Source organism: Leiobunum rupestre, chromosome 11 (genome assembly GCF_980474605.1).
Source record: "Leiobunum rupestre chromosome 11, qqLeiRupe1.1.hap1, whole genome shotgun sequence".
Taxonomy (NCBI): Eukaryota; Metazoa; Arthropoda; class Arachnida; order Opiliones; family Sclerosomatidae; genus Leiobunum; species Leiobunum rupestre.
Genome location: NC_143394.1, coordinates 51,687,342 through 51,831,520, shown reverse-complemented (window position 1 = coordinate 51,831,520; position 144,179 = coordinate 51,687,342). Strand labels below are relative to the sequence as shown.

The window sequence follows — 144,179 nt, the reverse complement described above, 5'->3', positions numbered from 1 at the left end:
GCGTTGATGAATACGATTTGTATAACGCCGTTCGTAGGGCTATCAGCTGGGCATCGTCTATAGATAAATATCGCTCTATCATCGTTTTCGATTTAGATCGGACACTTATAGACGACGATGGTCGCAAATTGAAAAATGCCGACGTGATGTTACGTTGCGCTCGACGCGCCTACGATTTGGTAGTATTATGGTCTCACGGTTCTTCGCTTCACGTAGACGAACACGTATTTAAGTTTATCGAAGATTACGAGTCCCACGAAAAGAAAAGTTTATTCGATTTGGTGTTAAGTAATAATAGTACAGACCCGAAAGCGAATAAAAATTTATTATACTTATATAACTATTTTACAAACTGCAAGTTTACCAAATCGGTATTAGTTGACGATTCGCTTTGTAACTGGACGCCCGAATATACGCGATTTATAGTACCTACGACTAACGATGTATACGGAGCATTGTCTTTACTGTAAATTTTTATTTTATTTATAAGTACCCTAATTTCCGACGTATAAGGCGCTCTTTTTTATTCCGTACTGCTAATCAGAAAAAATAGGGGGTGAAACCAATGCCCCCCCCCCCACAAACAACAACGGGCGCTATATATCTCAGAACAATATTTCAATTTATTTTATTACCATGGTGAATTAGTAAATACAATATTTCATTTTATTATTCAGCGAGATTGATCCGGATAATTACTAGATTTCTTTTATGATGTTAATATATCACTAAATCCACTAAATCAACCAATATATGGGCATTATAAAACTGATGGCGTAATACTTGTATGGGTATTGCCGAATATATTTAGTATACCCGCGTAGCTATGTAAGGGGGAGTGGGGGTGGAGGGATCGGGCTCAACGCGGAGATATATTTTAATACGGCTATATTACGAATGAAAAACCGATTATAAAGAGTTTTATTCTATTTTAATTTACTACGCAATCAACTTAAACAAGGAAGTTATCGAATGTTTTACAAAAAAAATGTTTTTCGATCTAGTTACGTGTGGTTGGTCACCGTTGAACGCGCAATTTAAATTGGAGTTTAATATAAATTTAACGGTATCGGCCCATCGACCTACCAGCGTCGGAGTTTCGAAAATTATAGGATACACGGTGTTGTTGTATATAAATCCGACGATAATACCGTCCATATTTCTAAATGACTCCATCAGTTTGTCGCAATCTCGACTCACGTACGTCGAATACGTCCATCTGAAGAGAGCCCACCCACCCCCAAAAAAAGGCGGAGATTAGTATTATACGACGAATATATATATATATATATATATATATATATATATATATATATATATATATATATATATATATATATGTATACATACTTGTTTTGATGAAACGCGAACCAAGTTGATTTTGGTGGGACTATAAACCAATAATCCCCAGTATAAGTTGCAGCTTTAATGGGTTTGTTAAATTTGTAATTTAATTTTCTGTCGCCAAGTTCCCGGCATTCTAATATAACTTTGCAGTCTTTAGTTATGCTGGTCAAAATATAAAATGACTCGATAATGCTTATGTGGTATCGCGATATAAGCTCTATAAACTGTTCCGGCGTGATAGTTGGTAATTTCATAATCGCAGTGACGAGTTTAAACGACTCTACCGTTAGGTGTCCACGGTTTTGAAATAAATGTTTATTCTTTTTAATACTGTATTTTTCGTGAGTCGCCAAGTTGATTGGGAGTTTAACCCTCGATTTGTTGTATTCGTTTATAAATTGCTCGATTAATTCCAATTCTTTAATGGTTCGAAAGTTGTTTACGAATAAATGATATTGCCCTCGCGCGTAATATTTGGCAAACATCATCATTATAATTGTTATACCAAAATCAGAAACGTTCATAGGAATGTCGATTTTGCTCCAACGATACAATCGTGTACCAACGCTATATCCGTTCAAACTCGATTGGGTATTCAAAATTGGATCTAGTTCGTCGATGGCGTCTTCGCTTTCGTCCAATTCGCAATGGGCTCCGGCTTTTACGTTATATAGAAACGAGTAAATCGACGAAATATCGTTAGTACGGAAAGACAGCAAAAACGAAATTAAATCTATAGCGAAAATAAAAAAAAATACAAAAATACAAAGAATTAGATTCGGGATATGTAACGAGTTTATTGCGTTTCGTTTTCTTATACACAACGTGACAATCATTTTAAACTGTGATTATAAATCAATACATCATCGGCAATATCTTCTAATGCTCTACTAAACGCGTTAGCCTCAAAAATGGGTGGTTTGTAAACGATTGGTTCCATTTTCTTAGGTTGATCGATTTTATATTTAATTTCGCGTTGGATGTCTCCTAGATTGTAGTTCCGCTCAAATAGATCGCGCAAATCAATCAACGGGTTATCTAATATTTCAGCAAAATAAGTATACGCGTGAAGTTGGGCCATTTGATAGTTGTACTCTTTCGAGTTGTAAAGATCATTTAATCCGCCGCGATCGTTTAACGCCAGCGCTATAAAATTCAAGTCACTACATACGAGAAATAAAGTTGGTATCGTTTTTATAGATTTCAGGAACGCGATTGTTTTTTCCAAGTTCGTAGCTAAGGCTAAATTGTTTAGCATCGGTAGAACCAATTGAATATCTTTCGGTATTGGCGCGCTTTGGTATTCAAACATTAAATAGTGAACGTAGTAGAAAATTAAATTCGAATAAGAACATCGATCCCAACAAACATTTTCGGCCCGAGTATATTGTTGGAGCATCATGTACTCTAATGATTTAATCGGGCAGCAATTGTATTCCGAGCCGCGAGTGATTCGCGGACATAAATCGTTAATTTTAATACACTGACGATTCATACTGTTGGCCAATGTACTTTTTCCAGTACCGCTCATACCGTCGATACATATTTCCGTACACTTTGACCACCCATCGAGTTTGGAAAAGATTTCCGAAGCTGTCGGTGTCGGTTTTTTATCAATAGTTCGTCTGGAATTTTCGTTATAAGTGCATATTGGCCATTCCGGTTCGTAGTGTATAATCGAATGTCGAACTTCGTCGCTATAAATTGGCTTTTGGAGGTCAAGGTCTTTTTTCTCTTCTTCACCAACGATAGTTCGAACGTCTAATTGGTGGTCCATTATTAATTTTATTATATATTATTTACTGTTTAGAAAATAGTGATATATTTATAAAGTTGGGGGTGGGGGTTGGTGGGACTGGAAATAAATATATTTATCATTACCAGACTCGGCGTTCATAATGTCGTTGACTGATGGGCGGGATGTCGAATTATATACTAATTTTACAAATAAATATCCATACGCGCACTCTAGACCGTATAAAACCGACGTACGCGGCGATATTAAGAAATTGACGCTCGATGGGAATCAATTTATAACTATAGCGGTCACTGGTATTCCGGATGGTGTCTCGCCAGATGCTAACGAAGCGATAGTGTCTAAAGGAGTGCCGCGGCGTCTTTATATATTTTCCGATCGTCCTTTAACGACTGATTATATTAAAACTATAGATGAGTTTTACGGCAAAGACCCTTATCCAATTCTGACCGTCTCTAATACGATATACGGAAACGTTAAAGACCCCCCGAAAAATAATTTCTACTGGTTTAGAGGGCAACCGAATACCGATTCGTCGTTTGTTGAATATCGATACGCTCAAAAACGACATCAGATCTCGAATATAGCGTACGACGAACTAACCGGAAACGTACATCGTCTAATATTGCCCGCCAGCGTATCTATGTTGGTTTTGATCATGCCTCGAAATTTTATACGGACGAATTTGAAAAAGGGATATTTTCTATTTGATAATAATCTAATTGTGAGAGTTTACAGTCGCTACTTGCTATCAGCGTCGCGAGAGCAGCCGGATAATGATTTAGTGTCCGTCATTTCTACGGAAGATACGCGACTAATGAACGTCGTTAAAACATTTTTTAGCCGAATGGGAATGCATACGATCTTCTCTCCCAATTTAAACCAAATAATGGCTTACGATAAGTACATGACTATGATTGTTGGTAGTATCGCCAATATCCAAGTCCCTTAGAATGTATAGGATGGGGGGGGGGGGCGGTGGAGGAGGGTGATGTTTACTGATATCAGTGGTTTATATATATATATATATTTTTCGGATATAGATAGATGATTGATTCGATTTCAACGCTTCAAACGCGTTTTTTTTAAATAAATAAATAAATAAATAATTGACGCACGCAGGCACACACGCACGCACGAAGATAGGAATGGATGACATTTTAGATTCGGAGCCGGTTAAACCCAGCGACGTTGGTAATTACGGAGTTTTGATTAGCGTCCCCACAATTTATATCAATTGCGACGATGATAAAGAGGATAAATGTTTAAATAATTTACGAGTTATACCTTACGATAAATTAAAAGAATTGATGACTGTATCGTTTCAAATATCGTCCGGAAGTCACGAAGAACAAGTAAATTTGTGCGAACGATTAACGAATATAATGATAGAATCTACAGCTGCAGCTGACAATCACCTAGAAGATGTATTAATGTTCGTTAAATTGGCCGCTAAAATGGGCAAAGATTTAGACGTAAAAGACGATTACGTGGATTCAACCACGCAATCTATTAGTTTCGATATCATTCGGAATTATATAAACGATCCGGAGACGGGACTATTGTCTTCTACCGAACCAACGCGATGGAATGGCGCGTGTTTGTACTCCCAATTGCCTGACGAACAAGGTACGTTGGCTCGATCGCAAACGAACGACACTGATCTAAATAGAATTTACTATTGTTTATCGCGTTACGAATCTACTTTGCTATTTAAACCGGGATACGTATACGATAAAACGATTAAAGTCGCTAATTTAGGCGTATTTTACACGTGTCTTTTGCATTATTCGAGACCTATAGAAAATATGTGCTCTAACGATATCAAAGCGAATATGCTAAGTTTCGTTATGGATTTAGTAGTTAGAAGTCGGGTAATTCAAGCTTGGAGAAAAGAACGCGCCAGCAAACTATTACTTTCTGATCTAATAAAAAATTACGATGGCAATAATCATATAATCGCCATGTGCAGACTAGATACTCCAAAAGCTAGAGCTAAATATTTAATCGGTCAGCTAGCGAAAGCCCCCGAAGTTTCCAAATTCATTAAACACATATCCTACGAGTCGTACGAAGCTTTACTAGAAGGGTCCAGACAAAGGATCGCGGACTCGGATTATTACGTTTTGGGTAATAAATTCCTAACATCCGCGGCTACGGAGCAAGGATTCGCGTCGTTAAGGAAACTTTACGAGGAATCACGACAAAATGATACAAAAAGCGACATAAATAATTTACTAAGCCAGATATGAGTTACAAAAAAAAACACACACACCCATTTAGTTGGTCGTTTTTTTTATTTTTTATTGCGAATATTGATATGTAAGTAACGCGTGTATTGGAGGTGAAGGGAAAGATAATTTATCAAGTCTATAGTATTTAAGTTTAGAAGAGAATAAAAAAAATAATTAATATTTAATCGTCATAGTCTCCGGTATTTACAGTTATTTCTTGATTCAAGCTATTTAATTTTTCTTGAATATCTTTGAATGCTGTAGATTGCGCTAACAAGGCAACGATTTGATCTATGTTATTGGGATTATTGAATAGTTGCTTCATCGATTGAAACGTGGCGTTCTCCTTCGACGTGGTTGGCGGCTTGTACTCGCTAATATGAGCTACTTCATGACGACTGATATTTCCCAACTTGTACCCGTCTTTAAGCTCCACGGGAATGACGCGTTCAAATAAATTGATGTTGTTGGCATCAACACCGGTAACTGCAACTTCCGCGTTATTTAGTGTGATAGTTAATGAACCATCGGTACGGTTAACGGCGTTAGTTGATTTGTTTGACTTGTACATTGTTGTTCCAATAAGAGCCGACGTTGGACCAGATATATTTGATTTTAACTTGCATACTAAACCGTCGTCCGATCTGAATGCCAACCACGCGTGCTTTTCAAATGTACCAATTACCGCGACTGTCAAATTTGGCTTGTAGTAGATATACGAAGGTCCAAACCCGTCTTTCTTCTTCTGGATGTAACTCGTTTCGATACGTTCCGCCGTAGCTGTTACCGTTTTTACGTTATTGAATAGTTTATTAATCAACGTTATACGTTCAAAGTAGTTTGAAGATAAAACGCAATCTTTTATATTGGTTTGGATAATATCTAATACTTTATTTTTTGTAGACATTAAGACATCCAACAAAAGGTATTCTTCTTTTCCTAACGACGCTTTCAGTATCATGTTTTTTTGTAAGTCCTTTTCGGTGCTCAAAGGTGGCAGAATAAATTGGTATCCGTCGAAGATCATAGTTAGACAGTTGGTTATTAACACCGTCGAACGTTTGAAATTGGAAATTTGAATTCTTACGTAATCTTCTCGTTTCGTGTCGATTTCGTCTTCTTCGTATTCGGCGTCTTTAAATTTTAATTCACCAATTAGCTTGTACATTTTGGGCGATAGCTCGATACCGTTTTCCACGATAAACCGTAAAGCCTTAACATCGTCTTTATCGCTACGACTCAAATTGCTCGCGAACAAATCCAAAGTTTTGATATATTCGACTAGGATTCCACCATTACTTAATTGTCCGACGCTTTTGGGTTTTTTTTCATGCTTTACCAATTTATTCGTATCGATAAAATCATTCGGCGTGACAAATCTCGAATGCGTAGCCAAGAAATATTTTAAATGTTCCTTTTGAAATTGTAAATTGACATTTGCTTTTTCAAAATCGGCAAATAGTCGCGCCACGATTGTCATAAATATCGAACGTTTACATTGCAATTTATAGTTCTCGTTAGCCGCGATGGTCGCTGCATCTTCAGCGCCAATTTCGTCTCCGTTGGGTTCGGTATCGAAATCCCGGGGTTTTGCAATTTTAGTTGGTAGTTGTTGCGTTGTCGCTTCATCCAAATAAGATACGAACGAGTTGGGAATTATTAGCTGCTTCGCCGTACTGATAACTTTTATATCATTATAAGCGCGCCATAATATCTTGATAAATTGATATAAATTTACAGTCGCGGACACGGCTTTACGCTTTTTCGACTCGGTAGCGGATAAATAACTTGGCGACGGTACGATGGCTGGCACTGATGATACGGTAGAAACGTTGGATACAATAATTGGAGAGCTCGGAGGTGGTCCTTCACTAACAATTACACTTTCACTCGTCGACGATTCCATTTTAAGTTAATTTGAAAGAAAAGCAGTTACAATGTACGTCTACGTGTTAACAAACGATACTATTTTGGAAATAACCGGACGTGTCGCTAATGTTGGCGCTATATATGTGTGTGTGGATAAAGCTAACGCTCGAATAGTTTGATATCAATGTCATCCAAATCAAATCGTATACGGCTCAGACACGGATGTCGAAGCGATTTTTTGCGCGTTAATTTATCGGCAATAATCGTTACTATAGTTGGTTTTAAAAAGAAACCATCGTTAGGATTTACAAGCATCTTTATCTGATTTCTTTTTTCCGAATCGATACCGCTAGCAACTTTACAGACGAGTTGGAATTCGTTGTTCTCGTAATATCCGCATTCTAAAATATTAGGTATATTGTTTTTATCCGGCAAAATACGCCGAGCGTACAACTCGAACTCTTCTTTTCGTTCGTTAATGTGTAAAGACTTTAGTTTGATCCAACATCTTTTGTTTGGTATATAAGGTTCATTTTGTTCTTTCAAGATAAGACCTTCGCCACCAGCGTTCGTAACTTTATCAAATGCCCGTAAAGTTTGGCTTTGAGATACGCATTTGGTATACGCTGATATTTGGACACGTTCCGTTTCGACTAAACATTTAACGAGAAGGTTTTTACGTTCCAGTAAGGGTTTAAAATGCACGGGGATCCCGTTCACGTACTGAACGTCGAACACTTTGTACGCGGAGTTCAGTCCCTTTCGGAAACCAGTATCGCATATAGGTACGATTTGATTTCGTTCGTCGGTATATATCAATTCGCCGTCAAACACGCAATTAGTAAATCCATCAGCTAGGATTATTGGGTACGCGAATGACGCGCGGTTTAACGTTCGCGTATAAAACGCGCGTTGTTCCGCGTTGGAGACGGCACTCAGTAGTCGTTCGCCGTCGTATTTTTCTTCGTACACATAGTCGGCGTAGTTTATTTTATTCGGATCGACGGGTTTCGCGAGCATCGGTAATAACGGATCCAAAGTTACGACGGTATTATAAGTCGTCGAAGAGGCGTGAACAAATTGCGAAGCTCGGGTTCGAATATCGTTTAACATCTCCGTCGCCGTAGGCATTCGATTCGTTAAGTAGTTACTAGTCGTCGCGATCGCTAAATTTAAAGAAATTTGGTCGAGTGGTTCTTTTTGAATTTTCCGTTTTATTCTTCTTAAAGGTTTTCTTTTAATTCGAAGCATTGTTTTTTTTTTTGAACCGGGAGCTAAATAGTATATACACCGTATCGTGTTAAACCATCTCGCGCCACCCCCACTATAATCACGTCGGACAAAGATAGTTGGAAGCGTATATAGGTGCGTGGATTCCATTTTCCTACAAATAATAAAAAAAACTCATGGATTACGACGAAACAAGTAGCTCAGCATTTTTACAGTCGTCGCCAGTTCGATACGAACCAATCAGTCCGCCTCATTCGCCATCGTATTACCAGCGAAGCAGTCCCATTCATTCGCCATCATCGGACGTACCACCAACAAGTCCAACATCCGCGCCGACTTGCTCGAAAAATGTGGATAATTTTTATTTTGAGGAAGGAAGCGTCCGGCCACGCGATAACCCATGCAAATTTTATACCGAAAAAGTCGTTACGCGTAAACGCATATATGGCGAGGAGTATCGTATACCCGACGTGTTAAAAAACCAACCGAAATGTAAAATTTTGAAATTGGATCAGCCTGAATTTGTAAATATAAGTTCGTCTTTAAATGATACTACGCGATTGGAACAAAAAATTGTATATAATAAAATATTCCCAACACCTACTAAACGGCAATATTGCACCGTTATAATAAATCAAAATGATATAGGTCAACTATGCGATAATTGTTACGCTCGCAATTGCATTTGTTTGATATGAAAGAATAAAGACGATAGAATTAATATTAAATGGTTTTGAATATTATTTATGGTCCGGGGAGGTGTATTTGTCCCCCCCCCCGTTTCAATTAAGTGTTTATATTTTTTTTAGATTTGGGAGATGGCGTTGGATTTCCATTTATATTAACGTTGTTATCTGAAAATTCGTTATCGATTTCGCAGTCTGTATTAAAATCTACTTCATCATTAGCGAGAGAAATCCACTCATCACCCGAAACATCGGTTAAGACTTCTTCGCTTTCGTTATCGCTTAAATGGTGTTTTGCCGATTGATCATCGTCATAGTCGCTATAACCATCACCGCTGGAATCGTATCCGTCATTGTCGAACACCTCGTCATCGAGACGTTCTTTTATTTCTTCCTTTAACAATCCTCCATCGTTATTATTGTAGTTTGGAACGGATTCAACTTTGACATTGTCATTGACTTGTGGAACTAATTGTTTGTAGCTCATATTTATTACGTAAAATTTTGGTTCTCTAATATTATTTTATTCAACGGTTCAATCTTAAAAGGAACGGATACAATTTCTGTATAACTATATTACGCCCCTTCTTAATGATAAATAAAATTAAGTAATATCCCCCCCCCCCCCTTCCTCACAGACACACACACACACAAACACGCGCGCGCTTTCTAGCGCGTTTAGGCAATGAGAAAAAAAATAGTTTATATCCTTAGATCTGAATCATATTTACGCGATCCGATAAATCGAGCAGTTGCTTTTGTATGTCTGTTTCGATAAATAAATTACCGTTCATTCTTGGAAGATAAATATTTATTTCGTCGTTATTAACGTACAAAGGCCAGACATTTCGAATCGCGGTAACTATATCTCGAATAGAAATTTGCGAAGTTTTTTGCGTCGGAGCCCTGTCTACGATCACGATACCATCGTCGAAAGTAAGAAACGAGCCTAATAGCTGTCTCGAAATATTCAACGGCCCTTCCCACGAAGGATTAAATACGTCGCCGTTTGAATTTCCGAATTTAATAAACATTTTTTTTTAAATCCCATTCTATAATAAACGCCGCGCTATAATATAAAATCTATATGTACGGTTAAAATTGGAAGAAGTGAGAAAAAATTGAATCTTAAAGGGTAGGTAATAATTGTAGAGCGAAACTTTCAGTTTCATTGTAAATGCTTATTAGTTGTTCTTTATATACGCTATCCGACTGGTCCAAATTCCTTATCAATTGTTTCAAACGTTCAAGGCGTAAAAACACCCCGTCCTCGATTCTGACCTCGGCTCTAAGCGCTCGAATGACGTTGGCTGGGGTATTTGTCCGGATTTTTTGAATCAAAGCGTTGATTTGTTCTTTCGGAGCGCCCTCTTCGATTCCAATATCATTTACGATCTTTATGAAATCTTCAATTCTATCTTTAGTGTTCGGGGTGTATATCGTATTTTCTTCAATCAGTCGTAAGTTTTCCAAAACACTAGCCGCGCTTATCGGCGGATTTGTTCGTAAGCTAGTGCTAAAATTGCGATTATTTATTGTCACCGTTGGAGGATCGACCGTCGCTAAATTAAACGCGATATTCGACGAGGTTATTATATTGGCTAGGTTCTTTTGTACGCGAGTTAAGGGCGAATCATTTTCAGAAAGCTCGTCTATCAAGAGCCCCAACTCTTTAAGATCTAAAGTTTTTTTCTTCACTTTTATAAGTCCCCGATAAAATAATTCACTTTGCGATTGTATCGCGCCCAATTGGGTTTTAATTTTGGTTTCGGCGTGCATAGCTAGAGTTAATTGCTTTTGAATAGACTTGGATTTAGTAATACGCTGTTTAGCTAATGCCACCGGGCTTTCGGGCAAACCGCCCAACGTCGTATCGCCGCTAAGACTGCGTATATTCGTCGACGCTTCCGAATAGCGACCCAAATTATCTAATAGATCGGATGATTGTTCTTGCAAATTTATAAACCAAGAGTTTAAAGTCGCTTTGCCTTGCTTGATTTTAGCCAAAACGGCGTTTACTTTATTGAAGGTCGCGACATTCGATTTCACCTCGTGAAGCGTAAATTTAATTTCAAATTCGCTTTCTTTCGCTTTCAGCCAATCTTTGTATTCGCTAATACTTTCGCCTATAGCTCTTGTTACTTCGTAAATATTATTTCTAATGCTATCTACGTCTAAAAACCGAGCGGATATGGATATATGACCGCTCGATTCGTTTGAAAACGGATTTGTACCATTATTGGCGCACGAACCCAACGAACACGTAAATGTTCTATCATTTGAAGTGACAGTTTGATCCATTGGTTCGCCCATTCCGTCGTTCATATAAAAAAAACCGAAACAATACAAACAAAAAAAAAACAATAAGTTTTAAATAATAGTTCTTTTATACATCAGAATATACTATTTACAATCAGTAAACATAAAACGCGAATACTAATAACATTTCATTCAAACAGGTCAATATCGCTACAATCTTCCATTTCGAACGTTGGTGCGGACGCATTTTGAACTACTTCTTCTTCTTTTTCTTCGTTCGGATTTTCGAGTAACTTAGATATATCAGACGCCAAAATATAATCCTTTTTAGAATCCGGTCGCGTTATATTATGGATATTTAAATAGGAAGGCGCGTACGGATTCAAATTAAAGTTCTCCGCCGAATCGACTATATCGCGACATCCAGCGCGACCGATAGATCGATACATATGCGTAGTTATATTTGCCAAGGTATAATCGCGTTTGACAGTCGGCAGTCTAGTTTTAACTAGTAGCGGCCTAACAATTCCTCCGTTGCTGATTTTAGATAATAAATTTGACAAGAATGTCGAAACCCCTAACACCACTACGTCAGAATCAGTATCGGATTTAAACCACGCCATGTCGATAATGGCTCCTGGATATAACGTTTCGTACATTAAATTTTGAAGCGGAGTGTAATACAACCATTTCGATCGTTCTTCGTCGGTGCCTCGTTTTCGCGCGCTTCTTAACTCGTCGCATCTGTTGATATCACTATCGATAAATGCCAAACCATTAATTAGGATACGAAGGTTTTTGTAATAATACGTATTTTTCAGCCAAAGGAAGGTATTTTTAAAATTATCTAAAAATTCAATTACGGACGAATCCGCGTTTTGGGGTCTTACATTTCCAAACTTCAACAAATAGGCGTTAAACTGCTTCCACAACACGTTCCATTCTAAAACGTTTAACGGCGAACGATCATTAAAATGCGGACCAATACAATTTTGATCCACAAAACCGGACGACATATATCCAAGCATCGACGGAAAATACGTGTCCGTATTTTTAACATTATTATTGCGTGTTACTTTGGTCACTTCATATCCGGAAGCTGCGAGTATGGAAGATTTTTTGGTGCAAGATGTACCGTCTACCGACAACGCGAACGTTGGAGCGGTAAATAGTGTCGTATCTATTCTGTCGTCGCAAATATTAATAATTTCTTGTATCGACGACATGTCTACTTATACGGAAGACGATATCGGGGCGGCCGGAAAATTTGCGGAAAGCAATAACAAAATTCGCTTAATTCGAAAGATAAATCAGAAGGCCCCGCACTTAGCCTCTTGGTTAAACGTGACTGTTCGCGATGCCACTAACGACGATTATTATATACCCTCCACCGTCAAACACGCGGCGAAAGTCGTAGATGTCGAAATAACGGAAGATTTATGCAGACGTTTATCGTGTAATCCCATCAAAGAAAAAGACGTCTGCACTCCGAATAATAAAGCCAGTTACTATTACGTCGGCGACGATAGCTACGATATACAATGCCAGCCGGCGTGTTTTAATACAGCAGCAAAAATATCGTACGACGAAGATGGATCTAGAGCGCCCGATACGCCAATGTTAAATTGGCATAATAATACGTGTCGGCTTGTCAATTCAAACATGGTTTCGTATTTAGAAAAGACCTTTTACCGATCGGATACGAAATACGAAACCCGACTGAACGACATGCCTACGGGGTTTAGTAGATCGAAAAGTCAAAACCCGTACGGTTGTGGGTTTACGTATAAATCAAACGAAGCCTATTGTAACTACTACGATCGTCATTTGGAAAAAGACGGATCGTGCGCGATGACGGTATGGGAATTGGTTTTAGATTCCGTAATTGGAATGTCTTTAATTAATACCGCGAAGTCGAGTATAAGACTACTTTCAAATGGAAACAAACCATTCGATCTACCGAGCAATTTACCAATTTTACCCGAAATACCAGCAATATATACGTTAGATGGTTGGCGAAAAAATATAAATCCGACATTCGTCGTTCCCGAGCTAATTGATACCAAGCCTAGACCACCAACGAATAAAGCGGCTTACTATAAAAATATCGGTGGTGCCAGCGGCGGCGGCGAACGCCATAAATCTAGCGACAAACCAACTTTAATTGATTTCGTAAATTACAGGCGGCGAGCTGAGATACTCTCGGAAGACGCGTCTGGTTTTATGCTCGCGCAAATGGGTCGACCTGAAAACTCTACAAATAAAACGTTAGACGCGAAACGAGACGGTTACTCGAGCTTTGAAGAGGAACGTTTTGGCGGCGATGAGGAGGGGGAACAAGATACGTCGTGGACTAAAAAAGCGAAAGAAGTGTTTTTACAGTTGCTCGAAATGATAACTACAGATCCAACGTTTTGGGCGCAAGTCGGATTTGATTTTGCTACTAGTCTCGCTTTAGACCAACTTAAGGTTTTGTGTAAGAAAATTATAGAAAAACTAACGTCGTATCTCGGAAAAGAACTTCTACATATTGGTGGATCGATAGGTACTAAAGTTTTAGCGAGCAGCGTAAAGAGTTTAGGTATTAAAATGGTGACGTCTATGGCTTTGCGAGTCGGTGCTAAAGCGGCAGTTATGTTGACAAAAATATTGAGTGCCGCGGCATCCGTTATTGGATGGATTTTAGTCGGAACGATGTTGTTGGGTCTTTTGTTTACCTTCTGGGATCCATACGGCTATAATAACTTATTTCCACCAGAAATGCCCGATATTGTAATGCAAAACGGAGAGCTGGCTTTTAGACGAGCCTTAGAAACAGCTACCGCCGATTTCCGATTTGACAATTTCGTAGCTTTGATTTTGAGCGAAGAGGAAATGATGGAGGTACAAATTGAATCGTTAATCGATCGTATTATATATTTGGACTCGTTGGTAATTAATTCCGAAGGATCTCGTATCGATAAAGGCGATGAAATAAATCTGAACGGTAACCAATCGGAAATGGATGCCGCGGAAAAACAGGCTATGGCCGAGCGAGTCAAGTTCGACCCCGAATCGTACGAACAATACAACAAACGCTTTATGCTAAGAGTCGATGTGAATAAATATTTAAACTACGTCGCAGGCGCTAGTTTGTTATTTTCTGGTGTATTGTTTATAATCGGATTGCCTATATTATGCGTTTTATTTCTACTGTTGGCTGTAATTGTACTCGCGATAGCGCGCTGCGAACTACAAAATGACTTGTTAGTGGATTTGTTTGACAAGTATAATATAAGAGGAGCCCTTCTACCAAACTATTAAGTATACCGTTTCTTTATATCAACGAGCATCGTAGCTGGGGGGAAAAAAAGGTTACTATACGCGAACAATTTTGTATTTATTGTTGTTTTGTATTTTTTTTTTTGCCAATCAAATATAAACGTACGTTATAGTATAAAGTTGAACCACTCGGTAAATATGGATACGCCGAACGTGCCGCCTTTAAGATCTATCCCTTTGAGGCCGATTAACAAGGGCCAATCGAGAACCAATATAGATAAAAAAGAATTCAGCGAAGAAGAATACGCGATAGAGTGTCAAATATATAACCCGAATAACTTGAATCTTGGACAACGAGTCATTTACGATTACATGTTTAAGAATCCAACCGACATGATTCTAATACAAGCTGGCCCCGGGACCGGAAAAACTTTTACATTGATGAGTATCGCTCACGCGTGGCAAAATCCCGTCAACGTTATAATCTATAAACACGATTTGCTGTACACGTTTCGCTACAACGCCGTAAGATATACCGTGGCCAAGTTTATAATGCAATTGCTGAATCTACAATTCTTCGAATATAAATCTATGGAACAGCAACTAAGTGGCAAACTGAGCGCGGTGGAGTTTATAACGTGCATTGTCGGTTTGCTTCGTCGCGCAAAAATGTTAAACTTTCGTCAATCGCTCGTCGTATTGGACGAACATACCGTAGTACCAAAACCCTTGCTATTTTTAACTCTAATGTTGATGAAGCATTATAAAATTGGAACTATAATTTGCGGAGACAAGAACCAGCTGCAAAACATTCACAATTCCTCGCATATTAAATGTTCGTCTTTCGATATTGCCAAACACTTTACGGATCGTATATTTGCGTTGGACGTTAACGAGCGCTGCGCTGATATCGAATACAATCGAACGGTCGAATACATTTCGCGGTTCTCATCTGAAAAGAAAATGGACGATTTTGGATACGCTCTAGTGACGGCGTTATTTACTAAGCAATTAATGCGGCAAAGTAAATTTTCAGATATACATTTAGCAGCTACGCATCAAGAACTCGCCGATACCGCCCACATGCTGGTTATTAACGGTAATCATCCCACGTCGTTTTATTATATCGATGGTTCCAAAACGAGAGACGCGAGCCGCGTAAGTGGAGCGCTTATGCCTGACGGATTGTTTATGCCTAACGCTGTATTGGAATACGTGAAAAATAAAAAACCCAATAAATTTCTACCTTACATCCCGTTGGTTGTCGGATCATTGTATTTTGTATACAAATATTCGGAATATTCGCAAGCTCTATTGGCTAAAATTAACGAGGACGGATCGCTTGTGATGGCTAACGCTTCTGGAGGAGAATTTAAAGTGAATAAAACCAGCAATCACGCGGTGATGTTTGATCAACACCGAGACTTTCTACTCAACAACGGGTTGGGTAACGTCTACAACTATCCGATATATCCGGCAAATTTGATGTCGATTCATAAATGCCAAGGGTGTACCGTTACAGACAATTTGGATTTGATATTAAACCGGACTACGTATCAGGGACTGTACGTTTCGGTATCGAGAGTTAAAACGCCCAACCAAATAACCAGAGTTTTAGTTCCAAATATGATTTCGCATTTAATCTCCTGCATCATTAACTTTCCCGAAATGGTTAATAATATACCAATAACTGCGAATATATTAGAGTCGCGGTTGATAAATTACGTGTTTTATAAAATTGAAGATTATCGCGCGTTAGCGAGTAAGGCTGTTAATTTTATGACGAGCGAAGACGCGACGAGCAAGCAAATTATTCGAGACGACATTATACGCGAAGCTATAAAATGCCGACAGGTCATTTTAAACCCGCCCGACGTTTCGGAAATGGACCCAAATATCATTACTATAAATAAAATAATTAAATATAAAAACGTTATTTTGGCTTTGTCGTGTATCGATGAAATAGACAGCAATGTATGGGTCCACGAATTCATTTTATGCTCGCCAGAAATGATGGTGTTAGATTTAAACAGTCCGACGCAAGAACGAGAAGTTACGGTACTCGTTGGGTTGGTGGGACTGAGAAATAGCTATTCCATGTCGACACCAAGCTCGACGTATATCGAGAGTAAAGCGAAAGTAAACGCGAAACTTCAGGAAAACAAGCGACAATACTTTATCAAAGAAGTGGCGCCTGGACTTGTTATGGAGACGAGTCGTTTTTGTTCGCGAGTCTATAATATGTACGCTACTAACGAAAAAATTACTTTTTCTTGGTTAGTTGGCGAACTAAACGCTATGTTGGATGATGTTAATTACGAGAAAACGCCAGAACCTGAAAACACACCTACGGTTGATTCAAATTTGTTACTACAAAACAAACGCAAAATATATACAAATATTAACGATATAACCAGCTCTAGCAATATCAAAAATAAAACGTCTAAATCTCAATTTACTATTATGAAGAGAGTAAAAAAAAATCAGTAATAAAACCAAACGATATTTAAATGAACATTGCGCATTTTTATTATTACAGTTTTAGTAAGAAGTAATTTTTTGTATGGTTAATCATTTTTACCCGTTGTATTTTAATTTTGGTCTCGTATTCGTTATAATAAAGAAATTAATCAAAAAAAACGTTTCTGTACGCACGCAGAGGGAGGAATGAGGCGAGAGAGAGAGAGAGAGAGAGAGAGAGAGAGAGAGAGAGAGAGAGAGAGAGAGAGAGAGAGAGAGAGAGAGAGAGAGAGAGAGAGAGAGAGAGAGAGAGAGGGGCTTTATTTGGCAAGACACAAATTATAATTTAACAAATGTGGATTAATAAAAAAAATATACGATATATCGAATTTTGCAATTACACATAAATACGGTTAAAGTGAGAGATAGGGGGGGGGAGATATATTACAAAAAGACAAGTATCGAATCAGATTTAAAATTAAAAGAAATAGAGACATTTTATAGGTATTGTCAAATCGTTATTAAGTAATAAATAAGTATTATGCCTAAAATTAAACCCAAAAGCAGAACTGACGATGAAACCCTAAAACAAATGACAAACTAAAGAAATTAAACCAAAACTGAAACTTAAACTCAAAATATAAATAAAATTAAAACGAAATCTAAAAATTAAACCAAAACTTGAAATGAAACTAAAACTGAAACTTAAACTCAAAATATAAATAAAATTAAACCGAAATCTAAAAATGAGACCAAAACTTGAAATAAAACTGAAAATAAGACTAAAAAAATGATACCAAAACTGAAACCTAAACTCAAAATATAAATAAAATTAAAACTAAATCTAAAATTGAAACCAAAACTTGAAATGAAACTAAAACTGAAACTAAAAATAAGACTAAAAAAAATGAAACCAAACTGAAACTTAAACTCAAAATATAAATAAAATTAAAACGAAATCTAAAATTGAAACCAAAACTTGAAATAAAACTAAAACTGAAACTAAAAATAAGACTAAAAAAAATGAAACCAAAACTGAAACCTAAACTCAAAATATAAATAAAATTAAAACGAAATCTAAAAATTAACGCAGTCCAGATTTAAGATCTATTTATAAGTTTATTTTTGTACGGCAAATCATATTTACCCGTTGTAGTTTTGGTTTCGTAACCTATGACATTGTTATATTCGTTATAATAAATTCTCAGGTATAATACTCCTTTTGGTATTATTTTGTTATTTAGGACTAGTATTTTTTCAGACTTATACGTTGGTTCTTTAACATCGACGACTATTCGCTCCAGCGTACCCGCGTGTTCAAATTGTTGCAACGCGCGATTATAGTCGCATAAGAAATATTGTTTATCGTCATGACCGTAAGCGACGCAAACCGTTCTATAATCGGCCATTTCTAAACTAAAGTGTAATCGATTAAAGGCGGTGAGCGTTGTCGATGTATCTTTTAATCTCACTATAGAATTAGTTATAAAATCGTAACAGCACGTTAGATTAAATCTATACTCCATGGGTACATCGTTTAATCGCGAATCTCTTTTTCTTACAATCACTCCGACTATCGGATTATATATATCTTGGCTTTTGTTATATTCGGATTCAATTGTACTCCAGTACGCGTCGTTCGAAGTCGGTCTAACGTGATCGTTTCGAACATATTTTAAATACTTTATACGCTCGGAAAATGGAGTGTCAATCAGAACCGTCTGTTTAAATCGCAACATATCTACGGGATAAATGACAAAATCTTGTTTATATGGCCAATAACGCCACGATCGCTCGTTGCTTAGATAATCTACGGGCAAAATTATCGCTTCAAACGTACAATTTATGTCGAAGTGTAGATTATACAATAATCTTTGCTGTAATTCTCCGAATCTATTGTAACACCTCGTCCCTTTTTCGTTGATATTCATAATCACGTGAAATCCCTGGTACAACGGTTGCGTAATATATTCATTGTTTACGTTGTGGGGCTTAGCGTATATACGCCGACACGACGGCAATGTTATAAATCTAAAACTTTTCGGGTCTTTATTGCAATCTTGAAATTTCACGGACTTAAAAAATTGCAAATATTTGCGCGTGATTGACTCTTGATCTACTTTTATATCGGTTCTATCAGATTGCAAATTATCGGGTAACAATAAATTCGCCATGTGCGATAAAAACTGACCATAGCGCTTCGTTCCGATATTGTGACGCATTACTTTTTCGTACGTACTCATACCGACCAATGGATCAGTATGTACTTTGCTACGCGATTTAGATCTTACGTTTCGCATTAGGTCTATAACGGTTATATTTTCTCGAGTATTTTTGCTACTATCGTCTAAATCTTGATCCGACGAAAATAGTTGCCTGTCGACCATCACACGGTCAACACTTAATGTTGGAGTCTTATTTATAAGTAAACTAATATTGTTTCTAACCGATACGGCGCTAATATTACAAAAGCTATACAACGTGTCGGTGTCGAACGTAACTGGTTCTTTTTTGCCGGATTTGGAGACGTTTTCTAACAAGAATAGCAACGCGGCCAGGTGTATAGGGTCGTACGTTCTCGCAATTTCCCACATCTTTAATCGTGACGGCTCGTAATCGCGAAAGATCATTAACAAATCAGACAAGCGGATAGCTGACATCGTTCCGTTATGTTTTTCGAAATGTACTTTTTGAGTTCGTATAATCATCAACTACGTAACATGTTATTGATTGATTGCGAATGTTACGAAATTTATAAAGACGAAGCTACATTTATCGAGGAAATTGTATATCAGCGAAAATCGTATATGGCCTGTATTTGCTACGAATCTAAGACGAGAAAGCGGGTCAACCACAAGAGTGTACCGATAGTGTTAGGGTCGTATTTGGATTACCGCATACGAGGCAAATCAGCGATAATCGCGAGCCGCGCGCAATGGGGAGCGGTAATATTGAGAGGCGTTTTGAAGGTCTACTCGTCTTTTTCGACATTTGACGCTTTATCGATGCACGTGCGAGAAAACAAAAACACGAAGACTATCGATTGGTACACGTACGTTGATGGTGAGGGTTTGGCGTTAAGCTATAAAGACAAAGTCGTTCAATGGACGTATAACTACGAAGTTTCCGACAATTTAAAATCAAACAATTGGATCCGCTTGTTGAACGAGTCGAACCCGTTTACTCAACGCGCCATACTGGCTTCAGAATATTTGCAAATGTTTAATACGATATTGGATTATCCGTACAATATGAATGACTTAAAGAATCGTCAATTTTTAAACGGAGCGACTATTATCAAAAAATACATCGATTACGATTTAAATAAGCGCCAGAAGAAGAAGGGTGTGGGGTGCGTTAAAATGTCAGTGGCGTTTGAATTGGGCACGTTATTTCAAGCTTTAAGCAAAAAGAATACTTTCGAAACCGAAGAATGGTGCAAAAACTACACGCAAAATTACGACAACACTCTGCACGAAGGTCGCAGCAATAAAACCGCTCATTTCCTACCGAACGTAACTCGCGCGTCCAATGACGCCGTACGTAATTCTAAAGCGTTGGCCTTTCCAGAGGACGCTGTTAATTTCTTTTGCATGTTAAACACGAAAGATTTAAAATCGGCCGGAGAACAAAACGTATTGGCTGATTTTGTCATTATGACTGAAAAAAGTAATTGTGGAAAATTGCATACGTATCTAAAATCAATATCTACTGGCGACGGCGATCGTTTAGTGATCGACGGGTATATTACCGATTGCGCGAAATTGTGGACCCTGGAAGATTTACTAGCCATGAAACGCGTCCTGCCGCACGTAACTACCAAATATTATCATCCGTTCGTAATTTTTTCAACGCGAGCGTCAATACCGATCAAATATTCCGATTCGCACGACGCCTTCTTTTCACCGGCCGAAACGATACGTTACGAAATTAAATATCCAGAAGCGGATATGCTCTCAATTACGGCTAAAGAATTGAACGTGATATTTTTACGCAAAACGCCAGCGGCAAAATCTACGGTTACGATAAATAACATCAAAGGAAGCGTAGCGATGATAACGTCCGACCTTCATAAAAAATTAATACGCAACTCTTTAGGTATAACCTGCTGTATGGACGCGACGGAGGATCAAATTAAACGACTCATTGATTTCGCCGTTATATCTCGCGGGCACGATACGACAGCGTTTGAACGAGTGTACGCTAAACTACGAGAAAAATTAAATCTCAACGAGCCACCAGTGCCAGTTACCGAAACTAACAAGAAAAAAGGTATCGACTCGTTAAAAAGAATGTACGATTCGTCCGAATTATTAAACGAATGCAAACGATCAACGAATACGCCGTACGTAAAAGAAAGAACGCCGAGCAGCGCGGTACATGTGGGTGACTATTTGTCCACCATTTTAAACGCGAAATACTACAAGCCACCGAGCATTTGGAATTTAAAATTACGAGCGGTTTTTGGAAATCCGTACGGGTCGTGCATCGAAGACGGCGTAGTTATTCAAAGCGGCATTTTGGAACATATACCTCCGATATTTTACAACGCCTGTATAACCATAGAGTTTACGTTTAAAACGGCAAAACAGCCCAAAGACGCTAGATTCGTAAGTATTGACGAAACAAACGGCGACATTAAAGACGAATCGCTTATAGGATGTTTAATTTCCGAACACGAAGCTTACGTTAAAAACAGCAAACATAGCCAAATAAAAGTATCCAAAATCGGAAGCCACTTTTACTACTTGATTCATTTTTTGCCAAAGAAGACTCAAATGTACGAAAATTTAAAAATTAGACCCGTACAAAGCGGAAATTCAATTACAGTCATCATAACTGGGCATCACGAAGCTCGCGTAAATGTCGGATCGAAAGTGGCTAATTCGTTTGGCCAGAAAAATGTCATATCGCTAAAAACTGACGATTTAAAAGATTGTTGGGGCATCACTCGAGATGGAAGAAAAGTCCACGCCCAACTCGTATACAGCGACGTCTCTTTAATTAGTAGAATCCCTTCGGGACAACTGTACGATATGTTGATGTCTGACGAGTTGGCTATAGGTCCCAACGAAGAACTTATAGCGCCGGTCGATTTGGTTATTCATACTTTGCATCCGTATACGAATATAAAATTATTCGACGTGAAAGTTGATACCCTTACGAACATTAACGGATTTGATTCGCAAAATCTACCAACGGTCAGTTTGGCTTTACGATCCGAACCGGTATGCGATAAAGTCCTACAAGTGTTGGGTCTCCACGGATTCAATATTAAATTCGACACAACGGAGGACGAGACGAAACCGACGACGACGAGAGAAGAGTCAAAGTCGTCGACACCTCAAAAACGTCAATACGGCGACTCTAGTCCGAGAGAAGTCAAACAGGCTAGGATACGCGATCGCGCGGAATCGTCGGTGATATAAAAGTCCAATAAAACGAAAATTATTTCACAAGCTTCCTTAAAATTATTCACGTATCGATTATAATCCGCTAAACGTGAGTTCTTAAGTAGTATAATAGACGTAAGCTATCAAATAGACTCAATGGTTCGGGAGAGGTTGTTTTGTGTATATAAGTTTTATACATTATCATATAACTGCTATAACAAACCCATGTTAATATCAATAATATAATTATAGATGCGATAGCTAACAGGACGGTGAACGTAATGGAACATATCCATGCGGCATTGGCGGAGCTCTCCATGCTAGGAGTCATTACTCGGCAAACTTCCAATTGCGCGTATATTGATAGAACTCGACTATCTAAACTGGGATATATTTTAATATTTAACGGAATAGAACCAATTTTTACGAGAATAAGCGATTTCAATTACATGTATAATCAAATTTTATATTTTGGAGATATCGTACCGCTGTCTAGTTTAAGTTCTTATATTTTGTTAAAAATTAAAAGTGAACGTGTGAGCCCATAAACGCGTTATTTTAACTTTTGTGTGTAATAAACCACTAAATAAAATACTAAAAAAAAAGATTTAATTTAATTAGCGTGTTTTTGTTTTGGCGTTATTTCATTTTTTATTTTTAAACAGAAATACCGTATAGAAGATAAATCCAATGAGAAATATGATGAGAAGAATTTTAATACCCTTAGATATTGACTTGTTTTGAAAGAGTATTAGCGCGACAACGAGAGTTAGAACTAAAATAGCAATGCCAGGATACACGTATTCCGAGTTATTAAATTGTTTCAACATATCAATAAGATTTTTTTTCGCTTCATCTACTCCGGATTCAGCATTTCTTCCTTCGTCCGCTGCCTCAGAGAAATTTAAAGCGTCTCTTAATGTATGTTGCGGTGTCTTGTAATTTAAAGATGGCTGATTGAATCTCGGAAGGCTATCGCTATCTCGCATTTTTCCAAAATTATTTTCTTTCTTTCTTTTTAGTATAAACGGTTTCGGCTGCCGCCGGGCTGGTATAAGAGATGTCGTCAATATCAAAATCGGACGTCACTTTACAGCAAGTTTGTACGCACAAACTATATATAGATCTAATTATTCTGGCAATTAAAGATGCACTACGTAATCGTGTCATGAATACTCTTAGGTATTAAACCTTTTATTTTTTTCACCGACTCGTTGATTCCTCGGTTGGTAAAATAAAAGTGGGTATAGTGAGTTGTTCTATTTAAACCGCGCAATTAGAACCTGGCGGAGTAATAATTTATAATTTATTAATAATTTATAGCGCCTCGTTATTTATAAATTTTATATATTTATAAGTTTAAGAAACGAAAATGAAAAGTGACACGAATAATTTGTGGTTTTCGCTTTTGGTAGTACTCGCTTTACTAATATTACTGATTGCTACTGTGATATCCGCTAAAAATAATACCAAAACGCTCGAATTTTTAGATAGAAGCATACCTAGATTCAGCGTCGACGTATATTTTGATCCATACCCGCAAACGGTAAATTTGGGTAACGAATACGACTGTAACGCTAAAAGTTTACGCGTGTGTGATATAAATGATTCGACTACCTTATTTGGATGCAAAGAGTTGACGGTTAGATGTCAACATTTTAATAAAGATACCGAGTATATTGCCCAAGGTGAGACCCACGAAATACCACGAAATAAATCTGAAAACGAAGGATACGCTCTTGCTATTAGCGATATAGCCGAGGCGTGCAATCCATATCACGGCGATTTTACTTTAGTCGCTATTAATGCCGATTCGAGCGAATACATGTTCATTTGTACTTGCAAAAATCCCGGATATATCGGAAACGACGACGTACTAGGGTCGTGCACCACGGTCAATATTTGCGAAGGAAAGATTGACGACATCGATCAACCGCTTAACAAAATAAACTGCGTTTGCGATTTGAGAGAGAAAAACGTTAGATACAGCGACGGTTTGCCCGTTTGCAAACCTTTGTTGGTGAAAGAAGCTAATGAAAAATTCACCGATTGGTCAAACATCGTACCGTGGAATTCCGATCGCGTCATATATACCGGAGTGTTTAATAGGACCATCGCTGATAATCTTAAGACTAGCCGACTCTTGGATCCGTGTCGTAATTCCATACACGATACGTCTATTGAAATCCCAAATTCTAATTATAACGACTATATCCGCACGTGCAGTTTTAAAGATTTTGGTTTGCCACTGGTGGTTGGTCTATTAGAGCCTGTGAAACAAACGTCGGACGACCCTGATAGACAATTAATAACGATCGATGGTGGACTAATAACCGAGCAGTATAACAGCATTCGCTTAACGGATAACGTTGCTGGCGTAAGAAAAATAGCTAGTTTAAACGCGCGTTTACCCTTTTCGAAGGATTATAAAAACCAAAACCTCGTTAGCGAGCTTCCACGAGGCATTGGGTTTTCCGAAACTTCGCAAATATATTTATCGATGGATAATCAAATGGTTGGTGGGCAATGCAACGGCATTTGGCCGGGATATTATTGCAGACTTGAAGAATATTTCAGTTATAATTTGAACGGTGTGCCTAAATCCGGATACCGATCAGTTCCTTCTAGCTTCTTATGGAAGAAAGAGCCGTGGACTGATTCGGAAAGTATCGTCGCGAATGGCGTTCAAGTACCGCCGGAAGGCGTATATCTCGTGCAAAGAGATATGACTAAAGTAGACAAAGTATGGAATTACGGTGTGGAATACGCTTGGAAGGGTAGTTCCAAATTAAACGGAGTTCTTTCATTCGCTCTCGAAGCAGATTATAACATTCATAAGCGAGTTTTAACTTAACTTTATATATATATATATATATATATATATATATATATATATATATATATATATATATATATATATATATATATATATATATATATATATATTCTAATTAAGCGGCATACTCGATTCCATTATTATATTTTTATTTTTATTTTTGCTACATCAGGGCTCATGAAGAGGAAATTAGGATTAAGAGGAACTATAAGGATGGGTCGCGCGTTTTTTAGCAAGCAGAAAGGAGAGGGGAGGGGAAAAAAACAAATTTCCTTAAACGCGGATGCTAAAACGTAATCGCGTGACTCTCGGCGGACCAATGATGGCGCCGCGTCGCGCACCCCATTGACCGTCACCAAGACTCATTTCGGTCGCGAATATACTATCGTCATTTATAAAACTAAGTTCGGTGCGCCATGCAGGTTGTAAATTAATTATGAATTCTAAACGTGAACGTGTTGAAAGTAAAAATTCATCAACAAATCGCGGCAAAGATATTGCTAGCGCGAGTACGGACAAGCAGGAATGCGAATCCCGCCAAGAGGAAGCGGAATTTGAAATCGTTATATCCGATTCGCGATCTGGCGATTTGAGCGGAGAAAGCGACGAAAAAACTGTACTATTAAAATACGATTATACCTACGACAAGTTATTTGAAACCGTAAAACCCGGAACTAACCTATACAAAAAAATTCACGGAAGCGCGCCGATACTCGCGTCTTCGTTGTTAACTAAAAATTTAAACATCGAACATGTCCAGTGCTCATACCTCGCGCCATCCGGCGACCAACGACCATTTTGTACTAAAAAGGCAACTGCTGCAAGAAGCAAAGCGAAAGCTAAACAATCTAACTGAAGCGCAAAAAGATGAAACGTCGCCTTTCTCCGGTTTGATTTTCGTGACGCAGTGGATGGATAACGATAACGATATAATTGGATACGGATGCGATGCTTACGGAAAAGCCACAAAATTGACAATGAACATCGAGCCTGGGCTATTCGCCGTGACTGCGGACGTTCAACTTTTAGTCACAGTATGCGCGTTGATGAAATATCGAGTCCAAGTATCCGAGATATGGTATACGTGTAACAATTTCACTCTTCACGACTTGCTGGTCGATTATAACGCCGCCAAACCTTGCTGCTTGATCAAAATTATTACATCGACCGTAGCCGAGGCCAATGAGATATATTACCAATTTAAAAAAGACGCAAGAGCGTATAGATATATATCGGTTACACAGTATTGGGATGTTACTAAACAGATCATGTTTGAAATGATTTTAAAACGACAACGAGAGAAAAAACTCAACGGCGAGCCGGTAGACTTTATCGTGCCAAAGATTTGTTCTCGATGGTTTGATTCCGATTTAAAAGTGTATAAATTGCCTCAACCTAAAATACCAATAATAACTTTCGATATAGAGACCGTGTCTACCGACCCCTACCGAGTACCTACGGGCGAGGACGTAGATGATGTATTGTTTACCGTTTCAATACATCACACCCATACGAACGTTTTGTATACATTGGCGTATTTACCAATAGATAATAAATCTGTCGACGAACTCCGCGAGTACGTTATGGACGACGGCTATCCGCGATATAATGAATGCATCAACGCGCTAGAAACATTTAAATCCGAAAAGGCGCTGTTAGATCGAACAATGCAACTACTCACGCTAAATGGGACTCTACATTATTTGGTGGGCTATAATTCGTTGTCCTACGATATAAAATATCTGTTAGTACGTTGCGCGTTCTACGGTATCCACGTTGACAAATTCGTTTGGAATGAAGGATATAGTTTTGGCTACGACCAACTTCATTTGGATTTATTTCGAATTATAAGCATGCAGTATAAATTTACAAAGTATACGTTGAGTAACGTTAGTCGTCAACTGCTAAAAGACGACAAAACGGGTGTAGATGCCGTCGCATTACGATATACGTTTCATCGTATGAAAAAACACCAAACCTACTTCAAGCACGAAGAGTCGGATAAATGGCCTTCGGTTCGAGACACTCTCCACTACAATAATTACGACACGCTTTTAGTTAGTAAATTGTTAGATAAAACAAGCGCCATCAACTATATCATTGAGAGAGCTCACGCGTGCCGAGTTCCGTTATTCAGCATGAATACAAACTATAATAAAATGCAATACAAGTTATGGAACGAGTGTTTGGTAGTCGGATTGAATCAAGGAATATTTTTATCGACGTTTAAATCGTCACAGGCGTCGATCAAATATCCTTTGCCTAACAACGACTGTATCGATATACGTTTAAATTTGGAAGAACAATTAGTTATCAACCGTCCACCAATAACCCAAATGATAAGGAACCATACGGAAGAAAGCCACACCGCGGCCGCTGCGACAACAACGTATCAGCATAATTGTTCGTCCTACGATACTAACGAAAACAAAAAGAAGTTCCCCGGGGGTGCTAATTTTTGCTTGGGTGAATATTCGGAAACTGACGTACAAATGTATGACTATCGCATAGCGTATCCGCTCTTGATTGACCGAAAAAATATATCCGACGAAACGTCCATTATCATGCCCGCCAACGTATTGTTTGGTTTATATTTAAAAATATACAACAAGCACGAATTTAAATCTTACGATTATCTAACGCATACCGGAGCTACGAAAAGCGAGACGAAAATCTTATATCATCAGTGTATTTATAATCGCGGACATTGCGGCGGAGAATTCCCATTTACCCAAGCCGAACTGTTCAAACGCAATACCGCGTCGGTAATTTTAATATGGGAGGGACGTCGCGGAGTATTATCCACAATCATCGCGACGTTCAACGAAACCAGAGAAAATACCAAAATTAAACGTAAAATGTTGGACGGAGTCCTATCATTAATCGATGACACGATTAATAATATGACTTCGGAGCAAATGGAATTGGAGGCGTACGGCTTAAGCATTATCGGCAATGATCATGCCAATAATACCGCGAATCAAGAACTGGAGGATTGCGATTCGAACGAAGCTTTTGGATGTTCGGATAATGAAGACGCGGACGATTCGCGTAGTCAGTTTGATCCGCCAAAATCTCACGAACCTAGTAATAACGACGACAACGATGACGACAATTTTGGCGCGGAAGAAACGATCGGTGGAGATGACGGATTCTTTGGATGTAGCGACGAAACTCCGATCGCTACAACCGCCGGCGATTCGGATTTTAATCAAAAACCGGTAGAAGCCGCGTCGAATGTTTTCAATTTCGAATTTGTAAACGAATGCATTTCCGTATACGAAAACGGAACTTGCGACATAAACGAAGAAAAATTAAAACGACTGAACGATCCCATTGGCGAGCTTAAAAATATCAGAACAAACGTATCCCTCGAACGAGATAGATACGATAACTCCTATAATTTGCAAAAATCAGTCGTGGCGAGTATTTACGGGTGCGTGGGAAAGTTAATACCCGTCGTGGCTGCTCTTATTACGTGTTTGATTCGAAGCACGTTATTATCGACAGCGCAATATGTGGTTGGTAAAGGTTATCTCGTTTATTTCGCCGATACCGATTCTATTTTTATTAAAAAGGAGCATTGCGATGATATCGATTTATCTCCGGAATTAAATCGACTATACCCGTACACCGAAATTGAAATGAAACGTTATAAAAAGTGCGTGTTTGTGCAAACCAAAACGTATTATAAATGGGAAGGCGGAGCGATCAAATACGGTCAAAACGCGAACGGGCCGCCAGCTTGGAGGCTATTCGTCGAATTCTTTATGAATCGATCCGAAATCGAAACAAATGATCAGATTTATATCGCGTTTAAAGATTTCTTTACCGAAACATATACGGAACTTTTAATTTGCGAAGAAATTACGGAAAATGTACTCTCCAAAGTCACGCAAGACATAAAGATAAAATCCATCTATAAAACTAAGACGGTATCCGCCAAATTGAAAGATTATTTAATCGAAAATCACCCGGAATTATCGGGATCATTTAGGCAAAAAGTGTATTACTATCTCGACGTAGATGCCACTACGGCGTCCCTAAGACCGAGTGTCGATTTAAAAACTAAAGACGATTTAAAACATTTAAACTTGTTTAAGTACTATCAAAATATGTTTAAAACGGTATTCAATATAATTAAGTTCCATATTCGCAAAAACAACGAACCCTTCAACGTGACAATTTGTAGCTCTTACGTTCAGCTTATGATGTTAAAAAGTTTCCTCGATGTCTACGGGAAAATGTTTCCCGGTCAATATATCGACGGTCAAGACGTTGATAAAGCATCGTTAAGCGATCGAACTATAGATATAAGTCAATACGCGTATGACGAAGATGGGTTAAATAATATGGATGACATAGTCTTAGCAAATTCAACGTAATAATTTGACTATACATTTTTTTTTTGGGGTTTTAGTTTATTAGTGTTGTTTTTTTTGTTAAATGGCTATCAAAAAAAACTAAATGCATACCCATTTTTGGTAAAATAAAGCGATACAAAGATGTAACGTTAAAATTTAATTAAAATATATCAATAGGATTTTAGTATCCCCAAATTTAATCCCACCAACATACGTTGATACAAATACCAATTTAATTCGTAGTAATTATTTTATAAATTCACAACAGGTTGTTCGATTATTTAAAGTGTTTCTTAGCAAATATGTACCGTGCTAATAATAGGTAGCGCCGCATTGATTGTGCAAATAATAAATAATGTATATTGGATCAGCAACAACGTTTCGCTTTTATTTTTAGTTTAATTAACATAGTTAAAACGAATCAAAATACTTCTCGAATTTTTTTATGATAAGGCTAAATAATTATTTTATGATGGGTTTTAGCTACACCAACTGAAAAAAAATCAGATTTGGCCAAAAAAATGTATTTCCCAAGTTCAAAAAAAAGAATTACTCCCTGATTAATATACCGCCAATTTCCAGAAAAATAATACATGATAAAAAAATATTTTTGATATCCAAAGTTTCGCGAGTCTTACAACGACGAATCGACCGTCAGAACACTATATAAATATAAAATCTACTATAGGATAAAGAAAAAAGAAAAAAAAACTAATCGGATAAAGACCAAAAAAAAACAAATAAGAAATAAAAGTTATTTATATATCCCGACAGCTATCGGGTATTCGTTATCAATGATATAGGCGTTGCTTGGTTTACTAAATTGAACGAGTGGTAATTCCGTTAAATCGGGATTGCCAAATAAAAGTTTTAATTCTTCAGCGATATTTTTATACTCTGATGGATTAAACTCGCGATCTTCGGTATACGGAACGCAATAAACGTCCCAGCCAAATATTCGGGCTACGGTGTAGTAAGCGATAGCTTGTACAACGGCGTACGATTTCAAACGCGATCTGTAAGCATCTCCGTTTGTGGCGCGCTTTAACATACGCGCGGAGTTGATACTAGGATATGGGTCGATAAAAACGACTCCTTTCTGCTGTATATAATACGCGATACTTGGTTCGTTTAGTTGGGAGCTTAGAAATTTAATTAGTTCATCAACCACGCAGTCTTTTAATCTGGGATTACAAAGGGGCATAATAATCGACCATAAAGGATTGTCAATTGGGCCTCGGTCACCAATCACGTTGCCTTTTCGAAGCGCAAATTCTAAAGCTCCGTGCAAAACGCCGATCGACGAGGCATTACTGGATTTTCCCGAGAATGTTCCCAAGCTTCCGCGACTGCAAATTGTCCACCCTTGAGCTTTAAACGTATCTAGTAACGTTGTTTTTCCGCAGCACGCTTGACCAGTAACGAATTTTATTTCGGCTTTTAACTTCAAACGTTCCACGCTGTCGATATTTTTCAGTTCAAAGGGTACATCCATACTCGCTTCTATAATAGCGATTTCGCCCTTTTGAATGCTTTCATCAATGAGCCATTTATATACCAACTTTAGATGGTTTATAAAATCGTGACTCAAGTGCCGCGATAAAGAAAATGCCACTTTAGATGGCGACGGATTTTCGAAGCATCGTTTAATTAACTTGAACGTGCATTTTATAAATGGCACTCCTCGATATTGATAAATGTAACGTCCGTTATCCTTTTTCTTTTCCAGAATTAATTCCTCGATTAAACGTTGAAAGTTGGGACGGCGTTTGGCAAATCGAATTAAACTCTCGTTATTCCAAAATAACATAAACGACACTATAGCGTAAATAACGCGATCGAATCGTCTATCAGATAATAGATCCCTATTAAATTCCTTGGCGGTTAAGTACTCGTTCGCGTGATCCATTTCGTTACTAGTAGCGTGTTTGTAGTCAGTCCAATGTTGATGATTATTCACGTCGTTTGCTGGGTCAAAATTAGTGAATATATCGACTAATTTCGGGATACCTTTCTCGCCAACACTATCGAATGATTTATAATCGGGAATATTCGATTCCCTGTAAAACATTTTATAATTTTCGTATATAGTCTTAAGCTCTGGATTACGTAGGCTTTTTGTAACTCGCACTGGCGCGTCGACTACGGGATCAATCTCGCGTCGTTCGCGTTTTTTCGATATTTCCGTTTCTTTCGGTCGCGATTTAGAGTTACTTAGCCGGTTATTTAAAGAATACTCGATTATCTCTATTAAATTCGCTGTCTCTATCGATCGCTTTGACATTATGACTTCGAATGATAAAGTCTCCAAAACAACGGAAATAACTATCTTACCAAACTCGGACTGGGTTCAAAGCGCTAATGAGGAGGATCCCTTAAAGTTCCCCCCTCTAATATATTCCCAAGTTGAAGCGTTAGACGTTCCCAAATCGATAATAGTTGGGGGTAGTTGGAATTACTGGTGCGATTTGCCCATGTACCGAGAGCGACGCGCTCTTTGCGAGAGACAGTACCTGCCGTACAGCTTAAATTCCACATTCCTAAAAGTCAGACACGGTATATTGTTATGGCCGCGTTTTAACTTATCGGCGTATACGTCTACAAAACATCCTCAGCAAATATTTGTTAAAAATTCATACGGTAAGTTTATAGCTCAAATTGAGTTTGGTTCCGAATTTATTTCGATCAAAGAATTGATTGACGACGAAATAATATAAATAGTTAATAAGAGAGCGAGATAATTAACTCTTAAAAGATCACACGTTTTTCGCGCTCGAGGAGTAGATCGAGGTCCCTGTAGTATAGCGCCACTCGCATTCCAATTGTAATTATTGATAATTAAAATACAATTTTTTTTAAATTGCAAAAATAGTATTTTAAAACAGCAATTTTCGCTTTAGTTATAATTATATTATACTTACATTTGAAATAATAATAATTATAATAATGAGTACTTTTTTTCACAATCAAGTTGGCGCTTGAGAAGCTATAATTTCAATGCGGGGGGGGGGGTAAACGCTAGCAGTACGTAACGCCCCCCCCCCCCTCCTTCTTGTGTACGTACGAAAGTACACCGAATTCTAACCCGCCTATATAAGCCGCGGCTTCAGCCTTGCGGACTACAGAACTTTTATTATATTTCGTAACGCCAAGTTATTTTAGAATACTTTATAATATAATATAGTGCAATGGATTTAAAAGGCGATGTTGTTTGCTGCGTGAATAACTGTAGCAGTTATTCGAAGCTTCATGGGGATGTCGACCACGATGAGATAACATTTTACAAGTTTCCAAAGGACCCTTTATATCGGGCAGAGTGGATTGCACGAATTCGGTTGAGTTACGAAAATAGTAATGCGAATGAAAATCTACGTACTGAAAAGATGATATGGGAACCGTTAAAATCAAGCCAAATTTGTGGGCGACATTTCAGTATATCTGAAGGAGAAACCATAGAAAACAAACTACCAGTGTTCATTGGGAACTGTGTGCTTCCATCGGACACTTTTTATTTTAGTAGTGAAAATTTAGATGAGGAAAATACCGGTTTGCTGAAAAATATCGCTTCGGAAATTGAAACTGATTGCAAAGAAGTTTTAGAAGAGGACTCCGCAAATTTAGAAGAGCAGTTAAAAGAAGATATTTCTAGGTTGAGTAGTGAGATTTGCCAGTTACAGCAAGAAAATCAAAAGCTGATGCAAGAAAAACAAGAGCTAATGGCTTCAGTTAAGAGTAAAAAGGAAGAAGCTCTAAAAACGAAATTTCTTCTAGAAAATATCAAAACGTACCTAGCGCTAAGTTCTATCTTTCAAAAGCTAATGGATTTAGTTAAGAGTAAAGAGGAAGACGGTCAATGAACGAAATTTCTTCTAGAAAATATATATCAAAACGTAGCTATCGCGAAGTTCTATCTCTAAAAAAAAAGGATATTTATAATCGCGCCCCTTATCACAAAAGTGTTCAAAATGAAATATTTGGTTTTTAATATTTTGGCAATATATTATCAAAAGTAAATAAAAAATTCTATCAAAGCGAATTCGTTCACAGAAAATTCCAATGCCGGTATCAACAAAGAAGTCGAAACCAATCGAGGCCAGATATACCTAACTGCCCAATCACTTGATAAAAATAGTTATGTGTACGTTTATAAGTTAGTTTTTCCCGTATATATGGAAATATAATATATTGTATTTGTCGTTAAATAAAGAAACACGATAATTCGTTATGAATAGTTATTTTGACGAGAGTGTGTTTGTTCATGGGTTTATAGTGAACGATTACGTTTCTGTTGGCGTTTCAAATAATGCCGATAAATATTTAGTCGAACGGCTGGGCAAAATAGCTAATACGCTTATTTGTTCAAACGATAATAACGGTATCAGTTTAAATCCGCCATCTTTATGTCGAGGAATAAATATATACACGATGGATGGATATAATAAGCAAATACAAAAGGTATTACCGTTTAATCAGATTGGCGTGATTGACACTCAAACCGATGTTCCAATTTATATTGGAGAACACGTGAAAGGAAATATTTATACGTCATCCAGTCGTATTAACCCCTTAGAATCGGCCATAATGGTTAAATATTTCGCTATGAATCACGTCGTTTTTATTACAAAATATCTGTATACACTCATTGAGCCCTTTTTTAAAGACACGCGTAGCTGGTTCAATATGAAACATATAGGGGTTTTACAAACTACCGATAATGAATTAAAACTTGGAAAGGAGATATTGAACATTCCGAATCTATCAATATTCAGCGACGAGGTTTTGATAGTTTGACAATATAATAATAAAAATATATATGGTATATAAGGTACATTGTATTAAATACAACATTTTAAACTATATATTTTTTTTTTTGGTTTCTACCGAATATGGATAATCTATCGGTTTAAAATAATCTATATTTCCCGAGTGTAATTCTTTCGTTCTTGATGTAAACCAAAACAGAGACGGTACAGCCGCTTGGTAGCGCACATTAGGCGCGGCTACCGCGTCGTTCCTCGTCACGAAACTTTGCACCGATGAATTCACCTCTGGCAAAATATTAGGGTGTAGCGTCGATATAATTTTTGGATTTTGCGGTTGCTGGATCGGCGGCTCTGGCGACGTAGTGGATTGGTTCGGTAAAGAACTATCATTCGGCTGTTGACTAGTATTAGTAGTAGAATATAGAAATGGATTAATATTCGAACTACTGTTGAGTGGTATAAACGATATAGGCGGGAGTTGCGTTTGTGGTAATTGTTGTTGAATTCTAACTGTAAATTCGGGATGTAACTCGTAATAAATTAACATACTATCACATTCGCAATTTTTAACGTATTTAGTTATCCCGTTTAAAACCACCCCCTTATCAAAAAACCACCACTCGCCCGAACAGACCAATTCAAAACCGACAAAATTTGGCGTCACTCGAGAATAAGAAATTCGATCAAAGGACGCTACCCACGAACCAACGCAAGATCTATAGCGCTCGGCTGCTTCTGGCGTTGGAGTTATTACGTCAAACAATAAAATAGCGTCATTATCTCTATGTAATAACGTAGTTTCTGCGCGCGCGACAATTACCGTCTTATGGTTACGATATAGAGTAAAATGATTTCTATATTTTTCCGTTCGGTTTGGTAGCTCGTTAGGTTGTTGCGATACTAAAAACATGCAAGATTTATAACTGGAACTAATAAGAACCCTAGGTCTTTTTTCAAAATTTCTATTGCTAAAGCCGTACTCTGCAAATATGTTCATTTCCGTAGCGGATATCGGTAATAATGCGCTCATTTCTTTTACTTTTTTTTTAAACCACCCCGTAACAGCTAAAAAAAACAATTGAAAATGACTAAACTAAATATTTAATCTTCTTTAATTAGTTTTTTTCTCCTTCAAACACGAACCCACACTATTTACTCTAAATTGAAAACCAAAATCAATAAATACAATGTTAGAGGAATAAAGGTTTTATTTTAGAATTATATAAGGTGGGTAAAACTTTTACGAATTTTTAAGACCATTTAGGGTATTGCCACAGAGAACGTATTCTGCTCTTTAAATTCAGTACTTCTGTGTAATATTTATTTTTTTACACTTTTTATCCATTTTACTTCATAAACAGTAAGAATTGAAGACCTTTTAAATTCTAGGCGCTTATTTATTTCTATGTTTACTAGTCTCGAATGTTTTTTTTTTAGTTAATGGGTGGGTGGGGGTGAATTGGTATCCAAAAGGACTAAATGTTAGAATTTAACTTTATTTTTATACTGTTACTGGAAAAAGTCTTAGGGTTATTTCTCTTTCAATACCTCCCCCTCTACGCAAAAAACTGTATCGTATGAAACATTAAAGAGTATAAGAATTTGGTCTGTAATATTATTATTATATTATTTTTATTTACCCCTAATTGGTTCGAAATAAATAAAAAGTTCAATTTTAGTCGTTTTGTAAACCTTTATTTTTCAACATCGTACACTATATTCGATTATTCAATTTTAGCCTGTTTTGCTTTTGGCATTTCATCATCGTGATTTTCAGCTGGACATTTCTCATTTTCCGACGATTTTACGGTTGTTAGTTTTAATTCGTTAAGCTGATCATCGGTGAATAAATCCTTACAGTACACGTACAACAAATATTTAAACGCGGTATACATGTTTGCGCTATAAGCGTTGGTGTAAACTGGTTTGCAATAAAACATGCCTCTATCATCGTGCTGAAGTTTTTCAATTAGATCTTTATCCGTTTCTGAAACGCTACCATGGTAATCGCACAACTTTAGAAGCGTATGAATGTTTAAGCCTGTATTTTTAGATATAGCTATACAAGTTTTAGCACCAACGCTAAGACCATGCAAACCACCAATAATTTGACGAATGCTTTTAGCAACTTCCTTGTAGTTTTCGCAATTAATGAACGCGCCATTAACAATTTTAACGTTGGTGGATTTAGCATCTCCTTGGTCACTAAACAAGGTTAGTTTGGACTCTACAAACACCAAGCAATGGGTGTTCTTGTGGTATTCCGATCCTTTGGCGATTTTGGGAGCTACCGTATTTTTCGGATCCGAAGTATAAACCCCACTAAGAGTCAACAAATTCTGATCGAACCATTCTCGTTTGCGACTCGTAAATATCGTTGTGAGTTTGTTGATCTTAACTTTCTGCTTTTCAAAGGTCGTTATCGGCTTGGTTGTCGAATTAAATGTGGAAAGTAACAAGTTTCCGTCCGTATCCACGCTGAAGGCATCGAAATGGATCTTAATTTTGGTGTTTTTAACAAATCTACCGCTCCGCGAATCCTTGGGCTTAAACACGTCGGCCGTTCCTTGTTCGGAATTGATCAGCGACACGGCATTAAGCGGTCGCTTCACTTTATACGCCTTAAACACGACACGTATTTTGCCAACTTTTCCGGAAACGGTGGTGAAATTTACAGTAAATAGTCCGGTATCTTCTGGATCTCTTGTGTAAATTGCGGGAACAAAATCTTTTCCATCGGCCATCACTCGCGATATAATCACGAAATCGGGTTGCTTCGATGGTGCAGTTGTTTCAACGACGTTATTCTTCACATTTCGACCTTTAGTTACCGTGGGAATTTTTATTATGTACCCAGTGTTAATACGGACACCAGAATTTGGCGACACATCACCGACGTCGATGATCATTCTTGGTGGAAACAGCTTCGCTGAACCTCCGGTGTTTTTCATTTCGGCGGGATAGTAAATTACTTTGGGATTATCTACGACTTTGATTACTTCCATAATCGCTAGCTCTCGACCCTTTGGTACGTTGTCTAAGGCCTTGTCAAACGCGGCTACGTGTTCGCTGGAGATTGAAACTAAATCTACGGTACCGTATTTTGGTTTAGTTTCGATAAACGGCTGGTTCTTCATGGCATTTTGCAAATCCTCAAACGTAACGCTTTTTCCGTACAACGAAATTTCAGCTTTTTGATTAACCACGTTCTCTACTGACTTGTAGAGTTCGCCTAAACGAGAACGCGTAAATTCGGAAAACTCTTTCTTACTCGCCATTGCAATTTCCGATCGTTATACTTCTCGTTTAATACGATACTGACGGTACGATATTGCGAATCGGTATGCCATAGTATGGCGACTCATCACCCCCCTTTATATATACGCCTCTTGAAACGATCGCGCAAACCAAAATAACGATGTATTTAAAAATAAAAAAAAAATTGAAAAAAATTAATCAAGTTTTAATATAAAGGTAACTACGCGGTTAACGGTATCTTGAGCTGCCGGCAAATTCAGTAATAAAGGAAACGTATGCTTTAACTCGTTATGTATTTTATATTCGCACGGCTCCAACGTTATGTATTTGGAAGTTTGAGCGTGAAAAAACTCGGCTGACGAACCAATAACTAATTTGGGTAAGTTCAGACCGTAACAGCTATATTTGATTGGATTTTTCGTGCCACGCATTATGTAAAAGTTAAAGAGAGCCGACAACAGTTTATTATCAAATTTGGGCTCGTACAACCCGCAAATCCCAGTAAACGATTTAAAATTTAAACCGATTTGCGGGACTTTTATAAGATCAGACGTCGTTTTCGATGATTCTTTCTGAATAAAAGTCCCCGCTAGTAACGTTCCAGCTGAAATCCCGATGGCGTGATACGTTTGATACGTCAAGAATTTGGACAAAGTCTTATTTGCCGAAAATACCGCATCTTGAACGGTATATTTAAATCGAACTGGATAGTCAAATACTAGTATATCGTAGTGTGGTAATTTTTCATTCAACGCGTTCAAAAGGCCGTACGTGCTGGAGCGAGAGCTATGAAGAAAAACACTTCCGTGAAACAAAACAATTAATTTGGTATTTGTACCGTTAGAATATAAAGTATAGTTTTCGTTTTCGATTCCGTTTTTATTTAAGTCGTAGCCAGTCGTAGTCATAATCTTCGCGACTGGGATTTTTAACGGCGCGGGCGCGATAAGAAATAGCGCCAATAGAATAATAACGATAAGCGACAAAAGCGCCTTCAACAACGACCACATATCCATTTGAACACCCCCCCCCCCCTACAGTGCTATATATTTGAAAGAATTACCCAAAAAATATTATATTCTAAAAGAAATAAATTACTCGTAATAATAAGAAAATCAGGAAAAAACAATTTTTTTTACGGAATGTTTTTAATGAAATTAAATGATTTTTATTTATTACAATAATAATAGGAACTACGAATAAAGTAATTAAACGTTTATTTTTTTGGAGTTGTTGAGGAAGGCCCATTAAGAGAAAGAAAGGCCATATTAATAAATAAAATAATCGACCCCTAAAAGTACGGAATAGTGGCGTGGAATAGTCCTATAATATTAAGTTACACCGCAATTCAATTCTCTAGGTTTTTTTTTCTGCTTAATTTTACAATAACCAGATATTATATATTTTATTTCAATTTTCTAGTAAATGAATCGATTGCGTAAATAATTCGTATTCCTTTAATGAACTGGCAGCAATTCTATCGTTTCTTTCTCGTAGTATATCGAAGTTTGGCGAAATCTCGTATATACAATCCGTGACTCCCGGATCTGGCAACTTTAAAATTTTATCCGCGACCTTGTAAGTGTAAGGAGCGACACACTTAACGTCGATAGTAGGCATTTTCCATTTAATAATCATATCATTTTGCGCAATAATAAACCCATCGTATAGTGATTTATCATAAGTGTCGGGCAATGGCGCTTTGTTGAATGTTTGTACTATTAGTAACTTCCCGCCAATTGTGGTATTTTTTAGCATCTTACGAAGATGTTTTAGAAATGAAATGTTAGTTATTGGTTCCGTAGTATACGTTTTATTATAAAATGAAGCGGCGATAACTTCAATAATAATTACGCGATCTTCCATGATTTCAACTAACAAGCATAAGTTGGCGATACACGACAAGTCTCCAACGTAACGTTCGGTTTTTAGACCGCCGGCATCGGGCCATATATACACCAAGTTGTCAGTATTGAGAGCCATTAATTTAGCTTTAATTCCGTTCCATTTGAACGCCCATTTATATTCGACTCTCGGATCGAAGCAATGCCACATTTGAACTTTCGACATAACGCACGAAAATATATCTTCCAACGCCATAGTATCGGTAGTGATGACGTGATTGTCCCTAATAGCGATTCGCATCAACTTCTTTTCCCATTTTAATATCTCACCGTACGCCGTATCTTTAGGATATTCAATTTCGTATTGAACACTGTACTTGACGCCGTTTTCGCATTCCTCTTTATTATAAGAGACGCGAACACCGTCCTCGCTTTGGTAAGTGATTAATCGATGAATAGCTTTTTCAATTTCTACGTGATCAATTGTGTCCACTGCAGTTTCGTTCGCCGTAGTTCTTGAAATTGGAAAGCGCATTCCATCGCAAAAGCTCAAGATACTTCTTTTTGTCAATGTAGTTTTTTTCTGCATGGTGCGCTGACTCAGTCGTTGTCCGTTTTTAAACAAAAATATTACATCGTCTAATCCCGTGACGCTTTTATACTGGTGTTTGCTTATACATACGCGTATTGTGCTTTCACACTCGTTATAATCTAAATTGTCGGGGATAGACATGTTTTCGCTGTTTTGGAAGCGATTGTAAATTCCCACACCGAACCTAATACGGCTAGGGAGCCGATCACGACCGCACTAATTGTAAATCCGCCGATCACTTTCTTTTTCTGATACTCCAACGCCTTTGTTTCATCCACAGTGGCTCCGTCTGTCTTTTTCAAATAGTTATAGACTATTGCAGATAATAATAAAACCACCGCGATTGTAATCAAAACCATCGTAATCAACGAAGACCTTTTGATCGATCGTGATAATTGATCACATTCCGGTGTTATCGCGGATCGCGCACGTCCAAGTGCGGAAGACATTTTTTAATAATGAAGTATAATCGAAGGGTAGGTTTACGAAGTATACTATATTATACTCTAATATTGAAATAACTACGCGATCTATTTCGTTTTGCGACGATGCTATATTTGAAAATCGAGTACAATCTACGAGACGTTCTGGCGTTATTGGCACAATCCAGGTAGTAAACTGGTTGGCGTTACTATATTTACGAATATTTTTAATACGCGTGTTCTGGTTACTCGGCGTTGTGAATTTTATTTCTTCCGTACTATGCATAAACATAAGCGGATAAGTAGGCTCGTTAAATAGAAACGCCGACGATTTAAATTTTTCTAGTATAACGCAAACATGAATACCGAATCCCACGAAGTCCCTAGCTGGTCCTGCCACGTCCATTCCTCGTCTAGTTGTCGTATGTCTTATCGTAACAACGTACAATATCATATAGTCCCGGTTAAGGAAACGACAATCTTCGCGCAAATGAAATATAATGCTCGGACGGAAAGTGGCGAATTTTGGGAAGAACTTAAAGGGGGTTGTTATATGAGTCCAATAACCTACTGTAGTTTGCGTAATGATCGCAAAGTATTCGAGTTAATATTAAATGTTTTTCGAGACCTGGATAACGAATCTTTAGTTTTCCACCAACAGCGAACCGCTGTCGATATGGTTAAGAGACATATATTGACAGATTGCAAAGAAAACATAGTGCTTTGCAATAAGCATCTATTAAAGCGAGTCAACCGAAAACAATCGAACCAAATCAAGTATACGTCTCTCGGGTGGATCAAACAAATTATAAAAGCTCTATTTCCTAACGCTACATCCCGTAAAAATACACCTACTAGTACTCCAGCTTGGGCCTTAAAAATATTAAATTATCCAGCCACGCGCCATAAAAATGAACAACACGGCGTATTATAGATGCGCGCAACTGGCAAATCTTTATCCCCAAGTAAATTAAATTTTACATTCTCAAATAAAATATTTATTACTTTTATTTTCGTTTTTTTTTTATGTTTTAGCTTTGGTCTTATATACGTCAAAATGATCCGGCCGTTATATATTTTTCTTTAAACAAAAATGACGCGCTTAGAGCACCACCAGATGTACCGCAGATTTACAATATGGATGCTTTGAGTTACATTTCGGGTCCAGCTTTGTTGTATAATAGACGCGTTATAATAGCGACTCATAATTATATAAATATACCAAATAGTGATTTTCTTATTGTCCGAAGATTGAAATAAGAAATAAATTAATATGAAATTTTATACATTATCCTCGTAGTCTACTTATTATCTATTTATTTATTTAAATAAATGGAACTCGGAGTTCTATTATCCGAATTAGACGGTCACGCTACAATTATGGATAAACGTAATTATAACGTGAACATCTTTGTTGGCGATAATATTCAAAGCTTTAGGAATAGGTTTTCCGAACGCCGAAGCGCTCCAATCTCCAATCGGCGATTGGATCCGGTATATGGCTTAATGATCGAGCCAATTTTAGCTAAACCCGAAGATTATATTTATTTATCATCACCGCCAAAACGCACCAAATTAGAAGAGTCCGGGGTCATAGAATCGCCAATACAAGATACAGTCATAGATTCGTTGCAAAGACCGCGCCATATTTTATTGAACGACCGATACGGGTTCTTAACAACTGGCGACACTAGAAAAGCCGATATCGAAAATGACGTCCTAATTAAAACACCAACGGTCAGTTTGCAAGACTCGTACGCTGCCCGTCGAAAAAATAACATATTCGATCCTTATAACCCGAAACCGGTAAACGGCAGTTTCAATAACGATAACAACGATAATAATATCAATCAAGCGATTTTTAAATCTCCGATCACAACTGCAACGTGTGATCCACCGAAATTTAATTCCTTACCATTATCGACTCGAATGGACAATATTAATACTCCCTTAAGTGTCAAAACAAACACATCGCCTGTGGTTAATTTTAACGGCCAATTGTTACCACTATCGTCTCAATCGACGTCGCCAGCACTGCCCATATTGACCAGTATAGACGATAATAATAATAATAATAATAATAATAATAGTCCTAGATTATCCCCGCCGCCGTCGTTGATATTATCACCACCACAATCAACAAATATCAATAAGAAAACCAATAACGCCTCTATTCCAGTATTTTCACCGATTCCATCTGTAATCCAAGAACCAGCCACTAATGATTCAACTCCTAAGCCCCCTCCTCCACCACCACCACCACCTCCCCCTCCTCCTCTTTCGCCACTAATTCTACCAAATCTATCATCTACAACGCCAGATCCAAAAGATGAAATTGTTACAGATAATAATAATTTTAAAGCTTCAAACTTAAAAAAAACAGTATTACGAGAAACGCCGCAGAGTCGTGAAAGCTTGATGAATGAAATATCGAACTCACTTAAGAATTTTAACCGTTCGAAATTAAGAAAAGTACGACCGTCGGAAATTGACTCTGATTCGGCTAAAAATCTGAACGGTCCGAGCGACTTGAATAATGAATTGGCCCAAAAATTAGCCGTTAGGAATAAAGCTATACATGGGACGTCAAAAAGAAAAGGTGGAGTTGTTCAAGCCGTTTTCGATCGTATAAATAGTAAAAACGAAAATATAGAGGCCGACAACGGCGATTCATCCTCGGATAACTTTGACGACGGTGACTGGAGCAGCTAGCGGTTTTTTTTTAAAGAAAATAGTGGTAAACAAAATGGACAATAAAAACCGAAGCAATATCGACAATCAAACGCGGCGAGCGGCGCAAAACGGGTCAGAGCCCCAAGAGCAACCACAATCACCACCGGTCATGTCGTCCCTAGAAACCGAGCAATTAAATCAAAATGCGCCTACGAATTTGAACACGCTCGTAAATTCGTTTATTCTGACCAAGTTCGAATTCCGGTTCGCGGATGCGCTAAAATATGCTACTATGGTTGTGGGAGCGTTAATAATGGCGTTATATTTATTTCATAGATATATAACGTTGATATTGCTTTTGATCTTGTTTATTATTTGTGTTATAGTATATATAGCTATACAACGGTCATCTGGCTTACATAAAAGCGACAAACCTATTAACCAAGAAAAATTGAATCGCCTGCGCCAAAATGTCAATCGAATTAGGAGAACTTATTGAAATGGCGCTGAACATTCCGCAGACTAGACAATTACTCGCGCTTTATAATATTAATATTAATAAAAATAAACTTATCCATTTAATACACCAAGTACCGGAATCAAAACGACGAATAATTAATTTTCAAGATTTTATTGATAATTACGATTTAATTCTACTAGAAATATCACCCAATCTAACAAACCGAGAGCGAACAGCGTTAAATAAATATAAATCAATCGCTCAATCTTTAGTTTGGAATATATTTCAAGTCATTATATGATTTTTTTTAAATTCATATAACGCAAAAGATTTATAAATAACTGCATTTTGCAGGAAAAATACACCTTTAGAAACCGGTGTTCAGTTTCATTCTTATATTAAAAGTTTGTGATGGCAAAAATATACGTGTGAAACGAATTAATAAAAAGAATTTGAAATGTTCTGGCAGCGCATCAGCAGGATACCCAAAACTTTCCGTAAAATTTTTATAGGTAAGACTACTCGGTAGTTTCATTTGAAACGTACCGTAAAATAAATAGTTACACTACTGCCTAGAACGGTGTTCATGGTCAAAGACTATATCATAAGCTATCGCTACATAGCCTGGAGACTTCAGTGCTTTAGAAAGGTTGACTTTTTTACACTTAGCGCCACATAGTATCGGTGGGTGGAACTAAAATAACTGCACGGCTCTGCCAGGCGCGGTTCTAAAAAATTATTCATAGGTAGACCCATACTTCAGGCAATAGTGGGGGGGGGGGGGAGGAATCCGAGGAAATCGAATGGAAGTTTACATAAATCATAAAATTTTGGGTGCACACGGGCTCGCTGGGCCACCCCCTAAAACCGCGCCTGGGCTCTGCCATCTACGATTTTTCTTAGCACCAAAAAAAATGGCGGTAAATTTTAATTTATTTTTGTTGGAAACGCGGTATATCATTTTTTGATATTCGACCGAGTTGTACAAAAAAAAGGCGTTCAACCGATTAATTGGTAGGCTCAAAACTATATTATTTTGCAGTATTATTATGATTATTTATAGGCTTCTTTTAAAGATGTTTACCTAAATGGCCAAAATTTATAACTATAAGCTATTAAATTTTAGCTTTCTTAACAATTCCGCTTTATTGTAAAATTGATAATACGACTATTTCTTTTATCACTTAACTCGAATACGGAAGAAGCCTATTAAGACAAATGCATTTATTTCAGAGTTCCAGTCATAACAAAATTGATAATACAGTTATTTATCTTATCACTGGTACCAGGATATGAAAAATTGATTTTTATGGCCTGAATGTTATGCATCAAGCAAAACTGCAAAAAACATATTTAATAATAAAATATTTTCAACGACAGATACTTCATGGTATTATTTTAAAAATAACACCATGAAGTATCTGTCGTTGAAAATATTTTATTATTAAATTAGTTATTAAAACCATGGTAAAAAAATTAAACATATTCGACAGCGTCCCTTAACTTTTACTCCAGGTTAGTTGGGCGATTTATTCATTTAAGTATGTATTTAAAAAATGAAGAACTTGGTTGCAAAAAAAATAAAGAAAATCTATTATAATAGATACTGTCAAATTCGATAATAATAAGTTCGCTCGGGCTTTTTTTTTTAAACTTTATTATTGGAAATCGTAATATCGTTACGTACGGGTTCATTATATAGGTTGTGTGATAATACATTTTGCCGTGCGGTTTTCGCTTTCAGTGTCTCCTCCGCTGCTCTACAGCACCTATTTATTACTGCAGCGCATTTTTGCCATTCTTTTTTATTCGAATCGCTCGCCACTCCGAACGCTGTTGGAAAATGAAGGAACGCTAGTTTTTTAACGGTATTTAATTTCTCAACGTTTAACTTTTTTTTAGGATTGTCAATGCTTTTTGAAATTCCCGAACAATTTCTTCCAACCATTTCCTCTGGTTTAAAAAAATGTTTAAAAACTTCTCGGCTAAAGTTTACACGATTTTTTTGGTGTAAATGCGCCATACTTTTTGCATTTTTATGAGCTCCGGAGAATGAATCCAAATAATCCTTTAATTCTGAATTTATGTTGGGATAACTTTCATTCTCCGAAATAAAATTATTTAATAAATTTCCAACAACGTTCGTAGCGTTTTCAAAGCGCGGCTCGATTCTTCTTACGGGGGTGCTACTACACGTTTCTAGGTTTCTCCGAGGCATTGTATTTGGAGAACGATGTGGTGTAGCGCCTACGTCAGAACGGTAAGCGCACGGGCAGGTGGTATGTGGGATTTCTTGCCTTGGCTGCTGTAGTACTTCGTTTATTTTTCTCAATTCGTGGATTATAATTTCCGAATCATTATTTTTCTGGTTAAGTTCCGCTAAAATGTCTTTAAAAATTGATATTTTTTCATTATCACGGCCGTCGTTTCGGTTTGTTTGTCTATCCACTTGGTTTAACACCTCAAAAGAAGGTTCTTTCATCGCGTCGCTCATACACGGAACCATGTCTTTAGCTTTAGTGCTGTGTAACGGGGTTTCCAGATTTAAATCTAAGTTAATAGACTTGTTATAGTTTAAGGGTTTATGTATTATGCCTTCTGGTTGGGTATCTTTGGCTAACGGTCTCATTTTTCTGGGTTTTTTAATTAAGCTGGGTGCGTGCACATAATCTTTGCTTTCAGATGGTAATTTGCGGCGAACCGCCACTCTTTTTCCTCTGTTTTGGATGTAGTTTTTAATTTTGAAGTTTTCCGGGGATTTGTTTTTGGGGTTAAGATTGGCCTTAGGTTTTGATTTTGCTACTGTGGTCGAGCCCTCTTTAGTATTAGCTAATTCTTTTTTCTTCACATCTTCATAGGCAACCTCGAAGTCTGGTTTCCCTTCAAGTTTCAGCACCCCTTTCGCGTAATCATTAAAGACAACCGTGCCTTCTAGGTTTACTTCGTCACATCCGTAACAAATTTTATCTCCTCTTTTTAAAGGTTTTAAGTCGCTCCTCTTTAAGGAAGAATTTCTCGGAATTACTCGCTCTTTTTCTATAAAACGACAGTCATCTGTAAATAACAATGAATTTGTTAAAAAAAAAATTAATATAAAAAAAATTATAGAGTTGGAGTTAAGATCTCTTAACCTAACAAGGAATATCACATTCCCGCGTCCAGGTTTAACGGAAGCTAAAGGGACCAATCATATATGTTACCATGAAAAATTTGAAGGGTGTGTCTGTTTATGTGCTTTAGGCATAATTTGACATTGAAACGACAGTTGGTTTTTCTGATAAAGCCAAATCTTTATACTCCGGCAATTTGCGGCTCGCGTGGAATCACCCTCCTACGCTATTTCACCCAATCACCTGAGTTAAAGGCAGTTAAAGTCGCTAAATGACTTGGGGCCTGAGGTGATGCCTATTTGGGTATACATGTAGTTTATAAAAAAACGAATTAAACAGTGTCGAACAAAAACAAGCAATTTATCTAAATAAATATACTAAATAACTATTAAATTTTATAGGCAAACTGATAAGAAAGTGAAACGTACCTTTATGGTAATTTCCATCCCTAGTCTCTGAGAGATTAATGAAACGCAATTTCAACTGCTCATCAAAAATTTCCAAAATTTGGGCTATGAAAAAGGTTCCCTCTTTCCGATCCAAATACTCGATGTAATCGTTAACTTGGAACATTTTAGTTAAAAACTTTAGAACAATCCTTTCGCTCGTGACCGTTTAAGAAATTCGAAAATGATCAAATGAAAAAGAACAGCGTCCCAGGTTAAATAATTAAGTAGGTTCTTGAATGACCACTATTCAGCGAATCTTTAATTCCTGCAGGCTTATCCGAACAATGCGAGTACATTCAAGTAAGAATCGATTAAGAGTATCAGGCAACTATAGAATGGTGCTGGGGTGAGCCCTAGTATACGAGTAGAAAGGTACGGAACTCCGTAAAAATTATAGTATAAAGAAACGTACGCTTGTTGGAGGAGATAAACGCATCTACTACCCTTACAATAAAGTTTTATCCCTTCGCTGAATGATTATCTACCGGCACACTCACAAATCAAAATTTTAAATGTCAGCTTAATTTCGAAGAGACGAAATGACCAAACTGATTATGATTATGACTGTAATATAAATCCATGGTATCCTGGATGTAAATTAGTTTCCTGGTTTTCGCGATTTTTCGTAAAACGCCACTGACAGGAATAGATCGACGACGTCATAAAGAGATGTGGGTATGTATAGTCTAAGAAATTCCTGGCTCCAGTTTGTGTGAGACAAAAATTTTAGTCACATTTGATACCAATCCGTTGGTTTACGTGGTCAGAGATCCCAGTAAGAACGAATACCACGCTGTTAAACCCTATACTAAGACGAAAAAAAGCTTTGTAGTTGCAATTTCGGAAACCGCCGCTGCTTTCACGTGTTGGCGGTAGAAATGAATCAAAATAAGAGCGCCATTTCCGCAAAGATTCCGGACGTACCGTCTCTCATGCCGACGATTACGAGAAAGAACGATTCCAGACCAAATAACTTGATGAATATCAGACTGGACCGAAAACCAATTAGGTTCGAGGAAATCGGTTCTTATATACCGTCACCCGATTCCATCGTTATCGCGCGAAGTCATCAGTCGACGCCTTTGAAAGATGACTTAGAATCTAACGACGGTAATGATGGTTTATTAGCGCCAATGTCCATTCCCGATACTCCTGACAAGAGAACGGTAGCTTTTAACACGCCAATTAAAAGAGAGTCGTCTAGTACGCGAATTAAAAAAGCAAAAATAGCTACCGGCCTAAGAACTGGCGGAACCGAAAAACGTAGAGTTCAGAAAAACAAGATCCCAGATGAGGAAAAATGTTTCCGCGAGGACGAAAGACCAGCAAGGAGAACGATCAGTAACGAGACTACTAACTCTAGCCTCGACATGGACGAGGCGGGAGAGTTAAACGTTTACGATAATTGGGTTTGTTCTCCGGAATGTCACCAAGATCTTGAAACTAAAGAATTTTCTACTCATAAACCCAGAGAGTACATTCACGATGTCATCCCGACTGAAAATATTCCATTTGTATCTGGACGAAGCGAGAAAACGGTCGAGCCCATTTATCAAAATAAACCAATCATTTTGGCTATTGAGAACGAGGAAAGGAAAAAAGTGGTTTTAAATATGATTATCGCTGTCGGACTAAATTTAGAACGCATAACGGAGATACGAAGTGCTAAATTTGACTTTTCGGACGCCGAAACAGTTATACATTTGGAATCGGATATTCGTGACATATTTTTGTCCAAGGGAAAGCATTATTTGCCTCAAGATTTATTGGATATCTTGGAAAACCGTAATCACAAAGATTTCTTGTGGGCCCAGGAACAATATAACCATTGGTATAAGACCGGAAGTCGATGGCCCTTGGTGTCTAGTCCAACGGGCAAAGAATTAATACAATTAAGCCCAGTCCAAACTGAGGATGAGAGATCGTTAAAAAATAATAAGCACGAGTTAGCGGGTACTTTCCATCTTCGTAAACATCAAATCGTGTTAAAAAACCGAATTAATGCCCACATTGAAAATGAGCAGAGAAAACATCCTCAAATTTCACGTACCGAAGCTTTTGCGTTATTAGATTTAACGCCAAACGAAATGCAGGAGCTTACTTTCTTCGATGTGAATGTCCAAGATTTGATTGAGAGCGGAAATGAGAAACTTGACCTATGAAATGTTAGACTCCCCAAAAAAATTATGTTATTCTTCAAATTAAATTTTATTCCAATTCTGTATTTTTTTTTACCCATTAAATTCATCAATAATCCATCTATAATTTCATTGTTTTTTTTCCTTTTATTAAATCGGACTCGAGATTAGATAAACTAGCAAGTATAATGCAGTTAATATATTATCAATATTATTTGCGAGTTTATTAAGGTTTCAGAATTCTACGTACAAAGTTTTTTAAGTTGGCGCTAAAGGTATATATGTAGAGAAATGTTTAACTTCACATTGAGTTCCGTCTTTATACAAGAATAGATTATCTTACCGAGTTCTACTCTACTTCGCTAAAACTTAAACTACCTAGAATTAATTCAAAAAAATTGGACCCACGACGATACCGTTACTTAGAAATCTCATAGGTAACTAGAATGCTGCCGTGTAACTGGAAAATGGACCAAACGCCGTGGCAGACGATAGCCAGATCTCAGCCAATCAGAGCTCAAAGAGTGGTTCTGCCAAGAATTTAATGTCACCAAAGAGAATGAAGTAACCTAGCTCCCGCTATAGTTACGTGGAACCAAGGAGGATTATTATCCTCCTTGGCGGAACCACTCTACGGCCTCTCATTGGCTGAAGGATCAAGGCGAACTGGCGTCAAGCTCGGCCGTAGGCGGCAGCATTCTAGTTACCCATGAGATTTCTATGTACTGTTACGTAGGTCCAATTTTAGTCAAAATAACATTTCAATGCGACAGGCGTTGTCGCATATTTAATCTGAGCATATTTTTTAACTTCGAGAATTTTTTTTATAAAAAAACTATTCTCCGGACACAGCCTATTTGTATGGTGACTATGACTGTGTATAGTGCGAAGTCGACGTCCATCGAACATAAAGGATTTCTGTGCTCGGTGGTTAATTTGATGGGAAATGCATTAATTTGGTCTTGCTATTTACGTGATAAACCAGGATACGCGAAGAAAGAAATCCTGATTGGACTATATAAATGATATGGTAAAAGCAATATGTGGTGATTTTAGTGGATGAAATGTAAGACGGATGGGATCTCTAAAGTTAAATCACTAACGAAACTACGAAAGAGCTTTTAAAATCACGAGGGCAATTTAGAGATGAATACGTAGTGTTTGATCTCGGGGGATACTGCAGGTTCCTTCTTGGTAGAATGTTTAAGCTTTTGTGTAACGACTTAGGCCATGGCGAGACAGTGGCCCGGCCTCGTATTTAGGAAATATGTTAAACAGTAATTTTGAAAAGCTTATGTCTAAGCATGTTTGTCGAACATCATTCTTCTGTCGACTGCTCGGTAATGATTTAATAACTATAATGTAACTCACTGGCATTTTATGTACTGGCGGGAAAGGATTATGTTTAACTTTTTAAATTTCAAATAAACAATAATAATGACTCGTGGTTTTAACTTTAATAATACGAAAATTATTAAACGGCGCAAAAAACTGAATCCATGCTGATCGCAATAACGACTTGTATGTTTCAGACTCCAAGGCGAAAATGATAATCCTGTAAATTGAACAAAAGCAGGATAATGAGCAAGTAGTTATAATTGCAAAGCCAAAGCCAGTCAAGCTTGAAATCCGGTTTAGAGCTTGGTAATTTCATAGACCATAAAACCATTTGGAGTTACATTTAACTAATTTTTTTTTTCCAGAATTTTGGAATGTTAATTGTTCAAACATCAATACATTATTCGCTCAAGAAAGTAATCACACTATCAAAATCAGCAATTTTTTTCTAGAACCTTAAATTTATAACTCTTAGATAACGAAAATAAGTTTCCAGATAATTCATTGAAGCTAGCATGACACGGAATATAAGGTTTCAAAAAAAAAGCAAAGCTTGTGCAATTCAATTTCATTAAATCCAAGTAAAATTAAGCCTCATAAAAAATTAAATAGATCATATTATTAAAAAAGCTAATGGTACCATGATTACAGTTTACTTTAATTTTTTTTAACCATTGTTTACCTAAAGTTTATCATATGGTTTTAAAATTTAATTCAAAACTATAATCTGACACAGGCTATTGTACCCAATTAAACGTCCCATTTGCACAGTTACTTTTGGTAAAGGTTTCACTTAAATTTTTATAATAATTATTATTAATTTGAGGAAAAATAGCCTACAAAAATTAAAGTCAGGCTCGAGCAGCTTCAGACTACGTGGTTTGATAAATTAATCAATTAAAAAACTAATAGCTCATGCACTGTTGCGATTCCACTCGTGAGCTTTCAAAATAGCTATTATTCGCTGATTTTACCCAGCTGACATGGTTTTATCCAAGATATTAACCGTTACATCCTGCATAAGTGAAAGTTAGGCCATTTTGAGTATTTTAGTCAAATAAAAGTTTAACAGTCAACACAGTGAAATTTATTGTTCACTTGTCAATTTTAACCAAAGAAATTGAATAAATAGTCGATTGATTTTAAGGTATGAGATCCTAATCAGGGTTAAACTTAATTATCATTGACATAACCTCAATAATCTCTTAAAGGTTTAGGAATGACTAATATAACTTTACAGATATGATTTACAGAATCATATTTGGAAAATATAGCATTTTCCGCTGTTAGCGATTGTCTTCAATTTCAAATTTTTACAGCTAAACTCAAGAGGTGAAAATTTCTATAAAATGAAATCAGTAAACTACAAACCTTGGGTTGCCCTTATGTTTTGTTTTAGCCACCAAAATAATCTAGCCAACTTTCCTCACATCATTTGCCTTCATAAATGCCAATTCAAATATAATCATCTATATTTGGATATAACCAAGATATTTCTAATAAAATTGCCGCAGATATTAGTTCTGTCCCTTGATGCTATTAGGACGAGAGAAAAAATGTCAATTACACGATCACCAACTAAACATGCTCAGATGTTTAGTCTAAATCACATTTGGTGGTGGTGAGGAATTCCTGTAGAGTTTTTTTTTTTTTGGTCACTCCGCATGTTGTTGTTTTAGTAGTTAAATAGCCCAACTTCGAAAACGAAAATTCATCAGCCACTAACAATTGCAAGAGCTGATTGAGAAAATCAGAGTTTTCTGACACCCATGATGTTTAGAAAAGATGAGAAAGGTGGCGGCGGAGAATTTTCCAGACATGATCCCAAATTATCACGCCCTAGAAGAATTTTAAAGTTGTTAGTTTCATTCAAACTTACGCCTCTAGGAAAAAAAAACAAGACAATGGGAGGGGGTTTCATTTTTTTATGATTTTGCAGATAATGTATCCACCACCTTAGGTTTAAATTTAGAGAAAATATTTAGTTTTCAATAAGTGATGATTTAAAATCCCTCCTAATAAGCGACTCAACCTAAAATGATAAAATATAAACTCATACCATTTGATCCTTACTTCTGACTTTTGGAATTCTGAGAATAACAAAAAAAACACTAAATTAGCTGGTCTATTCTAGTACAATAAATTATCTTAAATTACTCTTTCGCTTAGGGAAAATTGAGTGAGCGAATGTTAATCATCTGTCCTGCCTTTTTTTTTTTTCAAATTAAGGAACTGATCATGGGAACATATCTATTGAAAAATAAAGTAAAGATTGGAATAAATATTTTAAAACTCAAAATTAAAAACAATTCAAACTTACAACTGAAGTTTTTTTTTATGGAAAATGGAAATGCCTAATCTACATTTTATCGACTTCTAGATTATCTTTGCTTGTTGTAGCATGGAGAAAAGGCCTGTAGTCTGTCTGATCATTAGCCCTAGGTTAATGGAAATTACGGGTCATTCATATTCCTAGATTAGCCTAGTAACATTTGTTTTTTTTTTTTCAACTTTGATGGGAGCTTATGACTCTTCGCACATAATCTGACTGAACCACCATGATTGTACATTTAGAACCACTCATATTTTTGGTATTTTAAATTTCAATACTAAATAATCAAACAATAACCAAGGCTTACGGGGCCGTGACCTAGCAGACGTGATTATAAATTTTGAGCCTCGGAAATAAGCAAAAAAACCGCACCATCTACGGTACTTGTATCATTTTGGTATGGGATTTTAAAATCCCATGTCAAAACGAACCAAAAATTGTAGATAGATTGTTGTGCTATGGGAATTTTACCCAAAATTCGAAATGGCAAAACATTTGTTTTTTTTTGGTTTTTAAACTTTTACTGGACATAGCTGTTTTACGAGCAATGGTTATGGGAAAACCAGTAATGGTTTATCGCGAATATCTACGTTAGTATTGTATGTACGGCTATAAACCCATGTATGAACATTAGGGTCCGGCTATTTCTTACAATAAATGTTCTATGAACATTTTTCATACGAGCAATCGTTGTGTCGTAATCGCGGTTTTAACGTTGTACCTGAAATGCGTCTTACAATTTTGCGCCTTCGTTGACTTAAAGGGGCTCCAAAGTTCGGTGGCAAAATGTGTGTAAAGTCAGTAAAGTGCGAAATTTACGGTGTCCGTGGTTGACTCTGCCATGGCCCAAGGTTCATAAATACGGCCGCTAATCAAAGATAATTTAAACTCGCACCCTAGATTCGAAATCACTCTCTCGCGCGTTGCCGATAGCGTTTACCCACTTCCCGCCGGAACTCAGAAAAACTTCGCTCCATGGTTTGCGCCTTACCGCAACCACAGCCAACTTCGATCACGCACTGCCGCGTTATATAGCTCGGCAGCGCGTGATCGAAGTTGGCCGTGCCACAACCGATGGAGCCCGATTTTTCTGAGGTCACGTGCCGGAAAAGGGTAAACGCTTCGTAACAAAACCGTCAATGGGAAAGCTCTCAGTATTCGAATCTAGGGTACGAGTTTAAATCATCTTTGCGCTAATAAAGGTTGCCTACATAGCGGGGTTTTCATTTTCCCGTCGTCTGCTCTTCGGTCTTCTACGCCAGCTATGACGTCAGTGGGAAGCCTAAAGACCTGATGCAACCTTTACTGTGTGTCGACATTGCTTTCTTAAATGTTTTTTAAAGCATCGTTTTCAATTAAAATTACCTTTACATATGCTAATAAATAAACTGAATAGTCTGTTATATGATTTGCACTATCTAAAGTACAAATGCTCTGAAGTTTTCATTATTTAAAGGTGGCTAAAAGAGGAAGGTCTATTTTGTTTTTGGGAAAAACTAGAGTATTAATAATTCAATTCAATGTAAAACGAGCAATATCTCATTTATCAAAGTATTTAATTATAATTGTTTATTAAACTTAAATAAAATATTTCAGTTTTAAGAATATAAAAGGAAAATTTATTCACAAAGTTATTAGAAATCACTGAATTATATAAATATTACAAATAACTATTGATCAAACTTCAATTTCAGTAGAGTTGTAACTACTGATTATATGTAGTTAAATATAAAGATTGAGATCAAAACAATAACTAAATACTTTTTTCTCAAGAGTCCAGGTGGGGGCTAGGGTCAGAAGACCGAAGAGCCCGATTGTTAAGATATAAATAGGAAACCACATGGGTGGTTAAATTAAATTACAAAAAGTGACATTTGACAATTTTTTCTTGAAGACATCCAGAGTGCCCGCGCACACAATGTCATCTGGGAAGTAGTTCCAGGGAATAATAACCCGATGAAAAAAGGATAATTTTAACGAGTCACATTTAGAGTACCGGAGTCATAGCTTACGACTGTTGCCTCTCGTTCTGAAGGTAGAGACCAAATATGAAAAATAAGATTGATTCGGATCATGGAGGAGCTTGTAGAGGGTAACCAGATCAAGAACTAATTAAGGGAAGTTCGTCTACCTGAACGAGAAAATTTTACCATTATTATCTTTATTATATCTGAAATAGAGATTCACAGTAATATTTTAACATGCTTTTGTTTTAAAAATCTTGATTAAATTTTCTAATCCGTTTACTGGCTTAATTTACTTTATTCAATTGAGTCAATGATTAACTATTCCTAATTTCTTCAGCTCCTCGAATCGTGAAATCTTCTATTATTAATCCAAGGTGAAATCGACACTGTTTTGGCCTAGGCTTACTACCGGCTAAGATCTTTAAACCAAATAAAAATATATATTGAATTTATTTAAATGAAATTTTTGGGTTACTTACTTTAGTTTACATAATTTAGTGATCATAAAATGGTCTTAATGGATACTAATTTCATTTAATTACTAAAATATGTCAAAGACTGGCATTTTATGTACTGGCGGGAAAGGATTATGTTTAACTTTTTAAATTTCAAATAAACAATAATAATGACTCGTGGTTTTAACTTTAATAATACGAAAATTATTAAACGGCGCAAAAAACTGAATCCATGCTGATCGCAATAACGACTTGTATGTTTCAGACTCCAAGGCGAAAATGATAATCCTGTAAATTGAACAAAAGCAGGATAATGAGCAAGTAGTTATAATTGCAAAGCCAAAGCCAGTCAAGCTTGAAATCCGGTTTAGAGCTTGGTAATTTCATAGACCATAAAACCATTTGGAGTTACATTTAACTAATTTTTTTTTTCCAGAATTTTGGAATGTTAATTGTTCAAACATCAATACATTATTCGCTCAAGAAAGTAATCACACTATCAAAATCAGCAATTTTTTTCTAGAACCTTAAATTTATAACTCTTAGATAACGAAAATAAGTTTCCAGATAATTCATTGAAGCTAGCATGACACGGAATATAAGGTTTCAAAAAAAAAGCAAAGCTTGTGCAATTCAATTTCATTAAATCCAAGTAAAATTAAGCCTCATAAAAAATTAAATAGATCATATTATTAAAAAAGCTAATGGTACCATGATTACAGTTTACTTTAATTTTTTTTAACCATTGTTTACCTAAAGTTTATCATATGGTTTTAAAATTTAATTCAAAACTATAATCTGACACAGGCTATTGTACCCAATTAAACGTCCCATTTGCACAGTTACTTTTGGTAAAGGTTTCACTTAAATTTTTATAATAATTATTATTAATTTGAGGAAAAATAGCCTACAAAAATTAAAGTCAGGCTCGAGCAGCTTCAGACTACGTGGTTTGATAAATTAATCAATTAAAAAACTAATAGCTCATGCACTGTTGCGATTCCACTCGTGAGCTTTCAAAATAGCTATTATTCGCTGATTTTACCCAGCTGACATGGTTTTATCCAAGATATTAACCGTTACATCCTGCATAAGTGAAAGTTAGGCCATTTTGAGTATTTTAGTCAAATAAAAGTTTAACAGTCAACACAGTGAAATTTATTGTTCACTTGTCAATTTTAACCAAAGAAATTGAATAAATAGTCGATTGATTTTAAGGTATGAGATCCTAATCAGGGTTAAACTTAATTATCATTGACATAACCTCAATAATCTCTTAAAGGTTTAGGAATGACTAATATAACTTTACAGATATGATTTACAGAATCATATTTGGAAAATATAGCATTTTCCGCTGTTAGCGATTGTCTTCAATTTCAAATTTTTACAGCTAAACTCAAGAGGTGAAAATTTCTATAAAATGAAATCAGTAAACTACAAACCTTGGGTTGCCCTTATGTTTTGTTTTAGCCACCAAAATAATCTAGCCAACTTTCCTCACATCATTTGCCTTCATAAATGCCAATTCAAATATAATCATCTATATTTGGATATAACCAAGATATTTCTAATAAAATTGCCGCAGATATTAGTTCTGTCCCTTGATGCTATTAGGACGAGAGAAAAAATGTCAATTACACGATCACCAACTAAACATGCTCAGATGTTTAGTCTAAATCACATTTGGTGGTGGTGAGGAATTCCTGTAGAGTTTTTTTTTTTTTGGTCACTCCGCATGTTGTTGTTTTAGTAGTTAAATAGCCCAACTTCGAAAACGAAAATTCATCAGCCACTAACAATTGCAAGAGCTGATTGAGAAAATCAGAGTTTTCTGACACCCATGATGTTTAGAAAAGATGAGAAAGGTGGCGGCGGAGAATTTTCCAGACATGATCCCAAATTATCACGCCCTAGAAGAATTTTAAAGTTGTTAGTTTCATTCAAACTTACGCCTCTAGGAAAAAAAAACAAGACAATGGGAGGGGGTTTCATTTTTTTATGATTTTGCAGATAATGTATCCACCACCTTAGGTTTAAATTTAGAGAAAATATTTAGTTTTCAATAAGTGATGATTTAAAATCCCTCCTAATAAGCGACTCAACCTAAAATGATAAAATATAAACTCATACCATTTGATCCTTACTTCTGACTTTTGGAATTCTGAGAATAACAAAAAAAACACTAAATTAGCTGGTCTATTCTAGTACAATAAATTATCTTAAATTACTCTTTCGCTTAGGGAAAATTGAGTGAGCGAATGTTAATCATCTGTCCTGCCTTTTTTTTTTTTCAAATTAAGGAACTGATCATGGGAACATATCTATTGAAAAATAAAGTAAAGATTGGAATAAATATTTTAAAACTCAAAATTAAAAACAATTCAAACTTACAACTGAAGTTTTTTTTTATGGAAAATGGAAATGCCTAATCTACATTTTATCGACTTCTAGATTATCTTTGCTTGTTGTAGCATGGAGAAAAGGCCTGTAGTCTGTCTGATCATTAGCCCTAGGTTAATGGAAATTACGGGTCATTCATATTCCTAGATTAGCCTAGTAACATTTGTTTTTTTTTTTTCAACTTTGATGGGAGCTTATGACTCTTCGCACATAATCTGACTGAACCACCATGATTGTACATTTAGAACCACTCATATTTTTGGTATTTTAAATTTCAATACTAAATAATCAAACAATAACCAAGGCTTACGGGGCCGTGACCTAGCAGACGTGATTATAAATTTTGAGCCTCGGAAATAAGCAAAAAAACCGCACCATCTACGGTACTTGTATCATTTTGGTATGGGATTTTAAAATCCCATGTCAAAACGAACCAAAAATTGTAGATAGATTGTTGTGCTATGGGAATTTTACCCAAAATTCGAAATGGCAAAACATTTGTTTTTTTTTGGTTTTTAAACTTTTACTGGACATAGCTGTTTTACGAGCAATGGTTATGGGAAAACCAGTAATGGTTTATCGCGAATATCTACGTTAGTATTGTATGTACGGCTATAAACCCATGTATGAACATTAGGGTCCGGCTATTTCTTACAATAAATGTTCTATGAACATTTTTCATACGAGCAATCGTTGTGTCGTAATCGCGGTTTTAACGTTGTACCTGAAATGCGTCTTACAATTTTGCGCCTTCGTTGACTTAAAGGGGCTCCAAAGTTCGGTGGCAAAATGTGTGTAAAGTCAGTAAAGTGCGAAATTTACGGTGTCCGTGGTTGACTCTGCCATGGCCCAAGGTTCATAAATACGGCCGCTAATCAAAGATAATTTAAACTCGCACCCTAGATTCGAAATCACTCTCTCGCGCGTTGCCGATAGCGTTTACCCACTTCCCGCCGGAACTCAGAAAAACTTCGCTCCATGGTTTGCGCCTTACCGCAACCACAGCCAACTTCGATCACGCACTGCCGCGTTATATAGCTCGGCAGCGCGTGATCGAAGTTGGCCGTGCCACAACCGATGGAGCCCGATTTTTCTGAGGTCACGTGCCGGAAAAGGGTAAACGCTTCGTAACAAAACCGTCAATGGGAAAGCTCTCAGTATTCGAATCTAGGGTACGAGTTTAAATCATCTTTGCGCTAATAAAGGTTGCCTACATAGCGGGGTTTTCATTTTCCCGTCGTCTGCTCTTCGGTCTTCTACGCCAGCTATGACGTCAGTGGGAAGCCTAAAGACCTGATGCAACCTTTACTGTGTGTCGACATTGCTTTCTTAAATGTTTTTTAAAGCATCGTTTTCAATTAAAATTACCTTTACATATGCTAATAAATAAACTGAATAGTCTGTTATATGATTTGCACTATCTAAAGTACAAATGCTCTGAAGTTTTCATTATTTAAAGGTGGCTAAAAGAGGAAGGTCTATTTTGTTTTTGGGAAAAACTAGAGTATTAATAATTCAATTCAATGTAAAACGAGCAATATCTCATTTATCAAAGTATTTAATTATAATTGTTTATTAAACTTAAATAAAATATTTCAGTTTTAAGAATATAAAAGGAAAATTTATTCACAAAGTTATTAGAAATCACTGAATTATATAAATATTACAAATAACTATTGATCAAACTTCAATTTCAGTAGAGTTGTAACTACTGATTATATGTAGTTAAATATAAAGATTGAGATCAAAACAATAACTAAATACTTTTTTCTCAAGAGTCCAGGTGGGGGCTAGGGTCAGAAGACCGAAGAGCCCGATTGTTAAGATATAAATAGGAAACCACATGGGTGGTTAAATTAAATTACAAAAAGTGACATTTGACAATTTTTTCTTGAAGACATCCAGAGTGCCCGCGCACACAATGTCATCTGGGAAGTAGTTCCAGGGAATAATAACCCGATGAAAAAAGGATAATTTTAACGAGTCACATTTAGAGTACCGGAGTCATAGCTTACGACTGTTGCCTCTCGTTCTGAAGGTAGAGACCAAATATGAAAAATAAGATTGATTCGGATCATGGAGGAGCTTGTAGAGGGTAACCAGATCAAGAACTAATTAAGGGAAGTTCGTCTACCTGAACGAGAAAATTTTACCATTATTATCTTTATTATATCTGAAATAGAGATTCACAGTAATATTTTAACATGCTTTTGTTTTAAAAATCTTGATTAAATTTTCTAATCCGTTTACTGGCTTAATTTACTTTATTCAATTGAGTCAATGATTAACTATTCCTAATTTCTTCAGCTCCTCGAATCGTGAAATCTTCTATTATTAATCCAAGGTGAAATCGACACTGTTTTGGCCTAGGCTTACTACCGGCTAAGATCTTTAAACCAAATAAAAATATATATTGAATTTATTTAAATGAAATTTTTGGGTTACTTACTTTAGTTTACATAATTTAGTGATCATAAAATGGTCTTAATGGATACTAATTTCATTTAATTACTAAAATATGTCAAAGACTGGCATTTTATGTACTGGCGGGAAAGGATTATGTTTAACTTTTTAAATTTCAAATAAACAATAATAATGACTCGTGGTTTTAACTTTAATAATACGAAAATTATTAAACGGCGCAAAAAACTGAATCCATGCTGATCGCAATAACGACTTGTATGTTTCAGACTCCAAGGCGAAAATGATAATCCTGTAAATTGAACAAAAGCAGGATAATGAGCAAGTAGTTATAATTGCAAAGCCAAAGCCAGTCAAGCTTGAAATCCGGTTTAGAGCTTGGTAATTTCATAGACCATAAAACCATTTGGAGTTACATTTAACTAATTTTTTTTTTCCAGAATTTTGGAATGTTAATTGTTCAAACATCAATACATTATTCGCTCAAGAAAGTAATCACACTATCAAAATCAGCAATTTTTTTCTAGAACCTTAAATTTATAACTCTTAGATAACGAAAATAAGTTTCCAGATAATTCATTGAAGCTAGCATGACACGGAATATAAGGTTTCAAAAAAAAAGCAAAGCTTGTGCAATTCAATTTCATTAAATCCAAGTAAAATTAAGCCTCATAAAAAATTAAATAGATCATATTATTAAAAAAGCTAATGGTACCATGATTACAGTTTACTTTAATTTTTTTTAACCATTGTTTACCTAAAGTTTATCATATGGTTTTAAAATTTAATTCAAAACTATAATCTGACACAGGCTATTGTACCCAATTAAACGTCCCATTTGCACAGTTACTTTTGGTAAAGGTTTCACTTAAATTTTTATAATAATTATTATTAATTTGAGGAAAAATAGCCTACAAAAATTAAAGTCAGGCTCGAGCAGCTTCAGACTACGTGGTTTGATAAATTAATCAATTAAAAAACTAATAGCTCATGCACTGTTGCGATTCCACTCGTGAGCTTTCAAAATAGCTATTATTCGCTGATTTTACCCAGCTGACATGGTTTTATCCAAGATATTAACCGTTACATCCTGCATAAGTGAAAGTTAGGCCATTTTGAGTATTTTAGTCAAATAAAAGTTTAACAGTCAACACAGTGAAATTTATTGTTCACTTGTCAATTTTAACCAAAGAAATTGAATAAATAGTCGATTGATTTTAAGGTATGAGATCCTAATCAGGGTTAAACTTAATTATCATTGACATAACCTCAATAATCTCTTAAAGGTTTAGGAATGACTAATATAACTTTACAGATATGATTTACAGAATCATATTTGGAAAATATAGCATTTTCCGCTGTTAGCGATTGTCTTCAATTTCAAATTTTTACAGCTAAACTCAAGAGGTGAAAATTTCTATAAAATGAAATCAGTAAACTACAAACCTTGGGTTGCCCTTATGTTTTGTTTTAGCCACCAAAATAATCTAGCCAACTTTCCTCACATCATTTGCCTTCATAAATGCCAATTCAAATATAATCATCTATATTTGGATATAACCAAGATATTTCTAATAAAATTGCCGCAGATATTAGTTCTGTCCCTTGATGCTATTAGGACGAGAGAAAAAATGTCAATTACACGATCACCAACTAAACATGCTCAGATGTTTAGTCTAAATCACATTTGGTGGTGGTGAGGAATTCCTGTAGAGTTTTTTTTTTTTTGGTCACTCCGCATGTTGTTGTTTTAGTAGTTAAATAGCCCAACTTCGAAAACGAAAATTCATCAGCCACTAACAATTGCAAGAGCTGATTGAGAAAATCAGAGTTTTCTGACACCCATGATGTTTAGAAAAGATGAGAAAGGTGGCGGCGGAGAATTTTCCAGACATGATCCCAAATTATCACGCCCTAGAAGAATTTTAAAGTTGTTAGTTTCATTCAAACTTACGCCTCTAGGAAAAAAAAACAAGACAATGGGAGGGGGTTTCATTTTTTTATGATTTTGCAGATAATGTATCCACCACCTTAGGTTTAAATTTAGAGAAAATATTTAGTTTTCAATAAGTGATGATTTAAAATCCCTCCTAATAAGCGACTCAACCTAAAATGATAAAATATAAACTCATACCATTTGATCCTTACTTCTGACTTTTGGAATTCTGAGAATAACAAAAAAAACACTAAATTAGCTGGTCTATTCTAGTACAATAAATTATCTTAAATTACTCTTTCGCTTAGGGAAAATTGAGTGAGCGAATGTTAATCATCTGTCCTGCCTTTTTTTTTTTTCAAATTAAGGAACTGATCATGGGAACATATCTATTGAAAAATAAAGTAAAGATTGGAATAAATATTTTAAAACTCAAAATTAAAAACAATTCAAACTTACAACTGAAGTTTTTTTTTATGGAAAATGGAAATGCCTAATCTACATTTTATCGACTTCTAGATTATCTTTGCTTGTTGTAGCATGGAGAAAAGGCCTGTAGTCTGTCTGATCATTAGCCCTAGGTTAATGGAAATTACGGGTCATTCATATTCCTAGATTAGCCTAGTAACATTTGTTTTTTTTTTTCAACTTTGATGGGAGCTTATGACTCTTCGCACATAATCTGACTGAACCACCATGATTGTACATTTAGAACCACTCATATTTTTGGTATTTTAAATTTCAATACTAAATAATCAAACAATAACCAAGGCTTACGGGGCCGTGACCTAGCAGACGTGATTATAAATTTTGAGCCTCGGAAATAAGCAAAAAAACCGCACCATCTACGGTACTTGTATCATTTTGGTATGGGATTTTAAAATCCCATGTCAAAACGAACCAAAAATTGTAGATAGATTGTTGTGCTATGGGAATTTTACCCAAAATTCGAAATGGCAAAACATTTGTTTTTTTTTGGTTTTTAAACTTTTACTGGACATAGCTGTTTTACGAGCAATGGTTATGGGAAAACCAGTAATGGTTTATCGCGAATATCTACGTTAGTATTGTATGTACGGCTATAAACCCATGTATGAACATTAGGGTCCGGCTATTTCTTACAATAAATGTTCTATGAACATTTTTCATACGAGCAATCGTTGTGTCGTAATCGCGGTTTTAACGTTGTACCTGAAATGCGTCTTACAATTTTGCGCCTTCGTTGACTTAAAGGGGCTCCAAAGTTCGGTGGCAAAATGTGTGTAAAGTCAGTAAAGTGCGAAATTTACGGTGTCCGTGGTTGACTCTGCCATGGCCCAAGGTTCATAAATACGGCCGCTAATCAAAGATAATTTAAACTCGCACCCTAGATTCGAAATCACTCTCTCGCGCGTTGCCGATAGCGTTTACCCACTTCCCGCCGGAACTCAGAAAAACTTCGCTCCATGGTTTGCGCCTTACCGCAACCACAGCCAACTTCGATCACGCACTGCCGCGTTATATAGCTCGGCAGCGCGTGATCGAAGTTGGCCGTGCCACAACCGATGGAGCCCGATTTTTCTGAGGTCACGTGCCGGAAAAGGGTAAACGCTTCGTAACAAAACCGTCAATGGGAAAGCTCTCAGTATTCGAATCTAGGGTACGAGTTTAAATCATCTTTGCGCTAATAAAGGTTGCCTACATAGCGGGGTTTTCATTTTCCCGTCGTCTGCTCTTCGGTCTTCTACGCCAGCTATGACGTCAGTGGGAAGCCTAAAGACCTGATGCAACCTTTACTGTGTGTCGACATTGCTTTCTTAAATGTTTTTTAAAGCATCGTTTTCAATTAAAATTACCTTTACATATGCTAATAAATAAACTGAATAGTCTGTTATATGATTTGCACTATCTAAAGTACAAATGCTCTGAAGTTTTCATTATTTAAAGGTGGCTAAAAGAGGAAGGTCTATTTTGTTTTTGGGAAAAACTAGAGTATTAATAATTCAATTCAATGTAAAACGAGCAATATCTCATTTATCAAAGTATTTAATTATAATTGTTTATTAAACTTAAATAAAATATTTCAGTTTTAAGAATATAAAAGGAAAATTTATTCACAAAGTTATTAGAAATCACTGAATTATATAAATATTACAAATAACTATTGATCAAACTTCAATTTCAGTAGAGTTGTAACTACTGATTATATGTAGTTAAATATAAAGATTGAGATCAAAACAATAACTAAATACTTTTTTCTCAAGAGTCCAGGTGGGGGCTAGGGTCAGAAGACCGAAGAGCCCGATTGTTAAGATATAAATAGGAAACCACATGGGTGGTTAAATTAAATTACAAAAAGTGACATTTGACAATTTTTTCTTGAAGACATCCAGAGTGCCCGCGCACACAATGTCATCTGGGAAGTAGTTCCAGGGAATAATAACCCGATGAAAAAAGGATAATTTTAACGAGTCACATTTAGAGTACCGGAGTCATAGCTTACGACTGTTGCCTCTCGTTCTGAAGGTAGAGACCAAATATGAAAAATAAGATTGATTCGGATCATGGAGGAGCTTGTAGAGGGTAACCAGATCAAGAACTAATTAAGGGAAGTTCGTCTACCTGAACGAGAAAATTTTACCATTATTATCTTTATTATATCTGAAATAGAGATTCACAGTAATATTTTAACATGCTTTTGTTTTAAAAATCTTGATTAAATTTTCTAATCCGTTTACTGGCTTAATTTACTTTATTCAATTGAGTCAATGATTAACTATTCCTAATTTCTTCAGCTCCTCGAATCGTGAAATCTTCTATTATTAATCCAAGGTGAAATCGACACTGTTTTGGCCTAGGCTTACTACCGGCTAAGATCTTTAAACCAAATAAAAATATATATTGAATTTATTTAAATGAAATTTTTGGGTTACTTACTTTAGTTTACATAATTTAGTGATCATAAAATGGTCTTAATGGATACTAATTTCATTTAATTACTAAAATATGTCAAAGATACGGCGATAAGACAATACTACAGCATTGATTTCAATGCGGAAATCTGAGCTTCTGGCTTCCCACTGACGTCACCATCCCGGCATCGGCTGCTTATGCAGCTAGCCAATGACAATAACTGGATCGTGCTCTTTTTTTTATATATTATTGAAGCTTTGGGCACTGCCAAGGTATTTTTAAATGGAATTTACAATTTTTAACTTACGTACAACCCTTTAGCAAATTCCAAAATTTCACAGCCCATATTTCTGACTTTTTCATCTGTTTCCTTTGATCCATCTGGCTTTTTTTTTTCTTACATACTCAAAATGTAGTTCCATTTCATCAAAGTCATTTTCATTGCTACATATTTCTGGATATTGTGCTTTTCCTTGAGTATAATGGATGTCAGGGCCGTCACCAGGGGGGGGGGGCGAGCGGTAGGGCCCGGCCCTGCCTAGAATTGTTTTGGCACTACCTAGAAATTCGCGATAAATAAAAATTAAAGCCCTTGGCCCTACCTAAAATTTTGGGCTGGTGACGGCCCTGATGGATGTGTTTGCAAATACGTGAATTAAAAATTAGAAAAAAAAAACTGCAGGAATAAGTGATAATGGAAATGTTGCAAAAACTACTAATTTGTGGGTAGACGCAAGATTCACATATTTTTTCAAGAGATATTCAGTGGTTTTTTGTTTTCTCAGATTTCAATTTTAAACAACCTTGTATTTTTTTAAATTCTTGCATTAAGATTCTGATTGTTGTGCATTATGTTCCTTTAAATTTTTTAACAAAATTACATAAAAAATAATTATCGTAAACTACATAAAAAACAAAACGATTACCGTAATCGTTTGGTTTTTTATGTAGTTTTAAGATAATTATTTTGTAACAAATCCATCGGTACGCCCATTAAGTTGGGAATATTAATCTAGAGATCCAATCAAACCTGCTCGCCGCGAAAAATGTTTTTTAAAATTACGAATGTACCGTCTCCTCTAAAATGACGAGAAAACGTTATCATATGACCCGTGGTACCATCCATCATTTTTGAAAAAAAAATATATTTTTGCCGTAAAACGCGTTTTATTTGAACGTACCATTTAGAGATAGACGGCGCCACGAGTAGAATGATAAAGTTTTCTTAAAAACTTGTTTCGCGAAATACTGAAATCCGATGTTTTGATTGAACCTCTAGATAAATATTCCCAACTCAATGGGTACGTCGAATAAAAAGGATTGGACATCATAAGCAGACGACATAACAGAAACACACGTGATTCCAGCTAGTTTTTGATCAGCGGGAAATTCGAATTTCATTGAGGTTTTATCTCTTTAATGATCTGGAAATTGGAATTTCTATTTATTTTTCGGCCTTTAAATAAGACGAAAATTAAAGTGGTGCAATTTCAACAGTTTAGTAACGGTAGATTTTGCATTAAGAGTCGAGGTTTCAAACGAATAAATATAATAATTGTGCAATAATAAATATACTTGAAAGAACTGCTCGTATCTTACCTCAATAAAGTTATCCTTTAAAACGCATCTTCCATATTATTTTTTGTTGTAATTGACATTGCTAAAATATTGAATTCTATACGAAACTTTTCAACTTCAATTCATCTCACTAGGATTGTTTTTTATTTGTTTAAATAAAATAACGGAGGTTAGAATGCACGATATAAGCAGTTCTAAACTGAAGTTTTTGAAAGCGGAACTTCCTGGAGCACCGTACGTTTGAGATGTCTCGAGCGTGTAAACCTTATGAGCGTGAAAAAGAAACCTCGATTTCTATCAAAAGCAAATTGAACTTTACTTATGCCACATACAATTAGTTTTTATTTGGTAATAAAAATATTTTTTTCATGCGTAAAAACAACAAGGAACCCTTTTTTTTGGTTATTAGTAGAGATGCAAAAATACAATAACAAATGTGGACCATAAAATATTTAGCGGCTTGCACCTTTCTTATTGTTCCCATCACCACTTCCTTAAGAACGTGCTGAAAGTGGATGCAGCGTGGCTTAAGCCAATAATTGTAACAGCAGTACCGAGCAACACCATTATCCCCAAACCAACCATTTTCATTAGGATGTTTGAAACTGGTTGTAAGGTCTGCGATTTAATAGACTTCTGTAAAGTAAAACAAAACATTAAACCCTTGCCCATAAAATGGCAAGGAGTAATGTGTAAAAGCACACTTACCCACCCTCCTTGTTGGTCAATCCACGCACCAGCGTAATCTTCAATGGCACCACCAATAATAACCCCAAAGTTGTCTAGAAACTCAGGGTGTGATGACTTCTTTGGAAGAATGGGTTTTGCCATCATCACTCCAAAGGCAAATAAAGTGCCTATCCTTATCCACGTTATGCCTTTGTTGTCACCATGTAGAACATCCATGGCAAGGGTGGAGAAAACATCACCAATAGACAATTCACTATATTCCATTTCCTGAATTAACTTTTCAAAGTGTGGACGATTTGCGTCCAAAAGCTTATTCAAGAGCTCTAAAAGAGCTTGCGAGGCTTCGATCTCCGTATCGTTGTAAAATTTTCGATAGTTGTCGCTGTCATTGTCTCGCCGAAGTTTAAAATTCAGCACGAATTTGGCTAGCCTAACATTAAACGTTTCCAACATATCACTTTCCACAAATGTGGTTTTATCGTTCCTGTTAGAATTCAGTACTCCAGCATTGAAATTGACGTTTTCATTACAAGTGGCACCGAGATCACGATTAATATCTGGACTCATTATCACCGGGTTCTTTGAGTGAATGAAAAGTGGACTTAGTTCCTCGACGATCGAGAAGCCAATGAACAGGACCAATGAATATCTGCCGTTGCTAAAAAGAAATAAGGATGTTTTATTTTGTTTAACCCAGTTTTGAAATTAGATACCGATGCTAATTTTAAAGATGAAGAGGGGGGAAAAAAAGAGAATGTTGGATTTCAATTACCAGAAATATAAAATTTATGGCGGTGACATTAAAATAGACGGAATTTTTTATTATCCTCTAATTATGGGTTTAACAAAAAATTAAAATGAATATTGAGTTTTAGTTTGAGAGATTACCATCATGATCAAAAACTTCCACGCTTGTTCGAAGCGTCATAATACTCGGAAACCAAATATGGGTTCATTATTCAAATCGGATATGGGGTTGTAAAGTTATTGAAGAAATAGTGATGACGAAAAACATGAAAATTAACCCTAATTTTATTGTTCGAAGCGTCATAATACTCGGAAACCAAATATGGGTTCATTATTCAAATCGGATATGGGGTTGTAAAGTTATTGAAGAAATAGTGATGACGAAAAACATGAAAATTAACCCTAATTAAAATTAGGGTTAATTTTCATGTTTTTCGTCATCACTATTTCTTCAATAACTTTACAACCCCATATCCGATTTGAATAATGAACCCATATTTGGTTTCCGAGTATTATGACGCTTCGAACAAGCGTAGACACGACCACGGCCGTCTCGAGATCTGCTTCGCGCTCATAGCGGCCCAGGCGATCGTACGAAAATCGCGTATGGGAAATTAGTTCAAAAACTTCTCACATCGTTTTATGGCGCTAGTCTAGCCCCCCCCCCCTCCTCCCCCCCCCCCCTTGAGAAAATTCGCAGCCATGTTATCGAATGGGAGGAACGGCGCGGAACTTTGAATTTCAATTATTATCGCGTAATGTGTAATTTTTTGTAAAATATTTTTTTAGTAATATTTAAGTTAATTAATAATAAAAATTTAAACACCTCTTCAGATTTTTTAACGCAAAGTGGAGTTTTGAAAAACGTTATTAAAATTTGGTCATTCTGGAGCCAGAAGTCGCTGTCGACGTTTCTGTATAAAAATGTAAACATAAACACGTGGTTCTCCTTACAACTGTATTTTTGTTATGTAGTAACTTCCAGAGGTCTGTGTTTTGTATTAATGTTTAAAAACTTAATTGAATTAAAATAGTAAAATAAATGAATTTTAAAAGAAAATAAATGTGACTTCTCTTGAAGATTATGTAAAAGTTTATTATTAAGGTATTAACTTGATTTTTTAAGAGCCAAAATAAGTTTAATAATACATAATAGTTAGAATATAGAATGATGTATTATAATGATAATTTATACAGGACTAGTTGGAATATTGTTTAACATAGTATGATTATTTATTCAAATATTGACTAGTTGAAATATGGGTTAACGTGTGATAATTTATATGTGTTGACTAGGTGGACTATGAGTTAACATATATTGATGATTTATACTGGCATGGATTAACTAACTGTCACTTGGAAGATCTCTATGAATGAAAATAGTGATGGAAACTTGGAAGGTATTTAAATCTGATAAATATAATAAACCAAGGTGGATTTCCCACTGAATGGTACACAACTAAACAATAGATAGGAAAAATTTAGAATTTACGACTTGAGTACTTTTTGAGAAAGAGGCTTATGCACAAGTTCTTTCACTTTCTAAAATTTTGCGGACAGAGTTTTGGTAATATTTGTGATAATTAGGGGTACAACCTTTCTACAAATTAAATTAGCAATTTCATTTGGGTGATTATTATTCAAATCACATTGGATGTAAGGGCATAGAGCAATTTTTGGCCACAAGTGGATTTCAATGTTTTTTAAAATTGCAGGTGAATCCCAAAGATAGGGAGAATGTTGTTACTATATCCAATATTAGCCATTAACATGATAAAGCTTTGCTGGGGATACCTAAGGTTTCCTCTGTCGGATAATTTAAATGGTGAGTCAGAATTAGGCACAATTAGCAAAAATGTTTTTCTTCTAGGATTTGTACTACATAATCAGCCAAGTATGCGATACTTGCTAGCCGTTCAAAGCATTTAGTATGTCAGTAACTTCAGATGGTAATGTAACTTCATTGCCGTTAAAAATAGTGGAAAATTCATCGAGTCTAGTATCAATCATGGCTGATAGATCTGTGAAGCTGTCTTGGGGAACGTTAGATGTTTTAGGTTTTTGACTAAATGAAAAACGTGGCGTTTTAAACAAAAGTTCTACTAATTCATGGTTCATTTATATCTGTAAATTTAATAATAATGAAGAATGCACAACACAATTATGTCACTAGAATAACAAAGTCATGTAAATATATATTATAACATAAAACAGTTCTGAGAGCTGAAAAAATAGTTTATAGGTTTGGCCTTAAAGGGACATATTTTTATTGTTGATTAACATGTCAGCTTCATTTTAATGGTATTAAAGTACATTTCTGCGAATAACAAAATGTCGTCATTCAGTCTTTCAAATCACAGTCCATTCTTGGTCCATTGCTAACTACAAATTTCTAACACAATTTTTTGGTCACATTTTTTGACCCACAAAAAAAGTATTCATATTTATATAAATTTTTCTACCTTACACATCTAACATTTAAAAGTTTCTATTATAAATTTATATTTGTTGCAGATTACCGCAACAAAAAAAAACTAAAAAATTTTAAATGTATGTTCCTAAAAAACCAAATACTACACCAGATGGCGATACGTTTTCTGTCACGAGTCGGAGACAAAACCAGACGGCGAGCTGCAGCGTCCCGCTCGTAATTTCGAGGTTTACAAAATCTCATTTCTTAGCGGTGTTAACTAATTAAATAATAAACGTCAAATACAAAAGCGTATGCTCCAGAATGCTAGGAATTGAAATATGTTTTCAGAATTAAAATCCGTTATAAAAAAATTCTTAAAACTAGAAAAATAAACCTAGAGTAGTTCTATCAGTTCACAAATTAAGAAATTAGACCCAAAAAAAAAAGATAATATATGGGAAATATATATTTTTATATATACAGATTTTACGTTAAAAAATAATTTAGATTAAACGAGTCTTATTTGTACGATTTCCGCGAATTAAATTCACCACTAGCAGGAGAGACAAAACTAAAACCGCCAAATTTAAAACGGTGGTATGCGTTATATTTACGGAAAACAACATAGGTACGGTTCTATTGTTGGCAAAGTACATTGCGGATTCTAGAATTGTCGGAAGCTTTAGTTCCAAATGATTAGTGATAATAACTGGCTGTGTTTGATCAAAATCGGCTATAAATGTAACTCCGGTTTGATCTTTATATTTAGGTGCAAAAACATTTCGCAGAAAATCAATCCAGAATAATTGAGTTTCCGTTTGATTCGTAATCGTATTATACATTCGACCTCCAAACTCACGCATGCACCATTGTAGAGGTCTAATTTTCGAAAATTCTTCGGTCGTTAATTTCATATTCTGGGTGATATATGATTGTAATTTGTTAATGTCACGTTCAAATAGTATACGGACGTCAACGTACAATGTCGCGTTCTATTTATACCGTAAAACCAATCACGCTTTTAGATTCCGAGGACGATTTTACCGTCATGTCGTCCGACGCGGAAATGACAAACTCCGACTCGGAATGCCATGGCCGTACGTTGATGACGCCATCGCCAAAATCTCCGATACGCGATTCGTCAAATAGTCGCGATTCCATCGTCCAGGTGATTGAGAAAATGGAACGCGATTCTAAAGCCGAGACGCCCGGTGTAAGTCCCGGAAAACGGCCATTCGCGTTTGAAGATGTACAGAGCGACATTGATGCATCGGGTGACATTGACTCACCACGACCCGCAAACGGGACTATCGCGGAACCTAATAACGTGTTGCTAAAGGTGGCCGTAACAAAAGTACCATTAACTGAAACGAAAAAACTAAACCGAATGAAGCGAAAGAAACTGTTTGACTTCACCACGAGAAATCCAGATGATGACAGGATCGAAGATTTGTCGAAAACCAATCCAATGTTATACCACGCTAAAATGTGCGGAAACGCGAATGATATGGTACGAATGGCGTGTCTAAATAGGCATAACTACGATAATATCCCGTTGCTAGAATGGAGCGAAGCGGTCTTGTTACAACTTAGTCGGCCATCAAAAAAAATTGATTTTAAAGCGCTAATATGGAACGACGCTCGCAATTTGATCTTGGAAGATCAATGGGGAAAAGAAATTTCGGCTGCGATCAATGAATTCGTACATAGTGCCGAGACGTTAAGTAACATCCTCATTAAAAACCATTATGTGAAGGTGAATAAACGATACGTCACATCCAACATGTTGTTTTTAAATCCTCCCAATATCGACTATATATTATTACGAGAATATAAACCGAACTTGTTCGTATCACCTACAAAATCCAATATATTGAAAATAAAAACCAAAAAAATAAATGTAACGACCAGTCTATCAATAAATAGTACTTAGTTTAAATACTCAAGCCACCAACTTATGGACTCTAGTGAGGTTTAACTACGATTAGGGCCAAAATTTTCAAATAACGACGTAACCATGGAATTTAACGATATTTTTTAAATTATCTCCGTCGCTTGCAGCGTCTTCAGCGAGTGATAAAAGCGTCCGAAGGTGCCCCCCTCCCCCCCCCCCCCCCCGGGGAAGGGACGGGGGAGAAAGAGGCACGTCATCCGCCGCGTTATACAGCGAAGATATTATCCTAACTTACCTTTACTCGTTCGTACTCAGCGGGCGAGTGGGCGTGCTAGAGCATCATGGTTAATGAGTAAGTGGGCGAAACGGACGATCGACGAACGAAAGGGTGTTTTATCCGGTTCCGAGATAGTGGCGCTCCGTAAGGTTTCGAAGGAGTTCCTATAGTCTGTTCATGGCCAGTGTCCAAACTTCGTACGATTTCAATTATACAAAAACTTTATGGACGCGACTGGCGCGTGTAGCGTCGCTTCGTCCAACTGCCGGTTGTGGTCCAGGATCGAGAGACCGCCTTACTCTTACGTCGACCTGATAGCCATGGCCATCCGCCACACTCCCGATCAGATGATCATCGTCCGAGATATTTACAAATTCATCACGGACCGATTTCCGTATTACCGCGACAATAAAAAAAAATCGTGGCGGAACAGTATTCGAATAACTTTGACTCTCAATGACTGGTTCGTCAAAGTGGCGGACCGAGCTCACTACTGGACGCTAGCGCCTAACTGGGAAGACAGGTTCCAAAACCAAAACTACCGAAGACGGAAAAACCAACAGCCACCGGGCGATGAAGGCGGCTCGAATTCTCCTCTAGATTTGACAATCAAGGGGAAAAGGCAGAATTTGGTTTGACCGTCCGATTCTCCTCGTCATGAAATTCGGATACGTTAATAGGCGCTTAAATTAATCATCCTCCCAGGAATTTGCCAACAAATAATATTTCCGAGAGCCATTATTAAAATAATGAAAGCTTTTCACCCGCAAACAAAACGTCGTGTTTTTGCCAATTAGCCTTAACCTGGTTAAGAGGGGAACCCTCCTAATTGTTGCCAAAAAAAGGTGCCAAATTCCCATTATATTTTAAAACGCACTGTATAAACAGCGACTCGCGGGTCCTGGCTCTTGAAAAAATATTACTTGTGGGCGATATCCTTGGAGGGTGATTTACTGAAGCGTCTATTTATATATCGTCAATCTGTTAAATGAATTTTGAATTTTAATATTATTGCAAAAAAATTTGATTGCAAATGTGTTATAACCATTATTGTAACTCTAACTTCGGCGCGGCTTAAATAAAGCCCGTTTATACTGTCTCAAGATCTGACTTTTATTTTAATTTCTTAGCCCATTTCGAGGCTTAGCGGGTCCTGGCTCTCGGAGATATTACTTCTTGGCGATTTATTAAATAAAAATATTACACAACATTTTAATTAATAATAATAATAATTGGCTAGGCATATACCTATAAGTCATCACCTTATAAGGCCCAAGTCATCTATCGACTTTTAATGCCTTTGAACAGACTGGTAGCCGGGTTACAATCATAGATATAGGAAACGTATATAAAGGTCTAGATAAAATATTTCAAAGGGAGTGAATACGGAGGTAACAGCTAGCAGAAACGCGTAATTTCTGCAGGCTATCCTTATAAAGCGCTATCTATTGGTTAGAAAGCTCGTGCTATCGTCGCGAGAGCCATTGTCTCCTGCTTAAAAATTATACTAATTACTAAAACTCACCAACAGATGGTGTCTAAAGAATACGCCTGCGGAAAGGTCAAGCACTTAGTACTAAAATGCTAAGAGAGCTCACGCTCTTGGTCACGTGCCTTCCTCGGTGTCTGCTAGCGGTCAATTCCGTATTTTATGTTAGGCTTAGACGACCCGAAATTTATCTAGACCTTTATATACATTTCTTATATCTATGGTTACAATGCCTGGTATAGGCAGTGGCGGATTAACTACCACTCGGGCCCTTAGGCTTAGCTTTGTTTGGGGCCCCCTTGACTTTGGGAAACTTGCCGCAGCTTAAAAGCTTAAATATTTTTCTATTTTGCGTTAACTGTGGATTATTTATTCTCAAGGGCCCCTCTAAAGAATTCCTACCGGGCCCATTTATCCTCCGGGCCCGTAGACTTAAGCCTACTCAGCCTATTGGATAATCCGCCACTAGGTATAGGAGGGTTTGTTTATCGTGGTTACCCGTTTCAGTGCTATTCCAAATCGTATTCATGTTAATGATCCTCAATGTAAATCTGACGTTTTTTTTTTTCAAACATGTTGTTTAACGTTTTACGGGAGTTGCCGCTCTCGCCTAGCCGACGATGTGGTCGTTCCACGCCGCGCACCGTCAGCGAACACCCGTTCGATCTCCTCGCCGCCGTTGTTTCGCTTGGCCACGAGATGGCTGCAGGGTCCGTTTGCGCGACTGCGGCGTTTCCGGCTCTCCGCCTGTTTACGCCTGGAGCGTAACATATGTTTCCTAGGTATCAGCGAAAGACAGGCGGCGAGGCGTGTTAAGCGGGTGGGCGGCGCAGCGTCTTCCTTCCGAGAGATTTACCCGCAATAAGAATACCGCCATCGGAAAAAGAAAGGGCGAGTCTAGATTGTAACATTGAGCGAGAATTTTATATTTTTAGTTCTAAAATAAAACGTGAACGTATAGAGGCACTGATTTTTGTCATGGTTTTACAGTAATAAGGTTAATTAAATTACGGAGGACTCATGAGGCCAATGAATTTTAATTGAAATTTATTAAAACAATTAAAAACATATATACAACTTAGATATTATACAAAGCCGGACACAACGTTTCGGGTCTTAACGAGCCCCTGTGTCAAGTGTGTGAACCTATATATTTTATTATTGGGATTTTACTTATTTTTGTATATTTCATATTCTTTTTTTATATAAGATATTATATATACATATATTATTTGAATATAGCTTTAAAATTTCTAAATCAACATATGTAATATCAATATAATGAATGGTATATATATATATATATATATATATATATATATACTATATTGATATTATATATGCTGATTTAGAAATTTTAAAGCTATATTCAAATAAAAAAAAAACCATATGACGAAGATTATATCGCAATACCTATTTATTTTTTATTTATATACAACAAAGAAACAACTAGTTTTAAAGATTAAACGACAGGTCAAACATGTTAATGCATTCATTTGTAATAACTGCATTAACATGTTTTATTATTTCCTTGTCGAGGTCGCTCAAAAGAGGCGATACGTGGTTGGGGAGAAGTTCCGCGTGTTCTTCCCGGAAATTTCGACGATATAAATAAGACTCGAAAATCGCAGTTTGAATGCTAAATATAAAATGAAAACTTAATTAGTGTTGTTTATTAATAATAATAATAATGATGATGATGCGAATAAAAAAACTCTTACGCAAAACCATCGGCATTTGGTGCTACGCAATCTTCGTGGGCTGGGGAGTATATTCCTTCGGCATTCCTAGTTGGGCTAAATCGCGATATAGAAAAAGTGGGAGGGGAGATGAGAGAAATCATATAGAAACGTATTCAACGCGATCAATCTTAAGGAAACATACTTGGGATAGGTGTTGGCTGCGACGATATCTTCGAGTCTTTCCATTAAAAAATGGACATCATCGTCCTCTGCTTGAACCTTTGGCAGCAAGAAGGTCCGAATGGCTAAAATAATAACGAATCCGTTTACGTTGAAGATCTTCGGTGGCACAACCTCGGATCTAGTTGTCTGGGTAGCCTCATCTCTAAATAAAATTTCAAAAAAAAATCGCAATTATATATATATATACAGGTTTTTTCAAAAGGTTATGCAAAAACTTTAAGGAGTTGTAGGGGGTGAGTTGAGAAGTATGCCTGTTTTATTCCCATTTTCCTACGATGAGTTGAAAGAGCGCCAGAGAGCTTCAAAGTGGGGCCTACTAGCCCCTGGAAGTAGGCTGCAACAAGCGCAAAACTAAGGAGCAGGGACTTTAAATACTGTTTAATTTTACTCTTTTACGCTGGTTACCTCGATTTATTTACAAAGTCCCTTTTTTACCTATCACACGAACCCAAACCTTTATGTACGCATTTCCCCGCTGCTTGGGTTGACGCTGGCTGCAGCCTACTTCCTTGGTCTAGTAGGCCACATTTTGAAGCTCTCTGGCGCTCTTTAAACTCATCGTAGGAAAATGGGGAAAGAACAGGCATACTTCTCAACTCACCCCCCCCCCTACAACTCCTTAAAGTTTTTGCATAACCTTTTGAAACACCAAAATACTCACAAGTCATCTTCCTCACTGTCTGAATGGGGCAGGTCATCGTTATTGTTTTCCAATTCTTCTTCTTCGTCAGAAGAATGTTGATCCGATAAATATTCATCCTCTTCCGGGTGTACGGGGATGCGTCCGACGACCATTTTAAATATAAAGAAATAAATAAATATACAGTACAACCAAATATGAATTATAGAAACGAACAAGGAGGCAGAGACGATTTTGCCCGGACGTTGTGAAAGACAAAATATACGAGAAAGAGTCCCTGATTTCTGGACTTTAATGTCGGCGCGAGGTTGCCACCCACGCTGAATAATATGTAAATAAAACTATCATTCGCCATCGCCACGGAATAAAGGGGGGGGGGGCGGGGGCTGAGCTAGTGTATTATGACAAATATATATATATATATATATATATAATAATCTACTTTTTATAACCTGCATCGCAACAGACCTGAGGCCCTTTTAACAGCGATACAGGGTAATTTTAACTATGTGGGAGGATGGTGGCTAGCCCTGCCACAGCTAACTACTAGCGTCCCTACACTAACTATTGCATTAAAACCTCTGCAAGTTTTTGTGCGAAGGGGAAACCGAAGATCTCGGGGAAATTCCCCTTAAACCAGTGGGGAGAAAACTTGCAAACTCTACTCAGAAGGAGTGGTTCCAGATTTTTCACCCAGTGCCACGGAGACGGTATACGGTACATTCATAATTTATATAAAAAAAAGAAGTATATTGCATTGAAAGCTTGTTTATACTTATTTGAAATTTAATTTACTAATTACGCGAATAAGATCAGCTCTTAATCAAGTATACTCGATAACCCCTACTCTTTAAAAATGTACTCGATTTTTTTTTCTGATTTACTTGACTCGAATAAGAGAAAATTTCCCCCGAATCAAGTACTCGATACCCGACTCGATTGCCTAAAACCACGACAAGCGCAGCCCCAGTGAATTCGAATTGGAGGGTACAAACATGCCACAGCCGCTGTTACACGGACCTTCTAATCCAAAGACTTATAATATAACATTTGGACCACTAACCCTCCCCCCCCCCCCTCTGATTTAATTAATAAACTGGTCCGGGCAATTTTTAAACTGGTCATTTGCCCACTGCCTTATTTCCCACGCTGGTCTCTCAGTTAAATTTTGCGTGTGAAGAATTGGAAGTGTCACGCTTCTATAACAATATTATACACTTCTGGTAATATATATTCTAAAAAAAAAACCAGATATATGACTTATACTAACATTTGGATACCCTACTATAGTGGTACCCTATTTCGTGATAGCAATTCATACCCGGTGATATCTGTTTAGAATCTTTCTTGGATTGGGATGACGCTCGGGAAAACTAATAAAGCTCCGTCTTACGACGGATAAGAGAAAGTATACATTTATATTTCTTTCGTTCAATTTGTTTAATAGAAACATCTATACGCTATATACAATTATACAATTTTTAATTAGACGTGAAATGTACATTTTAAATCTTTTTTACAACGAGAACGATACAAATTACCTCAGTCGATGACGAGGTAGTTGTTTAGAAAAGGCCGCTCATCAATTTTAAAACAAAAGCGGCTGCAATTTTCCGCTTTGACTAGGTGAATGGTTTTATTTATTATCAATCTACAATGCGGGCAATTATTAGTTGGTAAATTATTTTTACAGTCCAAACACACACTGTGACTGCAACAGTCAAAAAATACAAAATCCGACTGCGTTTTCGTTGAGCGGCAAATTTCGCATTCGCGACTAACGGTCGCGAACGTATCTAGCGATATAGATGTAACAATCGGACTATTTATCGAATCTAGTTTACTCGCCAATTGTTTGACCTTAAGTTCGTATTGCGATTTGCACTCGTTTAATCGGGTATTAAGGTTTTGTATTTTATATTCGTAATGTTGGATCTGTCTCTCGAGTTTCTCTTTTTCTTCAACTATTTTCTGGCAGTCCAAAATCGCGTCTTCTTTATTTTTAACCTGGAATGACACGTAAAATTTATTTAATACCATTTGAAGTAAATGAATAAATGCGAAAGCGAGCCCCCTTTTACGTACCTGGTTATCAATTTCTGATAAAATATTTAGCTTTTGATTTTCCACAAATTTTCTTAATTTAGAAGCTAAATCGTCGGAAGAATTCGTGTTGATGGATTTCCTCTTGAAACCTCGCGACGTAGTCGGCAACGACAGCGATTGAATCGAAGCATCTGATTCTTCACTCGAAGACATTTCGGTAATGGTAACGCCGTTTAGTCACCCTCGCCGACCAGTCGACCTAAACCAGTCCGGGCCTATACTTCTAATTATTGATATTCCTCACTTCCAACTTAGCTTTCATGACTCATAACCCGCTAGAAAAAAATTCCACCCTTATAGAATGTTGATTTAGCCTTATTAAGAATGGATCTATTTATACTTAGAGAGGATGTTTAGAATAAAATTTATTGAACAGGAAAAGAAAGCTTATACCTTTGGAGCCCTGCTTTTGTATCGCGAGGGGATTTAATAGCAAGGACACGAATGACGATGTTATGGCACGCGTTGAAGCCTCTCGGTAAGAAAATTAGCTATCCAGTGAATAATCATAGGGGGGGGGGGGGCTATATAATATTATTAAAAAAAATCAGTCTATAGAAACAACTGTTATAACTACGGTAATCGGACGCTTATTATATTGGCTTCGATGCTAAAACTATACACATTCTAAAAATAATATACAGATATCTTTTGCTCGTAGGTAAACGTAGAAACTTTAACGAAGAATGGGTTGGCCACTACAGCGCGAGATCAAAGTTGGGCGTGAATAAACGCGCTAGAGTGACGACTGGGTTTTTACGAAGGCTGGTAGTAAAGTAGGAAACGTAAAGATTGATTAGTAAAAGCTTATGTAACATAAATACTCGTAAGTTTGCGTCCTTATAACATTTCCATATAAAAAAATCCAATGAGTCTTTGTTTCACACGAAACATGAAATAAAGAGACCCAAAAATGCAAAAATTCTTAAAATCCTTGTGCTATTGAAACTATCAAACGTTATTGCGTGAAACGAATTCCTTGGTCAGAGTGATATATCATGATGGGCCACGAATATGGTGTAGAATCTATAAAACCGCCTAGAGATTGCTCGGTGCGTGCTCAGTGTTCCGATCGTTCTAAAGGCGTTGTATGTTGGAGAAAACATAAAAAATGCCATCACCGTCAAGTAGTTTTGTTTTGCCAATCACGCTGTTTTCTCAGATTCTATAAATAAAAAGGTGTACACGTTTGAGGCTACGATAATAGTTTAAGCTAAGAGCAACAAACGCAACGCCCCACACAAGGAGAACGCAACCCTTCAAAAGTCGTGGATTTTATGGCGTACATTTTTCATTGGTTAGACGCTGTAGCGCCTGCTGCCGTCGGAAGGGGGAATTCGGAAATTGCCCCCCCCCCCGCCCGTAAAACGTTCAGCGTAAAGGCTCGTGCAATGAAATTCGTACACAACCCTTCGTTAGGGTGTTTTAAGGCTAGCTGCGTTCTCCTTGTGATTGTTGCTCCTAGGTTTAAGGTTCCGCGATTTATACGACCGTATAAATCTGGGTGTACGGAAACTAAAATCAAACGCGCACCGGGAAAGGATTTACTGTATGCCCGCGGCGCCTACATTAGCTCTTTCCCTTCCGGCACCGAAGAACAATTACACTCTTGACTATTTTATCTTTTGTCTCCTACAAATCGACTCGAAATTCCCTATTTTCCATATTTTTTTTGCCGTTGTCATCCTGTATAAATACTACAGCTATATATATATAGTTTCAACGCGACTTACGTCGTTACTATCGATTGAGATTTGAAAGATAACGCTACCCATATAGGAGCGTTGATAGAACGGTATATATGGCGTGCGCGGCCGACATTGTCAGACGTTATATTTACGTCCTAACAACCGTAATAACTTTGTTCGTAATTGGATATTTAATATTCTATATAATTGACTCGCTTCACGGAAAAAGTGTGAAGATTTCGTCGGGATAAATAAAAACGTTCGATAAACCAGTCACCAAATTACTTCGAAGGGAAGAATACGAAAAACCACCGCAGTTTACACGAGTCACGTCCGAAGACGATTTATCGAAACCATCACGGAAAATCCATCATTGACTTTTAACACTAGTTAGCTAGTGATGTATGTCGAATATTAATCGGAAAAATATTATACTGGATAACCAACAAAAATATATAATTTTTTAAAATTGCCCTATGGCAAAGAAATTAATAATTGAGAATTAAAATTACATTTAATAGATTTTATTGTAACTTTTATTAATGTATTTAATTAAAATGTAAAGACGAGGTATATTGTTTGTTTTTTTTTGAAACGCATATTAACGTCTATAATTTCCCCATTGTAATTGTTTGGGTTTATTCTCACTCCTTCGCCCTTCCTCGATTGACGCGGAAAATGGCGAGGGCGGGTGTGGGGGATGGGGGGGGGGGGGTGTGAGGCTCTGCTGCAGCTGACTAGAATAGCTCTTTTTACAAGATAATATATACAAATACATGTATAAAGGTGTTGATTGTCGGAGGAGCGTATTTTATAGAAACACCTATTATCCCTTGTTATCCCTGACTTACAGGCTTCAAAAAAAATTGGACCATTTTCGTATACTACTTACGATGTATTTTCATAAACTAAAATCAAAGATAGGCAAACCGGAGAATCATTGGCGTAGCTGGGAAAATTGGGCACCAGTGTAAGATCAGAAAATGTCCCCCCCCCCCCCCCCCCTGTGACATGACAATTAACTTCCCTCATTTCCACCCCTCATCTCTGTGATGGAACCCTTCAACGTATGCTTACAAAATATACAGGATGTTTCAAAAGTTATGCAAAAATTGTAAGGCGTTGTGGGCAGGCGGCTTGGAAATAAGGTATATTTCTAAACGGGTCTATTTGGCCAGTGACTCCCAAACTCTTGAATTATTTAAGTAGTGGTCACGCGTAGACCAGTTGGTTAATAATACGGTAGATAATTGTCAATTAATAGGCTGGACACTGGACCAGTGAACCCCAAGCTTTTGAATAAAAAAAACTGGTCCGAGCAATTAATAAACTGGTCTTTGACCCAGTGACCACCGCTTATTTCCAAGCCTGGTGTGGTTCTTGTTCCTTGTTGGGTTGTTCTAGAAAGTTTTCCATAACAATCAGCGTTGCCAGGCGTACCATAATTATGGTACACTTCAATAATTTTACTTCGAAATCTTGGTCGTACCATAATTTTAGCCGTGTACCATATGGTACGCTTTTATGCAATAATTAAAAAAAAACGTCCGAGCAATTAATAAACTGGTCTTTGACCCAGCGACCACCGCTTATTTCCAAGCCTGGTTTTAGGCGGTGAGCTCAGAAGTATGCCTGGTTTTTCCCATTTCCTACGATGAGTTAAAGAGCGCCAGAGAGCTTTAAAAATGTGGCCTACTAGCCCATTGAAGTAGGCTGCAACGAGCGCAAAATCAAGCCATGTTCCGGTCAGGTATTTTCGCGTAATAGGGGCCTATCAAAGGTAGTACCGTCTTTAGGTATGGGGTTATAATAGAATCTATATAGACAATAGCTCCGCTTACGCACTACACTATTTACAAAATAAAAGAACAAAAGGGAGATGATAGCGGAGACGGGTTTGGAGATTGTTTGCGTATACGGGAAATAATAAGTCGGGGTTTTCGAAAGTGAGACGCAGTTTATTACGTAGAAAAATGAAAATACACGCAATGAGATAAAAAAAAACGCGTGCAAACTTCTGAAACGTCCATTTATAGTTCTTCATCGTCAGTGCTGGAATATATGGCCGACATTTCGTAATCGAAAACCCAGCTCGCGAACTTTAGCGCCTTTTCCTGGGCGCAGGCGATTCTTTCGCTGTAGAACCCCTTGTGTATTTCGCATCGCGGGAAATTGGGGTATTCGCCGATAATTTCGTTTGCTTTTGGGCATCCAATGCCAGCCAGTTCCGTTACCGAGTGGCCTAGGATCTCGGAGATAAATATTGTCTCGCCCTCGCCTTTGCAGTAGACGCGTTTGGCGTCGACAGTGAAACGGTGCAAGCTCTCGTTCACTTCGTCGTACGGTTGTTCGCCACTGTCCCAAAGCATTCCGAGCATATTTTTCCCGATCCGAAGGTTACGTCGAAGAATTTCCGGCGGTAAAAGCATTTTTTCGTACGGAGGACGGAACGTCGCGTGCTGGAAAACTGAGTTTGCTTCAACGGTAGCGACGCATAACTCCTTGATCACAAAGTCTCGTTGATCCAGGGACGTATTGCGACCGAGTAAAGACTCAAAGTGTATTACGACGGATGCTGTCATTTTCCCTGCCAGAAGCTTTAGCGTTACAACCTTTTTTTCCAAAAACTCGGTGAAAAATATAAAGCGAGTGGTATATATCCTCGCCGTTTAGGTAGTCGGGAGTTGTATATGGACGTTATTGCTTTGCTGGCGACTTTAACATAAGATGAATTTCCCGGGGGGGGGGGGGGCGGTGCTATTTCAACGAGCGCCACCTCTCCTCAGTCACCCATTTAACTGGATCGGCTTAAAGGGGCTTTTTTAAAATATGTCTTTCATTCGCCGTTCGTTTCGAGAGTCACCGGAAACAAAACGTTTATTTTCTGCAACATGTTGTTTAACGCTTTGCGGGAGTTCCCTCTATAGCCTAGCCGACGATGTGGTCGCTCTACGTGGCGCGCCGTCAGCGAGCACCCGTTCAATCTCCCCGCCGCCGTTGTTTCTCTTTGCGCGACTGCGGCGTTTCCGGCTCTCCGCCTGTTTACGCCTGGAGCGTAACATATGTTTCCTAGGTATCAGCGAAAGACAGGCGGCGAGGCGTGTTTATCGGGTGGGCGGCGCAGCGTCTTCCTTCCGAGAGATTTACCCGCAATAAGAATACCGCCATGTTTGGAGGTCTCGCTTGACCAACGGACTCGCGCAGGATGGGGAATAAGAATTTTTTTGAAAGTGGATAGGTGGCCAATGAGTCCCCAGGCCTAGAATAAATAAACTGGACCATGACCAGTGCACTTCGTCTGCTACATTAGAATAACGTGTTTTAACTGCTGACCGATTTAAATAGGGTGATTTCTGTAGACTAGAAATGAGACTAGAACCACTGCGCTATCCGGATATCTCAAGAGAAAGCTAGAAGGCATCCATGAGAGTGCACCATCTATATAAATAATAATACATAAACAAATATAATTAAATAATTTTTTCATAATAGATGGCGTGCTCAAACAAAGAATACTGGCGATTCCACTCTCATGGCAGCCTTCTTACTCGAACATCTCACCACAGTTCAATCTTGCTTCTAGTCTCATTTCTATTAATATATGGTGCGAGTACTCGAATATTATCGATTACTCGGCATTTTGTTAAATCAAGTACTCAAACTGGACCTCGAATAATTAATTGTAAAACACTCGTCGATTACCGAGTACCAAAAAAAAATTGAATAGTCGGGTATCCGATTACTCGAATAAGCTGCTGTTATAGTTCAAAGACGTGTTTTTGCAACTTTTAGGGTGGAAATAATAAACGGTACCTATAAGACGTACAATCAGCAAATGCTTTGAATGACCTTGGGGATGGATCACGGCTTCTAATAATTTGCGCGCCGGCGTGGTTTTTTTTTTCAAACAATATTATAAAGTTTTAGTTTTGGTTTAGAGTGTCACTTCACGAATTCGGATGTCGGTCGGCTTTAGAATTTACCTGAGTCTTATAACTTCGGAAGCCATATACGGAGATGGTACATTCACAATTAAAAAAAAAGTATATTGCATTGAAAGCTTGTTTATACTTATTTCAAATTTAATTTACTAATTACTCGAATAAGATCAGCTCCTAATCAAGTATACTCGATTACCCCTACTCTTTAAAAATTTACTCGATTTTTTTTCTGATTTACTTGACTCGAATAAGAGAAAATTTCCCCCGAATCAAGTACTCGATACCCGACTCGATTGCCCAAAAGCACGACAAGCGCAGCCCTAGTGAATTCGAATTGGAGGGTACAAACATGCCACAGCCGCCGTTACATAGAACTTCTAATCCAAAGACTAATAATATAACATTTGGACCTATATCTATTGCAAAATATTCTAGCAGAATCACTGAAAAAAACTAAAACACTGGGAATTAATTAAGTGGTCCAGGCAAACCGGAGAATCATTGGCGTAGCTAGGAAAATTGGGCACCAGTGTAAGATCAGAAATCCCCCCCCCCCCCTGTGACATGGCAATGTTTAAGGGTTTCAATGTACACGATTGGGTGCGTTGGCCTATTTACGTCGTTGGCTGAAACTATCGTGATAATGACATCACGGTTATACCCTCTATAATACAGGGTGGAAACCTACGCCGTGATCCAGCCTCGATACTTCTCCTAGTACAGCGGTGCGCTGCGGGTTGAACACTTCTACAGGCGCTGGTAGGTTAAAAATCTAAAACTACAGTTTCCGACTTTCCAAAATTTTGTTAGTCAAATTGGTGTCAAGAGATTCAGAAATGGATCCAATAACTTCATTTTTGTTTGCTGCTTTTTTTAAAAAAAAAACTTTGGAATCGTTTCAAGCTTTTCAGTTTTCGTTTCAGAGATACACTTTTATATTTTTGGTCCCTGTCCATTGCCACCCACGGGCAAAAATAAGACTTTTTAATAAAATAGTAGCGATTTTAACGACAAGCTGGTAGGTCTCCCTTTAAATTTTTTTTTCTACTCATGCTTTCAAATATCAATAAAAATGCAATGAACCGTATGGGCAGACAATGTCGTTAATCAGATATATTTGCTTAACTATTTATATTTTTATTTTTCAGTCAACTATTTTAACTTGGAGTAAAGTTGGATACATGAAATAAATGAGTGATTGAAAGTGTAATAATAATAATACTAAGTTGTTATAATACGACATTGTTAATTTTTGAGTCTACGGTGTGCTCCCATCAGAGTTTTGTTTTTGTTTTTTTTTACTTACAAAAATATATAGGTCGAAGAAATTAAATTTAATTAAGTTTTTTTTAATATGGCATTTCGTAAAAGTAAGGTTTTGAAATACAGGCGTCAGCATAATTTCTAGAAGCGCTATTATCCTTTGAAAACCGGCACGTCGTTAAACCATACAGTTTTTGCAAGCTTGTTTGGCACTTTTGACATATTAGACTACCGCGCAATAGCGTCCGTCTTTAACCTTCGTTTGGATGTCTTTTTCGGAATTGTTTATCGTCGGCTTAACGACCGATTCTTCGTCCACCGGAGTCTCGTGGGAGCCTGGGTTGCGACGCGTGATTGATTTCGACGGAGGCGGTATAACCTCGTATTTAGCTTCGTTCGGAACGTTCCCTGATTTATCTCCCAAAATAAATTTGCACTTGGGGAAATGTTTCGCGTGCTCCTCTAGCGGCACGTCGTCTTCTCGCCACGCATTAAGCTGTCCCCCACAAGAGAAGCAAAGAACCCAATCTTCAAACTTTGAGTAATAAAAGCCGGCTTTGGCGAGTTCGCGGATATTGGTGTAATTCGAGGGAAATCCAAAGAGAAAGGTCCGCAAACGGACGACTTCGTAGCGCATGCGATCAGGGATTTTGCGAGGCCTCTTGAACGAAGGTTCGTGAGGCACATTTCCAACGTCGCGGTCGTTAAGGAATTCGCATTTTGGAAAATATTTTAAATGTTCGATTAAGGGTAATTCGCCTTCCTTCCACGAGTGAAGTAATCCTTGGCAGGAGAAACAAGTTACGTAATCCTTATAGTGCGTCGAGTACAGCCCGGCTTTCGCGAGATCCTTTTTGTCCAAAAATTTCGCCGGAAAGTCATCGGTGAAACTTCGGAGTCGGTTGACTTCATAATTCATAGTGCAGCAGGATATATCGGAGGGAGGGTGGTGAGATAGTATATAGACGAGGTCGTAGTAAAGGAGGTCGTGGAACGTCCGATCTCGATCGCGGCTAAGCGACTTATGTTGGCTTGCTTGAAGATTCGTGTCGTTTTATTCGTAAGGCGAACTATATAGGCAAAGGTTCCAGGATTTTCCAATCACGCACCTTGGATACAAGTACGCACTACACATATATTATACTATAGCCATGTTCCGGTCAGGTATTTTCGCGTAATAGGGGCCTATCAAAGGTAGTACCGTCTTTAGGTATGGGGTTATAATCGAATCTATATAGCCAATAGCTCCGCTTACGCACTACACTATTTACAAAAAAAAAAGAATAAAAGGAATATGATAGCGGAACAGCTAGGAGACGGGTATGCATGGAGATGTGTGTTTGCGTATACGGGAAATAATAAGTCGGGGTTTTCGAAAGTAAGACGCAGTTTATTACGTAGAAAAATAAAAATACACGCAATGAGATAAAAAAAACGCGCAAACACATACACGCATTTTTAAAATGATCAAATGAGTTTACAAAGTTATAAAATATATTAAATAGTAGACGGGCGAAAAAAAAAGGGTCCTCATAGGATACGTTTGACGTTAATTATATCAAAAAAAAAACACCGTTTAAGCTTGTTTTCCACCAACCCGCGTAACAGCGCGTCATAATGTTAATTTTTTGTCACGCCTAAAAATGTTTGCACGTTTCAGAGTTGAGTGTCGCTTTTTAACGCGTGCTGGTGGAAACCAAGCTTAAGAATCAATCGTTAGATTTTTAGCGGAATCTGGATAAATTATTATTATTATTATTATTTTTTTTTTCAATTTTTGCGACCACGTTTATTCTTTTTGTATATTTTTACAATTTGACGCTTTTCGAATTGGGCCACGTACTCCATAGCTTCGTTCAGGATCGATATATCTTCCAACTCGTTCGAGTATAGCTTTCCGGTATCACTTCTCTCGCGCGGGGGGGGGGGGTCTCTTCCAACTCGTTCGTTAATGGGTCGATTTCAAAGATTTTGGCGACATTGCAAACCACGGTTGTCCAATTAGGATCGAAGTCTTTCACTAATTTCGCTTTGTAATCTCCATCCATGCCATCCTCAATTTCCGTATGCGTTGGGCCGTCATTTAATTCGGTACGATAATTCGTGATCGACTCCGTAAAAGAACTATGCCCCTCGAGCGAGGTGCTTGGTAGCCAGATATCATCGTGGGCGTTTGACTGACCATAATTCGCGGGTATCTGGCTAAGCCGACTACGCATCGACTGAAGTCGGCCACCCAGACTGGACACGTATTCTGAGGGCGCGTTATGTTCCAACGCGTCCAACTCTTCTAAATTTTGACAACATTCGGGGGTTGTTGGAAAATTTTGAAAGAACTGACGTATCTCCAGAAAAACCATAATGTTTTTCAACGAAAGCCGACTAACGCAGTCGGGTATTACAGACGGCCCTTCTGTTAAATTAAAGTTGCATTGCTGGGCTAAGCGATAATAAAAATTAAAAATTTCAGATATACGCCACGGCCTCCTAACTGAGAAATTTTCTAATGACGCGTCGACGAATTCCATAATTTATCCGAAAACCTATTTTCGAAACTTCAGAGTCGCATGCAGTCGCTGAGATCGAGTGGCGCGGAATCCCCTGACCCGACGACCTCTTTACTTTTAAGGATCCACGAACTTACTTACTATACCCGCCTACCGAAACAATGAATGGGTGGGGCGAAATAGCCTATTTCACGCTAATTATGTCCCGCTAATTCTAATTGTTTTAGAAAAAAATTCCATATGTGGATTTAGCCCCATTACGAATGAGATCTATTTATACTTAGAGAGGATGTTTATAATAAATTTTATTGAGCAGGAAGAGAAAGCTTACACCTTTGGAGCCCTGCTTTTGTATTGCGAGGAAATTTAATAGCAAGGACACGAATGACGATGTTATGGCACGCGTTAAAGCCTCTCGGTAAGAAAATTAGCTATCCAGTGAATAATCATAGGGGGGGGGGGTGTAACACGACATCAGGCGCTATATAATATTATTAAAAAAAAATGGAAATTTAAAATAAATCACACCGAGTTGACTGGAATCAGTCTATAGAAACAACTGTTATAACTACGGTAATCGGACGCTTATTATATCGGCTTCAATGCTAAAACTATACACATTTTAAAAATAATATACAGACAGGGCCGGATTAAGACCTTGTGGGGCCTATAGGCCCAAGCTAATTTCGGCGCCCCCTTTCCGTGGCGATCGAGTGAGGCGTTTCCGCAATTTGTAATTGGCAAAGGATGGAAAATACAATTTCAATGTAGACTTTAATAAATGATGTTGCTTTACATAATGATGTTGCTTTACATGGTATTGAAAAATGTGGACACATATACTAAAATCACTCAGGAATAATTTTTTTTTCTGCTTAAATTTAAATTTACTTTTCATGAAATGTAAATTTAAATTTAATTTTTTTTCGAAACTTCTTAGTGCCCCTTGTAGGCTCGGTGGCCCGTGCAGGCCTAGTCGGCCTATTGGGTAATCCGGCCCTGTATACCGATATCTTTCGCTCTTAGGTGAACATAGAAATTCCACGGCACTGAATAAACCTTTAAACTATAGAGTGACGACGGGGGTTTTACGAAGGTTTATGATGGTAGTAAATATAGGAACAGTGACGATTAAAAGGATAAAAGGTACTAAAAAAATTGTTAATTGACAAATGATATACGTCACGTAAGAGACGGGGAGGAAGGTTGTTAGGGCCAGAACACTCGATAATGATGTCGTCTTCACATTCCGACGACGAAATCGCAAACTATCCTTTAAACGATTGCTTTTATAAGAAAAGTTCACCGATAGAATTGATATTGCCGTCGGTTGATGGAGATAGACTGCTCGAAAACAGGATCGCGCGTAGTCGGATGTGCTTTTACAACAAATGGAATAGACAGCCCAACGACGACATCGAATTCATCATGTACGAGACGGATTTACGAAATGTCGTAAACTACGAATTATACGAAGACGAATACTGGAGTTACGTGAAAGTCGAAATACTCTATATGTTGGCCATATTCAATCACCACGCTGAAAATCCGCGCAAACGAGTGATCAATGATGACTTCAATAGAGGATGGCGACCAAAAAGAAGAAAAATAATGGAACGATCCAATCAATGTCATTTTTTATCCCAATATTAATTTCGTGATTTATACGTATATTAGAAACTCAAAACTAGTTACTTCGCGTCTAAGATATTAATCGACAAAAAACGTATTAAGATAACTATTATGTGCCACAGAAAAAAAAAATTAAAAGTCCAATGAAATATGAACAAAATGGAATAAAGAGAAAATTAATAAAATGATGGTTCGATAAAGATTTGAGAAAAGCCGCGGAAAGGGACGTTTCAACGGGAACTCTTCGGCAAGAAGCTGCCAGTTCGAGGCCATTCTTGGAAACGGGGTGTTTCGGATAAAAGGGTTTATGACTGTCTCCGCGCCCAGAATCACAGACGCGAGCCGCTGGATGCGAAAAGGATCCCCCCCCCCCCTTCATGGAGCATCGCGAAGAGCATTGAAGTTGTTTTGCCAAACCTCTCTTTCTACACTTTACCGAGACTTCAAGGTTTATACCTTTTTTATTTTTTTAGTCTAGCGCAAATCCTAATATAAAATGTTGTATATTTTACGGCCCTTATATTTGAAAAAAAAATAAAATTTTTGATAATAAAATCGTATTGATTATTTCTAGTACTTTGGGAATATAATACGAGATAGCCGACATTTCAATTATAATTTTAGTGTATAGTTCGATATATTCGAAAATTTACTTTTGTTTAATAGAAAAAATATTACACAACCCTTTAATTAATAATAATAATAATAATAATAATAATAATAATAAAATCGTATTCATGTTAATTATCCTCAATGTAATTCGATATTTTAAAATTCTCTCTCAGTATCTCTCTCTCTCTCTCTCTCTCTCTCTCTCTCTCTCTCTCTCTCTCTCTCTCTCTCTCTCTCTCTCTCTCTCTCTTCTCGTTTAAGAGGAGAGCCCGATGCCGTTTCGAGAGTCACCGGAAACAAAACGTTTATTTTCTGCAACATGTTGTTTAACGCTTTGCGGGAGTTCCCTCTATAGCCTAGCCGACGATGTGGTCGCTCTACGTGGCGCGCCGTCAGCGAGCACCCGTTCAATCTCCCCCCCCCCCCCCCCGCCGTTGTTTCTCTTTGCGCGACTGCGGCGTTTCCGGCTCTCCGCCTGTTTACGCCTGGAGCGTAACATATGTTTCCTAGGTATCAGCGAAAGACAGGCGAGGCGTGTTTATCGGGTGGGCGGCGCAGCGTCTTCCTTCCGAGAGATTTACTCGCAATAAGATATCTTTCGAGGAACGAAAGAATAATCACCGAATTTGTCAAATAGTATTAGTGTATTTTAATTACCATAATAAAAAGTGTCAATTGTCCGATTGAATTCCCTGATATTTCCCCCGATTTTTTTTACGCATTCTTAAAATTTCCCAACCGGTCCCTGATATAAATAAATGATACTCAATTATAAGCCGTTAAAAAATATAGAGAGTGACTAAATAGGAAAAAAAAACTTTTTTTTTGACAGTGTAAAATAATTTCGTTTTATTACACATGTTAAAAATATAATTTATGATATTCACAGTAAACTTTGATTTGACCCGAACATTCGTTACGTATAAAAATAATGACTAGATAAAACCACATAGAAAATCATATCACTTTAAAAAAAACACACAAATTAGATTACTTTACATCAATTCTATACAGTTCACTTGAAATACTAGGAAACAAAAACCATACAAAAAAAACTTCAAAGAAAAATTAATTATAAATATAGTAACAAAATTTGACCCGAACATTCGTTACGTATAAAAATAATGACTAGATAAAACCACATAGAAAATCATATCACTTTAAAAAAAAACACACAAATTAGATTACTTTACATCAATTCTATACAGTTCACTTGAAATACTAGGAAACAAAAACCATACAAAAAAAACTTCAAAGAAAAATTAATTATAAATATAGTAACAAAATTTGACCCGAACATTCGTTACGTATAAAAATTATGACTAGATAAAACCACATAGAAAATCATATCACTTTAAAAAAAAACACACAAATTAGATTACTTTACATCAATTCTATACAGTTCACTTGAAATACTAGGAAACAAAAACCATACAAAAAAAACTTCACAAAGAAAAATTAATTATAAATATAGTAACAAAATTTTGAACTAAATTTGAAAAATAAAAGCGCATGATTTTAAGCGCGTGCGTACGTCTTGCAGCGTGCCCGCTGCCGGCGGTGAAAGATAGAGTAAACCAAACCGAATAACAATAAACTACTTAATTAGATGTTAAGTCTTTCGAAATTTTGGGAATTTTGTACCGCGCCCAACGTGATCCTACGGTTTTACGTTTAACCGCGGTTTTATCTTTCTTGGTAGCCGCGAGTTCTTCTTTCTTTTTTAAGCGCTCAATGCGGTTATAGGTCATTCGCGTCTTGCTACTAGTAGGGTTTAACCGTTCGTTGGTAATAAAAGTTCTATTATCGCCGCATCCGTTAAAACAAATGGGCGCCTTAATTTTTTTCGCGATCCTTTCAGCCAGCAGCTCGCCATCAACGTTCAACGAGTTTAAATGAAAAACACATCGCACGCAAGACGCGACTAAAATTGTATTTTCTTTCACAAATACGGCCTTAGTGGTCGTTGTGTTGAAGCATAATACGCATTTCGTGCGGCTGATGCTATTCGAGTCTAGTTTATATCTGTCGGTCTCTGAGAACGTCGTAGTAATTTTGTTTTTTGAACGAGAATGTTTGATGGGAACCTCGCTCGCCGACGTAAGCAGCTCCGTCATTTCGGGATAGGGTCGCGCCAACTCGGAAATGTTCTCGTCTTCCGAATCGGTCACGCACACGTTGTCGCGTTCCAAGTCGAGAAAGTCAAAGGCCACGTTACCGTATTCGTCGTATTGGTCCACGTCCTGGTCATCGTATAACGGCCAGGCGTCCGGATTATCGGCGTCGGCGCAATGCTCGTCCATGAAGCGGTTTATGTCGTCCGTCAACATTTCGTTCCACGGTTTCGGCGGCGGGTGCTGATGGTCGTTCACCTCGAAACTGTTTATGCACGATGACGTTGCTCGCGAAATGATGGTTCGGATTAAAGACAGCAACACGTTCAAACCGGCCTCGGTCATTTTGATCTTCTTCGTGACCACGCTTATATTGTCGTATATCGCGTGTAAAATGACGCGACCCATATTGCGTATTACCGCGGTATCGGAGATGAGCGGAATGTTTGGATTCACTTGGTGAAATTTTATTTTTTCCAACACCACCGTCGCGAAACCGGCCACGTGCTCTTGTTCGATAACGTTCGAGCCGACGTGGATTCCCATTTTCACAATATGGAGTCCGAACAAACGACAATAGCCGTAGACTAAGTTATTGACGCACTGTTGGAGGTCCCGCGTAACGGCGCTTTCGGAGGTCAGCCAACCCTTCACTCGAAACATTCGGAAAACCGCGTTAGCCGATAACAAGCTCGCGGTATATTCTTTATGTTGAGCTTCGATTTCCGCCACCTTAATCTTAAGTTGGTTATTTAAATCGACCAACCGTCTTTGCAAATCAATCACGGTGTGATTGCACAGAATATGATGGACGTTACAAACGTTCATAAACATCATCCAGGCGCGTTTCCCGTCGGCAGCCGTGTCGTTACTTTTTTTCGACGATTTCCCGCTTTCAATGTCCAATATGATGTTATGGAAATTGTCCTTGATCCATAACAAACATTGACCCGTTACTCTCGATTTATGGTCAAACTCCGCGTATTTGGCGAGAGTCGTTTTCAATTTAGGATCTTTGAGAAAATTCCAAGCGTAAGCCAAACATTGTTTGGCACGTAGCCTGGGATGATCGTCTTTGTGATTGAGCAGATCCTGAGTGCTCAATTTCCAATATAAAAAAGTCATGAGTTCGATTTCTCCGACTCCCAAGGGCACCGGGTCGTAAGGAATCTTACTTTTTTTACCTTGGCATTTTAAGTCTTCGCGTTTCTTCGCTTCTTTTTTAATGCAGTCTTCAACCGACTCGTTATAGGCTCGCTTGCAGCATTCAATTAAATGCGTGGCGACGTCTTTATAACGCGAAGGAACCGCCCCAAACACCAAGGGATATTGGACTAAATCAGTCTTCCCGTTGTTCGTCAGCGTGTGTACGTGATGCACGTTTTGGATGTACGTTTCCGAGTACCGGAACAAGTTTGCACCCATGACCGTGGTGGCCAATTTCACGCGGGGATCAATTTCGCGTAGGGGCGTTAAGTTTAAATTGTCCGGATACGCGATACCGTCCGGGATATCGGTATCTTCGGCGGTAGAGTACAGCGCGACTTCGCTGAAATTCACAGCGGAGCCTTTAGCGTTGTGCGGTTTCCTTTTCAAAATGTCCAACTGTTTGGGCATTTTTGGCGGCGGGGCAACGCAATTTGGCTTGTGCGGTTTCCCGGTCGGTTCAGTCCGACGGACGGCCGATTTGATTTGGTAAGGTGACACTTTGCGCACGCTTTTCGGCCTACTGACCCGTTTAAAATCGTCATCGTCGCAGTTAGAGTCTTGGTCACTGAAGCCCGCTTCAGTAGCACTCGATCGTTTTTTGTTCAAACGCTTATGTTTTCGGACACAGTAGCTGCTCGAGCTGCTGCTACTGCTTTCGGAACCCCTTCCATTGTTCCGGGCGCTTTCACCTTTGGCGCCGCTACTTGTTTTTCGGCGTTCGTCGCCATCATGAGACTCGTTTTCACTGCTTTCGCTATTAGAACTACAGCTCGAACACGAACTCGAGCTTGAATTTGAACTTGAACTTGAACCCGAACTGTCTTTGTTATAAGTCCGAATCATCGCGATACTTTTACCCGCAATTGGCGCGCGCGTAATTGGCGTGGGTATATAACTGACCGTCGGACAGTTGGAGTGGAGTTCATCGACGGGTTGGGGGGAATACGCTTCCGGAAGTGGCAGGTCCGTTGGCGGGGTTTGACGATGGTCTTCGCGACTGGCCTCGTCTGCCGGAACATTTGGAAATAAAGTGTTGCCCGGCGTCGCTGGCCTAGATGAGTCCGAAGAGCCATCGGTTGTAATGTCCTCGAACTCCGGCCTGACCACTCCTACCAGCGTGTCAATAACGTTGGTCACTCTGTCCTGGACGGCCGCCGCTTCCGTCGGCTGCAGTTGATTCTGTACCTGATTCGAAGGTGGTTGAATGGCATTCAACGCGTCTAGGGTCGATAGTTGCCACTGTTCTTTAACCGCCGAAGTGTCATTTTCGAAACGGGCGATACTGGCGGATGGTGTTCGAAATATTAAAAGATTACTTATGTCGGTCAAAAAATTGTTCTCAGGGTTACGGATTTCATTATCAGAAAAGCAGGTAGTAAAATCCATCTTTGTCTCTCGCGAACTAAAAAAAAAAAATTTATACAATTAGAATTCCACCAAGTATCGCCTCTTATACCAGAGAGCTCCGTCGTTCGAAAAATGAGAACTGCCACTAACGATAATTCCGGGTTTGGAGCTCCTTTTAACTGTGATTTCCGAGAGGCGGGGAATGACGGAACACACATCCGGTAAATCACGTGTAAAAAGGGGGTAAAAAGGGGGTAAATAATCGGTAAAAACTACCGATATGCGGCGATAAAACGTTTAGTAAAACAATCCGGTAAAAATTTCAGATAATGACTCTAATTTTTACAATTCTATATTGTTGGAAATGAAGCTACCATGTTATACAATGGAATTTTTTTATCGCGAATATTGTATATCTTTTAAAGCCCCCAGTTAATACAGGATATAAGATTGCAATGCGTAGGCGGGTGGTGGCCAGCCCTTCGTGCTACGCGACCCAACAGCTCCCTTATACTCGAAATTACCGAACAATGTTACGCGGCAAGATTATATGAAAAGCGGGAAAAAGAAGAGCCCTAGGGAAAAACCCCTTTAATGGGTGGAAGTAGAATATAGTAGAAATAGTGAAATACCAGGGTCGCCACTTTTTGATTTTTTTTAACAAAAACCAAATCAATCGAATTTTATTTTAAATTTAAATTTGATTTTAGTTTTACATTTTATTGAATTTATTGATTTTCAATACAATTGATGGCTCTTTTCCAGCATAATTAAAGGATATTTTACTTTTATCAGTTAACCTATTTTAAATAAAATAAAATTTTAAGAAAACTGACTACTATTTAATATTCTAGTTTACTCAATAAGGACCAAGCCTGAGGCGAAGAGTGTGATTGGATTTGATTTATAAATGCACGCCAGCCCTTAACGAAAAATGAATTCTGTATTGAGGAGTGAACGACGATAATTAAGGATGAAGTCCGAAATAAACCGATATTTTCGAAACATCAAAATATAAACTATCTAAAACTAATCTAAACCTAAATATAAATTCTGCAGAACCAGGCTATATGTAAAAATGAATGGTTTACCACCCCACGAATAAATCGAAGCTGTTTTTGCGTGTTATGAAATTTTAATCGAGAAAGAACTTCCATGTTTCAAACTATAATTGATAGAGCGTATAAAATGCAAAAAAAAAATTAAGTGATTAAAGCGTCTGCTGCTGGGAGCGGTCTGCTAGCTGCACTTTCCCTAATTGGCTGCGATGGTATCACGTGTGAATTTACGGAGGCCAATCTCGTTGGCTGGCGGTCGCTGCTCTCGTATAGGATGTTTTTGGGGGGAAGAGTATCTAAGCTAACCCCTCCGGCGCCGCGAGATCGAATTGAAAGAGGAGAGGCGTTCGTCGGAATTGTGTCCCCCCCCCCCCCTAGGTTTTCTAGTAACCGTGTACTGAGGCGTAGGCCTACCGCGGCAGAAGTAAAAATTCATTGTTTCTAGCAGTTTAAGTTGGTACAGTTTTAGAAAGAGAGAGAGAGAGAGAGAGAGAGAGAGCGCGCGCGCCCGCGCATGCTATTACCGTCTACATCGGCCAATTTTTATGGAAAATGAAACCGAAGAACTTAGGGGGAAACATTTTAACGGTGGTAAAAACATATAGTGGCCTAAGAGCTCCATCAAAACAAGAAGGGAATGTTACTTGATAGAACGTATTATTTGTAAATAAGCATTCTCTATAAGGTCGAAATTATAAGCGTACGGGACTGTGGCAGCTTAATTAAAACTTCGATTTTCGTAAAGGGTAATAAAACGAAATATTTCTTTAAATTTTTCATATGAAAACTTGCAATTTCTATATTCGCGTTCTCGTGTATGTAAGCAGTACAGTTTGATATTATAAAGCGAGGTGGATCGTTTCCGCTTAAAATAGATAATACGGGGATTGGATTGAAAACGCATTCATGGCGGATTTGAAAGTTAAACCGTTATTTCTCACTTATAAAATAAAAATAAACGACTTGGCAAATGATTTTAACGTGTGGGATTTTCAACTAAGAGATCATTTCCTAAACGCGCGGAATATATATATTGCAAAGTGCGCTTGTCCACCGCATAAGCATTCAAAATTAAAGTGTCATTTAATAGACGATCCAATATGTGCGAAGTGTAAAAAGCCGAGTGAGCTTTATTTGGATTTTCGTTCGTTATTATTTCACGATGATATTGCTACGAAAGAATTGTCTACGTGCTGCGTTCATATTCACGTACCACCGTGTAAACGATGCCTACACTGCAAAACTAACGGAGAATGCGTCGTGCAATACCCATTCGAATGCATCTATACCACAGGTGATTGTCACTAACTAACCCCCCCCCCCCCCCTGGCCTACGACGGGATTTTGTTAGTTCGTCCAAAACGCCCTTTTTTTATAAATTAATTTAAACTTCTAACATTTATTCGTTAATTTTAGATGTAATTTGCCGAAATCATAAAAATGGATTTACCAAACAAGTACATTCTACAAATGTGGCTCTACAAGAGCATGTCTATAACACTCGTCTGCCAATTTTCTTCTTTTGCAAAGCGCATCGACACCGCCATAATCAGCATCTTGACGTAGAGTGTTATATAAACACTTTTAAATGTTGCGACACCGCCGTTTCGGTCAAAGATTTCGATTCAAGCTTCACCGTAACAACGACTCGTAAAGACGGTCAATCTCTCAAACAAGAATACGTCATTTTTGACCCTCGGATATGGCGAGAGCAATCTTTCAATCATTTCATGTCGTTTGTTCGAGGGGTAATTCATACGCCCGATACCGCGTTGGAAAGATATAAACGATTTGAATCTTCCAATTTTTCTATATCAAATATCAAAAAATATAGAAGCGGTAAAGAATCCATCATTAGATCAGCCGTGACTGGATTTGAAACGAAAGGATTGTATCAAACCGCCACGATTTCGAACGTTTTACCGTATTACCAGATATTGGTACCCCAAAGATTATATACCATTTTATCGGACTCGCATTATGACTTATCGCTAGTTTCTGTAAAACGCGACCCAGCGTTAAAACAAACGTGCATGTACGTATGTATTCCTAAGAAAAATCCCGATCCAACCGTGCACACGTTAATAATTCCTGCCAGTATTGCCAAACCGTTAAACCAAGACCAAGATGGGGATAAGAACGGAGTCTATGTTCTGCCTTTAATATCGAATGGTTACGATAGAAGCGGATCTTTCTTACATAAATTAGCTAAAATGGAAATGGCCGAAGCGTTTAGAAAAAAACTGACTCTAATAGCTACTCCGAGATATTCGATCTCGGAAACCAACTTGTTACTTATCAAAAGAAACGAGGACGAACTTATGTCGAATGATTTTTTTAGACGGACTTATAAAAAGGGACCTAGGTAAAAAGCACGAGAACCGAGCATTTTTTACACGGCTGTTTCCGATATAAGCGTGTCGTTAAGTCGAGGGTGCGCTCTTTGGGTCCAGATGAGTCGCAAATTACCAGATATTTTTGAATTTCCCGACTGCTTAACACATTTTTAATATTCCTTGATTTTTTTGGGTCTATTTTTAAATTCCATAAGAAGATTTAAAAGATCCTTCCCGACCCCTTAAGAAATTACCTCTAAGCGAATTAAAAAGAGAATAAAAAAAAACAGACTTAATATCCAAAACCTTAACATTGTAATATATTTACTATAGGGCTCCAATTTTACATAGTTGATCAAATTCTATTTTGGACCTGTTTTAGTACTAATTGTCGTTCCGATATAGATTGGGGCACCCCCGCCCCCCCCCCCTTCCCATTCAAAGAACCGTACATAGCCTCGGGACCAGTTTTCAGCCAAAAAAACATCCACACACACATACGGTGATTGTAAGACCTCTCGTAGGGAACATAATACCCTCGGGGAGGTGAAAAAACAAATGCGCATTTAATGCAAACAATTTGGTTCGAGGCAAAATATCTTTCGCACATTCGAGCGATTTTAGTTGTTTTCGGCGGTACTTTTGGGGAGCCCCCTATCTCTGAAACGAAGCGCTGTAGAACACAGTCATAGTCATTAGACATTTTTTCAACTCATCTGAACCCCAAATAATACGCCCTCGATTTTACGACGCGCTTATCCGAAATATCCTGTTATACTCGCGACATTTTTTTCTTTCATATTTATAAATTTTCGTAACACATAACGTATGTTTTTTTTTAAATGGTTCTCAAGGTATATGATCGAAGCTGGTTGCGGATATCTTAGCAAGGAGCACGACCAATTTTGCGACTTATTAATCGAAATAAATAAGCGGAATACGCATCGGTACGTAACCGCGGAAGATTTAACGTTGAACACTGACAGATTACAAACCATTATAACTTCTAAAGCGAAGGGGCACGAAAAATTACTAGAAATGCTATTGGCCAATATATCGAAAAATGAAACCTTGTTCGAGCGCTTACCAGAAATGGTTGATCAAATGAACCGGTACATTTCATCGAGCCAAGAACTTAGTCGTAATGGAAGAAAACAGTTCATCTCGTTATATTCCGCTCACGATTTGGTGGTTTTATTCGGAAATATATTTATAAATAAAGTGTTTTACGCGGACTACAAACCATTTGCTAGCGCTGGAATGTTTATGTTTAATGAAGCGTCTTTGGATTTATTTGTTAACGATTTAGAATCTTTGTAATTTACCGTATATAAAATAAATTAGTAAAAACAAATTGAAATAAAATTATTGGTTTATTTGTCTACTGATAGACGAATGGAATTTGAATCTCAACATGGATCGATAACCCAATACACAGTGAACGAACCAATGGATGATGAAACTAACTGTGTACTATCGTATATGTTTAATTTTTTTTTACCATGGTTAATAACTAATTTAATAATAAAAAATTTCCAACGACAGATACTTCATGGTACTACTTTTATTTTTAAAATTTACGCGAGCTTTCGGGCCTTAGCCCCTTTTCAAGCGTCTTGTCAATGCAAAATTATTTGTATAAACATATGTAACATAATTACTCATAAGTATGCCTCTGTATAACATTTCAATTGAAAAAAAATCAATGAGACCTAGTTTCACGCGGAACATACATTAAGCGAACCCAAAAATGTAAAAATGCTTATAATCCTTGCGCTATTGAAAAGGTTACCAAGGAAACAAAATCTCGTCATCGCGAGACACGAGCTAAACTTGACATGGGCAAAGCCAGAAACGCGCGAGAAATTCTCACTAAATTCCGTTTCCAATCAGTAAAGTTGATGACGCGTATTTCGTCACGGAATTGTAAGTGACGTAATTTACGTCATATCCCGCGAACAAGGTTTCATTAACGAAAATACTTTTATGGCCTACTTAATACTTATGAGTGATTATGTTACATATGGTATAAATGATATATTATTTTGTCTTGACAAGACGCTTGAAAAGGGGCTAAGGCCCGAAAGCTTGCGTAAATTTTTAAATGTTTTAAAAATAAAAGTAGTACCATGAAGTATCTGTCGTTGGAAACACGCGGTCTAGTTTTCTGTCGTATACAGTATAAGTTGGCTGCAGGGGCGGCTTAACCCTTTCGGCGCCTTTAGGCACAAAATAATTTTCCGCCCCTGGGCATTGTCTAATACCCTTTACAGAGGAGGCTTATAAAACTGAGTTTGGTAAACCGAAGTTTACTTTTTATAACTCATTTCCGTACAGAAAAATAAACCTTGGTTTAATAAACGGAGTCTAAACCCGGGTTAACAAGCCTCGTCTGAAGAAGGTATAACGGATTGGTCAGCTAAGTAGGAGCAACCCACGTACTTCGACCGTGGTTTATTTTCTATTCGTAAAATATTTTTCAACAACTTTCACTTATTTACTTCTGATATTTGTGAAGTTCTAAACATGTAGATTTATTAGTCGGGATTGTTTTCTATGTATGTGTAATATTATTCAACCGCCTACAGCTATTCTTTGGGAAAAAGAGAAGAGCGCGAGCACGAGCTCAGCCGCTAATAATATAAGAAAAGAGCGTGAGCGCGAGCTCAGCCGCTAAGATTAAAAGAGAAGAGCGTGAGCGCGAAATCAGCCGCCCTTAGAGAGGAGAGCGAAATTTAAAACAATAGACGCTAAAAGAAATTATTCGCTCCAAAATAAAAACCGTCAAAAGGAAGGGTTTTTAAATTAAAAACGCGTGAATCTCGATGATATCGCCCATTTTTTCGTCGCACGTGCAATTATTTATTCTGATAATAAAATAGAATCACGTGGGCTTAGCAATATTTATCTGCATTTGTCTTAACCAATAAGATTATCCCTTCCGAGCAAGCACGCGCCAATTTACACAATGAACCGATGAAGATTTTCAAATCAATTTCTTTTAAGATCTATTGATTCCCGCCTTTCATCACGAATCACATAACGTGGTGCTTTTTCTGAATGTGAATTTCCCAGAAATTATCGGTCTCTGAGAGAGGGCGCTTCTCATTACGAGCAGACTGCGAGCTCTAGCTCTTCCTCTTAAAAGAGCACGAGCGGGGGCTCCCTCTCTTGTACTAAAAGAGAAGAGCGCGAGCGCGGGCTCGAACTACTCATTGTGAAAGAGAAGAGCGCGAGCTCGGAAATTTAGTTTTTGCCCATCTCTGCGCCTACGTGATTCGTCCCCCGCGTGTTAGAATTCTCTGGCTTCATTTTAAAATGCCGGCTCGGGGAAGGAGAGGAAATTCCGTCCTGGAGGAAGTGTAAGTCGAATTTGGTCTATTTTGTTTTTTACAGTTCTTAAAAATTATGAAAATCTTTAGCCCCGAGGAAGGTCCGCCGCGACGGGTAGCGGGGGTAGGGCGAGGGAGGCCTATCCCCGACCCGAACGAGATTGTAAGGTCGATACCTGCTCCGTAAGCCCTTTTTTTCCCTAAAAAAATAAAACGCGGTTATTTTTTAAAAAATATCTTTTATCGTTAGCCAATTCAACAATCGGGGTGTCTTTCGCCGTCGAGGTGTAAGTAGAAATTTATCTAATTGGAGAAATAAAAAGTAATAATAATAATATTTCTTTAGACTACCTTCTCGTTACCAAGTAGAGCGGGGATCGGCGTCCGATATATGCTAGCCACGTCCGAGGGCCCGCTAATAATAATTATGTTTATATACCTTATTATTATAAGGTCCTAAGTATGTCTTACTGTTAATCCTGCCTCTCAAGTAATTTTTTAAAAATCTATTTTTTTTTTCAGATAAAACATTTTAAAATTCGACTAGTCATTCATTTTTTCATATATATTTTTTGATACAAAGAGGGTTGGAAAGGGTAAAAAAAGTAGCTCCTTAATTTCGGTTCTATATTTCAGAACTATTAGCCTTAAATTTATGTATCCACGCCGTCGATAAACATTTGACTGAAATTGAAAAGGAAAGGCCCTGTATCGAAGTACTAAAGCTTCACGTTCAGCGAGTCGCCGGATACCCTGACAGCGAAAATTTTTAAGAAATCCATTTCGGTCATAGAGATTCTGATATATTCGAAGACGTTATGCGTAAATTCGGTTGTTATCCAAATACATTTAATATAATAACCAATTACACTAATCTGAATGAAAGACGAAACCTGCCATCTTCTCTTCAATCGTATAACCTGTTCTTCCTTGGCTTTACGCATTTACCTAGTCTGGTGTATTATCAAAATTAAAAAATGAAAAAAAAATATAAGTCTTGTTATTCCGCTTATCTAATATTAGGCAATTGAACACGCGCCGTGAAACGCCTCTTATTAATACAAATAAAAGTGCGAGGGGTAAAAAAGGGGGCGGCCCCGTGGAGCTTCAACAGTCGGCTGGTTGAATGGCCATTGTAAGTATCCATAAACGAGGGGTGGTAAGCGGGGCTACGTAAAACGCCAAAGGGGAAAAAAAGCTAGGTTACGTATCTATAAAAACGACGGGTCTATAAAAATGGCTCTATAATGTTTTGGATCTATAAATTCGACCAATTATGGATAAGTTCGGCCAATATGGATAAGGATATTATGGAGACTTATCCATAATTTCAATTATCTATAAAATAGATCTATAATCGTCTTATCCTTGCCCAGGTCCCATTCTCTTGTCACAACTTTCCTAGGAAAGTCTGCGGAACATGCCGGATCGTGTCTGATTTCTACCTCCATCACCTCCCCCACCACACAATTCCAACCCACTTCCATCCCTGGATCATCACCGTGGGAAAAGCTGGCGGATGTTTAACTCTATTAATTAATAATAGGACTGTTTATAGAACTGGCGGATGTTGGGCTTGGTTTATGAAACTTTTCCATTTCAGACCCAACACCTCGGAAAATAAATTCATATTTCTTAAATAAGAGCGCGTCTGATATTTCGATATAAATGCCATATAAAAACATTTAAGGACCTAAATAATAATCACATAATTTGTTATAACAGTTTTCCAGTATATTATTGAATTAAACATTTATTATTTAATTAGCAGGGCCTGTTAATCAATTAAAAAAAAACTAAGTTACTTTTTTTTTTAATATCACCCATTTTGAGTCTTAGCCGTGCCAAGGTTTACGAAAAAACCCAATACGTCATAGTATATGAAACATAATTACTCATAAGTACAGGGCCGTGCTTAGAGGTCTCGCGGCCCCGGGCGAAATGGGCGAAACTGACCAGTTGTGAGTGTAGCGGCCCTCCGGTATATAGATCCCTATGGTATCTACGAATCAGTTAAAAGGTGGACTACGTTAGATTTTAACCTTTTTATTCATCCTGGTAATTTTGGGAGTCGCACTATTGGCTAGTAACATATTTATTTACGCCATTGGAAAACCTCTAAATTGAAAAGGCATTTTTCGTGTCGGAATTTTAGTCGGCCCAATGTAGCTTTATAGAAATTTATAAACTCGCTCGATTTGTGTGGATGAAGTTAAATAATAAGTAGTTTAGAAAAATAAAAGGTTGAGGAAAAATGACAAGTAAGTGATCGCTTTCCGAAAATGGAACAAGTCGTCGAAGTGGGATATTCCACCAGCTTTATTAAAACCCATATCAAGCCTAGAAGAGTTAGGCCTAGGCTCAAAAGAATCTGCAAAGACTCCAACCTAGTAGATGCGTCAGAAAAGCTCAATCTGAATTTCAACTATTTTTTCCTATAAACCTGCTTCTTTTATTTGACAATGCAAATTTATTTTAGAACGTGAGTCTCCGAGAACTTCATTATTTTGCAAATTAATTACATTAACTTTTAACTCTATACATGGTGTTTCAAAAGGTTATGCAAAAATTTGAAGGAGTTGTTGGGGGGGGGGGGGTGAGTTGAGAAATATGCCTGTTCTTTTGGGGACTGATATAACAAGATATTGATTTGATTTAATTTTAATTTAGAAAATAAATAAAAAGGTTTAACCATCCATTTTTTGTCTTTATTACAAATATTAGGTATATCGTTTACATTGAGCATATCTACAAGTTAAGACATTTTACACTTTCTATGGGATTTTAACATACACTTCTTAAGTATGGGGTGTATAACCAGAAGTAATAAATAAGTGTGAGCCTAGTGGGTCATGGAGATTATCGAAGCCGTGTTGCTCGTTTCCCACCTAAGTTACGCTCCAATATAGCTGTTTCGAGTAAAATTAAACATTTATTATTTAATCAATAAAAAAAACGAAGTTACTTTTTTTTAAATATTACCCATTACGTCATAGTAATTACAGAATTTGTGATACTAGAGTAAATTTTGCTTTAAAAAGGTGTCGACGTAAAATTACATTTTTGTAATTTTTTTTAAAGGTCCTAACCTTTCCTTGACCTAAAAAAATCGGCGCATGACAAGTCGGCGCGGTAGAACGATACATTTATTAATTAAGCGGAAACTATACAATCATGGAAATAATAGACCTCGCTTTATTACTTATTGTTGGGCTTATAATATTAATTTTGATTGTTTTGAAAAAGGTCCCAAATATAAAGACTCCCGTACCAGATATTAAATTTCCAGGCTCACAAAGCGAAATAATTAAACAAGATTGCAATCTGGCGATGGTATACAGCGTAGAAGACACGCAATGCGACATGATTTGTAAAAATACGAGTCCTTTTATACCTCACAATGGCGCGTGTGTAAATCTATTGGCTTTCAACCGAGAAACGGAAGAGCAACATTTAAACAAGAATTACTTTATACAAAAAAACTATTGAAGGATGAATAAAAATAAATTATCGAATTAGTCCGAGATTTTTTCATTGCAATTTTTATAATTTTGTTCAAATTTTAACAATTATTTTTAAATTATAGTCTCAAAGCTGTAGAAAAATTTTGCACGGTTGCTCTTCCTATTTCTGAAGTAACAAATTCGATTATGAAAATGTCCAGCCTTCTTAATGCTTCCCTTCTCTCCTCGTCCATCAGTTCTTGAAAATCCCTCCGCCGGATGAAAAACGCCGTTAACGAAGTTTGAATACTAGTTAACGAAGATAAATAAAATAAAAATGTAATTATAGATATATAATAATAATAATCATACTTTATTCAAAACCAATGTTAATCAAACAGTGTTAGGTTTTTTTTATATAGAACACAAAAACATTATTAGAAATAATACATACGCAAAACCATCGGCATTTAGTTCGTTATATCCATCCGGAGGAGGGATGTACAGACCCTCCGCGTTTTGGGATGGACTAAAATACGAAAGTAAAATTTATAGGAAAGTACATTATATATATATATATATATATATATATATATATATATATATATATATATATATATATATATATATGTACATAATGTACATACACAGGAAACATATGAGTGGCAATTATATCTTCCACAGTTCCCAGTACTACCCCTGTGTCGTACCAGGGAGTAATAACTGGGGGGAGAGAAGGGACCTCAATGACATCATAATTCTAAACAAATATATATTGATAAATTAAAAATCTTATTATAAATCATATCCGAAATAATAAAGGTGGTATATTTACGCAAAACCATCGACATTTAAAAAATTTGAGGGCATTTCCTCTATCAGAGCGCTAATTGTTGGCCACTCCGGTTCGTCGACGGTATCCCTAATCATTGAATTGAAGAATTAGAAATTTACGGAAAATATCCATTATAATTTATCCATTATTTATAAAACATAAATAAACTTACGACTCGGTGGAGGATACCTCGTCTAGGTCGTCGCTAGCGACGCTAGAAACCGACGGGGCACTTAGATATTCGCTTGTTAGGGGCACCTTTCCTAAGACCATTTTCAATTAATTTAAAATCAAGAGTCATCCGTAAAACCCTTTTATTCGCGTTGAGCGGTCATGGAGAGTTCTGGCCATAGTTAAGACACCCATTGGCCCTTTGATTTCGGGGACTTTATTTTACCCAATCAGAATCAGGTTGGAGATGCCAGTCAAAATTGTCCTCCCCCACGAGCATCTCCACTTTTCCCCCTCCCTCCTATTTAATGTGCACGCGTGCACTTACAAGGAGACGACCCGAGGTGATAATCACCAATTTTGTTTAAAGTTGGGGTATAGTTAGACCTAGATGTAAGATGAAAACAGCTAAAGGGAAAAGTTACGATGGCCTTCCGTTTTGCCATGGCAATCAAAAATGTTTTTGACAACTTAAAATGAAAATAGTTCAATGGAAAATAACATGGTTAAATGACCATTCTACGGGTCCCCCTCTCCCCCATCCCCTAATGCAGTTTTCAAAACCTCTCGCTCTCTCTATGCGCTTTATGAAGGGTTCTGTAAACGGAGCGCTGCTGCCAGCTATTTGGAAACCGACGTATCTTTTCTCAACTATTATCCTCCCACTCCCAGCATAAGTGCGCCACAAGCTCTATTTCTTCACTAACGGTTTGTTTCAGACGTAGAGCTATTTGCGCGACGGCCACCATAAGCCAGAAACCATTAGTTAAAAAATAATAATAATAATATTAATAATAATAATAATAATAACTTGCAAGGTGACTGGGGAAATGAAACGAAAATTTATAGAGAAAATAGAAAATTTTAACTTGAATTATAAGAAAATATTTAGGATACAGAATGCGTAAAAAAAGGAAGAAAATATAAAAAAAAAGGCCAAATAAAGAACCAGTAAAAAAAAAAAGGTGGAAAAACGTTAGATTTTAACCTTTTTATTAATCCTAGTAATTTTGGGAGTCACACTATTGGGCTACTAAACGTATGTATTTAAACTATAAGAAACATTTCTTTTACTCCTGAAGTAGAAAAACATATGTATATTCCGTTTATAGAGACGTCGTAAAGCCCATATTCCGAGGGGCTAACCACTCTTAGAACGTCTGTACACCGGATTACACTTACGAGTTAGATTACCACTGCCAAAGATTACGCGTAATCCCATTAGTACAGTCAAAGGTTACCACTGCCAAAGATTACGCGTAATCCTATTAGTACAGTCAAAGGTACGGCTCTGTACACCGATTACGCGGAGTGATCAGCCCCTCGCCATATTCTTGCCCATTTTATAGCCAAATAATAAATAAAACAAAAATAGAATAGAAAATCTCGGAATGAGAAAACCAAAAACCCAAAAGTTAAAATTGCGATTATAAAAAGAGTCCCCCCCCCCCCTCCCTCCCTCCCTCCTTCTCTTAAGTCCTTACAGACGCAACTTTTAAAGAAAAGAAATACATTTTTTTATGACCACTTCAAGAAAATTAAAAATAATTAGGAAATTATTTTGAATTGAATATGATATGTTTATTTCACTTTTAATACAATTATATTTACAAATATATTTAGGTTTTCATTAAAATACAATTTTTAAGAAAACGAACTAAAGTAATTAAGTAATAACATTAACCCAATTATAATAATAACCCGCTCACTACGCCTTGGCGGTCAGGAAAGAACTGAACCAGCGATTTCCACGCGGATGGATAAGGAGAGGAGGTTCAGCCTAACGGCCTCCGAGATCACCCGACCTAACTCCGCTGGACCTTTTAGATTCTGACATTGATTTGGTGGCAAGGATCTAAGCCGCTACCGAACAGATTCGGAAGACACCGGGAGTATTTCAACACGCGATTCACTCCTTCGACGCGGTCGTCTTGGTATTAGAGTTGAAGGAAGATAATTCAAACATTTATTGTAAAACTTGTACAAAATACACATTTTCATACTTTGTTCTTACGAGTTTAATTAAAAACATTGCACATTTATCATTTAAATATTTCAAATAACTCTAATGATGAGAAGGATAATGAGGTCAACAAGTGTTTTAATTAATAATCATCTAAGCTAATACCCAAGTTACCACTACAGGCGTAAGTCATCTAGCGACTTATAGGGCCTTTTAACCAGTGGCTGAGTTAAATTGCGTAGGAGGTTGGCGGCCAGCCCTTCATGCCACGCGAGCCAACAGTTAGCCAACCATACACTTACTATTACCGCTAACCTCAACAAGTTTTTATGGGGAGGGGAAACCGAAGATCTCTGGGGAAAACCCCTTTTAACCAGTGGGGGAGAGAACTTGCAAACTCTACGTAGATGGAGTGGTTCCGGATTTTTCACCCAATGCCACTAGCTGGGATTAAACCCGGCTCCACCCCATTCAGGCAAATGGAAAATTTTAAAACAATGAAACCTTCAACTTCTTAAACTTAAGAGTTTCCATGACAATAGGAACGAATTGAGTGATTTTTTTTAATCGTGACAATGAGTTTGGCAATAAAGAAGTCATTAATATTGCTTTGCTCCTTCAACATTAAGTTTCATATTAAAATACTTCTATAAAATGAACGGGTTTTAAATATTAGATAATTAAAAAGAGACAATTTCAATATAACCCTACAACATGGGATCTTTGAGTGGGTACTCGGACTCTGACAGTACCCGAGTCCTTCACCAAGGCCTAAATATTACTCGAAATGGACTCGAAACATAAATAAATCCCGACGAGTCCATTATTTATCTCGCTCACAAATTGGCAAAATTAACTGGAAATTCCATTCACTCTGCTCTGACCGACAGATTATTTTTTTAATTTAATCACGTACGTAATTATATAATTCTATAAAATGGAACGGGGTTCGTACAAAATTTCCGGGATTAAATTACCTGACATATCCAGGTCTTCCCCCTGACCAAATTGGCAAATTTTTGTAGAATAAATTAACGGTTTGAGGTGTGAAGATCTTGAAAACTATTTTCTTTCAAAAAAAATTATTTGCCTGATTTTCTTTGGGGGGTCATTTTAAATTTCCGTACTTTTTTGGGGGGGGGGGGGGGGGGACCTTCTTCAAATGCCTTGGACTTTTCCCTGTCATTTTGGAATGATTTCCAAATTCCCCGACCTTTCGGAAACCTTTTAAAATTCCCTGACCTTTTGGAAACATTTTCGAATTTCCTGACTTTGGCAGGTTTTCCAGGTCGTGTGCGAACCCTGTGCCTGTATTGAGTTTGGCAATAACGAACTCATTAATAGCGTTGTCCATTTGATTGCTCGAGATGTACGGTAAAGTTTGCTTTGGTCTTTCAACATTAAGTTTCATATTAAAATGAAATGGTAAACAATAATATATAATTAAAAAAAAAAGAGACACTTTCAAAATAACCCTACAACATTGGATCTTTGAGTGGGTACTCGGACTCTGACAGTACCCGAGTCCTTCACCAAGGCCTAAATATTACTCGAAATGGACTCGAAACATAAATAAATCCCGACGAGTCCATTATTAACTCGCTCACAAATTGGCAAAATTAACTGGAAATTCCATTCACTCTGCTCTGACCGACAGATTATTTTTTTAATTTAATCACGTACGTAATTTAGGAAGTATATAATTCTATAAAATGGAACGGGGTTCGTACATAATTTCCGGGATTAAATTACCTGACATATCCAGGTCTCCCCCCCCCCTGACCAAATTGGCAAATTGTTGTAGAATAAATTAACGGTTTGAGGTGCGAAAATCTTGAAAACTATTTTCTATCAAAAAAAATTATTTGCCTGATTTTTTTTTGGGGGGGGGGGGGGGGAGGGTCATTTTAAATTTCCGTACTTTTTGGGGGGGGGGGGGGGCATCTTCAAATGCCTTGGACTTTTCCCTGTCATTTTGGAATGATTTCCAAATTCCCTGACCTTTTGGAAACATTTTCAAATTTGGTGACTTTGGCAGGTTTTCCAGGTCGTGTACGAACCCTGTATCTGCCTGTATTGAGTTTGGCAATAACGAACTCATTAATAGCGTTTTCCATTTGATTGCTCGAGATGTACGGTAAAGTTTGCTTTGGTCTTTCAACATTAAGTTTCATATTAAAATAAAATGGTTAAAAATAATATATAATTAAAAAAAAAGAGACACTTTCAAAATAACCCCATATAAACCGTACATGGAATCTCCGAATGGGTTCAAGAATCATTTGTAACAATTTTTTATAATTAAAATAAATTTTGAGTGTTCAAAAGTTCAAACCAAAGTAAAATTGGTATTAATTAAATAAATAAATAATAGCTTTATTAGGATCACCACCTCAGTTTCTCACTGATTTACAGTTGGGTCCTCTACTTTAAAGTGAATATAACCTGCAAAGAAATCTTTATGGAAGACCCCTTAAATTTTTCAAATTACCCTGTACAGTGGCGCCAAACATTTAAAAAGGCCAAGTTAAGAGCGGCCGGAGCTGCAAAAGTTGCTGTTCCACACCAAATACCCGAGGTTAAATTCCCCTTTAAGTTAATAATAAAATAAGTAACTGTCTTTTGGCATTTCGGCTGAGAATCCTAGGCCTAGGCTTAGCGGGAGCAAATGTCCACACTTTCCCTTTTTTTTTTAAATTTCAAATTGGGTGTCACTTGCTATTAACTGTAGTTATGCCTACACTTTTTTTTCATAGGTGTGCGTTTAGTTCCCAGGGAGTTACTGAACACTTCAAAATCATTCAATCTATCGAATATGAGATAGGAAATCCCATAAGTTATAAAAAAAAATTAGATTCAATTTTGCCTAATATTACAAATGGTACTATTTTTTTGAGAGCGTACTATAGTTTAATTGTAAACATATTTCTAAGAATCAACTTCGATACTAAACCTAAGCGTACATTACAAAAACTCATTCCTACTGAATTTTTTTTGTGAAATACTGATAACTTTTTTAAATTATATTATACCGATAATTATATTTGAAACTGTGGTTAACATATTTATCGAAAATGGTTTGGAGACACAAGAGGCTGAAGATGCAAAATATCGACTTATTCGAAGTTCAATTCACCACACAAATCACCACACGCCGACATATTTTTTAATTTTCATTCTTCTTGCTCCAAAATCCTTCGAGATATTATTATTTGGGAAATAATGCATGATAAGACTTTGATATCGGAAGAACTTATCTATTTTATGGCGGCAGCGTTGGCATTTCCAGGTACGAATGTGTCGAATGAATCGTTGCGCGCGAAAAAGAGTTTGATCGAGGAGTTCTTTCGAGTCTTCCGCCGAAGGAGACGTCGAACGCTTGGGAAAATTGCTGCAAAAAGCCGGTGATGACGAAACCCGATTTTGGCTCCTTAACAATGTGGACCGTAATAGGGACCATTATTCAGCTCTAGATTTCGCGGTAGTTAACGATAGAGTAACTTCGCTGATATTTCTTTTAGAAAGTGAATCGCTGGTAAATCTACAAGTCAAACACAGGCACTTGCCTCCACTATTGACAGCCATACGAGCCGGCAATTTTGAGTGCTTACACGCGGCCATACACATTGCAACAATCGAAGGAACATCCCACGCAGTCCAGACACTTCTTGACCCCGGTGCTAATTTCAAGTCTCAGATACTCCGACAATCCATTTCGAATAATCACTAATTAATCACTGCCAACGAAACTACCGACATCTTTGACGAATGGTGTCCACACTCGAGCCATTAAATAAGTTTTAAAGAATGCAGCAAGAGAAAGCGGGAAAGTACCACCAGCAAGTTATCGAGAGAGAGAGCCCAAGATGTTCTAAAAGCTACTAAAGAACCGGCAAATACCAGAATAAAAAAAAACAGTTATTAGAAATTTCCTCCGAAGTATTATTATTTTAACACTATACTATGGCTAATTACCATAATCGAAGACGCTCCTGGGAGAAGACGAATTGGTTGCAATGGGGTGAAAATCATTCTTAAGTCCGCTTGTGGTGGTGTTTACCATTGAGGATAAAATTGAACGTCGTTGAAAGGTGGTGCGACGTACCGATTCTGGATCAAGAGCTAGTATTTATTTGCCAGTATCCGATGACAGCGTCAAGCTTTGAAAACATTATGGCATCTTCTAGTTGTCCAAGAGTTTAGTCGACTGCTGGCAACTGGAATAGTTCTCTCTATCTCTCTTGATGTATTTGTTTAGCTCAATCAAGTCAGTTCTGTAGAAGAAAACAATTGGGGTTTTTTTTAATAAAAAAAAAGTCTTATTTTTCATTCGACTACATTTTACTTATTCCCAAATATGTGGATATGCACCTAAGGTATCATTGGTCTGGGGGAGATGGCAAGGAAGCTCGAAAGTGTGAGGTTTTCCCGCAAATAAGGGTAGCAGATCGTCGCACGTTCATAGATGTTGATCGCAGACTAAGAGAAAGCGGGCAAGTAATTGAGAGAGAGAGAGAGAGCCCAAGACGTTCCAGAAGTTACTAAAGAACAGGTACAAACAGATCAAAAAACAGTTATTAGAATTTTCATTTACATTGTTATTTTAACACTATAGCTAATTACCATTATATAGAAGGTGCTCCTTGGTTGCAATGGTGTGTAAATCATTCTTTAGTCTGCTTAAGAATAAAATTTAAATAACTACAGAGTAATGTTTAAGCTTTGAACCAAAACATTATGTAAGGGGATTGGGATTTTATTTTGGTATTCTGGGGGGGGGGGGGGGTGAGAATAAGCAGTTTGGGCACAATTAAACGTGACAACTTGAAAAGGTTGAACTGTGGACGAGGTGAACCAGTTGCGTGGTCAGCCAGATCTGTCATTTTTTTTAAACCCCTGCAATTTGTTTCTCTGGGGTCTTTTTACCACCATATTTTAAATACCCATCTTCAATGTAATTAATTTCGTCCGGGGCTTCCCAATAACAAATGTTTTTTCCTGAGTATTGAACATCATCTATATTGCCCTTCTAGGTTAAGCCTTGCCTAAAAAAAAAAAAATTACTACCGCCATTATGATTACTGGAAGAAGAATAATTAATTAATAATTTATTACATTTGAGATTAGAAACATTGAAGAAAATTTACTTCAAACGTTATTCAAATCCTCTTATTTACAGCTTTGGAATTTCTTTATGAGATTCTGAAAAAAATGAAGCGAATGAATATCCATACATCAACCCACATTTGCATACGTACAAATATATTCAAGGTATTTCATCGGCCACTGATATAAAAAAAACAATTCATGCATAGGTATTCACATTTACACAAATATCCAAAATAATTTCTCAGGGTTCGCACGAAATTTTTGGATTTAAATCCCTGACTTATCCAGGTTATCCCTGACTCCTTTTTAGCAATATCCCTGATTTCATGGGTAAAAGTACAAAGTGGAACAATTTTTTTTTAATATCATTAACTTAATTATATTTTACAACAAACATGCTGAGAGCATCTCTCTCCTCTCTGGGGAAAAAGTGCCAGACATGACGCCCCAAAAGAGAAGATACCCAATGATATGATGTTATTTAAATTCCTGACTCCCACCCCCACCCCTAATTTTAAAAATCCCTGACTTATCCACTCATACATAAACATATTCATAAACGCATACACGCATCCAATCACACTTACGTACGTGCATGCATTAATATATTCGAATTAAGAACTACTTACTCTCTACTCTGGTCAAATTCTTTGTCTCTTTCGGTTTTATTCCCATTCCCCTTCTTGCTGAATGTTAAGCCATCGAATGATATAAAAATGTCATTTCTGGTTTACTACTCTCCATTATACTGCGGAAACAGTAAAACCTTCACCACAGAAACGGCTTTTTCGTCAGAACACCTTAAAAATAATTAAATATATGTAAAACCAATTTGCAAATTTCTACATAAACTCACCTAGTGGTATAGAAACTCGCATTTCAATCATTTAAACGAATCTGATCTATCAAATGCTTATAACCGGTGTTATGATGGATAACGCCCCTTAAGAAATGAAGGTATCTCCAAAACTGCCTACGTTAGTTTTCTCAAACCTTGTTTTCAAGGAAGAAAAAGCTACTGGAAATTAAGAAACTGGCAAAACAATGATGAAAAAAAATTATTTGTCAATTATATAATTAAATAATTTAATTACAAGAACCAACGTGATTAAATTTTAAAAAAATGTGTCAGTCAGATATTTGACTGGAGCAGTGTGAATAGAATTGCCAGTCAAATGGCCAATTTGCGAGCGTACTTAAAAAAATTAAAATGAAATGCAAGTCTTTAAGGGAATGGTAATATGATTGTACCTCTAGCATGATTTTTTTCAATTTAATTAATACCAATTTTACTGTGGTTTGAACTTTTGAACACTCAAATTTATTTTAACTATAAAAAAAATTATTACAAATGATTCTTGAACCATATATTATTGTTAACTAATTTATTATAATATGAAACTTAATGTTGAAAGAACAAAGTACACTTTACCGTGCCTCTCCGTACAATATTAATGAGTTCGCTATTGCCAAACTCAATACAGCTAGGGTTCGCACACGACCTGGAAAACATGCCGAAGTCAGGAAATTCGAAAATGTTTCCAAAAGGTCGGGGAATTTTAAAAGGTTTCTGAAAAGTCAGGGAATTTTAAAAGGTTTCCGAAAGGTCGGGGAATTTGGAAATCATTCCAAAATGACAGGGAAAAGTCCAAGTCATTTTAAAATGGTCCCCAAAAGTAAGGTAATTTAAAATGACCCCCCAAAAAAAATTAGGCAAATAAATTTTTGAAAGAAACTATTTTTCACACCTCAAAACCATTCATTTATTCTACAAAAACGGTCACTATTTCTTTTTTTTAGGGAATCATTAAATATAATACTCTAAGCATACCTTCTGCTTTCCTTTGCAATATTCAGGTATTCCGAGGCTATAATACATAAAAATTAATTCGTTTCCTTAAAAATGCAGCATTTCAAACCTATTTAACCTATAGTACCTTTCATATTTTTCCCGTTATCAGACACCTTGGACGTCATATTAAGTTTTACCGGATACTTCGTTGTTTTATTTTCAGTGCTATTTCTCACTGAAATATAGAAAAATAAAGAACTTTATAAAGATTTATAAGAGTAAAATATCAACTATTTTAATCTCATCGGACTTTTGAGTTAAAATATAGAGTATTATAGGAAATTTCGTGAAATTATAGGAGAAAAAAAAAGGAGAGGAGTTGGCTCTTTAAAAAAATACGGTATAACGATAGGTCCTGATATTTAAAATTAAAGTTTGGTGGTAAATATAGATATATAGAGTTGTTGTAATTCATTATGAATGGAAACAAGAGGCGTAGAAACGCGAAAAACCCCAAAACAGCTATTGTGGAATCAATTTCTGACCCACTTAAACGGAAAAGTAGACCCGAAGATGACCCCACGACCAAATACGTGGACATATTTTCTATCGTAAACGATAAAGGCCAAGACGGCGATGGCCTGGGGAATATTGATTACATCGAGCCTAATTTAAATGGAAAAAACATATCGCCACCGATCGATGTATTAAAATTGGCAGGGGGTACGCTTATAAAACCACAAATTCGAAATAAAGATTTGAACGCTAAATTTGGCGATAACGGCGATGTCCCCAAGCAAATATCGTATAACATACGAGCGTATCTGGACGTGTTATTCGGGTCTTTAATGATAGAAGCTTCCAATTCGAAAAACAGCGTTAGAGCGATCCCTAATGTTGTTTCTAATATTTTAAAATATAATAACATTTATTTTAAAAAGGTTAGTATGTCGAACACATGGATGGAGTTACCAGAACCATTGTGGTACGAACACGATATAGCTAATAGCTGGTTACATATATATCTTAACGAGGCAATGTTCGACAGTTTCTGTTTAAAAAATTTCGAACGACCGGTGGTTATCGCATCGGGAACTGTCCCTATAGAAAATTATAACCCATTCGAACAACATCCGAATATACCACCTATAGATTCGGCCATGATAAATTGCGGTATAATTTGTGACCACGTCGCCCAACATATTATATCGGACGTATTGAGCGACGAAGTTAAACCGGAGGCAGCAGACATACACGAAAAATATACCGAAATTGGAACGACTCTACATTCAATGTTTAACATAACAATCATACAATCGGCGCTTAAGAAAAACGAGTGTTCAAATTATTGTACCATACTAAACAGTGGCAATGGCCAAGGTGGTGGACAAAGCACGTTCAATAACCGATCCCATTCGATAGATCATACTATCGATTTGACAAATTACTCCGTCGCAAACCAAAATAGTACAATGCAATATGGTTTATTAAATTAGTAAAGTTCCCAATTTCATTATATTATACTTGGATGAATCACTAAAAAAATTAACTAGTAGTCGATTTCAAGCTTCGTATATTTTAACTAATTCAACTTCTGTATCAAGTTTACCATATAGCGATAACGAATAATGAAGATTGTCACTGTGTATTATAATTTCAACTGTGATAAAGTGACAAGTTAACTAGAATTAACTTGAGCGTTCCTATTCAAAATTTGAAATATTTGATTACAAAATTAATAAAATACTTTATAAAATATTAAAAGGTTTCGTTATTTAAACAAAAAACACCTAAAAAAACGTTATTTACACTATAAATGAATAGGTTAAAAATAAAATCAATTTAAATAAAAAAAAACATGATTTAAATCGAAAAAATAGATTTATTTGGTTTTTTGAAAAAAAATCAAAAAATTTGGCAACCCTGAGTCTGTTTGACACATTGGTACTATGTCGTTTCTGGTTGAGATGGATATTCAGAGAGGGCAACGTTACTTTCACTAGCATTGCCTTCCAAGTCTGTTACTGATGTCGGAATGTCAACTGTTTTTGACGCGGTGTCCGTCAAATATTGATCGAAATAAGTTGTGTTTACTGCCTGGAATTCTGGTACTGATTCGCTGATTGAAATATTTCTTCACCTTCTGGTTGGTAATCATTCGCGACGGACAACGCGTGTGTTCCAGAATATTGGTCAGCGGGGATGAAATTTCAAAATCAATAAAATTAATCTAGGTCCTACAATAAGCCTCCGAAATTTAAGCTTCACCTTTTTTTTTTCTTAAATACCTCGTAAAATCGAGATACTACAGAATTAAAACGACTTAAAACTGTCTAACGAACTAATAATAAAGACAGACCGAAATAAAATTAAAATGAGAATAAATACGGACCCACGATGTAACTAATTATAAAGACCGGCCGAACTAAAATAAAAATGAGAAATAAAAAACGGGACCCACGATGTAACGTCTTTCCCGCCAGCTAAATCGTCCTAGGAAATATTGGATGAAATTTCAAAATCAATAAAATTAATCTGGGTCCTACAATAAGCCTCCGAAATTTAAGCTTCACCTTTTTTTTTTCTTAAATACCTCGTAAAATCGAGATACTACAGAATTAAAACGACTTAAAACTGTCTAACGAACTAATAATAAAGACAGACCGAAATAAAATTAAAATGAGAATAAATACGGACCCACGATGTAACTAATTATAAAGACCGGCCGAACTAAAATAAAAATGAGAAATAAAAAACGGGACCCACGATGTAACGTCTTTCCCGCCAGCTAAATCGTCCTAGGAAATATTGGATGAAATTTCAAAATCAATAAAATTAATCTGGGTCCTACAATAAGCCTCCGAAATTTAAGCTTCACCTTTTTTTTTTCTTAAATACCTCGTAAAATCGAGATACTACAGAATTAAAACGACTTAAAACTGTCTAACGAACTAATAATAAAGACAGACCGAAATAAAATTAAAATGAGAATAAATACGGACCCACGATGTAACTAATTATAAAGACCGGCCGAACTAAAATAAAAATGAGAAATAAAAAACGGGACCCACGATGTAACGTCTTTCCCGCCAGCTAAATCGTCCTAGGAAATATTGGATGAAATTTCAAAATCAATAAAATTAATCTGGGTCCTACAATAAGCCTCCGAAATTTAAGCTTCACCTTTTTTTTTTCTTAAATACCTCGTAAAATCGAGATACTACAGAATTAAAACGACTGAAACTGTCTAACGAACTAATAATAAAGACAGACCGAAATAAAATTAAAATGAGAATAAATACGGACCCACGATGTAACTAATTATAAAGACCGGCCGAAATAAAATAAAAATGAGAAATAAAAAACGGGACCCACGATGTAACGTCTTTCCCGCCAGCTAAATCGTCCTAGGAAATATTGGATGAAATTTCAAAATCAATAAAATTAATCTGGGTCCTACAATAAGCCTCCGAAATTTAAGCTTCACCTTTTTTTTTTCTTAAATACCTCGTAAAATCGAACGAAAGTCGTTTCAACTATCCTTATAAATCCGAGAGGTTGCAAATTTGCAAATTCGAAAATATTTCTAAGTCTCGTTGGAAAGAAATTTCAAAAAGCCGAATATTCGACTATGTCCGGAACGAAAGTCGTTTAAACTATCCTTATAAATCCGAGAGGTTACAAATTTGCAAATTCGAAAATATTTCTAAGTCTCGTTGGAAAGAAATTTCAAAAAGCCGAATATTCGACTAATTCCGGAACGAAAGTCGTTTAAACTATCCTTATAAATCCGAGAGGTTGCAAATTTGCAAATTCGAAAATATTTCTAAGTCTCGTTGGAAAGAAATTTCATAAAGCCGAATATTCGACTATGTCCGGAACGAAAGTCGTTTAAACTATCCTTATAAATCCGAGAGGTTGCAAATTTGCAAATTCGAAAATATTTCTAAGTCTCGTTGGAAAGAAATTTCAAAAAGCCGAATATTCGACTATGTCCGGAACGAAAGTCGTTTAAACTATCCTTATAAATCCGAGAGGTTGCAAATTTGCAAATTCGAAAATATTTCTAAGTCTCGTTGGAAAGAAATTTCAAAAAGCCGAATATTCGACTATGTCCGGAACGAAAGTCGTTTAAACTATCCTTATAAATCTGAGAGGTTACAAATTTGCAAATTCGAAAATATTTCTAAGTCTCGTTGGAAAGAAATTTCAAAAAGCCGAATATTCGACTAATTCCGGAACGAAAGTCGTTTAAACTATCCTTATAAATCCGAGAGGTTGCAAATTTGCAAATTCGAAAATATTTCTAAGTCTCGTTGGAAAGAAATTTCAAAAAGCCGAATATTCGACTATGTCCGGAACGAAAGTCGTTTAAACTATCCTTATAAATCCGAGAGGTTGCAAATTTGCAAATTCGAAAATATTTCTAAGTCTCGTTGGAAAGAAATTTCAAAAAGCCGAATATTCGACTATGTCCGGAACGAAAGTCGTTTAAACTATCCTTATAAATCCGAGAGGTTACAAATTTGCAAATTCGAAAATATTTCTAAGTCTCGTTGGAAAGAAATTTCAAAAAGCCGAATATTCGACTAATTCCGGAACGAAAGTCGTTTAAACTATCCTTATAAATCCGAGAGGTTGCAAATTTGCAAATTCGAAAATATTTCTAAGTCTCGTTGGAAAGAAATTTCATAAAGCCGAATATTCGACTATGTCCGGAACGAAAGTCGTTTAAACTATCCTTATAAATCCGAGAGGTTACAAATTTGCAAATTCGAAAATATTTCTAAGTCTCGTTGGAAAGAAATTTCATAAAGCCGAATATTCGACTATGTCCGGAACGAAAGTCGTTTAAACTATCCTTATAAATCCGAGAGGTTGCAAATTTGCAAATTCGAAAATATTTCTAAGTCTCGTTGGAAAGAAATTTCATAAAGCCGAATATTCGACTATGTCCGGAACGAAAGTCGTTTAAACTATCCTTATAAATCCGAGAGGTTACAAATTTGCAAATTCGAAAATATTTCTAAGTCTCGTTGGAAAGAAATTTCAAAAAGCCGAATATTCGACTAATTCCGGAACGAAAGTCGTTTAAACTATCCTTATAAATCCGAGAGGTTGCAAATTTGCAAATTCGAAAATATTTCTAAGTCTCGTTGGAAAGAAATTTCAAAAAGCCGAATATTCGACTATGTCCGGAACGAAAGTCGTTTAAACTATCCTTATAAATCCGAGAGGTTGCAAATTTGCAAATTCGAAAATATTTCTAAGTCTCGTTGGAAAGAAATTTCAAAAAGCCGAATATTCGACTAATTCCGGAACGAAAGTCGTTTAAACTATCCTTATAAATCCGAGAGGTTACAAATTTGCAAATTCGAAAATATTTCTAAGTCTCGTTGGAAAGAAATTTCAAAAAGCCGAATATTCGACTAATTCCGGAACGAAAGTCGTTTAAACTATCCTTATAAATCCGAGAGGTTGCAAATTTGCAAATTCGAAAATATTTCTAAGTCTCGTTGGAAAGAAATTTCATAAAGCCGAATATTCGACTATGTCCGGAACGAAAGTCGTTTAAACTATCCTTATAAATCCGAGAGGTTACAAATTTGCAAATTCGAAAATATTTCTAAGTCTCGTTGGAAAGAAATTTCATAAAGCCGAATATTCGACTATGTCCGGAACGAAAGTCGTTTAAACTATCCTTATAAATCCGAGAGGTTACAAATTTGCAAATTCGAAAATATTTCTAAGTCTCGTTGGAAAGAAATTTCATAAAGCCGAATATTCGACTATGTCCGGAACGAAAGTCGTTTAAACTATCCTTATAAATCCGAGAGGTTGCAAATTTGCAAATTCGAAAATATTTCTAAGTCTCGTTGGAAAGAAATTTCAAAAAGCCGAATATTCGACTAATTCCGGAACGAAAGTCGTTTAAACTATCCTTATAAATCCGAGAGGTTACAAATTTGCAAATTCGAAAATATTTCTAAGTCTCGTTGGAAAGAAATTTCAAAAAGCCGAATATTCGACTAATTCCGGAACGAAAGTCGTTTAAACTATCCTTATAAATCCGAGAGGTTGCAAATTTGCAAATTCGAAAATATTTCTAAGTCTCGTTGGAAAGAAATTTCATAAAGCCGAATATTCGACTATGTCCGGAACGAAAGTCGTTTAAACTATCCTTATAAATCCGAGAGGTTACAAATTTGCAAATTCGAAAATATTTCTAAGTCTCGTTGGAAAGAAATTTCATAAAGCCGAATATTCGACTATGTCCGGAACGAAAGTCGTTTAAACTATCCTTATAAATCCGAGAGGTTGCAAATTTGCAAATTCGAAAATATTTCTAAGTCTCGTTGGAAAGAAATTTCATAAAGCCGAATATTCGACTATGTCCGGAACGAAAGTCGTTTAAACTATCCTTATAAATCCGAGAGGTTGCAAATTTGCAAATTCGAAAATATTTCTAAGTCTCGTTGGAAAGAAATTTCAAAAAGCCGAATATTCGACTATGTCCGGAACGAAAGTCGTTTAAACTATCCTTATAAATCCGAGAGGTTGCAAATTTGCAAATTCGAAAATACCCGGTAAAACACGATAAGCTAAAATCCGTAAATCTAGTTCGTTTCCCAGCTAAGCAACTAAGTTATACTTACATTTTCTAGTTGAATCGCTGTATTGTAGTTCGAAATGAATTGATTGAAATGAAAGCTCTATTCAATGGGAGTATTCTTCGCACTTTCCTAGGAAAGTTGTGACACGCCTTCTTGAGATTTCATTGGGCGCGAAATCACATGTCGCAATACGTCCCTGTTGACGAAATGCGCCATCTGATTTCACGCCCAATGAAGAACGTGGAAAGGAAGAAGGCGTGTCGCAACTTTCCAATGAAAGTCCGCGGAATACCGCCGATCATCATGTCTGATTTCTACCCCCATCACCTTCCCACTCACAATTCCAACCCATGATCATCACCGTGGGAAAAGCTGGCGGATGTTTAACTTTATTAATTTTTCTAGTTCAATAACAACGCTTTTTCGGCTAGACTTTAATAGGCGCTTTAATAAAACATCCTTCCGACAAGTGAGGATTGTTTATAGGATTGGAGGATGTTTGGCTTGGTTTGTGAAATTTTTCCATTTCAGACACAACACCTCGGAATATAAATTCATATGCGAGTCATTCCGTGTGAAATCGACCACACGGAAAAATGCCTAATTTTTAATTTTAATAATATTTTTTCTACAAATACATTAGGTTAAGACAGCGGTTCCCAAAAGGTGTTCCGCGGAATTACCCTGGGGTTCCGAGAATTCGCAGCCCGGCCATCTTTGTTTGCGTCAAGAGTCTTTAAAGATAATTAAAAAAAATTAGTTGGGGCAAAACAAAATTGGGAACCGCTGGGTTAAGAAACTAAGTTTCTCAAACTTTGAGTCTCGACAAAATTTGTTTTTTCGAAATATAATTTTTATCCAAAAATTGAAATTTTTGGCTTTTCAATACGAAATTTTGAATATATTCAAATATATTTTGAACCAATTCACCGAAATTAATGAAACTGCACATTTTTAGGCATAAAAGAAGTGCTGAACCTGAATCTGAAACCTAAATTTAAAATATTTTTGTTTTTAATATTTGAATATTCGGGGGGGGGGTCATGGTTGGTCGCGATTTGCGACGCGTACTCCACCTTCAAATAATCTGATTTTTTTATATTTTTCTTATAATGGGGTAAGAAGTCTTTTAAAAATATAATTGGAAGGTATTATTTTTTAAACGCGAGAAAAAAATAAAAACGTGTTTTTAAAAAAAAATCAATTTTATCGATATTTGAATATTCGCGGGTCACGGTTGGCCGTGATTTACGACTTGAACACCACCTTCGAAAAAAAATATATTCTGTTTACCTTACCAGTTTATAAAAATAATTTATATTAATATATCAAATTCTTAAAACCTGGTGAATTGACAACGTCATACCGCTGGCCAAGAAGAAAAGACTTATGTTGGATTCCAGATTGCAACATTCTTTGTCACGTAGAATGTCCAACAACTCCTAACAGAAAGAAAATCAAGTTTGAAAAAAAAAGATTTAAATAAAGTGGGAAAGCTATTTTCAAAATACGATCCACATAACGTTGTTTAAAATATAACTATCACTTTCTTACTTAAGTAATTTAACTTTATTTCTTTTTAAAAATTGTCTTAGTGGGCTTTCAATTATTATTAACTTCACATTTACCATAAATTGTTCTAGAGTTTGTTGGCTTACTTTAATATTTTAAAAGGTGTTCATGTTGCAACACGAGGTGAATTATTGAAACCTGTATATTCATAAACCAAAAATGTACTTTTATAAACTGCTTAGGTAAACAGAAAGAGTAAATTTACTTTAAAAAAGGTGTCGACGTAAAATTGAATTTTTGTAATTTTTTTTAAAGGTCCTAACTTTTCCTAGACCTTTTGGGCCTATTTTTTAAATTCCACGACCTTCTCCTGACTTCTTAGCCTTTTTTCTTAAAGTTCTCAACTTTTTCCTGGTTTTTGTTTATCACTCCGACAAAAAAAGATATTTGGGTAGTGCATGCTTGTTTTTTTTTTTCATGGTCTTGCATTGAAAAATATGCCTATTACCAGGATTTTACTCCTGCTATTACTGAACGAATCGACATTATTTGTTTGTTTTTGCGTATGCTGAACAACTGTTCAATTGAAACTTTTTTGCCTTCCGCCTACCGGTTAAATCGTTGCCTACGTTATAATAAAGGCCCGTGCGCGGGTGATATTTTTATTTCTTTTCTGGTATTTTACTTCGCCAAATAAATCCGCTAGGTTTGCTCGTAGCTGGACCGTTGCCTAGGAAACGGATCCCCATAGATTGAATGTAACAAATGTGGCGATGTACCGGGGAGTGGACTGCTCGCTGAGCTAGGATGTAATTAACGTTTCAACATCAATAAAGAAATTTTATTTACCAAGAAATATGAAAAAAAGAAAGGTAATAACTTCTTATATTTCATAAATATAAATTTTTTCAACAACAATAGTTTTACTTATTGGTTATAAATGTATATAAAGTTCAGCCTAACAGTGATCACAGATAAATCTATTCCATATTGACTAGTAGATTTCATTGTCGTGATAACTAACTAATTAATTATTTGTGTTGTAGGTGAAACATAAAAATGGTTGTCTATTCTATACTTAACTGTAATGAAAGTGAAAGGCAAAGAAGCAGGAAACGCAAGAGTCAAGGTGAAACCACTTATTTGTAATTGCGGGGATGTAAACCTACCCAAATTACTGTTAGAAAAGTTTTTAAGGCCTTTACTATATAATTACGCAAGAGATGTGAGTGATACATTGCACATTAAGAAACCTTTGAACTACGTACCATTATCAAGAAAGGTACATAAAGTTTAACCGCTACTAATATTGAATCAACAATGTATTTTCCTATTATTTAACAGTGTACATTAAAAACCCTTCAAAAGTTAAAAAATGTATTATTTATTTACCCTCATACACAATAATTTTATTAATGTCCCCAGTTTCCATACAAAATCCAAAATAAACTTTATGGAAATCCCTAACCACGTCCAACTTTCTGCGCCATCTCTCGTGATAAAGTAGAAAATAAACAAGACGTCGCGTCTTTAAAAAATACCCCCCTTGTTGGGGAGCGCGCACGGGCCTTTGCAACGGTTAAATAAAATATTTTTTTTTCAAAACCGTGAAATCTCATCAGATTGTTCTGAAATTTAAATTTAAAAATTTCTGGATTAAATAGTTTTTCAGAAAATTACCTGGGCCGATCAAATCGGAAAAACCCCCTGTACAATAGAAACATGGCTACACCGGTTAAGAATTTAATTGGTACTTGAAAAAATAGGAATTTATAGGAGTATATTGAAATTATAGGAATTTATAGGAACTCTGGGAGCCCAACCGTTGAGGGCATAGAAATCTCATAGGTAACTAGAATGCTGCCGTGTAACTCGCAAATGGACCAAACGCCGTGGCAGACGATAGCCAGATCTCAGCCAATCAGAGCTCAAAGAGTGGTTCTGCCAAGAATTTTATGTCACCAGAGAGAATGACGTCACCTCGCTCCCGCGATAGTAGCGGAACCAAGGAGGTTAAAATAGGAACAATTTTGAGAAAATAGGAAATTATATGAGCATATTGAAAATATAGGAATTTATAGGAACTCTGGGAGCGCCGCATTTTCGTAGCGCCAGAGAGCTACTAACCCCTGGAAGTAGGCTGCAACCAGCGCAAAACCAAGCAAATCGGCGTTTGACAAGTCGGCGCGTTAGAACGATACATTTAATAACTAAGCGGAAACTATACAATCATGGAAATAATACACCTAGCTTTATTACTTATAGTTGGGCTTATAATATTAATTTTGATCGTTTTGAAAAAGGTCCGAAATATAAAGACGCCCATACCAGATATTAAATTTCCAGGCTCACAAAGCGAAATAATTAAACAAGATTGCAATCTGGCGATGGTATACAGCGTAGAAGACACGCAATGCGACATGATTTGTAAAAATACGAGTCCTTTTATAACTCACAATGGCGCGTGTGTAAATCTATTGGCTTTCAACAGAGAAACAGTTGAAAATAACTGCGACCCTAAAAAAGGCGTTTTGGCGTATTTATTGGGTAACCCGCAATTTGGGAAAACTAAGATGATATGTCTTAGTATAGATTTGGGGATCCAACCGGATAATCCAGATGGGCAAAATAATATTTGTGTCGAGGGATCTATCGATATAGATTATATAAAATCATTTCCTCAAGTCGAAAATTGTACATGCGCAAATAATCAAATACTTTCGATATTACCAAATACAAGCGCGGTACGAAAACGTGGACTATGTGTAAAAAATCAACTGTATGACGTATTTAAGCATAACCATTTAATATTTGATCCAACTGACGTATAATTTGGGTAGTGCAGGCATGTTTTTTTTCCATGAGCTTACATCTTATCGAACAATCCGGCCAAGGCCATCATATTAGTTGCCCATCGATGGGGTTAGAATAATTTTTCTCTAGGCCTTGGCGCGTGCCAAAAGGGTTAAACATATAGCGTCAGACGTAAACTTCTTTATTTGCATTCTAAGTTTGAGCTCCGTATCTCAAATCCCATAGGAACTACGAAGAAAATTCGCGTACGCTCTCTAACCCTTGGCGCGGGTTAAAAGAGTTAAACGTAGGCATTATGTTCCAAAACGCCCAAAAAAAACGGCAAAAATTCCCCATCGAATATCTTAAAAATATTTTTGCATATTATGAATCAGTGTAAAATCAGATTGCACCCACATAAAGTTTCAATTCACCGCGAACCCCCTAAAACCGTTTCTTTCTTTCCCTGTAGTTTCTTTTACAACAAGTCCGAATTGAGGGTTGCCAATTATCTTATTCGGAGTATTTCTCCTTTTTGTGTTATATTTTTAGAAATAGCTTCAAGTTATGTGTGATACATGCCTGGCGTCTCGGTGGCGCCAGGCTTGACATAATTGCATACCTTGATTTTTTGGGGACCAAACCAGGATGTTCGCGGCTTTTGGCCAGATCTGGTTTGGGACCCCCTTTATTCCACAAGGTCGAAGACACTCTCTAAGTTGTCCCGGGTCGGCCTTTAAAAAATGCGAAGTTGCTGTGGTGAGAATCAGTGAAGCCGCGAGATTCTCGACCGCGAAGTGCGGGTACCGTTACGGTCTCGCGGAACTAGAGAAGTTCTCGGTCAGCAATTTTTCCCACGTAGGCACTACAATTTGGTGCCCCTCTTGCCCACCAATTTTTAATATATTTACTTTGACCATAAGTAACATAATCAACATAAGTATGACACTACCTATTTACCTAATGCGTTTTTTAAATAATGGTCTGTTTCGCCATTGTAAATTATTACGCGACTAAAGACTAATAACTCTCGGCTTATTCCTCTTATTCTTTGCAAATCGCCGAGTGATACAGCCAAGGCCCATTCAAAATTGAAATGCTTTCAAAAATGTAAATAATGCTAACTATGTATGAAAATATTTATGCATTATTATATAAGGAGATAAAAATAACTATTATAAACATTAGCTAGTTATTTTCGAATTTCAAACATGCGTTTTCGCTGGTAACCATCTGAAACTACACTACTACTATAACTAACAACGTTACTTTGTCAACAGGGTCAGTACAGAAATTTCTGGTGGTTGTAGGGGATGAGCTGAGAAATAAGCAGGTTTTTGTCGCGTTTCTCTGCGACGAGTTTAAAGAGCGCTTCAAAGTTTAACCTACTACCCCCTGGAAGTAGGCTGCTGTAAGCACGCACCCACGAAGCAGGAAAAAAACTATTTCGGGGCTTATTACCTACCAATTCGAAACTATCACGAGATTAAACGGCATCGCTAGTCATTAGGGTGGACTCAAAATATTGTTTAATAGATCCAGATTGGCTCTTAATTAGAGTATCTTCCATTTTGCTTTTTCTCCGCTTTTGGAAACCAAATGGGGTTTTTCTCAAACTCATTTTAAACTAGGTTGTATCAACCGAGGTCTCAAAATTAATTTAATCTTACACTATTTTGCAATCTTTATATATGATTCAACTATGATCGCGAGTTCTAAATTGCTGCTTTATCGTACGAAAACAGACTGGAAAATGAAGATATATGAAAAATTGAAAATGGTAAAGGATTTTTGAAATAGGCTCTACAAACCTAAAAAACTGACTTAACAAAGAGAAAGTGAGTCACCCTTTTTTTTCTTTGAAATAATACACATCTCTGCCACTGACGGTCATTTCAAAATAGTCGTCAAAATATAGCGAAGAGAACTATATACAAGCCTTAAATCTAGTCACAAGATAGCTTGTTGTTTGTTTATTTTTCTTTCTGTCGCAACTGTGCGATTTCAAGTTTCGTCTAGCCACGCGTGTAACTCCCCCTCAGCCGGAGGAGAAGTGACGGCCGCGTAAGGCACCCGTTGCGTTTTTGCTGACGCGCTTACCCCCTGGTATTATACAATGGGTATTATCCTTTTTAAATGGAGTGCATTTAAATATGGAAAAGCTGAAACTATGATATCAAATACAAATGGCGTTTATCCAAAATATTCCCTATGCACGTGCCAAAGGTTTAATCTTAGTGCTGATGTATTCTGTAACTACCGGAACCCAAAACCACCAAGCAGCCGGTAATGAGAAGTTCGGTAAGGCGCCTTGAACCCAATTGTTTCCAGTTATTTTTCCACTAGTTTTTTTTTAAACGGTGAAGCGATAAACGCAATAACAAATACCAAATGAACAGGCGAAGAAGAAAAGAAAACGAGAAACAGTTACCTAGTAGTGGCGACAAAGGCTCATTTCCTGCTCTTTAGGGTTCAAATCACGCGAAGCAGTATCGGTTAACTTAAATAAGACCGCGCGCAACGAGAGAGTAAAGAGAGAGACCAATCAGAGTACTAGAAAACATCTTATTTCCGGCACGGAACGAGAGAGAAGAGGCGCTTTCTCATCGAAGCCGTGTATGGCCAAAAGTAATAAATAAGTGTGGCGCTTAATTATCGAAGAAGCGGAAAGGCCAGCGCTTTGGTTTAATTGCTCAGACATATTACCATATGTAACATAATTACTCATAAGTATGCCACTGTACCTTTATTTCATTCAAAAAAGATTCACTAACTAACTGGGACTCACCTGAAGAGGTGTTCGAAACGATGGAGCTCATTTGCATTTTTTGAATTGGTGGGCAATTATAGACTGATATAGTATGAATAACAAGATATTTATTTATTTATTTATTTATTTATTTTTTAATTTAGAAAGTAAATAAAAAAGTTTAACCATGCATTTTTCATCTTCATTACAAATATTAGGTATATCGTTTACATTAAGCGTATCTACAAGTTAAGACATTTTACACTTTCTATGGGATTTTAACATACACTTCTTAAATGTGGGTGTATGGCCAGAAGTAATAAATAAGTGTGAGCCTAGTGGGTGATGGAGATTATTGAAGCCGTGTATGTCCAGAAGTGATAAACACTAAAAGCACTATGTATGTAGCGCTATAAGCACCATAAATAGAATATAAGCATGACACTCCCTATTATCATAACACTACATTCTTTCAAGATAAGACTGGTTCGACAAAGACCATATAAATAAAAGAACCCAAGAAGTAATTGACTTGAATTTACGATTATATTAGTTATTTCCGTATTTGGTGCTAATAAAAGAACTTTCCACGTAGGATGGTAGTTCCTTCTCAGCATTCTCATTTAAAAGAAAAAGGCGCCCAATATTATTTAAATCACCCGAAAAGTTATTTGTGCTTATTTTTTAAAATTCCTTAACTTTTTCCTGGTTTTTGTTTATCGCTCCGACAAAAAAAAAGATATTTTGGGTAGTGCAGGCTTGTTTTTTTTTCATGGTCTTAAATCTAATTGTAAAATATGCCTATTACTGAACGAATCGACATTATTTGTATGTTTTTGCTTATGCTGAACAACTTTTCAATTGAAACAATTTTTGAAAACCGTGAAATCTCATCGGATTGATCTGAAATTTAAATTTAAACATACCCTACAAAAAATCGTTTTTCAGAAAAATGCCTGGACCGATGAGTAGGGGTGAGTTGAGAAGTATACCTGTTTTTCCCCCATTTTCCAACGATGAGTTAAAAGAGCGCCAGAGAGCTTCCAAGTGTGGCCTACTAGCCCCTGGAAGTAGGCTGCAATCAGCGCAAAACCAAGCAGCCAGGGAAACGCGAACATTAAGGTTTGGGTTCATGTGATATGTAAAAAAGGACTTTGTAAACAAATCGAGCTAACCAGCGTACAAAAGCAAACTTAAACAGTATTTAAAGTCCCCACTGCTTGGTATTGCGTTTGTCGCAGCCTACTTCCAGGGGCTAGTAGGCCACACTTGGAAGCTCTCTGGCGCTCTTTTAACTCACCGTTGGAAAATGGGAAAACAGGCATACCTTCTCCACTCACCCCCGACAACACCCTGTATGCGCTCTCTCGTGGCATATAACTCGCATATAAAGTATAGTGAACGCATTTAAAATCCACGACCTTCTCCTAACTTCTTAGCTTATTTTTAAAAGTCCTTAACTTTTACCCTTATTTTTGTTTATCGCTCGGGCAAAAAAAAAAGATATTTTGGGTAGTGCGGATTTGTTTCTTTTTTCCTGATCTGATATCGAAATAGCGCTCAGAATCGGAGGGCGTTTTCCTTATGAAAATGATGAGAAAATCGAGTCAAATAAAAGCAAATTTCCATCCGCGTGTTTTGACCCGATAAATTGCACTTGGGAGTTGCGAGTATAGCTATTTCTATGTATAAAATATAGTTTCATAAAAACCAAAACGTTTTTTGTTTCGGCCTAGGAGCGTGCAAAATTTCAAATTCGAGGTCAAAATGTGTTTTCATGAGGAAAACGCCTCCAACATGGGGAGTATAGCAGTCTGATAACTTCGGTTCATGGAGTTGTTTATTTAAATGTAGCCGGAATACTCGGAATTCTTCAGTTTAAAATAAAATGGGAAATTACCGAATCAACCCCCCCCCCCCCCAGCCCCTACGAGAGCTACGATCAGTAAGTTAATCATAAAAAAAATATTTATATTTGAGGCGCTTTAGCCCTTTCGATATCTTTAAATTGTGTATGATCGGTATACGAATTCCCAAGAGTGTGGTGTCTATACCAATGTTGTACCATTAAAACTATTCGTAGTAAATGTTGAAACCGAATACTTTGTTGAACGGTCAATTTTCCAATAACCGATTCAGGGTTTTTATCACATTGCGCGCTAATTTTTTCAGGTTCCTCAATTACTGATAATACACTTTTAAATATATCGAAATCTTTTACAAATTTAACTTTATTATCTGGTACTTCGATGGGTTGATTAATATATAAAGCCAATAGAGGTATTGATATGAAAATGGCGTCCTTAAAAGTACATATCGGTTCCGGCAGCGTGACATTCGTTTTAACTAGAGTATAAGTTTGAAGACCCGTGATGAGACTGATCATATCGCAAACGATCAAGACGTGGTAATCCGAAAAGTACAGACTCGTATACGGATTATAAAAGCGTTTTGTCATTTCGATGACGCTCTCCCACGAATCTAACGATAAACTCATTTTATAATTAAATGTTTTACGGGTCCTTGTAGCGGAATTTTACGGTCGGTACTATTTTTAAGTATAAATTGGGTAGAACCACTGTAATTAGAAAGAGGGGCGTTGACAAATCTGCATAATTTAATATAATCTGAAGCGCTTGGTACCGTAATAGGATGGCCGAAAGGGAAATAACGCCACTCATTCATGTATTCGCTATAAACGCGAGCTACGGGTCGTTTGGCGATATTACAAAATCCACTTCCCAGCAAGGAATCAACGAGCTCTATAGCCTCATTTAAAGATACGTTACGAATTAACTCTTCTGATAGATCAACAGTGACTAAACCGGTATTAACTATCTCTAAAACCGATTCTTTGGGCGACGTTTTAAATAAATGGGTAAATAAAATGGTCCGAACAACTGATGATACATCCGTTTCGGTGTATCTTAGTTTTTCATCAGACCTAGCTTCTTTGGTAAAATAGAAACCATTTATTAATTGACATAAACAATTGTCGGATTCAATTATGTTTTGATCATTAGTGCACGGTTGAGGAGGCTTAAAATCAGACAACGTGTATATGAATCGGGCGCTATTAGATTGAACGTTAAACATCGCCCAATGTCTGGAATCATTTATATTTCCGATAATTTTCCACTGCCGGAGCCGCGAAAAGAAATATTACCCAATTTGGGGTGTAAAATAAAACGATACGCTAATGGAGGCAAGGTAGACTCTATAAGACGCGAAATTGAATCTATATTTAAGCGCGGATACACTCACGTGGTAAATATGCCGGGACCTTTAGACGAGATAGCCTATAACGCGAGATGCTTCTATATAATACCCGTAGACGAAAGATTTATAAAATATGTCGCCGAAATTTGTAGCAGATCAATCTCTCCAAAAACATTTTGAGAGGGCGAATTAAAAAATTAAACGGAATGACAACTAGCTTATTTTCAACCTTAATTCGACCCAGTCACTTCCCAAATTGTTTTCACCGAATCACCGCTTTTTTTAGACCACTGCTCAAAACACCCTTATGGTGTTGGTTAAAACCACCTCTAAATTATACCATAATAAATAGACTAATAAATTATTAAAAATAAATAACTTACGAGCTTAATTACTCAGTCTATCATTTACACAAGGAATTAAAAGCCTTAATTGTCACGTCCCTGATGTGGAACAACGATCACTACTAAGGGAACCAGAAATACTTATAATAATATAGAAAAATAAAATGAAATCGTTGACACTAAATCTTAAAATTTACAAAAACTAACCCTAAATAAAATACCCTTGTAAGTCTTAGATGGGGAGATTTATTTCTGGGGACTCGAAAGATACATAATTGAGAGTTGCTTTTGAAGTTAAAATAAAAGTAATCGTAAATTTAATGTTAAAATTTCGACTGGATAAAAAAGTAAGTTAGTTATGTTTTGCATTTCCCAGGGCTCCCAGCGATTTTTTTGTAAATATTATAGGAATTATAGGAAATTTCATAGAAAATATAGGAATTTATAGGAACATTATTAGCCAAAAAATAGAAATTTATAGGACCATTGTAGCTAAAAATGGGAATTTATAGGAACATTTTAGCTAAAAATAGGAATTTATACGAACAATTTTGAAAAAAAATAGGAAATTATAGGTGTATATTGAAATTATAGGAATTTCTGGATATAGCTATAGAAAAAACTAGAACATTTCGAGAAAATAGGAATTTATAGGAACAATTTTGAGAAAATAGTGCTGCGAGGACGCAAAAAATAAGACCGCCTCCTTTTTTCCTCCCCCCCCCCCCCTAGCGTGACGGCGTTAGGGCCTCAACATGTCCGTCGATAGTCTCGACATATTCATTCTTAAAATCTAGGTCGAGCTTAGGCTATAAAATCTCAATGTAGAGAATTTTTACCAGGATAAATCTAAAATCATGGCGAGTGGTGATTTCTATCTAGAACCTGTAGTTCCTTTGCCGCGATCGTTAAAATTTCTCTCTCTTCGAGTAGTAAGAACTTTTAATCTTTTTAAAAAACAAAATATTTGTACAAAATTAGAAGAATATTGTTTACATAGTGTATTTCTAGAGTCAAAAATTTTAATCGAGCCATATGGTTCAATTATTTTTAAATGCCCATTTTTTAAATATTCGTTTAAATTAAACCCCACCTTATTTATTGCGCCCTATGATTCACGAATTGAGCAAACACAAACATTTTGTTCATTTTCTGTTCATGATAAAAGTTTTAAATGTGGCCATCCAGGAATTGTGTATGATGAACTATTATTCCATACTAAATCGATGTTATACGGCTGGTTTAGCTACGAAATTCTACATTTATCAAGCAAATATATGCACATCTTTTGCAATGCTAACCAAATTTCGTGGTGGAATCAACATAATTTAAAACAGTTTCAGTCTGAACTACATTTACTAGACCAAATCCAACATGTTGGCTCTGTCCAACATAAAGTACGATCTGTTTTAATCAATGCGGACATTCTCGAGATGTATTCATCAGAGGCAATTAAGATCAAAAATAGTGTATTTGTTCGCTCAATGATGGAGCAGCAAGAGAAAATCAAAGAATTGTTGTGGTAAATATTTTTCAATACATTTATTTAAATAGATTAATTAATATTTAAAAATTCTAGCCCGAATTTCAAACCAGATACATCGTTTTGTACCGAAGCAGAAAAATATCTTCTACGGATTGATGTAATTATAATTATTTTTAATTATACACTTATAATATTTTTAATTTTGTGTTTTTTATTTTTTAGCCTTTAAATTATTTATATCCTTTTTGTTAATTCTTTATTGTTTGTTAAGTTAATTTGTTAGTTTTATTTAACGTATAATATTTCTTGTATTGTTTATTATTTAAAAAAAATTGTTTGTATAGAATATAACAATTATTAAACAATATAATATCTAATTTATTTACTATTAAATTTTATTATTTTTAATAAACAAGTTTAGCATTGTTTAAGAATAAAAAAAATGTGTAACCAGAAGTAAATGATCAGTAGTAATTGGGGGGAGGGGGTCATACACGAGCGCTGATATCTCGGTCCGAGCTTGCCCGATCGTGTCCAAACTTGTTTGGGTGATAGACCGAGGCTTATTGGGTGTGATCAGGGGTCAAGCATCGAGGTCAAAGGTCATATTCAAGGTCAAATTTGAGATAAAAAACAAAAAATATTTTATTGACTTTTCTTAAGGACAAAACTGGTTTTTAATTTTTTCTTCTTAACTTTTGGTCGTACGTTGTAAGCATCGCGTATTACTCCGACAAGTATCACACTTATTTGTAACTTTTGGTCATACGTTGTAAGCACCGCGTATTACTCCGATAAGTGTCACACTTATTTGTAACTTTTGGTCATACGTTGTAAGCATCGCGTATTACTCCGATAAGTGTCACACTTATTTGTAATATTTGGTCATACGTTGTAAGCATCGCGTATTACTCCGATAAGTGAATATATAAAAATAAAATTAAATCATTGTCAATAAATCTTAAAATTGAAAAAAAACTAACACTAAATAAAATACCCATCCTCACCCCTTCTAACGTGAATAAAGAAAAAAGAACTCAGAATTATAAGATTTTCACCAAGAATTGATCTATTTATATTATAGAGAGGATGTTTATATTCCGTCGATTTTCACCTTGGCTCCCTTGCAGCTCTAGGATAAGATATAAAATGAGCATCAAAAAAGAGGTAAGCTACAATACATGGGATTGTCCAGGCGGTCATTCAAGTTGTCAGAGATGTCAATCAGTTGTCACTCGTCAAAAAATTAAGTACAGGATAAGAGGGGTGGAAATTCGCTCTGGTCTCGGTCTTTAAAATTCAATCAATTCCAGGCGGCGCGTTATTGGCTCCCTAAAAATTACATCCTCTTGATGCAGTTGCGGTAATATACGTATATCCGCGTGAGTGACGCGTTAAATAAGAACGCCTCCTTTTTAATGATGCGACGTGACTTACAGTATATAAACATTATCTCTATACAGGGTGTTAACTGGAAAATGAACCAGTGCGAATATCTCAAAACGTTTTGTAGCTAAGATTTTAACCTGGTCTCTATCGCAATTCATTTTAGGGTTTACTTATCTTTGATCTCGACTTCCTATTTAGAAAATCAGATTCGGTTAAAGCTAGTTAGCCATAAAATGTGACGCGAAACACTTTTCTAATTGGAACCAATTTCGTAAGTCCTATGTTTTTCAAGGTAAGTTTCGAATTACCTCGAAGACATGGTTCAAGGTCATTAAAATTTTCATAGTCGGTTAACCCCCCCCCCCCCCCTCAGCGCTCTATTTCAAAATCTTAGCTAAAACACGTTGTGAGATATACGCTCTGGTTCATTTTTCAGTTAACACCCTGTTTATAAATAGATCAATTCTTGATTTCCCATTTGGATAAAAAGAACTAAACAATAGGAAATCAAACCTTAAACCATCCCACCCTACTAATAAAGAAATGAAATTAGGGCTTAACTCAAACAGGCCTATTCTCAAAACAAACAGATAAACAAGAAAAGAAAATCGTTTATTTAAAACAAAAATTGCTTTTGTAAACAAAAGAATGGAATTTCACCCTACAGCTGAAACTCTGAAAACATGGAGCATGTCTTCAATCCAAAAAAATTGATATTATATATTAACTATTTTCTGCTTTAAATAACTCGACTAAGTACACTAACATTAATAATAATTACATTTTCAAATCACCCAATTACCCTTATCTAATTTTAAGCACAACTAGCCTAGATTTAAAAACGTTTTTTTTTTAAACTAAAATGAGTCTACTTAGATACATTATCATCTTACGTTTTATTAAGGGGTCTATTCATTTTGTTCATATACAGGGTGTTTTAAAGGGTATTGCAAAAATTTGAAGGAGTTGTAGGGTGGTGCGTTGAGAAATATGCCCGTATCAAGAATGTATTTATTTATACTCAGGGAGAATGAATATGTCGAGATTATTTTTAGCGTTTCTCCAATTCCACCCGTTGGGGCCCCCGGTATGCTCCTCCGCTTTAATAAAATCAAATAATACTGCAATCTCATTAGTTGTTAAAAATTACGTTTTTCGACGCGATTAACGCTGCTGCGAGGACGCAAAAAAATAAGACCGCCTCCTTCCCCCCCCCCCCCCCCCTTAGCGTGACGGGGTTAGGGGCTCAACGTGTCCGTCGATAGTCTCGACATATTCATTCTCCCCGAGTATAAATAATTACATTCTTGCCTGTATTTTTCCAATTTAAACTCATCTTAGGAGAAAGGGGAAAAATACAAGCATTTGGGACTTTGAGAGTTGATTATGAGTTACAATATTATATTAAAATAAGAGGTATTTAAGACTTCACTTTGGTATCATATGGGGAGACTAATTTTTGGGAACTTGAAAGAGGCTTATTTGAGATTTGATTATGAATTACAATATTATATTAAAATAAGAGTCCTTTAAGCTAGTCTCATATTTGAAGACGTATATTTTGGGAATTAAAAAAAAAAAAAAGATTCCACTATGAGTTACAATATTATATTAAAACAAGTCATTTAAGACTTCACTTAAGTCTTATAAGGGAGATTCATTTCTGGGGACTCTAAAGATACATAATTGAGAATTGTTTTTGAAGTTAAAAAAAGTAATCGTAAATTTAATGTTAAACTTTCGACTGGACCCTCTTATCCAGTTCTTTTTGTAGTGTTATCTAAAAATGAGGGGATTTTTTTGACAATAGGTACTTTTGTTTTTTGGTTTGATATTTGTCAAGGATTACAGTAATGCAAAAAGTTTTAACCGCAATTTATTATTTAAAAAGATATGATCAATGTAAAATTGTTACTTGCCAGCAATTTATACAAGGGAACATTCATATTTCGAGATTTGTGTACGTGTTGGATGAGGTAGGACTGATGACGAGGACGATTCTTTAAATTCCTAGATTTTAATACTTTTCTGATAACGTAGGACTGATGACGAAAAAGAAAAAGACTGAAATGCAAAACAGTACTAACTTTTAAGGGTTGGGAATTTTGCCCGCATTTCAACGCAATTTAGGCTTTTTTTTAACCATAATATGTCATATTATATGTCTTCTGTGTGATGTTGACTTATATAACGTCTAATGTATTCTAAGTATTGGCGCGCGGCGCCTCCCCAATCCATACTAAAAAAAGCTAGGGGGCCATCTATAACGCAACCTAGAGGACAGCACCAAGCCTGACACATCAAGTATCGTCAACCCGATATTAATCCAACTAACCTAATAATATAAATAACTTAACCGAACCTATTTTCCCGCCAAAACCCCTAAAATGCGTTGAAATACGGCGAAAATACCTAAAATAAAAAAGGAGGTTAGTAATGTTTTGCATTTCCACATTCTTTCTTTTTCGTCATCGGCCCCACGTTATCCAAATTGCAATAAAATCTAGGAATTTAAAGAATCGTCCTAGGGATAATACTCATTCAAAAAACTCACCCCATTTTAAAAGTTTTAAATTCCAACTTAATCGCTTTACCAACCCCACCCCAACATCCTATAGTTCTCTTATTGATTAAATTTTGGTCTCCTTCTAATCCTCTGCGTAATGTAGCGAATAGATCTCAGTAAAACTTGTGGATGTGAAAAGTAATAAGTGTCACACTTATGTAACAATATCGTACACTAATGGCTATAAACTATATGAGATGTCAACTACGAGCTGACATTTTCGTTTTTCCCATGTTAGTCTATTCTTTGTCTGTTATTTATATACACATCTCTCGAGGAATCTACTATGGTTCTTACAAAAACATTACCACATGAATAACTTATATTTCTCCTATTATTAAAAGCTATAGCCTTAATTAAGTTCTCGTATTTCATCTGAGATATTTTTCAAATATGCACCCATTTATAGGTCCCACGCGTAGTTTACATTTCTGGTAAAAATCTTAGAACTTAGTTGATACTCAGGTCTATGTTTCTAAGAAAATTAACCAGCATAAATATTAAAAATGAAAAACCATTACCTCTGGTATCCAGGACGTCGTTTTGCCTTTCGAATCTCTGCTTGCTTTGGCATTGGGAATCACAACTTTCATCACAGTTAAGTCACTTTGGTTTTGCGGGTATTAGGCTGTCCCCATGACCCCGTCGCAAGAGACACCACCGATTGTTTCCATTGTCTAACCGAACATAATCTTGTATTCATAGCCTTTCATTGCTTGGTTTTGAAATTACGCACATGGAAGATAAAGCTGTTGTTAAAATAAACACTACATTAAGATTGAAGACAACGGTAAACGAACCAATGGAATGTTTCCTCCTTTTGGTGGATTCACACACGCAGCAATCTCTATATGAAATGTCAACGTGCATGATCTTGGGCCAGGATTTCAATCGTCAAACTGAACGTAATCTTGGTATGCATGGCGTTTTATTGCTTGGTTTTGAAAAATTACATAAATGGAAGATAAAACTGTGGTTATAATAAACACTACATTAAGAGTTAAGACAACGATAAACAAAACCAATGGCATGTTTCCTCCTATCGATTAGATGACGCCCACAGCAATCTCTGCCTTATACATAGGGCAGACTAGGCAAAGTGACTAGGTCCTCGGCCTACGAAAATTTTAGGAGACATTAGGGCCTACTATTCCATATGGATGGGCCTACGAAGGTCTGAAAAGTCGCTAAATGAGAGATTATTGCCTAAGGCCTACGGAAAGTTCAATTCCATATTAAAAGGGTCTGCTAAATTCCGGAAAGTCGTTAAATGATAAATTTTTACCTAAGGCCTACTGAAAGACTAAAACGGCCCTGTTTCCAGCCCCAATATTTAAATATGTTTTGGCTTACTTGGTCCTCAATTTCCAATAGGCAGGCTGTTCCTCGACTTGCATCTTATCTCACGTTCGATAGAAATCACTGTAAAATGAAAATTCATAATTATGGATTATGGTTTTTCACCTTTGGAAAGTATTCCGCCTCCAGGCTCCAAACAAATTTGAAATAACGAAGTAAATAGGGCGTTGTCTGCGGAGATTCGGAGAAAGTGTTTAGTTTCACTTTGGCATTGGCAAGTAATGCGACACTCGTCACCACGGCCAACTTTGATCTAGCGCTATACACTCTTTTTTCGCGCTATTTTCCTGGCCGCGTCCATGTTTTGTTTTCCCCTTGCAGCCCCATCCCCCATTACGGGAGCCACAAAGAGTGGATGCTAGCAAGGTGGAATCCCCGCTGAGGGCAGAGGCAATAACCGACGACCGGGAGGCAAGTATAAGAGGGGGTAAAATAATAAAGGCGCGAAAAAGAGTGAATAGCTGCCAACCCAGTCGTTGAAGTTTCTATTTAAACCGCGGAGGATTAAGGGAAGGGGAGTTGTATTGAGGCGCCTCTTATGGCTGCATCCGTAGTCAGTTTTTTCTTTAATTTTTACAAAAATGGTAGGGACGAAAACTATATTTATGTCTGCTCCAATCGGCAAAACTGACAACAGAGAAAGAACCTAAAAGGTTTTCCTCTTACGGCCAACTTAGTTACACTTTGTCAAAAAGGGAAATTATATTTCATGGTAGATTATTTAAAAAAAAATTAAATACCCTTAAATTTCCCATGAAATGTTCGAAATACCCTCATTTTCCCCATTACCCTCAGTCTCGAAAAAAAAATCCCTCTCGAGGTCAATTTTACGCGAAAAAGGGTAAAATACCCTCAAAGTGGAAGCATTGCGCCGAACCTCAGGGCTCAGGCTTCCTATTTCATAATGTAGATGGGGTTCCTTTCTTTCCAAAAAATATTTTGTTTCGTTTTTTTTAGTTCGGGAGAATTTAAAATAAAATAGCAAAGAAATGTGTCCGATAAAAGGGGCGTCCGATAATAGGGGGGACTGACCCCACATATTACTTAAAAATCCTTGATCCTACATTGAGACTCATTGGCGACTATAAAGTAAGACTCCCATTTTTGGTAAGGGACACTTTCCCACCCTCATGCGCGGATATTTATTTAAAAAGAAACAATTGAAAGAAATATCATCATGCAATTATGCATTTTTTTATTACAGAAGTTTTATCCTCTTACAGTTCTTTATTTTGGAATCTGATAAAACGGAATTACGGGCGAACGATACTACTCGTTTGTGATGACATACTTTATGCTTTCTACAATACACTACGCTTCTAGAACAATCGTAACACTGAGAACAAACTAAACATTCTCTGGGTGATTTTAAACACTCCACGCAATTGGTATCTTCATTTCCCATCATCACGTATAAATCCGACCACGGGACGCGTTTAACGCAATAACTTTTGAAAGTGATCGAATCGTTTAAGGTGACGGACCATTTACTACAATGTTCCGAACACGGGCACGCGCTTTCTTTTTTTAAATAAACGTAGAGTTTTCTAGGCCATACGGCCAACATTGATAGACGGCATATTTTATGAGTATCTTTTATAGCTTTTTTGATGGTTGATTAGTCCGCACTACAAAATCTGTACAATTAACATCTTAGGCTTCCCAAATTCACTTAAACCGTCGGATTAATAGCTCTTTTTATTAAGTAGCGGGGCCTTATTGATTAAATGTGACTCTTACGTCACCGTCTCTTACTTTTACAAGCCTACACTCGCCAGAGGATTATACAGGATGTGTCAAAAGACAAAGCTACCTTTTTTTTGTATTTTTTTTCAGTAATTTTCCAACACCCCCCCCCCCTCATTATTTTCATTGAGCTGTGCGCGCTAATTAATGTATTATTTGTTCCGTATTATTCATGTTCGATTATTTAAATTTTATTAATATCAATGTTTCTATCTTAAATGGTTTCATTAAACCCGTTATACTTTGTTAATCCTCTAACTATTGGTTTATTGTAAAATTTAAGTTGACTTCGACTCCATAGAGCACTATTTAAGCCGAAGATTTTCGCTAAAAGACAAGCGACTAGACCTCCTCACTCTGTTACTAAAATAATAGTGAAACCGAAATTCCAAAAAATTGATTGTCATTCCCAGTCTGTGTGTTACGTATGACTTAATGAATACTTATTTACTCTTTATTATAAACCAATCCCAAAAATTAAATTAGGCGAGGAAACCATTTAAACCTTATAGCAACCTTTGAGCGGAAATTGCCAGAAATCGGTTTAATAGGGTGGATGAAAATATCATTTATCCCAAAAAAAAATGTCTAATCTGAAAGTAGTACGTATCACGTACTTTTAATTTCAATAAAAATTTATTTTATATTTTTATATATCGTTTTATAATCTTCGTAAGTAATCGATGAATCTAATTCTCGAACTTGGTGAAAGGAGAGATCTGGTTTGTTAACATATCCAATCGGTTTTTTTTTATAAGAGTCGGTTTGATTTATTTTAATACGAGATAAAACTTCCATTAACGAATCGGTATACACATCGAGGGAATAACCCGTAAGCGGTTTTAAGGGTTCTCCGTCGTTTAAATAAATCCTTTCTGGGTTTATTTCGCGAATAATTTCTTTAAATTGAGACTGATTTACGAAACGACTTTTTATGGGTTGAATAGCTCTTATATCTCTCCAAGCCGTTACTGGTTCGTTTGTTCCGTTTAAACCGAGCATTAAGTATCCGCATAAATGTTTATGTAATAAAATATTTCTCACCTGTCCAGAATTACGAGACATATTAATGAATGAACTCGCAATATTCGTCGTACGGTGGCGTCTCTCTTTAGAAATTTCCACCGTCTGTTTCATGATTTTGGCCGACATCGCGCAATTGTTTTAATATACTAGGTACTTTGCTAATATATCTATATATAAGTACAATGCAATAAAATATATATAATAATTGCAAAATATTTAATTAAATAAAAAAACGTTACCGTTAGAAAAGCCGCGGAAAAGCTGAAATTATGATATCAAATACAAATGGCGTTTATCCAAAATATTCCCGATGCACGTGCCCAAGGTTTAATCTCAGTGTTTATGTATACTGTAACAAAACCACCAAACAACCGGTAATGTGAAGTTCGGTAAGGCGCCTTGAACCCAATTGTTTCCAGTTATTTTTCCACTGTTTTTTTAAACGGTAAAACGATAAGAGCAATAGTAAATTCCAAATGAAAAGACGAAGAGCAAATAAATTGAGAAACAGTTACCTAGTAGTGGCGACAAAACCTCATTTCCTGCTCTTCTATAGGTTGAAATAACGCGGTGCAGTATCAGGTAACTTAACTAAGACCTCTTATTTCCGGCACGGAACGAGAGAGAAGCGGCACTTTCTCATCGAAGCCGTGTATGGCCAAAAGTAATAAATAAGTGTGGCGCTTAATTATCGAAGAAGCGGAAAGGCCAACGCTTTTATTTAATTGCGCGTACATATTACCATATGTAACATAATTACTCATAAGTATGCCACTGTACCTTTATTTCATTCAAAAAAGATTCACTAACAGTTTGTTTCACCACGAACCAGTAAAAAAAAGGTGGACGACCTTAGATTTTAACCTTTTTATTCATCGTTGTAATTTTGGGAGTCTCCCTAGCTATTGGCTACTAAACGTATGGATTTAAGCCAATGGAAAACCTAAAAAAAATGCGAGGGGCTGATCACTCCACGTAATCGGTGTACAGAGCCGTACCTTTGACTGTACTAATGGGATTACGCGTAATCTTTGAAGTCCCTGCCTTTGGCAGTGCTAATCTAAGCGTAATCCGGTGTACAGACTTTCTAAGAGTGGTTAGCCCTCGAAAAAATGAGAAGGAATTTTTTTGCGTCGGAATTTTAGTCAGCCTAATGTAGCTTTATTGAAATTTATAAACTCACTCGATCTGTGCGGATGAAGTTAAATTTTGAGTAGTTATGAGAAAATTAAAAGGGTGGGGGGAAAAAGACTAATACGGTTCGGTTCAGTCACGGCCAACTTTGATCACGCGCTGTTCGCGCTACAGCGGCCAACACATTCGTCGAAATTAAGTGAGCAAGGATTCCCCCCCCCCCCCCCCCCCTATAAACTGTACTACAACGTGTTGGAGTTCAGCGCCACGCTCGGTTTTTATATCGACTTCAATGTAAAAACTATTCTAAAAATAAAAATCCGCAAAGGGCGCTCACGTCATACATATCTTTTGCTCATAGGTTAACACAGAAACGTCAACGAATGAGATGGCCGCTGTAGCGCGACAGATCAAAGTTGGCCGTGGTTCAGTGATCGTTTTCCGAAAATGGAACAAGTCGTTTAAGTGGAATATTCCACCAGCGTTATTAAAACCCATCCCAAGCCTCGAAGAGTTAGGACTATAGGCTCGAAAGAATATCTGCAAAGACTCCCATCTTGTAGATGCCCCAGAAAAGCTCAACCTGAATTCCAACTGACTAAACCTATTGAACCAAGAATGAATATCAGTTAAATTAGATGAAATTTTTAAAGAACAAAAACGTTGGATAGGGAATTGTCATTTTAATTTCACAAAGAGCCACAAAAATATACTGGAATTCAATGATGATAAGGAAAACACGTTCGAATCTTTATACAAAGATTTGTGGGGAAAATGCATTCATGATTTTATATAATAAAAGGGCAACATTTTTCACCGGAATGTGACACTACCAATCCGGAAATTTGTCACGCATAAAATCAATAGCCTTAATATTTAATTTAAACATTCACATTAGTTCACTTTTCTCACATCCTTAACTTTACGACTCTGGGTATATGCTTAGAGTCATTTAAAAATTCTCAGGAAAACATCCCCACAACCCT

The 144,179-nt window shown here is 36.8% G+C and overlaps 5 protein-coding genes and 4 long non-coding RNA genes across 34 annotated transcripts; 5 read left to right on the top strand and 4 right to left on the bottom strand.

Moving 5' to 3' along the window:
• The first annotated feature begins 12,605 nt into the window (after nucleotides 1-12,605).
• On the top strand, nucleotides 12,606-14,684 carry LOC149923263 (uncharacterized). The gene has a single exon (XM_090162383.1). The coding sequence runs from the start codon at nucleotides 12,606-12,608 to the stop codon at nucleotides 14,682-14,684; it is 2,079 nt and encodes a 692-aa protein (XP_090018509.1).
• Nucleotides 14,685-19,822: 5,138 nt separating this feature from the next.
• Nucleotides 19,823-22,531, top strand: LOC149923262 (uncharacterized). Its single transcript, XM_090162382.1, has one exon. It carries the CDS (start codon nucleotides 19,823-19,825, stop codon nucleotides 22,529-22,531), a length of 2,709 nt encoding a protein of 902 aa, XP_090018508.1.
• A 27,788-nt stretch (nucleotides 22,532-50,319) lies between these two features.
• On the bottom strand, nucleotides 50,320-65,334 carry LOC149923259 (uncharacterized). Of its 9 annotated transcripts, none has more exons than XR_016477433.1 (23): nucleotides 65,170-65,333; nucleotides 64,736-65,109; nucleotides 62,713-62,830; nucleotides 62,550-62,642; nucleotides 62,452-62,482; nucleotides 62,003-62,231; nucleotides 61,764-61,928; nucleotides 60,346-60,609; nucleotides 59,912-60,285; nucleotides 57,888-58,005; nucleotides 57,725-57,817; nucleotides 57,627-57,657; nucleotides 57,178-57,406; nucleotides 56,939-57,103; nucleotides 55,521-55,784; nucleotides 55,335-55,460; nucleotides 55,087-55,205; nucleotides 53,063-53,180; nucleotides 52,900-52,992; nucleotides 52,802-52,832; nucleotides 52,353-52,581; nucleotides 52,114-52,278; nucleotides 50,320-50,959 (listed from the first exon to the last, which is right to left on the bottom strand). It is a non-coding gene; the product is annotated as an uncharacterized LOC149923259 (long non-coding RNA). The 9 variants fall into 9 exon arrangements; XR_016477432.1 differs by having other exon boundaries at nucleotides 55,087-55,460; nucleotides 59,912-60,030; nucleotides 60,160-60,285; XR_016477431.1 differs by having other exon boundaries at nucleotides 55,087-55,460; nucleotides 64,736-64,854; nucleotides 64,984-65,109.
• On the top strand, nucleotides 53,566-56,725 carry LOC149923261 (uncharacterized). Its single transcript, XR_016477440.1, has 3 exons — nucleotides 53,566-54,530; nucleotides 55,762-55,873; nucleotides 55,933-56,725. It is a non-coding gene; the product is annotated as an uncharacterized LOC149923261 (long non-coding RNA).
• Nucleotides 58,391-61,550, top strand: LOC149923260 (uncharacterized). The gene is made up of 3 exons (XR_016477439.1): nucleotides 58,391-59,355; nucleotides 60,587-60,698; nucleotides 60,758-61,550. It is a non-coding gene; the product is annotated as an uncharacterized LOC149923260 (long non-coding RNA).
• Nucleotides 65,335-67,014: 1,680 nt separating the features above from the next.
• LOC149923258 (uncharacterized) lies at nucleotides 67,015-68,397 on the bottom strand. 3 transcript variants are annotated; one of them, XM_090163193.1, is made up of 3 exons: nucleotides 68,302-68,397; nucleotides 67,432-68,071; nucleotides 67,015-67,359 (listed from the first exon to the last, which is right to left on the bottom strand). In XM_090163193.1, exons 2-3 carry the CDS (start codon nucleotides 67,978-67,980, stop codon nucleotides 67,207-67,209), a joined length of 702 nt encoding a protein of 233 aa, XP_090019319.1. In that variant the 5' UTR covers nucleotides 67,981-68,071; nucleotides 68,302-68,397; the 3' UTR covers nucleotides 67,015-67,206. The 3 variants fall into 3 exon arrangements, with proteins under 3 accessions (XP_090019319.1, XP_090019320.1, XP_090019318.1); XM_090163194.1 differs by having other exon boundaries at nucleotides 67,436-68,071; nucleotides 68,186-68,391; XM_090163192.1 differs by having other exon boundaries at nucleotides 68,186-68,384.
• Nucleotides 68,398-69,148: 751 nt separating this feature from the next.
• Nucleotides 69,149-70,436, top strand: LOC149923257 (uncharacterized). Its single transcript, XR_016477399.1, has 3 exons — nucleotides 69,149-69,265; nucleotides 69,457-69,560; nucleotides 69,876-70,436. It is a non-coding gene; the product is annotated as an uncharacterized LOC149923257 (long non-coding RNA).
• A 15,583-nt stretch (nucleotides 70,437-86,019) lies between these two features.
• On the bottom strand, nucleotides 86,020-86,715 carry LOC149923256 (E3 ubiquitin-protein ligase XIAP-like). The gene has a single exon (XM_090162381.1). The coding sequence runs from the start codon at nucleotides 86,713-86,715 to the stop codon at nucleotides 86,020-86,022; it is 696 nt and encodes a 231-aa protein (XP_090018507.1).
• Nucleotides 86,716-110,245: 23,530 nt separating this feature from the next.
• Nucleotides 110,246-139,520, bottom strand: LOC149923255 (uncharacterized). 16 transcript variants are annotated; one of them, XR_016477152.1, is made up of 14 exons: nucleotides 139,282-139,520; nucleotides 138,729-139,044; nucleotides 138,450-138,643; nucleotides 123,237-123,312; nucleotides 115,402-115,491; nucleotides 115,296-115,332; nucleotides 114,897-115,034; nucleotides 114,321-114,457; nucleotides 114,094-114,264; nucleotides 113,471-113,557; nucleotides 112,979-113,400; nucleotides 112,694-112,896; nucleotides 112,331-112,629; nucleotides 110,246-112,236 (listed from the first exon to the last, which is right to left on the bottom strand). XR_016477152.1 is itself a non-coding variant. In XM_090162568.1 (8 exons), the coding sequence occupies exons 3-8, from the start codon at nucleotides 138,519-138,521 to the stop codon at nucleotides 114,452-114,454; spliced, it is 351 nt and encodes a 116-aa protein (XP_090018694.1). In that variant the 5' UTR covers nucleotides 138,522-138,643; nucleotides 138,729-139,044; nucleotides 139,282-139,518; the 3' UTR covers nucleotides 114,346-114,451. The 16 variants fall into 16 exon arrangements, 8 of the variants coding, with proteins under 8 accessions (XP_090018694.1, XP_090018687.1, XP_090018691.1 ...); XR_016477153.1 differs by having other exon boundaries at nucleotides 112,701-112,896; XR_016477149.1 differs by having other exon boundaries at nucleotides 112,727-112,896.
• Nucleotides 139,521-144,179: the final 4,659 nt, after the last annotated feature.

Bases quoted from the DNA above. Each gene is read 5' to 3' on its own strand.
- LOC149923255 (XM_090162561.1), bottom strand. From the start codon at position 138,521: ATGAAAGTTGTGATTCCCAATGCCAAAGCAAGCAGAGATTCGAAAGGC. The intron at 115,333-115,401 runs GTACTATAGGTT...TATGTATTATAG, and splicing joins TAACGGGAAAAATATGAAAG to CCTCGGAATACCTGAATATT. The intron at 114,498-114,896 runs GTAAAGTGTACT...TTGTTTTGCCAG, and splicing joins ATATTGTACGGAGAGGCACG to TTTCTTAATTTCCAGTAGCT.
- LOC149923258 (XM_090163193.1), bottom strand. From the start codon at position 67,980: ATGAGTCCAGATATTAATCGTGATCTCGGTGCCACTTGTAATGAAAAC. The intron at 67,360-67,431 runs GTAAGTGTGCTT...TTTACTTTACAG, and splicing joins TTGACCAACAAGGAGGGTGG to AAGTCTATTAAATCGCAGAC.
- LOC149923256 (XM_090162381.1), bottom strand. From the start codon at position 86,715: ATGAATTATGAAGTCAACCGACTCCGAAGTTTCACCGATGACTTTCCG.
- LOC149923262 (XM_090162382.1), top strand. From the start codon at position 19,823: ATGTTATTGATTGATTGCGAATGTTACGAAATTTATAAAGACGAAGCT.
- LOC149923263 (XM_090162383.1), top strand. From the start codon at position 12,606: ATGTCTACTTATACGGAAGACGATATCGGGGCGGCCGGAAAATTTGCG.